The sequence below is a fragment of the Carassius carassius genome, chromosome 14 (assembly GCF_963082965.1).
Source record: "Carassius carassius chromosome 14, fCarCar2.1, whole genome shotgun sequence".
NCBI lineage: Eukaryota > Metazoa > Chordata > Actinopteri > Cypriniformes > Cyprinidae > Carassius > Carassius carassius.
In genome coordinates, this window is record NC_081768.1 from 25,204,783 (window position 1) to 25,334,432 (window position 129,650).

The 129,650-nt window shown below is 37.6% G+C and overlaps 3 protein-coding genes and 1 long non-coding RNA gene across 5 annotated transcripts; 3 read left to right on the forward strand and 1 right to left on the reverse strand.

Moving 5' to 3' along the window:
• Nucleotides 1-26,851: 26,851 nt before the first annotated feature.
• phf10 (PHD finger protein 10) lies at nucleotides 26,852-46,510 on the reverse strand. Of its 2 annotated transcripts, XM_059566768.1 has the most exons (13): nucleotides 46,364-46,510; nucleotides 45,875-45,987; nucleotides 44,537-44,667; nucleotides 44,319-44,402; nucleotides 38,266-38,408; nucleotides 37,293-37,442; nucleotides 36,964-37,073; nucleotides 36,685-36,835; nucleotides 35,033-35,143; nucleotides 32,125-32,233; nucleotides 31,641-31,829; nucleotides 27,738-27,857; nucleotides 26,852-27,257 (listed from the first exon to the last, which is right to left on the reverse strand). In XM_059566768.1, the coding sequence occupies exons 1-12, from the start codon at nucleotides 46,433-46,435 to the stop codon at nucleotides 27,772-27,774; spliced, it is 1,449 nt and encodes a 482-aa protein (XP_059422751.1). In that variant the 5' UTR covers nucleotides 46,436-46,510; the 3' UTR covers nucleotides 26,852-27,257; nucleotides 27,738-27,771. The 2 variants fall into 2 exon arrangements, with proteins under 2 accessions (XP_059422751.1, XP_059422750.1); XM_059566767.1 differs by lacking the exon at nucleotides 26,852-27,257 and having other exon boundaries at nucleotides 27,585-27,857.
• An 807-nt stretch (nucleotides 46,511-47,317) lies between these two features.
• Nucleotides 47,318-62,466, forward strand: actr2b (actin related protein 2b). The gene is made up of 9 exons (XM_059566769.1): nucleotides 47,318-47,449; nucleotides 49,860-49,970; nucleotides 54,174-54,389; nucleotides 55,155-55,227; nucleotides 55,357-55,493; nucleotides 56,514-56,663; nucleotides 60,008-60,153; nucleotides 60,341-60,473; nucleotides 62,030-62,466. Exons 1-9 carry the CDS (start codon nucleotides 47,402-47,404, stop codon nucleotides 62,198-62,200), a joined length of 1,185 nt encoding a protein of 394 aa, XP_059422752.1. The 5' UTR covers nucleotides 47,318-47,401; the 3' UTR covers nucleotides 62,201-62,466.
• Nucleotides 60,485-61,050, forward strand: LOC132157420 (uncharacterized). The gene is made up of 3 exons (XR_009437553.1): nucleotides 60,485-60,691; nucleotides 60,896-60,922; nucleotides 61,017-61,050. It is a non-coding gene; the product is annotated as an uncharacterized LOC132157420 (long non-coding RNA).
• Nucleotides 62,467-66,702: 4,236 nt separating the features above from the next.
• Nucleotides 66,703-107,139, forward strand: spred2b (sprouty related EVH1 domain containing 2b). Its single transcript, XM_059566770.1, has 6 exons — nucleotides 66,703-67,271; nucleotides 90,162-90,339; nucleotides 90,565-90,733; nucleotides 95,452-95,516; nucleotides 104,449-104,589; nucleotides 105,397-107,139. The coding sequence occupies exons 1-6, from the start codon at nucleotides 67,246-67,248 to the stop codon at nucleotides 106,048-106,050; spliced, it is 1,233 nt and encodes a 410-aa protein (XP_059422753.1). The 5' UTR covers nucleotides 66,703-67,245; the 3' UTR covers nucleotides 106,051-107,139.
• Nucleotides 107,140-129,650: the final 22,511 nt, after the last annotated feature.

Genomic DNA, 129,650 nt, shown 5'->3' on the forward strand with positions numbered 1-129,650 from the left:
ACTGAATGCTCTGCCCTCTTCACATGATAATCATTTCCAATACCAGATGGGGAAAGTTGAGGTTTGTATCTTTCAGGACAATGAATGACAATTCTTTAGAGCGAGGGACAAAGGAGGGAAGCCGGCTAACAGGCTCTTGCACAACACTTGGATGGAATGGGTGGAAGCTTTGTGTTTACAGAAAATGGCCATATAGAAACATCTTGCTGTGATCCTCTTTACACCACAGACTTTGTTTGAATTCTTTTTGTGCTTATGAATAAATATTTGAGAGGACTGAAGCCATAACATGAGGATGTTGGGAAGAGAGGGGCTCTTAGCCACAAAGAATCAGCTAAACTTAAGTTTAGACTAAAAGAAAACATATAAAGTGTTGTTTTCCAAGACTAGCATCTTGTTACTTGTTACTGTATAATTAGTGCAAATTATGCCCTTTTCAAATGTATATTATGTGAAAAAAACTATCCGATAATGCATTGCAAAAACTTGCATCCAAGAATGGTGAAAAAAAAATGTTAAATGAAAAATATACTTGATTAAAATTTTATTCTAATAATAATAATAATATGCACTACCATTTAAAATTTGGGCTCTGTAGAATTTTGTTTTAAAGTTTTAAAGAAGTCTCTTCTGCTCAACCAGGCTGAATTTATTTGATCAAAAATACTGTAAAAACAGTAATATTGTGAAATATTATTACAGTTCAGTAAAGCTCTTTTCTGTTTTAATCAGTGTCTGGGAGTAACTAGTATGATGAATTGGGATAGCGCTTCGATAGACCTGTCTACTTCGAGTGTAAACTAAATGAGCCAGTGCACATTGGCATGCAATTATTGCATCCAGCTGCAGCTGATCACAGCATGAGTATAAGAAGACAGCAGGTGCAATGCATACCAGTTTCTCGCTTCGGAGCCGAGCTACAACATTGTTCTGCTGCACCCTGTGTCTTCAAGGCATCACCAGGCATCGCTACCTCCAGGGGGTGGAGCTCTATTGCCTCTGCCGCTATCTAAGGCTCATCATGGCAGCTTCCAGGTGAGAACTACTTCCCGCAGTAGCATGGACAGTATGAGGGTCACAGTGGTGGCAAACCCCTCAGGGAACCAGCCCTTGGGGGGCCACCACTCCTCCACCCCCAGGTCGTGGATGGCACCTTCTACTGCAAGAAACTGACCTACTGATTCCTCCTCCCTCACCACTCTCGATGGTGGTGCAGCAAAGGGATATTCGGCGATCCCCCTAGTGGAGCGGTCAGTAGCGATGCAATTGTGTCCGAAGTCCACCTCATCCTAGTAGGGAGACCCTGGCCTGTAGTCATTCATCTGGTCTAAACGGCAGTGCCTATACGGCTCGCGGGGAAGCTGCTTCCACCTTACATGCTATGGCATTACTGCCATCTGTCTGCCGCAGTGCCCCAGTCTCCTCTTCGCTGAGGACAGCAACCTGTATCTGCCCCCGCTCTTGTGCGGCATCCACAAAACCCTCCAGCCAAGCAGTGTCAATGGAGCCAAGCCAAGCGTTGACAGGCTGCCCCGCCTGTCCAGGCCCCCGTCAAACCTGGTGGCAAGCAGAGGAGCATGCGGCCCTGAGACAGGCGACCCAGAGATGGAGGGATCTGCTCTTTAGGAGATGGTGAGAGCACCATCAGAGGAAGGTCGTTGGCCTCACAGTCCAATGTACCCAAATTCTCAACAAAAGAGCAGTTTTCACTTTCTCTGGGTCTAAGGAGAGCACGGCAAGTTGCGGACAGCCCAGTTCCGAACCTCACTCATCCTCCTCCTTCGTCAGCCGGCAGCAGCGGACGGTTCAATAACGTCAAAACAAAGGCCCTACCCACACACCCTCTGCCAGCCTGTGGAACCAGGTAAGCATTCGGAGCACATTTAGACCCCTCTCCAGTCTGCTCGCAAGCAGCCCGAGTTGGGTCCCTGGGTTCCACCTCACTGTGGGTACGGCTGTGGTTCCACTGGTCCTGATTGCACGGTGTCTTGGTGCCTTGCTAACGCTACCCAGCCCATTGCGCTGGCTTCTGAGGACCATCAGCCTCAGGTATGTGATTCAGGTTGCCCGACATTCCCCCAAGTTCAGCGGCATCCTCTTTACAACAGTGAAGGAGGCTGATGCTCCTGTTTTATGGGCAGAGATCGCAGTCCTACTGGCAAAGGACGCAATAGAGCCAACTTGTTGTGTTAATCCTTCCATGCCACAGACCATTTCTGCGGTTTGCTTTCAAAGACAGGCATATCAGTACAACATCCTGTGTCTTCATGTAAGTCGCGGAGACGGGTCTGGTTCACCTCAGAGAGCAAGGTGTTCTGATCTCGATGATTAGCTCATACTAGCACAGTCTCAGGATTAGTTTTGTGAGCACAGGGACCTGGTGCTCCGGCACCTCAGCATGTTGGGCCTTTGGGTCAACTGGGAAAAGAGCAAACTCTCCCTGATGCAAAGGATCTCTTTTCTCAGTATGGAGTTGGATTCGGTTGAACAGACAGCACGCCTCACAGATTAACATGGACGGTTGGTGCTGACCTGCTTAAATTCATTCAAGGGCAGGACAATCGTCCCACTGGAACTATTTCAGAGGTTATTGGGGCATATGGCAGCTGCAGTGGCAATTACAATCGAGGTAGGCATGGAAGCACGGCACTCACCGGGTCCAAGTTACACCGGCCTGTCACCAAACCTTCACCCCGTGGTCAGATCTTACATTCCTCTGGGCAGGTGTGGCCCTGAAACAGGTCTTCAGGTATGCTGTGGTTTACACAGATGCCTCCACCACCATCTGGGGGGCCACATTCAACAGGCACGCAGTTTAAGGGGTATGGACTGGTCCCGGTCTGCATTTGAATATCAATTGCCTAGAGTTGTTAGCAGTATGCCTAGCCTTGGACCGTCTCATATGTTCATATGTGTATTTGCTCCTGATACAGGAAGGAAGGAAGGAGTTTCCGCAGCATCCCTGTTCCAAGTGGAACCGGTACGTTTTCCCAGTGTTATCCAATCTCACTAACCGCTTTTCCACTGTCGGGCCAGTGCGAGCCAGTGCTTTAAATGGGCCGTGCGGGGTTAATAGCCTTGGACCTGTAGCACAGAGGTCAAAATAGCACTTCTTTTCCACCACTGGGCCAGAAGCTCTGCTGCATTCACTAAAACCCGCCCTTAACACGCATCTCAAGAACAACTTCACAACTCCATCATTTCACCAACAAAGAGAATGTTTACTATGGTAACGTTAATGGCTAGCGTGCATAGTCTTTTGCATCGTTTATAAATATTTCTGCCTTGTATGTGGATTATATTCCACATGGATCAAGTTATTTCAAACACTCGCTGCTGGCTGAAAGTGAGTTTTGAGCTGAACTTATTTTTAAAAAGTTTTTAATGCTGGTGTTATAGCTGTTAGCTTTATGAAATGATCCGCGGCGCTGACACTCTCCAGATGCTGGGAAACTCCGCCTTTGTTCATAACCACTCCTCTAGCCCCAGCTGGCCCGCCGTTGGCTCTGAGAAAGCACCAATGAGGCACGATCAAGCACCGGAAATGACAGTGGAAATGCAACTTGACCTTGTATGCACTAGAACGCCCACTTTTAGCCTGACAGTGGAAACACGACTACTGAGTGGGTAGTGCTTCGACAATGGTGAGTAGAACTACTTGTTGTGTGCCTCAGCCTACAACAAAAAGGGGTGCAGGTAGCTGGCACAGGGCACTGGAAGCGGCAACATCCATGGTGCTTTGGTAGGAATCCCAATTCGTCGTTTACCGCGTCCCGTCCCGTCCCCTCCCGTCCCCTCCCATCCCGTACTTCCCATTCCATCCCATTCCATCCCGTCCCGTCCTGTCCCGTCCTGTCCCATCCTGTCACCACGGCTGCTGTACCACTGCTGAGTAGCCGGGTCCTTGGCTCGGCTCTTCAGTAGAAATCTGCTGTCTTCTAATACTCACGCTGTGATCAGCTGCAGCTGGATGCAATAATTGCATGCCAATGTGCATTGGCTCCTTTAGTTTACACTCAAAGTAGATTGGCCTATCAAAACGACATCCAAATTCCATACGTAACTGAAACGTTACATGTCATAGCTTTACATAATTTAATTACAAAATAAATGTTACTGTAATCTGTAATCTGTTATAGTAACTTAGAAAATGTTTTACTTATGGAAATGTTAAAGAATACAAAAGGGGTTACATCTGGATATTTACACACACACACACACACACACACACACACAAAAACAAGAGCGCGCGCGCACACACACACACATATTTTTTATAATTTTTAATCTGTATTTAAAGGTTTTTCGCATTTATCTCAAAGTAAAAAGAGGTGCTAAATCAGAAGTCTGATTCTTTGGTGGCTATAATTTAAAATTAAATGTTTAATTTATTTCTGCGATGCCAGTCTTCATTATTCAAAACATTTACTAATATGTTGGTTTAGTGCTCAATATTATTATTTTTTTTTATTGTTATTATCAGTGTAAAAAAAAATCTTTTTTTTTTCATTCTTTTTTTCTTTGCTACTTAATACTTATTTGGATTTTTTTATATATAATTATTTGTTTAAAAAGGTTTAAAGAGCAGTATTTATTTGAAATAGGAAAATGTGTAATATTATGTCTTTACCATCACTGTTGATCAATAAAAAGCACCCCTGCAGAATAAAATAACTCATTTAAAAAAAAAAGAAAATCCAAACTTGTAAACACAGTAGTGTATATTATTATTATTATTATTATTATTATTATTTTATTTTGAATTTTACTCATTTGATACAGATATTACTAAGTAATCAAATCTAACCTAATTCAAATTTTGCTATTTTACACAACATTTAATTATGTTATATATTTTGTACTAATGAGAGTATCATGCTGTTAACTTAGCAACAAGCAAGACTCTATTGAAATAATGTGAGTGAAGTCTCTTGTGTCGTGTGTTTCTTGTGTGAGTTTCTATTAATGTTTCAAATCTGTCACTTATATTTCAGTTAAAGGGTCAGTTCACCCAAAGAGTGAAAATCCTGTTACCATTTACTCACCCTCATGTTTTTCGAAACCTGTGCAAGCTCCTTTCTTCGCTGAGCTCAGAAGAACATTTTCTGATGTTAATGTTGATATCCGAACAGTTGCTGGTTGCCACTGACATCCATAGTAAGGGATACAAAATAAATAAATAAAAATACTATGGAAGTCGATGGCTGTAGCAGCATCTGTTTGGAAGAAGAAACTCATACAGGTTTGGAAAAACATGAGTGTGAGGAAATGTAAATTTTTGGGAGGACTATTCCTTTACAAGGCAGTTGAGTCAGCACATGAGCATTTCCCCCTTGTCTGCAGGTATCTCATCCTCTCATCCTCTGTGCATGTGTTAGTATGCGACTTGTGAGACCTGTGGCTCGATACTGCCTCCTTCTCAGTCCAGCCGCAGATCTACAGGCTGCTCCAGCTCTGCAGCGAACAGATGGTGAGCACCGCCCTATAATGGGATGACTAGCATTGTACCGTCCCTGCCCTGGTAACTGCTGGCCTGTGCTGGTATTTTCTCATCCTCAACCCCCTCCACACACCGATGGCAGCTCCGAGCTCTCGCACTCCTTCAGTATGTAAATAAGCAGACAGAGAAGACCTGCTTTCATCTAAATATGAATAGAGTGAGAGGAGGCCGCTCACAGGGAGACTGAAGAACACAAGGGGGGCAGGGCCTGCTCTCTAGTCCTCCCTACAGACCTCATTGTGACAACATAGACCAGACACGGTCAAACACATTAAAGCAATGATGTTTATTTACAGTCTTTCCCCACAAGTTTTATCTCTGCATATTAACTGTAATGTTGTCATGAAACCGAATACCTTAGATAGTTGCATTATGACTTACTTAAGACTTCATAACACAGGGCAGATATTACACGATGACACAGTCAATGCGTCAATGACAAGACCCAGTGACACAATATTAGCCAATCTGCACATCCGAAAGTGTAAATCTGCTTTTAACAATTAGATAAATTCCAATGAACTAAAATAATCTAGATATCTCAATAATTTTAATAAACTGAATAACAACTAAAAGAATCTGATTGATTGATAAATAATAATAATAGTTAAATGCTGGCTGCTTGGATGAGTTGTATTTGAAACCACTGTAAAATCCCGATAAAGGCTCAGCAACTATTAACATTTTAGATTTAGAAATGTGTTAACATTATTAATAATAAACATAAAAAAATTCTTTAACCACCACTGTAATGCACAGCCTCATGTGGCTTATCACATTATTCCTCATACATTTACATTTTTATTGTGGTCGACTCTTTTTGCACTTAGTGTTTAAGAAAACTATAGTAGTGTAAATAGTAGACAGAGGCTATTTATACTATTTATGTAAATGGAGACAGATGCTGTTTGTACCTCAGTGTACATTATTTAATAGTATGCAATAATATTTACATTCAGCGCATATGATTAGATTAATTAAAAACATTTAATGGATGCAACCTGATGACGTCCCTATCCCTTGTCAGGTTGCTCAGCCACTAGGCACTTAATTTTCATTTTTTTGAAAATATAGTTATGTACAAACATATAGTATGCAAAACAGTATCTTAAGACTATGAACTTTATTTGAAAGTTTTTAAGTTTGAGTATGTTTATAAAATCCCAAAGTAACATAGAAAATACACTGTCAGAAAACAATGTGAAAAATTGTATCTTATTAAGAGCTTATCATTGGGCCAGTACCTTCAAAGGGACACCTTCATACCTTCTTTACCCCTAAAGAGTGCATATCAGTACCTTAGAGATGCACTCTTATTGTAGTATTATGAACACTTTAGAGGTAAGGAAGGTACAAAGGTGTCCCTTTGAAAGTATTGCCTCAGTGACAAGCTCTTGTATCCCTAAAGGTACAATTTTTTAAACATTTCTTTATCTGGGAGTGTACTAAGAACAATTAATTTTGTATCCTCTTTTAAAATCTCTAAAGTTTCATATTGAAGTGCTCCACCTCTTGCAGGCTGATGGAACAACCTTCCAGGCAAACAACAATGCTTCCTCTTGTGGTAGAATAACAGAGAGTTGTTGATTAAGATGAGCTATGCTGAGAAGTGATAGCAGACGAGCAGTGTTACTGCTGCAGGAAACTCTGCCTGTTTCCTCCCTCGAGTCCCAGAAACACAGCGAAAACAATGCCATCGATTGGTGTATGGATTAGAAGAGCTACATTTTACACCCAAACACAATTTAAGTCTGCTTTTTTACATAACTTCCACTGTTAAAATAGCATTATGATAGAGACAACTTTTTATAATTTGCAACATTGCTCAGTGACAACATAGCAACGTTGTGGGTGGTTGCCAGGTTGTTGCTGTGTGGTTGCTAGGGTTAGTGGCCAAATGGCTCATCACAAAGACTCTTCGATGTCCTGCTCTCCAGACAGGCTTTTTGACAGCTTATCATGCAGGTGAAAATGAAAGGTCAACCAATATTGAGTGACATCACAAAGTTTTATTTGAAGCAAAAAAAAAAAAAGTAAATAAAAATCTGTCAGAAAGACAAAGGTCCTGTGTACTTAATGGCTTCAGTGAGAAAAAGAACTACAATCCCATGAAGCGCCATGATTGACATTAACTGAATTAATAATGATGGAGAATTATTTATTGAATCTATAAAAACAGTATGTTTTAAGGTCATTGTGAACTATTAATATGCATACAAATATTTAAGTACTGATTTAATTACATAATTTGCAGTGCTTCATGGAAATGGGTGGAGCTAAAGATATCTTGTGGCGCACTTTACTCACTGTGACTCTCTGATCGGTGGAATATTCTGTGCAGCATCATGGGTAATGTAGTTTTCCATCACAAATTAAACTTTTAAACGTTATTATTTAAAAAAAATAAAAAAATGTATATATATATATATAAATAAAATATATATATATATATGTGTTTTATAAATGTGAATATAAGGGTTCAGGAATAGAATACACCACCAGTTAAGAACCTCATAGCTCACATCAGGTCAGTCTTTAAAGGTTTATCAGCTATTGTTAAAAACAAGTTTCCCTATAAATGGAGTTTGTGCTTCTAAAATATTGTGTTCTATAGGAGCTATGACACTCAGGCGCTGTCAAAATAAAAGTCCTGATCCAAACATAAAACCTTATCGGTCGGTGCCGATAATTAAAAACAAAGCCAAATATTAAACCGATATATCGGTCCACCAGTAGTCAAAATTAGAAATGTAATATCACATCACTTTTTAACAAGCTGCTTGATTTGAGGTATCATGTCTGTAGCACAAATTGTTCGGGACAATATCAGTTTGAAACTGGTGGTATAGCAATAGTTTACAGAAAAGCAGCAAGCTTTCATTGATGGCAGGGCGCCTTTTGGTATGTGACATCCACTCTGCAGTGACATCCTGCACCGGGCCAAAAACAAACAGAGCGCACTTGCTCTAAGTCCCATCACAAAGCAGCACTGTCAGAGCAGATCAGCTTGCCACGTTCCCCAGCCCGGCCATTTGTTCTCTGGGACCTCTGCTTGCTGTCAGGAGGGATGAACGTTAACGCTCCCAGAGGTCCGGCGAGTGCCACTGACAGGGGGTTTCTGCCTGCCCTGTCTAATGGGCACAGGGTGCTCCGCATGCCCGGATTTGTCATTTGTGAGATTTAATTTGTCCAAGAATGAGCTGGAGTCAGAGGTCAGTCGGTTGGAGAGCCGACCTGCTGACAGGTTGACCGTTCACGGGGGGCTAATGAGAGCGCTCGGCCAAGTGAACGGAACAAAAGTAGACGGATTACATGGACTCATTTGTTGACTGGAATCAGTAACACCAGTTACCCGGACTCACATTTCCTCCCATGCTCAACACTGGAGGACTCTATTCATGGAACGTCACACACAGACTTTTTGGGCGCAAGTGATACACGTGTACTTTTTCACTCTTTGCACGCATGGCGGTTCACGCTGCATTGGGCGTCATCGATTTTGTGGCTCTTTCCACTTGGGTTGCAGCATTGTCACCGGCGGGTCCCCCTTTTATGTGCGTCTTACTTTTTCCATTTGCCCAATCACTATTTCGGTTTAGCTTATTTTATTTGGCTACTGACCATCACTAACAGGCAGATGACAATTGAGCTAAGAGCAGCAGTGAAACTAAAGTCATCAAACACTTCAAAATATGTGTGTGTGTCCTCAATAGATTTATGAGCGAATCAAACAAAACTGTTATGTTTACTGTTACGTAATATGTTCGGGTGGTATTTCACTTTAAAATCTAAAGGAAAAATTATATTATGATTAATAATTGATAAATATTTTTACTTACACTGATTTAAATACATTTCCTCACAGTTATATTATATTAACATGTTTACTGTAATATAGTGAAAGAAAAAGCATTACATTTATAGAAATCTTACAGTATCAAACAGTAATGGAAATCTTAAATACGATTGATGAGAATTAAATAAATAAATAAATAAATAAATAAATAAATAAATAAATAAATAAATAAACTAAAAGGTTGGACACACTATGTCAATGAGAATCTTGTGAAAAATTCTCATGAAAACATTAAAAAAAACTCTTTCTAAAACTGGCTTAATTTTCACTTATAAACTCTAGATCAGGGTTTGTTAAAATTAATTAAATCATAAAAATTTAATTATACTAAAACATTTAAAATCACAGCAATATGGTTGATATATTAGTATAGTTTTTGGTTTAAATTGTTTTCTTTTTTCCATATTTATTAAAATTTTAGTTCACGTTTTGGTAAAATTGTGTTGTTTTTGTCCTTTTTATTTATTTATTGTCATTTTTTATGTGTCTATATATGTCTATATTTCATTTTTTTATTTTATTTTATTACATCAGTTTAAACGAAATGAAAATGAGAACTAGCAACTAGTTGAAATAAATTTTTATTTCAGTTACCGTTTCTTTTATTTCAAGTTACATTTTATGGTTTTAGATTTAGTTTGAGTTAACTGTAATAATCCTGTGCCAATCTAAATAACATACTTTTTGTATTTGTTTACCTGCATGTCATGTGACCATCAACTGACTTAAGAGAACTGTGAACAAAATGTGTAGTTCAATTATTGAAATATTTACAGTACTCTAAATCTAATGGGGACTAGTAATCATTTTATGTCAGAAGGCTTTTGCTGACAAAAAATTTTGGGAATCCCAGCTGTACAGAATCACTGTGAACTATAAAAAATTTGTTAAGCCAGTCTTCAATTAAAACTTCTCTGTATGTGTGTGTGTGTGTGTGTAAATTTGTTCCAGTGGAATGCCTCTGATATTGTTTAGCCTGATGAGGTCTGGCTAAAAGTTTTACTGAGGAAGTGCATCAGGACCTAGAGGAAGCCCTTGCCAGTATCCGCACTCTAACTACTGCACAGGGAAGGGGAAAAAGAAACGCTAATGTAAACACAACCATAGCCATAAACTGTCTGATTGAACCTGACACAATGTAGAGAGTGTTTACCTTTCACTCTTGTATGTTGACTGATTTTTATTTGCTTAAATGGCATTATTTTTGTCCTGTTGTTGCTCTCATGGTCTGAAACAAATGTTTTCGAATCAGAAAGTCATTACAATGAGCCAAACCATGACTTCAAACCTGAAAACAACGAAAGAGGAGCTGAGAAATGCTATCAGGCCTTTTAGAGGTCTCGCTGCTGGTAGTGTTCAGCAGGGTGAACTTCACCGTGCCAGCAGTGTGTGCCAGCATTGTCAGCAATGTCAAAAAAGAGAAAGAAACGTGGGGGGGGGGGGGGGGGTATTATTCTAAATGACTGGGTTAGAGCTTAGAAGCAGAAAAGTCCACTAGACAATGAGCATAAATCTGTGATTTGTAAGGGAGGATTTCTGCTTGCTCAGGATTATATGTATTCTCATGGAACTCATGCTGTGAATTAGTTAAGAAATGCATAAGCCATAAATCAAGAAATGACTTCTTTTTCATATACAACAAAAACAAGATTATATAGGTTAAAGGAATACTCGTTCCCAAAATAAAAATTTTGTCATTAATCACTTACTCCCATGTCGTTCCAAACCTGTAAAGGTTTCATTCGTCTCCGGAACACAATTAAAGTATTTTGGATGAAAACCGGGAGGATTGTGACTGTCCCATAGATTGCCAAGTAAGTTACGCTGTCAAGGTCCAGAAAAGTATGAAAGACATCGTCAGAATAATCCATCTGCCATCAGTAGTTCAACCGTAACGTTATGAAGCGATGAAAATACTTTTTGTACCCGTATAAAACATAAATAATGACTTTATTCAACAATTCCTTTGTCAGCAGTCTCCTCTGTGTCTCTCCACATCACTCAAACTGCCTACGCTCTTCTGTGTCAGCCGCCCACAAGGATGCACTGTTTTCTTTCAAAATCAGAGCTAAATACATGTAGAAACAGCGCATCCTTGTGCCACGGCTGATACAGAAGAGCATACGCAGCATACAGTGATATGGAGAAACACAGAGGAGACTGTTGACAGCATGTCAAACACACAACTATAAGCCCATAATAGCAGTGGGCATTTACTTCCAAGTCTACAATCCGCTACGCCTATTCAAACAGAGCATTCTGAAGAGGGGGGTTAAAGACAGGACAGAAAATAGCCTCTTACTTCTAAATGATGATGTTTTTTTTATATAAAAAAACTTGACATTATAAGTGACCTCAGAGAACAGTACAAAATAATAAACAAAAAGGCAGTTTGTCACCCCTTTAAATGTACGTAGCAAACTGCAACTTCATCATGTTTATCACGTGGCAAAACAGAGAAAAAAATAGAGAGATAATTAGCGTAGCTGCTGTTCCAATCAAGCAAAATTTAATAATAATGCACATTTGATCAGATATAACTGCAGAACAAGATTATGAGATGCATTATTTGAATGCTTGGCCAAAGAGATGTGTCTTTAATCTAGATTTAAACATAGAGAGTGTGTCTGAACCGAACAATATCCGGAAGGCTATTCCAGAGTTTGGGAGCCAAATGCGAATAAAGCTATCCTAGGAACTACCAAAAGTCCAGAGTATTGCGACTTTAGGGAGCGTGATGGATTGTAGCTTGGTAGAAGACTAGTTAGGTACACAGGAGCTAAACCATTAGGGTCCTTATAGGTATGAATAATACTTTGTAACTGATACGGAACTTAATAGGTAGCCATTGCAGAGACTGTAAACTTGGGGTAATATGATCATATTTTCTTGACCTGATAAGGACTCTAGCAGTTGCATTTTGGTCTGCCTGCAGCTTGTTTATTGAGGATGTACGACCATCTAGAAGTGCATTACAACAGTCCAGTCTAGAGGTCATGAATGCATTAACTAGCTTTTCTGCATCAGAAACAAGTAACAGGTTTCATAGCTTGGCAATGTTTCTAAGATGGAAGAATGTAATATGGGAGTACATCTGTCTAGTTGCAAACTGTAGTCTACTAGATTCTGTGTACTTTTTTTGGTCCAACAAGTAATATCTCTGTCTTTTAAATTATTGGTCATCATTTTAACATACTCTGTTAGCTTAGATAATTTAGAAGTTTCATCTGGTCTCATTGAGATATATAGTTGACGATTATCATCATAACAGTGGAAACTAATCCCATATTTTCTAATAATATTATCAAGGGGCAACAGGTATATTGATACATACTAATAGAAAAGGACCTAGGACAGATCCTTGTGGCACTCCATATTTTACTGTTGATAAATGAGATGACTCCCCATTTAAATAAACAAAATGGTAGCGATCGGACAGGTAGGATCTAAACCATCTTAGAGCCTGCACTTGAATACCTGTATAGTTTTTAAATCGATCTATGAGTATGTCATAATCTATGGTGTCGAACGCAGCACTAAGATCAAGTATTTCAGATGTTCATCTGTTTTAGTGTCTGCATGGCTACTCTGTAGTCAGTGAAGTAGAGAATCAGTGGTGTGAGTCAGACAGCAGCATTTGTCATATTTAAGAGGAACTTAACCACTGGAAACCACTGGAAAGCACCTTGACACTAATGCGACTCCTGGAATAATAGATGGTAAAAACGGGTTAAAAATATGTTTAGACCAAGTTTGATACGTACAGTTTGACAAGTATTATCATGGATCTGATAATCCATGTAATCAGGTAGAAACAGCTCTTTAAGGTAACAGTGATAGGTTACTACTTACCACTTTTTATATGTAAAAACAAAACACGTGATTGGTCATTTTACATGTCAGTCATGAGGTTGGTTCTTTACCAGAACAAGCAGCAAAGTGGAGCAGAATTTATGTTGATAGTCAGAAGTATGGCTATATAGTGTACAGTAAGTGAACAGACTGTGCTATTCACAGTAAGTCACAAACTATTTTCCACGTTGCATTTTAGAGCTCAATTCCTAATGGCTTAGTAAAAATCACAACCCTGGTTTAGAGCTGAAGCTACTGCCATTTTGATAACAAGGAGAAAACTCCTGCTAACACTGACCTCTTGAGACAAACAAGACCGATCAAAGATCCTGACTGAGACTGAGAGGAAGCACACTAAGAATGAGTTTACATTCTCAGTTACAGGGGCAGCTCTATACCTCAGTTCATTGCTTTTCTTAAACACACCAGCAGCAGTCACCCCTAAGTACTGTGCATGGATGTATATTTATGTATAGAGACAAGCAGCAGTTCGAAAGGATTTCCACCATCACAGGAGGGTCTGCCCAAATTATGAGTCAGGAACAAGACAGTTTCCTTGGAATCTGTGCCCATTTCCTATTTGACAATCCAAAGAATGAGCCTTTCCTTACTGTGGCCATTTCCCTCTCATATCCTGAGACCACCCTTTCCATCCAGACTTGTTACAGACTTAACTGTTTCAACCCCCATTAAAAAAAAAGAAGAAAAAAAAGAAAAGAAAAAAAGGCAGACAGTTAAAACGATTCTGTAATTGAAATTATTTCCATTTACTAGTGCTGTCAATATATTAGACAGATAATGGCCTGGCTGATATTGACTATTTAACTGTGCATGCTCATAATCAATATTTTTTACATTTAGATTTTTTTTGCCATAATCTACCACATATCATCCTGTAAAATTATTAATAATAATCTTGAATCTAGCAAAAATCTGAATTAAAGTTCATTTTTCATATTGTACTGTATATGAGAGGATTTCAAACTAAATTTAAAGTGGTTGGTCTGATTGGCTGATTGATTGGAAGTTATTAAAAATGGCAAAAAGTGTAAATAAGAGTAAAATGTTTGATCTGTTAATGAATAATGCCAACAATGAATAAAAACTTTGTCTGATTAGGTTTGTTCACACACACAAATTTTTTTGTCAGTGTCCAAATTAATCTAATGCGATTTCAGATTCAGAAAGTTCACATACTCACATTTTTTATGTACAATTTGTACATAAACATTATAGAAAAAAGTAAGCAGGTCTATATATATATACAGTACAGACCAAAAGTTTGGACACACCTTCTCATTCTAAGAGTTTTCTTTATTTTCATGACTATGAAAATTGTAGAGTCACACTGAAGGCATCAAGGGCTATTTGACCAAGAAGGAGAGTGACGGGGTGCTGCGCCAGATGACCTGGTCTCCACAGTCACCGGTCCTGATCCCAATCGAGATGTTTTAGGGGTGAGCTGGACCGCAGACAGAAGGCAAAAGGGCCAACAAGTGCTAAGCATCTCTCGGGGAACTCCTTCAAGACTGTTGGAAGACCATTTCAGGTGACTACCTTTTGAAGCTCATCAAGAGAATGCCAAGAGTGTGCAAAGCAGTAATCAAAGCAAAAGGTGGCTACTTTGAAGAACCTACAATATGACACATTTTCAGTTGTTTCACACTTTTTTTGTTATGTATATAATTCCACATGTGGTAATTCATAGTTTTGATGCCTTCAGTGTGAATCTACAATTTTCATAGTCATGAAAATAAAGAAAACTCTTTGAATGAGAAGGTGTGTCCAAACTTTTGGTCTGTACTATATATATAATATATACATATATATATATATATATATATATATATATAATAGATAGATAGACATATAGATTACAGAATTACAATACAGGTCAATGTTTTTTATTTGTATCATTAATTATAGTAAATTAACATTTTAAGTTGGCATCCCAAATATAGAAATAATATATAAAAATTAATAGATTGCAGTTTTCAACATAAAAAGTACAAAAAAGTTGTGTGAGTTCCTGACAAAGTGGGGCATGCTTGGAGAAAACATCTTTTGGAGCATGTCCCACTCTCTGGTCAGTTCAAGGAGCCAGCTCACTGGCTTTATAAAGTGGAAAGTTTAATGAAGTAGCAGGCGAGGGAATGGTGGGGACAGTTCCCCGCGCACAGATGGCCCTTTGTAACTCCTGACACCTGCCAGCTGCCTGCTCTTCAAACTGATGGTGCTGGGGGGAGAGGGGACAGCCTCTCTTCTAAGCTGCCTACAGTGGCTGAGGTTGACCCCCTAACCCCCGGTGTCAGACAGGGCCAGCCTATGTTTTCTCTCCTCCCAGTGGGTCTCCAGCTCTTGTCTATGGCTCCTCACAATCCACACAGCGGCCTGGGAGCCTGCCTGTTTTGGCAGCCTTTTATAAATGAGCCAGGGATTAAATGCCCCGAGTTCATTATGAACTTGATGAATCAGTTCTCATATTATGAGTAATTCTGATACTGTTACCAGCACACTGCAAAGAAAATGTATTTTTTATATGTTATAAAGCAGATCCTGGATAGTGATTGGTCAATACAGTTTTCCAGCTGTGCCGACCCCTGTGAAAATAAATGTGCTTAATTGTATTTTAAAGAAAAAAAGAAAAAATCATATAAATACTAGATAATACTACATTCTAAATTTTTAATTTTTTTTAACTTTAATACTTTGCACAAAAAGTGCACTCATTTTAAAGTAAAAATTAAAAGTTTTAATTGAAGAAGTATCATGTTTTAATCATCTTTTGTCGTGCTTTAAAGAAATACACTGAGGCTGAGTTCACATATCCGCTTTGCAGGATATTGCTGGTGTGTTTCTTGAATTCAAAAGAATGAAACATTTCTGAGAACAGCATGGATGAGTATGTTTTAGTCTGTCTGTTACATCTGACACCTGTGATTGAGAAAGACGGATTGCTGTTTGCGAGGTAAATTGGGTAATTGCACTAAATGGTAGAAAGTGTTTTCTTTGGTAAATGTTTGTTGTATTTTAGATATTTGCTGAGGTGTGCAGTGTGAGTGGAATCATTAAAAGGAAGGATCTAAAATTATATGAGTGTGAAAGTTACAAAAGAAAAGGCAAACGTGGATAAATTAGATTAGGTAAGGTTCAAGTATAATGCTGATCCCTGTGATTATTTCGTTTATTATTATTTTTTGTCATAATCTACCACAAATTCATCGTGCATTTACTTGATAAAAAATAAACAGTAATGTTGTGAAATATGATTGTATTTAAAAAAAAATTAAAATGTAATTCATTTCTGTGATGCTAAACTTTAGTGTCACATGATCTTTCAGAAATCAATCACACAAATCTGTGAAAATGAGTAAACTGGAAGTAAAAGGGCTAATAAAAGGAGCTGTAAATGAAGGGACAATGAGAATATAGGACAACTTCTATATAATATTCAGATATTAGTTGGAAGTGAGAGAGGAGGTTTTGGGAATTTAATTGAATCTCGTCTTAGAATTGGATTGAAACATTTTAGACCTGGTGATTTCAAGTGGATCCCTTGTGTCTCCGTTGTCTACTACTGATTTAGGATTGTCTGATCATCTGGCCATTTAGTTTTTCTGTATTTTCCTGGTGCCAGTATCTCCTCGTATTGTCACATATCGGAAAAGGAGATCAATTGAGCTTTCTGACTTTTCTGTTTTTATTGATTCCTCATTGAAGGTACAGGTTGTAGGACCTGCCGCTAGAGGGCGCACTATCAAAACAATAACAATCGCGTGGTTTGATGATGCTGAGGAGGAGCATGGAATGATGGGATTTGTTGTCTTCTACCCAACCGCTGACGGCCATCAATTAGACGGAAAGATAAATCATGGATTTAACGCGAGTTCAATGATTTGCGCAAGTAGATTACATACAAAGTCAATGCAAAGACGCAATCAGACTATGGATCAGACGCATCCTCGCGCGGGTCTAGAGAACAGTAAGCTTGTTGATCGTTATAATAGCGAGATCGGCATCTCTTTCTAGTTGAAATTTGTCGGGAAGCTACTTCCGCATTTGTCCACGACACTGTTGTCATGTGGTTTCTACGTCAGTAAAGGTGGTAACAAAGGGGAACCAACGTCATTGACAGGTGACTGAACTGCCCCGTGTCAATGTTTAGAACGGGAATTTTCTCATGATATACAAGTAGTTGAAAACATTAGAGATATTGTTAGTAATCAGCTGGACAAAATATATAACACTAGCCTAGTGGTTTTTGGATATTTTACTGCAAATATCTTACAAATTGTACCTTTAAGTGGGTTCTCTTCATCTGATCCTCTGGAGTCAAAGGTCTCTATGTTAAATTCTGTTCTCCTGTCTGGCTTGGACTCTCCTGCTCCTCAAAAGTCACGGTCTGTTTCATTTTTAGGTCCTGCACCTTGGTATAATGGCGATTTGCGCATGATGAAGATATCTTGTCATAAAATGGAGTGCAATCGGTGTCTTTCTGGTTTTACTGTTAATTATGAAGCTTGGAGAGATTGTTTACAAGAATATAAGGCTATAATTGTTTCTGTTAGATTTTATTATTTTCTATGATGATTGGTGACAACCAAAGAAATCAGAGAAAACTGTTTAATTCTATTAACAGATTGCTGAATTGTAATATTTTTTCACATGTTACTGCTTCAACTCATCTTTGTAATAAGTCTTTAATAAGACTTTTTTGATACCAAGATTGAAAATGTACGCAAGGGTATTTGTGCTTTTACATTACTGTCGTCTTCTTCTGTTAATGTTTCTTATTCTGGTACTGTTTTTTCAAACTTCTGCACACTTGATTCATACTCTCTTCAAAAGGAGGTTTTTCATATAAAGCCAGTCGCTTCTTTACTTGAACCCATAACTACTAGTCTATTTCAGTCATGTTTAACTTCCCTTGTGTCCAGTTGTTTTGAATATTATATACGACTCATTGTGTACTGAGGTTGTCCCACCAGCTTTTAAAATTGCTGCAGTTACCCCAGTACCAAAGAAGACAAATATTGATTATGAAAACCTTTCAAATTTTCGTCCCGTATCCAATCCTCCTTTTGTTGTAAAAATTTTGGAGCGAGTGGTTGCTTCTCAGTTAATTTCTCATTTAACGGCAAACAATCATTTTGAGCTTTTGCAATCTGGCTACCGCAAATTCTATAGTACTGAAACAGCACTGGTCAAGGTTATTAATGATTTGTTAATTGCTTCAGATTCTGGTTATCTTTCAATTTGATCCTTCTAGATCTCAGTGCAGCTTTTGACACTGTAGACCATTCGGTTTTAATTACTCGTCTAGAAACTGTTTTTGGGGTCTCTGATACTGCACTTAATTGGTTTAAGTCCTACCTATCTGATCGTAAACAATTTGTTTCTATGGGTGGATTTAGGTCTAAAATTGGTGTTGTGGAATCTGGAGTCCCTCAGGGATCAATTTTGGGCCCCTTGCTTTTTAATTTCTATATTTTTCCACTTGGTCAGCTTTTGAGATCGCTTGGTCTAAAATTTCACCTTTATGCAGACAATACTCAGATTAACATACACACTAAACCTAATGACACTGTGCCTGTTGATTTTATTTCCACATGTATTTCTGGGATAAAAGAATGAATGTCACAAAATTTTCTTTGTCTTAACAGTGAAAAATCTGAGGTTATGCTCATTGGTTCACCCCACCAGTTACGTAAAGCTGGGTCGGTTACGTTGCCCATTGATGGTTCAATTATGGAGTTTAAAACAAAACTAAAGAATTTGGGGTGATTTTTGATTCAAATCTAACTTTTGAGCCACATGTTCAAAACACTGTTAAAACCTCTTTTTTTCATCTTAAAAATATTGCCAGACTACGTCCAATACTGTCTTTTCCTGTTTCTGAGAGGCTGATTAACACTTTTGTGTTTACCAGGTTGATTATTATAATGCCTTGTTGGCTGGGGCGTCAAAAGCTACCCTAAACAAACTGCAGGTAGTGCAAAATTTAGCAGCTGGAATCCTTACTAGAACTAGGATGAGAGATCATATTACGCCAGTCTTGGAGTCTTTACATTGGCTCCCTGTTAGTTTCAGGGTTGATTTAAAATTTTTGATACTTGCTTACAATTCTTTACAGGGGTGGGCACCTCAATATTCATCTGAGCTTTTAATTCATTATACTCCAAACTAACTGTAACATTAACCCGGGCAACAGGGCTTTTTTTTTCATTAGCTCCAAAACTAGGGAATTCTTTACCGATTGAGATAAGGCAAGCTAAAACTCTTAGCATTTTTAAATCTCACCTTAGAACTCATTTTGTTAGGGTAGCTTTTAATTAAACATTTGTATTATTTTTAGATTTTTATTTGTCATTGTTATACTTTTATTTGTCGTTGTTTTAATTGTATTTCTTTTCATATTTTTGCTGGTTGCATTATTTTATACAGTGTGTTGTTTTATTTGTTTTTGTCCAGCGCTTTGAGATCTACATTTAAAAGCGCTATAAAAATAAAAAAGTTTATTATTATTCATATTATTATACATTTCACAAATTTCACATTTCACTAACATCAGATGTCATGTCCTTTTAATTGTCTAGTTCAACATTCGTTCACAGGTAATTTACATTGTAACATTTATTAATAGACTCTAGCACAGATAGCAGTAAAGCAATGTTACAATAAACGAAAGAAAAGATTAATATGTAGGTAAACCTAGATGTAAACCTGCTTTAAGAAGTATTAAACTTTTGAACATGGCCAGAATTAACAGGTGCTGAGAGACAATTTCAAATTTGAAGTCTTAACACGGTAAAACTGTGCATCTTTATGGACTAAAGAAACAGGGCAAAAACTGATACCTTAGCATGGCCAGCATGTCTACACATACAAAAGAAATGTGTTCAGAATTGCAGCATTAACATGGACAAACTACCTGTTGCAAATTTCATACACTCCATTTAAAGACTTTTGACCCCATCAGCCTTCCATACATATTGACTTACACGTAATACACACAAGCACAGTCTCACCATTTACACAGACTTACATTTTCTTAATTTACATGGAGATAATAACGACATCATTTTTTTAAATTGCCACTTTGAAACCCATTTTCAAAAGTTAGCATTTTGAGGCCCCTCAAATGCCATTGTTGAGAAAACAAATGGCCAAAATTGCTAAAAAGTTTTCAATTTTCAGTTGAAAATGGTGTTGTTTTAACACCCCCTAATAATATTTAAGTTCAAAAGAACAGCATTTATTTAAAATAGAAATCTTTTGTAACATTATAAAGCAGCAGATCTACAAAGAAAGCAATGTCGTAATGAAAAAGTGCTTTATTAATTACTGTCAGGTAATTATATTTTGTAGTAGAATATTTATGCTATAACAGTTTTCGGCGTGGTTCATATGAGTAATGCTATTAGTATAGCATGTGTTTGTGCTGCTTAAATCAAATAAATAAGTAAAATATTTAAATAAATAAAATGAAAACATAAATAAATAACCAAACAGACAGATAATTAAATAATTCAAAAAACAGCAGACAAATGGATGGTTGTAACAAGTGTGTGATCACATATGGTGTTTAAGGGGGGACACTGCAGGCAAAAACACAATTTTTTCATGCACCTGTCAATTTTTATTGTCATATATTGTTTAAAATATATTGTTTTCAGGCTGTTCAAAGTATTTTCTGAATTATGTAGTGACAAAAAGAGATACACAGAATTCCCTCTGTAAAAACATTTGACTCTATGTCAAAAAAATGTAACAAGAATAATGAAATTGACCACATCCAGTGTTCAGATTTTTGTACTAGAAAGTTATGCAAATTAGCGCATATCGCATTAAATAATGCATCATTTGCATATTTAAACATAACATTTTAGAAAACTTGTAATACAAAAAATGTTTGCAATTATCAATGTAATCAATCACCTTAGTAAGGTGATAATTATTAGCTGTTTTTTTTACCCTATTCAAGTGCAGTGTCTCGTCTTAAGTGAAATAAAATGGAGCGTATAAACAGTTTGTTCTCATTTATGTTCATAAAAAGCAAGCTGAATCCAGTGAAGTCCCTGCTGTTACTGAACTGCCTTTTGCACTGAGCTTTTGTGCAACAGTTCAGTGACTGAGGTGTTTTACAGATGATTCTTCCTTTCTATTATTTGAAAAAAAAACATATAAAATATATTTTATATATTTTGCATTCTGTTAAAATGTTTAACATTTTACTAATCAAGTATGTTGGAATGTGGAGGGAAATACATTATTAATGCATTTTGATGCATCTAGGGATTCATTTTTTTCCCCCAATCACATTTCAGACTCAGTTTGTTTAAAAAAATCCAGTTTTCAAAGATGCCTTATAAGGTTATGTTGTATCTTTTAAATATTTACTTAGCACTGTGTGCAATGACCATTTATTATTCCTGCAACGTCTGGCAAGGACGTACTTTCATAAATCATGACGAATATTATCATGCATACTTTACACAAGAGGACCATTCTGGCACAACTTTACATAAACGGTTCAAGTTTCCACAAACACCTTTTCCTATTGACACATCAGACAGGGTGAGATCTCACAGGACGGGTGATGGGCAAGATGTGAGTCAGAGCCTGTAAATACTGGCTACTTGAATTACATCTTCTGCACACGAAGGGCTGGGAAGTGATGTCAGGCCCACAGCTGTCATGCCCGAGCAAAAGGGAGCAGTAAAACATGGGCTAAAGACATACGGGCCAAACATTACCTCATTAAAAGCTGTTTGATATAGTATGAAAACACGCAATGATGGAAGAGTACTTCCAAAGAAAGCAAAATCTTCGATCAAGAGTCATTTTATATCAAGTAACTGTACCAAAAAAAAAAAAATAATAATAATAGTTATATATATATATATATATATATATATATATACATATATATACACACACACATATATATATATACATATATATACACACACATATATATATATATATATATATACATATATATACACACATCTATATATACATATACATATATACATATATATACACACATCTATATATACATATACATATATACATATGTGTGTGTGTGTGTATTCACTGCAAAATTCAATGAAAATGGAAAAAAAGATTTATGTATATATTTTTATATACATATGTTGTAGTAATAACTGTTTTTGTATAATTTGGTGAAATAAGTTATTCTTTCACTTAATTATGAATTTAAATTTTATTTTTGGACTTAAAGCGAATACTTTTCTGTTAAAATGGTTCATATTTTTACAAACAAAAGTTTGGGGTCAATAAGATTTTTTATTTATTTTTGGAAAGAAATTGTTATTAGTATTTTTTACTGAGCAAAGACACGTTAATGTTTATCAAATGTGACAGTAATTTAACAAATGATTTCTATTTGTCTTTCTATTTAAAAAAGCTGTTCTTTTTAAAATACATAAAAATAGGAAATTGAGATATTTCATAATTTTACTAAATTTGTTTCTTTCTGTATTTTTGTTTGCAGTTTTGGTTGAGAAAAGACTTCTATCAAAAAATTCTTATTGACCCCTTTTTTTGAAAAGTGGTGTATGTACTTACAGCATATGGCATATGTTTTTTCTTAAAATCACACATTTTACTGCAATTTAAAATGAAATGACATAAAATCCAATGTTAAACCATTATGTATTTTTGTTTACATTGAATTAAAATCAATTAAAAAAATCACAAATCCTAAATAATAATAATGATGATAAATATGAATAATAAATAACTTTTTCTGAAAAATCTGTGAAACATTTTAAAGTCAAACCGGCCAGTCCTAGGCCCAAACATGATGAGAATTTTTCATGTTAAAGTTTCCTGAAGGTCTTCAGATGCTTCCGAACATATCAATGACGGGACTTTTGTGGAGAATCCCAGTGTATAATGGTACGGGATAGAAGTAGGACGGGTGATAATGGACGTGGCTCTTTTGCTCCTCTCAGAAGGGGAACGTTCCATCACTGCGCTCCTATAGGACTGTGGTGTGTTGCCAGAGACAGCTGGTGAGCTGCATCCTTTTCTGCAGATCCCATCATCTTCTCGCTGTGGGTCAGAGTAAATGAGTTCTCCCAGAGGTCAAAGGTAGCGCTCCCCTTCCCAGGAGTCCACCCAGCCAGAACAACATTCCCTTGAAACAGGAAGGGAGGGCATTGTCCATATGTTGTCTTCACTCACAGGGCACGGACCTGCTAGGCTGTGACGTTCAGTTAAGAACTGCGAGGTGTTTGAAACTTTTAGGGAAGCAGAAATGTGATATGACATTATTATGTCAGCCTTTGTATCCTAAAGCATAAAATTGGCAGAAGAGCTCAAGTAATATTCCATATGCTGGTTAAACACCCAAAACCTAGTGCCTGTTACCTACATAGACATCCTGTCTGTCTGTGCCTCAAAAGTGATTTAAAACGCATCCCACGTCAGGTCTCCATTCATTTTTCCCATAGGGATTAAATAATAAAAAAGGTCTTTGTTAAAGAGCTATAAGCTGTTAACCCAAACCGATCAGCAATGAGGTAAATCACAAAATTACAAACTTTGATTTAAAGCAAAAAAGTGTTTGAAAATCAGACAAAAGACTAGATGCTTTGCGAAGGGTTAATTCCCCCCCCCCCCATTAATTTTCCCCATAGGGATTTTTCTTCTTCATTAAAGTGTTTTAAGCCAAACCAAACCAACCTCCAATCTAATATTGAAGTATTTTCACAGCTTAGTGAGACTCGATTACATCCGTGGTGCTTCATGAGAGTGGGCGGAGCTAAAGAGCTCTTTTGGTAATGATGTAATAATGCGATTTGATCACTGATTGGTGGGATTTTCTGTAAAGCATCATGGGTAATGTGGTAGTTCACAAACATTATTATTTCAGTTAAAATAATTTGAATAGAATATGTTTTTCTATGAAGAAAATGAATGGAGTTACTTTTGCGCTCTATTGGAACGGAGCCACTGGACTTCCTGTTAGAAGAAGCATCTGTACCAGCCATCTCCATTTAAGGTTTAACATCTCAAGTCCTTGTTTTGGTCCACAGCAACAGCATCACTCCTCACCAACCAATATCGCTCACTAGGGAGTTTGCTCTGCATTATTAAGAGTCCAAATGCATACAGACCTAATAAACAGCCTTCATTCAATCCCATCAACAGCTGGACATAACTAGCTTGTTCTTTTGGGTGTTACCTTTTAGCAGCACAAACTGACATCAGCGTCAACAACCCAAAAGCAAAGAGACTGAGGATTTCTATTGTGACGGGGCAACAGGTGTAAGGCAGGTGCCCCAGCGAGTATGAATGAGTTCCTCCGTTGCTTAACTGCTGTCTTGTGGTTGGAGTAGTTTTAGCGCCAAAGAAACAGAAACCGAGTGAAAGTTTGGGAGTTTGTTATTTGTTAGCCAGCTGTCCACTCAGTATGCAAGGAGTTTAAAGACCGTTCATTTAAACCTTGTACTGTGGTTGAGCTGTTTAAATATTGATTTTTATATGGCGATACAAGCACTACTCATTTGTTTGGACACAGGTCTTACAGCAGTACAAGAGGGTGAGTACATTTTAAAGGGATAGTTCACGCAAAAATACAAAATTCTGTCATTAATTTCTCAGCTTCATGTTGATCCAAACCTGTAAGACCTTTGTTCATGTTCAGAACACAACGTAAGATATTTTTGAAGAAATCCGAGAGCTCTCTGACCCTCCCAAAGACAGCAATGCAACTACGTTCAAGATCCAGAAACGTCAGACATTGTCCATCTGACATCAGTGGTTCAAAAACGCAATGTTACGAAACTACGAGAATACTTTTTGTGCGCAAAGAAAACAAAGGTAACTATTTATTCAGCAGTTCTTCTCCTGGTTTATTCATATCTCAACATATGGTCCTTAGCAAACATTTCCAATATTTGTTATCATATACGTTAATAACTAGCAGCAGCTATGCAAAATATAGGTCATAGCATGAGCTGTGACAATAAATCACAAATGCATTTGGGTATTTGTTCTGCTTTTGAAGTCTTAGCATTTAAAATATATTTGACCACAGGATATTATGGTTTGACTGATAGTTTTACATAATTTGGCTAATCCTAAAGCCATTATTGCTTATAAACCCACCGACTGCACACTGGGACTTTGTGTGGAGGGTAAAAGAGCTGTGTTTGTGATTCGTGTAAATGTTTGCCAGCTCGGAAACTGAGGATTGCTCCTCTCATGCAGCTCATCTGAACTCTGTGACTCTTTAACATGAATAAGTTTGTGGTGCATTTCAAGGTGTTTATATAAAAGGCTATAACTGATTTTCAGTAATATATCATGCTCAGGCACTTTCACTTGATTATTCACAGCATCACATCATTTTATTGTGATACAAACGGTTTTTTCAAAAAAGATGTGATTTTTAGATAAAATAAAATGACACACACACACAACATGTAATGACTGCTTGTGCAGCTGCTGTTACGTCACTTTGTTTCATAAAGAGATTTTACTAAAGACAACGGACTTTGAAATTGAGGAAAACATGCAGATATAAAACAGTTAAAGCAATATTACCAATGAAACATGATTTATTTAAAGCTTCCCTGAAGAAAACAGTACGAAAAGAAAAAACGAAAGAATTGTTTCTCAATGAAGTTTGGCTTATGTTAGATGTCAGACAAAAAGGTTAACACAGCGACTTCTGCTAAAACTAAAGTAGCATAGTACAATTCATCTGCTTTCACCTAATTGTAATATTAGGACAAAAAAGTGAATAAAACAATTAATATGTCTTTAAAAATGGCGAGTTTCATATTTCCTCAGATGACCCAGCGCTTCTGCTCTATTACTGATGTGAAGATGTAAAGAGAGTAACTGCGCCCTCGTGAGGAGCACCTCTCTCTCACTCCACAACAGAAACATTATATATAAATTGATTTAAAATCTATTACCTCACTGCGATTGGCAGTAAAGGCGGCATCCATCAGTTTCCTCTACCACGTGAATGTTATGTCAAATATCTTGCATGCAAACATTAAAAAAGTCCAAATATTTTGAACGCATTTCTTACTTTACCCGGACTGTCTGAAACTCCACCGCAGATTCGCCAAAAATATATATATATACATATACATATATATATATATATACATATAAACTTTAAACTCCATCACATATGTCTCAATCATAGACTGTATAAGGTCTCAATACTATTGCATCAGGGAAAATATCCAACAAATTGGCATTTATAAATAAATTTGCTGAAAATCAACCGATAAAAAGTGAATTTAGTTAGGCTTAGCTTAATTATTACTATTTATTTTAAATATATTTTATATATCAATTTTTGTATATTTATATATTATTGTCTGCATATCAGAATCATTTCTGAAGGATCATGTGACTGAAGACTGGATTAATGATGCTGAAAATGTAGCTTTGGATTCATAGGAATAAATTACATCTTACAATATTTTACAAATATTTACAAAAACTTTTATTATTATTACTTAACAAATAAATGCAGCATTTGGAAGCAGAAGAGACTTTCAAAAACATGTAAAATGCAAATTGTATGTGTGTGTGTAGATCAATAGATAGATGATAAAAAGAGTAACACTGTGTGTCATTAGATATCTGCACACACTCATTCAAATGTTTAAACTTTATGACACCCATAAGACATAAAATAAGAAACACAATAATATACATGGACATTGAGTTTAAATTTTATATGACATGCTGTAAAAATGTATTATAACAGATCAGGGCAGCCACAGACGGCATACACTTTCTCCGGTTGCATGCGTCTACTTTTCTTCAAGGCTGACCTATCATTTTCTTTCCAAAAGAGAGCTTTTGAAAGTTACCCGATGCTGTTCTGATCAAGTTACACAACACCGAACAGCCAGACATCATCTGCGGCTCGCTCAACACAGACCCCGACTGCTCAATGGAAAGCTGCGTCCTTTGTAACGGGGCTGTCACAAGTGTCTCTTTTCTAGGAAGCAGGTTGGCGTGTCCTTTGTGGCTCATACACACCTATCAGGTGTCAGAGCAGCCGTCACAAACACACACACAAACACACACACACCTGTTAGCTGCCGCTTCACTACTGACCTCCACGTGGCATCTGCTACAAAACACAATACAACACTAAACACACAGCCCCATTCACCAGACAGAGAGAGTGGAGACGGATGACTTGTGCTGTTATGGTGTAGTTAAAACACGCCTCCTGCCGCTCCGTTAAAAATATAATTACTGCAGCGGGACATTTCAGGTATGGATTAAGACTAAGAAATAACTATTAAACTCTGGAGTGGGCAATGTCTAATACAAGTAAATCAGTAAGACACACACACACAGTCGGTTTCCAAATTTATTTTAAACAATGAAACAATACAAAAACCCTTATCTAAAGTGGAAATAATTGTACAAACCCCCCCCCCCCCCCCCCTGATATTTAATGCAACATACATAACTCAAATGGATTTCAAATAATAGAAAAGAAATTAATACCCAAGTGTTGTCAAATTGGTCCACTTTTTGGATCTTATTTAGATTTTTTGGGTGTTTTCGTTGTCCCTTTCTTCTGGGGTGTAGATAGCACTTTGCTGCATAAATCACAGACCCAGCAACCTGCGAGTAAGAGGAAAGAAAGAAAGAGTAAATAAATAAACGCATAGAATAATATGGAATACTGGTCTTTGGGACTGGGACAAAAATATCCCTTTGATGGGACACATTTATTTTCAACTTACCCTCACACTCACTCACAAAAAATATAAAATGATATATTTTTAAAGTCTATTATAATAAAATAAAATAATTCAGAAAAGGTTTGATTAAATTAATCAAAACGACTTTCAAATTTTGTCACTATATATGTTAAACTGCTTTAAACTACTTTTTCCCCCCACATCAATCTACACTCCATAATGACAAAGCACAAAACAAGATGTTACAATGTTTGTAACATCTTTGCAAATGTATTAGAAGAAAAAAACTGAAATGATTCCATTGCATAATTATTCATACACTGGTCTGGGACAGTTGAAATTTAGCACAGGAGCACTCCACTTCGAGTGGAGGTAAACTGAACTGTCTGTAGAGCTCAGAAACAGTTTTGCATCAAGCCACACATCTGGAGAAAAGTTCAGAAAAAAAATATTCTGCTGCATTGAAGGTTCACAGAATCATGTAGCCTCCATAATCTTTAATGGACGTTTCAAGTTTCAAACAACTAGGTCACTTCCTAGAGCTGGCCTCCTGGCCAAACTGAGCAATTGATGGAGAAGGGGCTGGTTACACTGGTGACCAAGAACATGACGGTCACTTTAGTTTAGCTCCATGATCATATGTAGAGAAACCTACAGAAGGACAAACATCACTCCATCACTCCACCGTTTTGGTCTTTATGGCCGTGTGGCCAAACTCAATCCTCTCTTCAGTGAAGACACATGAAAACACTTCTTTTTTCTTCATGTGAATATGCAAAAAAAAAAAAGAAAACACCTAAAGGATTCTCGGACAGTGAGAAACAAGATTTTCTGGTCTGATGAACCTCAATTCTAAGCATCATGTTTGAAGGGAACCAGGCACTACTCATCACCTGCAGAGTACCATCCCCAAAGTCAAGTGTGCAGGTAACAGCTTCATGCTGTGGGTCTGTTTTTCAGGGACTCAGAGTAGAAGAAATGCTCAAAGCACCAAAATGAGATAAAATTAAGGAAAACCTAGTCCAGATCATTCAGAAGCTCAGACTGGGCAGAAGGTTCACACTCTAACAGGACAATGAACCTAAACACACAGCAAGAGTGGTTTATAGACTCTGTGAATGTCCGTAAGTGGCCCAGCCACAGCCTGGGATTGAACCCAATCAAACATTTCTGGAGAAACCTGAAAATGTGCGTCTGCCCCCATTCAACCTGACAGAGCTTGAGAGGTGAAGACGTGTGGAGAAGAATGGCAGATCATTGCCAAATGCAGATGTGCACAGCTTGTCACATCATACCCAAAACGACTTCAGGCTGTAAAGGTGCTTCAGCTAAGTACTGAGTTAAGGGTATGAATACTTATGCAATGTACTTATTTGCAGAGTTGTAACAAATCTGTTTTGTGCTTTGTCATTATGGTGTATGGAGTGTAAATTGATGTGGGGGAAAAAAGCTATTTAAAGCAGTTTAACATAAGGCTGCAACATGACAAACCGTGAAAAAAAAGAAAATAAAGGGGTATGAATACTTTCACAAGTACACTTTTTAATAGTGCTGTCAAACGATTAATCGGGATTAATCACATCCAAAATAAATGTTTTTGTTTGCATAATATGTGTGTGTGTTCTGTGTTTATTTATTACACAAACACACACACAGCATATATTTTGATGTCTATATTTATATTCATATAATTTATATTATAAATAAATATATTTAATATATATAAAAAAAAAATTCGGATGCGATTAATTTTTATTTGGGATGCGATTACTCTTTGACAGAACTACTTTAAGTATCTGTACTTTACTTTTGAAATTTGAAAGACAAATTTCTTACTTTTCACTCCACCTACATTTCTATCAAGGTCCTCAAAGTAGAAAGTCGTTACCGTAGCAGCTTTGAAAGTCAGGTGGATTTTTTTCAGACAGTCTATCAGTAATCATTCTTGAAGGGTTATGTGAAGTAATTTAGCAGAATTTTTTTTTACACTGACCAGTTGCAAATGTGATATATATTTACAACAAATCAATAATAAATTAATATTGTAATGTATTTTGCTCATTTCTGATGCTGGATCATCAAAGGTCAGCAGCAAAGTCATTAGTTAATAAAATGGGATTAGATACATTTGTGTTGTTTACCATAATTATTAATGGTTTGCGTCATATTCTGAGTTTGCATTTCATGGTTTTAATTAAATTTTGATGAATACTAAATCTGTTTTTTTTTTTTTCAAGTGGGATGAATTAATGCACATTCACATTAAGTCTAGACGTACATCATGTTCATGCAGCGCACACAATGCCTCTGTACTTCTGATTTCTCCCAATATGGGACATACAGGAGACTTGTCATTCAATAAATGGGAAAACAAAGTAACTGGCGTTACTTATTGGAAAAAGTAACTCCGATATTTTCTTGTAAATAAAAAGTAATGCGTTACCTTACTAGTTACTTGAAAAAAGTTACCTGATTACGTAACTCACGTTACTTGTAATGCGTTACTCCCAACACTGCCTGTAAAGCCACAGAAGAGCTGTTGTGCATCTTCTCACAAAACACTAGTGTTTCCCACAGCCTTACACTCTATTCATGGCAGCGCTCCCCCGCCCCCATATATACATGCATATATATATGCTAATTTATTTTCTGCCAGCAGGAGGCGCTTTAAGAGCGGGAGAGATAGCGGTTTCTCCGGTAATGGCTGTAAAGCAGCGCTGAGCTCACAAACGCTTCCTTATCAAGCATTACATGCAAGATGAAATGAAAATGAAATCGAAAATTTTCTAAATACATTCGGTTTCCTTCTGAAATGCAGTGATATAAAAACACACGCAATGGTTTTTGATTTTGAAACGTGCATTGCTCATGTTTATTCAATGAAGTCAAAGCCTTGGCCCGCCACAAATAAATCAATGTTTGGGAAACCCTGCACTATGCTGTAGGTGTTGGAATTGAAGCAGCACTGCATCACATACGTTTAACATTCACATTTAATCATTTAGCAGACGCTTTTATCCAAAGCAACTTACAAATGAGAACAATAGAAGCAATCAGACAGCATGTACGTGGATACGTTGTTTACGTTCAGATCAAAGTGTAAACAACGTATCTGTGTACATACTTTGCATATGTTGTTTACATATGATGCAGTTCTCTCCAAAATGGCACTAAAGCTGACGCGGTGGAGCCAAATTGTACTATAGAGCCATTATTTTTGATTTCTTTGCGCACAAAAAGTATTCTCGTAGCGTTGTAAAATTACGGTTGAACCACTGATGTCACATGGATTATTTTAACCATCTCCTTGCTATGTTTCTGAGCCTTGATCGTGTAAGGATCCTCGCGGTCTATAGAGGGTCAGACAGCTCTTGGTATTCATCAAAAATATCTTAATTTGTGTCCTGAAGATGAACGAAGGTCTAACGGGTTCAGAACGACATGAGGGTGAGTAACTAATGAGAGAATTTTCATTTTTGGGTGAACTATCCCTTTAAGTACTTTTACAAGCGAGTACATCTCAAGGACACATCTGTCTTTACAACTTTCACTTGTAATGGAGACATGTTTGACCAGCAGCATCTGCACTTTCACTCAAGCAACAGAGTTGTGTACTTTGTCCACCTCCACCGTGATACCATTAGCTCAATATTGTATTTATCATATATACATTTCTGATAAAGAATGTAAGCGGGAGCCTCACCCAGAGGAATGGAGTCCATGCCCACACAGAAGGTGTGGAAACCTCGGTCACACTTGTCACAGAACATCATCTCCTCCTCATGGTGTGGCTGCTCGCACACGGTGCACGTCTTGCACTCCATACACTGCCAGGGGTACATCTTGATCTGGGACACCAGCTCCACACTCATGTCCAAGCAGGACGGGTGACCTGAGCACAAACCCAGGCCGCTCATAATCTCCACTTGACTCGCAATGTTATAAAAAAAAAAACAACAGTATTTCTGACACTTAGGAAAAGAGATATCATAACACAGTTTCTTAAATCAAGACAGCCTCCAGTGAACAGTTTGAGTTGGAGCGCTGACCGACCGTCTACTGAAGAGTTTGAAGGAATAAGAACTAGCAGTGTGGTTTTATAAGGATATTGTTAGAAATATCTGAAAGATGCAGGCTAAACTGCGAACTAAACAACTTTGCATTAGGAAGAGTGAGTTTGGACTTACCGCTGTTCTGGCACTGGGAGCAGTGGATGAGAGCCTCTGGTTTGCCTTTCCTGTTGGCCTCCTTACCCTTCTGACATATTCCACATATAGCATTGGGAATGACCTTAGGCTGCAAGGGCAGAGTAACGCTATAAACGCCAGGCAACCAAGGTCATACACACCATGTGATAGTCTGCTTGAATCAAAACCACTACGATTTTTAAAATGAAATGAGTGAAAATACTAGAGTAAACTGGGTGTAGGATCTTAGAAGATATTAAAATAGCCTAATATTAAAATTTCATGAATAGTTAATGCATAGAAATGTATAAATACACAAGCAACAAAGACAAAAAATAAATAAATCTGATATATAAATACATACATACATCCGTAGCACAAGCCAATTTGAAAGAGTAACACAAGTGCATAAAAAAGTCAAAACACCAAAATATCACACAAGATTGTGTTTCACTTTCATTCAGTGCTCACAGCCATTAAGAAATCTCTCTACAGTCTAATGTCTTTAAAACCTCTTTATTCAAAAGGTTACTCTAAATACTGACATGTCAAAGGCCCTACCATAAAAACCATTCAACTGAAAAGAGCAGTGACAACATTGTGGAAAACCAAACTAATAATGTCAAGAGACAGGCCAGACTACAGGAGACACGTTCAGATGTTAGTGAAGCTCACGGTTATGTTAACAGATGGACAAAACCCTTCATTCTGTCAAAGTAAGAAAACACCAGCTGAAATAAGTGCATTACATCTTCAAAAAACACACACAACAAGAACATTTAAATGTTGTTCAACCACAAACACTCTTAACAAGACTCGAGAGATTGCATAAAAGAGGGATGGAAATCAGCAAATAACACAGTGTACAGTGAGAGGACCAACAGAAGCTGTACCTACCGTCTTTCACATGTGCTGCAATGATTTATGACTAAAACACCACATTCAGATTAGATTAGCATTCCTCGTTTGGTTTCAAGTGGAACTAGGAAGTGTTTTCAAATGTCCAGAACGCTGTACGCTACACTGTTGTCACGTGACGTTATACAGTTACATATGAGTGCCGTATAGTTCTCATCTCGCAAAAAACTGGCTAATTACATTTTGCGTAAATAGAATAGTAGTGTGCTATTCAGAAAATAGAGTGGGACAGTTTCCACCGCCAACACTTCCAGAGATAACAGAACTACAAGGGAAACCAATAACGGAGACGGGGCTAAAATAAGCCGTTAAAGCTGGGGAGTATTTTAACATTGCTTTAAACAGTCCAACAAATCATGCAAACACTTCTTCCAAAAGAAAAAAAAAGAACCTTTTCAATCAAAAATACAAAAACTTGTCAGAAACAATGTAACTACAGCACAAAGCATAATTTAAGTAAAATGCAAGCAAGTTGCTAAATAATTTCTTGCATTATAACACTGCCAAATTACTGTTAGTTGTAATTCACTTTGTGGAAATGTTGTTTTGTATTGTGGATAATTTGTCATGTGTAAAGGTAAACCTTTGGTTGATCCAGCAAGCATTTTAACAAGAAAAAAAAGCAACTTACACAATTTAATAAGAGTAAATCAAAGGAAACACAGATATCAAGCATATTTAAGGTGCCCATAGAGTCAGTGTAGAAACCACTGATAAATTCAGTTTGACAATGTGAAACCAAACAATAGTTTGATAACCATTTCATGCCTGAAAGAGAGTAATGCATCACTAGTATGATAAATAAAACTTTAAAAGTGCACTCAGTAAGTTTACTTTAACCGTTAAAGACACAGTTAAACTATATTAAAGGAATATGACTTGTAACCACACAATGAAAGTCAATGAGTCGAAATTTGGGTGAACTACCCCTTTAAGACTAAGCGCCCATTAATTATATTTTACAATAGTCTAAATAGTTATGAAGACATAACTTTGTGTGGTCCTTTTATGATGTTTTAATGGGGTCAGAATTGTTTAGCATTTTTAAATAAATTGTTTATAATTCACAAATAAATATAAAAGGTTTGACAAAAGATAAAGCAATGCACAAATAAATAGAATAATATGCAAAAATATATGTTAGGAGTCAAAAAAATAAAAAATAAAAATAAAAATGAAAATCACAAATAAGTAAATTGGACATTTACAAACATATTACTTATTTGTGAATTTATTTCATTCATATTTTGGCTTATAGTCAATGCATATATGAACTGCTACTTAGTGGAAAAGAGTTTTGAACATGTGCTTTGAGCACTGCAAACGTGCTTGGTGCTTCGTTTATTGCTATTAGAAACTTGGTTGGGTTGCAAGAGTCTGCATCAGCCATTCTCCCAAAAGTCCTATTCCATTCTTTTTTTCTTATGACTATACATCTGTAAACCAGAGAAAACATTACTGAGTGCACCCTTAATATTTCTTCAATTGTTTCATATCTATGGGTTATTAACACTTTCTTTTAGTGTTTAGCAGCCCTTCAGTTTAACCGACAGGCAAGCTGGCAGGTAGAGAGATAAATAGAGGAATTTTAAGCTATATGAAATACTGTTATTTTTATAAGGGTATTTACCTTCACAAGCGCATCACACAGCAAAACTAACGGCAGTAACACACAGAAACGTTATTGCTCCAAAGGTCTGTGCAGAACACAGGAACTGTCACTGGGTTTCCCGGCACGGAAAAAATGGGTGCCGTTCTTCAAACGGAAAATAAGTTCCATGACACGTGCAGTCCTGATCTATGACCACCAGGGGCAGTGTGTGTTGTGTGTGTGTGTGTGTGTGTGTGTGTGTGTGTTTGGATAAGGTACTGATCAAGTCAGAAGAAAGAGGACTTCTCTGCTGAAAGTGCTGGAAAAGAGGAGTGGCAAAAAGGGGAGAAGAGAGGTGTTGGGTTATTTTAAAAAAGATCAGGGGCTTTTTTCTTCTACCTTGTACCCAGGGAGAGATTTGTGTTGGATGGTGCGAGGAGGGCCGTCTTTGCTCTTGACTTTGGATTGAATTCCGCTGTCTTCATCCGAAGTGTTTCCTGATGAACTGTCCTGAGAGTAAACATGAAATAAAAACATTCATTTTATACACTTCCTATTATCTGCGAGTTGTAATGTTAATTATAATCAGGGGTGCACACATGTTTTTCATCCTGGTTCTCACTTCCTCACAGTGAACATAGTGTGACCCATTAAATATATATATAAATAATAGTGGGGCTGTTAAACGAATAAATCGCATCTAAAATAAAAGTTTTATTTTGTTTACATAATATATGAGTGTGTATTGTGTATATTTATTATGTATACATAAATACACACACATGCATGTATATATTTAAAAAACATTTAGTTAATATATTAAATAATTATATATGCAATATACATTTTATTAATATTAACATATACATGTAAATATTTTCAAAATATAAACTACGTGTGTTAATTTATATATACATAATAAATATACACAGCACACACACACATATATTATGTAAACTAAAACTTTTATTTTGGATGCGATTAATTGCAATTAATCATTTGACAGCCCTAAATAAGTGATAAAAATATTATTGCAGTTATTTATTATATTTTGTTTTATAAAAAAGTAACAAAATAATAAAATGTGATACAATAATATTTAGTATTAAATAAAAATACAATTATTTTATAGTAAACTTAAAATGCTAATATTCACTTTTTTATATGAATTTTCATAATTTTCACACTTGGAATCAGCAAGCTTTTATTTTGGCGTTTAACAGCAAGTATATGCGCTGCCAGGTTTAGCGCAGTGTCGCCAACTTAGCAATGTTGATGCTAGATTTAGCAACTTTTCAGACTACCCTAGCAATCTTTTCTTTAAAAACACCTAGCAACAAATTTAGCAATAATTTAGCAATTCAAATGAAACAGGAGGCACTCATTTTACTCTGAATTACACATACAAAATAGGAAATTGTCTATCAGATCGCAGAACATGCAACCAAAGTTGCTAGTTGCAACTGTTTAATCATAAGTGTTCATTTATAATAACACCTTGTTATTAGTTTGTACCTGCACTTGTTTACACAGCGCATGTATTTTAGCGGTTTATACTTTGTTTAAATAAGTTTGCGTTTTTTGGTCACACTTTAGTTTGGGTTACTATTAACCATGACGTTTGCATTAATAAACTCCTAATTTCCAGCTTAATATTAAAAATAGTAAAGTATAGGTATGGGATCTAAAATACGGTCATGCAGAATAAAGCATTTAATTTGTGCTTAATAGAAGTACTAATAAACAGCTATGCTATAAATATGCACGCTAATAAGCAACTAGTTAATAGTGAGAATTTGTCCTTAAAATAAAGTGTTACCAATAGTTTTAGCACACACTAATAATACTTGTCCCAGCCTACATTTTTTTCTCTTTAAATATCACTTTGGATTTTTGGAAATGATCCTGAAAGCAGAAGGTATTGCAAACACTGTTTTGGGAAACATTAGGAAACATGCCCAGATTGCAGAAAAATCTTAACAGTTGTACACAAATATGAAAGCAACTGTGATGATTTATTAGCAGCAGGCACTCGCATGAAATCAGCTTACCGAGGAAGCTTTATTTTTTTTGCCGTCTTCTTTACCATCCTCCCCATCATCTGAATCCCCATCACTGTCCAGGGCAGGCAGCTCCGGGTCCAGTGGAGGCTCGAAGAGAGCGGTGTTCAAGGGCAAGTAGCGGAGCTCATTTGGAGAGTACCTACAGATGTGGATGGGCGAGAGAAGCCCAGTCAGAGCACTGAACCAATTCAAGCAGATTGGCGGCTACAGTAAATCAGAGACTCAGGAGGCTTTTGCTGTAATTAAATCATTTATTACAAGACTCACCTTTTGTAGAACTCTTGGAACTGGCCCGAAATGAGGGCAACTGGGTACGGACCGGTCTTGGTTCTTTCTGGAGGGAGGACTTTGTATCGTCCTTGAGGCACTTGAATAATCTACAGGTAAAAGAGAAAATGCAAACAAGCAATGAGAAATAGAAAAAAAAGCATGTTTTTAAAATCATGCCAACGTGAGATATAGTGCTATCAGAGTCACTGCAAAGGTGTTTCCAGGCTATTGGTAGGAACGTCCCTAGGTTTTCTGGGTGGTGAAAAAGTTTTATATGCATTTCAATCAATCAGGTTATTAGATTAATGAAGAGGATCATATCTTACATGTGTTTGGAGGTCAAAATAAGCCCTCCTCTCCTCCATCCGCTCTCGGTTGAAATTACTGTTGAATTCAGCAGCTTTTTTCGCTGCTTTCTTTATGTACTCGGGCACTTTACTGGCTTCAACCTTTTGGGGATTCTGTTGCTGCATTTGCTAAAAAGAAAACAGTCAGTCCAAACACTCACAGACTTTTAGCCAATGTTTTTCACTATTTAGATTAGATTCAACTTTATTATCATTATGCAGAGTACAAGTACAGCGCTAATGAAATGCAGTTAGCATCTAACCAGAAGTACATAAAAGTGCAGAGTAAGTGAAGCTACGATATACAGAATGTACAGTGGAGTTGCTATATACAGGATTGAGCAGAGTATATACAGAATATAAATAGGAATGCAAATGTAGGGATTGTATGTACATTATGAACAGAGCAATGTAGGATTATATAAACATTATGAACAGCAGCAACGTAAGAACTGTGGTAATAAATATAGTTGGATGAGTGTGCAAAAGTATTGTTAAACAATGTATTCTATGCAAAATAACAGTAGTGCAATGATATTTTTATAGAAATAGTTTACTGTGCTTTGTACAGTAACAACTTTAGACAGTTTATAGTGTAATAGCTTTGACAATGTGCTTCCTGTGCAAAATATGAGTAGTTCAAATAAATGTATGTAAAGTACTGTGCAGTAATAAGGCAGAAGAAATCACTCATGCACATGATTCTTCAGAAATCACTCTAATATACTGATTTGCTCCTCACGAAGCATTAATTATTATTATTATTATTATTAGTGATTTTGAAAACAACTGCGCTGCTTAATATCTTATGCAAACTAAAACGCGTGAAAAACCATTGTAAAAAGCATTTTTGATCAACAGAATGCATCTTTGCTGAATAAAAGTTTTAGTTCTAAATATGAAAGATGAATATGTACATTCTATAATAAATAAAAGAGTGTGTGTTACTCACCGCACTCAGAGTGCTCACAGAGTATTCTTTAGTGATCCGCTGGCGCTCTCGCTCCTGGAGTATGACAGAGTACTCTGCATGTTTGCCTGGATACTCCTTGATCATCAGATCAATGACTTCATCACTGCGCAGAGCAGTGAGACCTGTACGAGAAGAGAGGAATCCTTGCATTTAGACTCTCACAACTTCACATCACAACTACTACAGCAATGACACGTGGAGCAAATTATGAATTAAACCACGTTTCAGTTTACGCATATTTTCAGGGTAAGAATAAAGTCAGTTTTAATAAATAATAAAATTATTATTATTATTTTTTTTTTTATACATTCAAGATATAAAAGAAACAGAAATGAGAAAACGTCTCCGGTTACTCACGTAACCTTAGTTCCCTGAGAGGAGGGAACGAGACATTACGTATGGGGAAATCCATTTCCTCGAAATTATGAAGTCTGATTGAATAACTCTTTTGCTTGCAAATAGCCAATGGCGCCCTCGCCTTCACCTGATTGGCTGACAGCCATCAATATAGGTGACGGCGGGCGCCAAAAACCTCAGAATCTTCGACTGAACGAGAGTTATGAGGCTGGAAGGTTTTCCACACGGCAGGTTACGTAATGTCTCGTTCCCTCCTCTCAGGGAACTAAGGTTACGTGAGTAACCGGAGACGTTCCCTTATCGAGTCGGTCTCTCGACATTACGTATGGGGAACAATAAAACCCCCGCCGTGTGGGAAATACTGTCCTGCCCAGCTCACATCGAGCCACAGAAGAGCATACACTAGTTCTTACAGCGCATTAGCTCTAGATCGGGTACCGGACCTGGTTGAAACCCCTTTTAACACAGAGCCAAATCAGCTCTTACACCATCGTAACCCAGTGCACCCAGATAAGCAACACTGGTGTGATATGGGGAAAAGGCAGCAATATCTTGGTGCTTGGGAATACACTGCCGGCTTATAATGCGGGCAAAATAAAGGTGCCACACTAGATAGTGAATGAATACCTTAACCGCAGCTATTGCTAAAACAACTGACGCTGTCTATATGACCTGGTCGAAGCCATGGCTAGTGCACGCGCCGGGCAAGGCGTGCCATAAACTAGTCCAATGACTGCTCAACTCCCTCCTCCTGCACTGACAGCACATGTGATGCGAACGAGGGAATGTCCAATTTATAGAATCTCGCAAACGTGTTGCGAGACGACCAGCCCGCTGCGAAACAAATGTCCTGAATAGACATGCCTTTCGCCCAACTCCATGACGACGCCAAACTCCTTGTGGAGTGGGCGTGCACTCCGATTGGGCAGGCAGTTCCCCGGGAAGCATAAGCTAGTCGCACAGCCTCCACTATCCAGTGTGATAGCCTCTGCTTCGACAGCGCGCTGCCCTTCTTGGCACCCGCGTAGCAGACGAAAAGCTGGTCTGAAGTTCGAAACTGGCTAGTTCTGTTCACATAAGCACGTAAGGCACGCACGGGGCACAAAGCGCACTTCTGAGACACTGAATTACTGTCCTCCTCGGGGCAAAATGCTTGAATTGTAACTATCTGAGCTCTGAACGGCGTTGAGAGTACTTTAGGCGAATAGCCGCGTTTGGGTAAAACTCTGACCATACAATCGTCCGGTCCAAACTGCATACACGCGCTGTTCACTGACAGGGCATGCAAGTCTCCCACTCGTTTCCCGCAAGCTAGCGCGAGCAGTAGCGCCGTCTTAAATGAGCACTTTAAGGTCGCTAAACTCGGCTGGTTCAAAAGGTGGGTCGGACAGCGCACTAAGCACTAACGACAGGTCCCAGACCGGCATCTGACGAAGGCGGGGTGGATTAAGCCGCCTAGCTCCCCGAAGAAAACTCGTTCTAGCAAGTCACGAAAAACGGCGATAGCGGCCACGTAGACTTTCACTGTAGATGGGGTACTGCCAGCATCCAGACGTTCCTGTAGGAAGGTCAGAATAATGGAGATATCGCAACTGCTGGGGTCTTCATTTTTGTCAACACACCAGTTAGCAAATACTTTCCACTTCAGAGTGTATAAACGCCTCGTGGAAGGGGCTCTAGCCTCTGCTATTGTCTGCAGCACTCGCTGATATACTCCACGCTGATCTGCCACACATGCAGGTCCCAAAGCTCTGAGTTGGGGTGCCATATGGTGCCCCTCGCCTGGGACAAGAGGTCCCTTCTCGGCGGGATCCGCCACGGGGGAAGCCGCGACATGTTCACCAGTTCCGGGAACTATGGCTGGTTGGACCATTTGGGTGCTACCAGGATCAACGCACATCTCTCCTCCCTGATCTTTTGCAGCACCAGCGGCATTAACTTGACTGGGGGGAAACCATACTTCCGTCCCTTGGGCCAGCGGCTCGACAGCGCGTCTCCCCCCAGGGGGGATGCTGTCAGCGAGAAGTACAGAGGGCAGTGGGCGTTCTCTTGCGACGCAAAGAGGTCGATCTCCGCTTTGCCAAACAGATTCCAGATCATATTTATCGTTTGCGGATGGAGCCTCCATTCTCCGTGTACAATGCCGTCCCTGGACAGCATGTCGGCGCCGCAATTCAAACTGCCCGGTACGTGCACTGCTCGAATCGACAGAAGTACCCTGTCCGTCCATAACAGCAGCTGTCTCGCTAATCCCTGCAGGGATCGCGAACGTAAACCTCCCTGGCGATTGATGTACGCCACCACCGCCGTGTTGTCCATTCTGATGAGAACATGACGGTGTTTCACAAACGGAAGGAAACTCTGCAGCGCTAAATGAACCGCTTCCATCTCCAAGCAGTTTATGTGCCAGCGCGTCTGGTCCCCTGTCCACGTACCGAATGCTGGTCTGCCATCGCATAGGGCTCCCCAGCCTGATAGTGAAGCATCCGTGGTGACCACTACACGTCTGACCACTCTGCCCATAGCAGCACCCTGCTCGAATATGGTCGTGCCGAACCAAGGCACCAGAGTCTCGAGACATGAACGCGTTATTATAAGGCGTTCCGTTCCCGCTCTCCACGCCCGCGGCTTCACTCGGCTCTGTAACCAGTGTTGAAGCGGTCTCATGTGCAACAAGCCCAGTCTGCAGACGGAGGCTGCGGCCGCCATCAGACCGAGCAGCCTCTGAAACGTTCTTAAGGGGATAGCTCTGCCTTGAACGAAGAGGGCTAGTGTATTGTGAATCGACTGGATTCTCGGCTCTGACAGCTTCGCGATCATAGTGCGCGAGTCCAGTATCATACCCAGGAATGTGATATATTGGCGCGGCTGCAGCGTGCTCTTCTGAATGTTCACAGACAGCCCCAAACCTGTCAGATGGGCGAGGAGTCTGTGTTTGTGTTCCTCGAGAGTGCCTCTCGACCGTGCGATGACTAACCAGTCGTCGAGATAGTTCAGTATGCGCATTCCACTGAGCTTCAGGGGAGCGAGCGCTGTATTCATGCACATTGTAAATACACGGGGAGCCAAAGCGAGCCCAAACGGCAACACTTTGAACTGGTACGCCAACCCCTCGAATGCAAAACGCAGGAAGCGCCTGTGATGTGGGGCTATCTGGATGTGGAAGTATGCATCCTTTAGATCCACTGCAATGAAGTAATCGTCGGGCTGAATAAGCGCGAGGATCTGCTTCACAGTTATCATCTTAAACGTGCGTTTCGCGAGCGCTTTGTTCAGTAATCTTAGGTCTAAGATGGGGCGCATACCTCCGTCCTTTTTCGGAACTAGAAAATATCGGCTGTAGAACCCTGAATTTCTCTGTTCCTCGGGCACTATCTCTACTGCTTGTTTGGCCAGGAGAGAGGATATTTCTGCTCGTAGCAGCGGGGCGCTCTGTTCTGATACTTCTGTCATAATCACACCGCCAAAGCGGGGTGGTCTGCGAGCGAACTGGAGCGTATAGCCGCGTTTTATCGTGTTGATCACCCAATAAGATGCCGCGGGGAGCATGGCACACGCGCTCAGATGACTCAATACAGATGGTATTAATGCATGCTGCGGCGGGGGCTGCGCGCCAGCCACCGGGGAAGCATTGACCGCTATATGAATGGCAGGTGACTCGTCCACGGCTTCTTGCACGGGAGCATACAAAGCCACCTCCTCGGGTTTCCCCGAGCTTCCGCTTTGCGAAACGTCTCTCGGGGGAGAGGCTTCGCTTATGTAGCGGGTAATAGTAGAGGGAAGAAGAAAGCTCTTTTGCTGAGGCATGTAATGCATGTTTATTGAAACAGAACACAGCGGTTTCATTATCACAACATTCACATCGTTGACGAACTCTGGGCGGGAACACGCACTCTTCGCTGCGGGTCCGACGAACACGCCCCGTGCTCTCTTCCCCCTGGCACGAGCATCAGGAACACTGCTCCTTCTTGCCCGCCGGGCGCCCTTGGCTGCTAGAGGCCGGTTTAGCGCCAAAACGGGGCTTCCTGGGCTGCCTCTGGCGGAACGGTGGCTCTGGCTCACGACGCTCGGGAACGCGCGCCTGGTATATCCCGCCGGGCGCTGCGCTGAAGAAGACCTGGACCTCGCTGCAGGGGGGGCTTGAGACCGTTTCAGCAGGAGATGAGGCATCATCTTAGACTGCTTGACGGTCTCGGCGTATTTCTCCGACAGAGATTCCACCGCGACACCGAAAAGACCGGTGGGGCTCACCGGTGCATCTAGGAACTGCCTCTTTTCGGCATCGCGCATGCCAGACAGCGTCAGCCACAGATGGCGATGCAGGACCACAAGGCTGCTCATATTGTGGCCGATTCCCTGCGCGACCTTCTTCGACGCCGCGAGAGCTAGATCCGCCGCCGTGCGCAGCTTCCTGAGCGACTCTGGGTCCGGGCTTCCCTCGTCCAGGGACCCCAGGAGCCGAGTTTGGAAGACCTGCAGGATTGCCATCGTGTGGAGGGCAGATGCTGCATGTCCAGCCGATATGTAAGCCTTCTCGGCGATGTGAGCAGTAGCTCGACATGGCCTAGAAGGCAAAGAGGCGGTTTTCCAGCCGGGAGAAGACGCCAGGTGGGCCGCGATAGCATCCTCGACGGGAGGCGGTCGCGCGTATCCCAATTTCTCCGCCCCTTCCACCGTCGTCAGCAGCTGGGTCCCCTGTGCATGGGCTCGGGCTGAGTAAGGGGAGCGCCATGACCGGGTGACTTCCTCGTGGACCTCAGAGAAAAAAGGCGCGGGTCTCTGCGGGGCTTCAGCCTGGCGGCCCGCGCCGAGGAAGGAACCGTCCATCCATCTCTTAGACGGCAGCTCCTTGGGGGCTGTCCACTCCAATTCCATATCTGCCACCGCCTCCGTGAGGATCGTCATAAGCTCGGCATCCAGCGATGTGGGGGCAGCTTCAGACGGGGCCTCGGAACGACGCTCCCGGGTCTGAGGCATTAGTAGAAATGGCGTCATCCTCGTCATATCCAAACGAGACCATTTCCCACGCTTCAAGTGGAGGGCGGTAACTGGCCTCAGAGTATGAGAGGGGATCTTCCACGTGAGGGTGGCGTGAGCGTTGGGCCGACGCCAGTACCTCGACAGAATCCGTCGACGGAGCTCTCTGCAGTCTCCCGGTTCGCGGCTCGACGGCGGCGGACGGGGGAGAGGCAGGAGATACAGGGCCACCGTTGCGGGTAACGGCCAGCCTTGCACGAAGGATCTTGATGGGAAGCTCCTCACAGGCACGACATCCCGAACCTTTGAATGCCGCCTCTGCGTGAGCCCGACCCAGACACAGCACATACTGCTCGTGTGCGTCCGGGAAATCAATGGGCCCACCACACATGCGGCAAAGAGACATTATAAGAGAAAAATCACCGGAACGCGAGAGGGGATAATTTTCCACAATTTTCCGCTCTGTATGCGTGAATCCACGGCGAAACCAGACTCAAGTGAAGAAAAAAGATTCTGAGGTTTTTGGCGCTCGCCGTCACCTATATTGATGGCTGTCAGCCAATCAGGTGAGGGCGAGGGCGCCATTGGCTATTTGCAAGCAAAAGAGTTATTCAATCAGACTTCATAATTTCGAGGAAATGGATTTCCCCATACGTAATGTCGAGAGACTGACTCGATAAGGGAACCTGAATTCTTACCCAAAGTGCACTGTGTTTCTGTAATGACATTTTGCTCTCTCAGATAAAGTTTTTCTTTGTGAGACAGGTCTCTTCTTTCCAAATCTGGTATGAAGATGAAAAAAAAAAATACAATACAAAAATTCAATAGTAACTGAATGTGTCAAATTATAACCACTATTTGACCGATAACATGAAAACTCGATTCAGTTTCCTCTGCAGACAGTTATTGTTCACACCTGGATATTTGCGCTTGAATGACGTGACTCCCAAATACTCGCTCACTTGTTCTTGTAACATGTAATACTCCCCCGTGTCGTCCGGAGGCCACTTGTATTCTGTCAGATTCTCAGCAGGAAAGTATGTAAGTCTGTAATGAAAGAGAACGGCTCTATGCACAGTCAAAGTATCAATGTGTCAGAGTAAAGAGGATAAAACAGTTTCGGCCAGCCAATAAAGCCATCAACAGATGACGACTGTGGATTCATAGAAATACTGGAAGCTACATCAGTGAAAAACAATGGTTAAATAAATAATGTAAAATGAATATATTAAACAAAATAAATGTTTTTGTTTACATAATGTATATGTGTGCGTGCTGTGTATATTTATTATGTATACATAAATACACACAGATACAGCATATATTGTGAAAATATTTACATGTAGAGATTTATATGAATAAAATGTATATTATATATAAGTACATTAATATATAAACGTAACATTTTTTTAAATATACACATGCATGTATGGATAATACCTCAATTGCATATAATCAATTATTTTGGGGTAGTATGTTGATATTTACTAGGAGTAGGAGAAAAAAAATTATTCTCTGATGCATCGCGATTCTCTCTTCAACGATTCTGAGCTTGTTTATTTTTCCAGATGCTGCGGGCTTCATTGCACAGAATTTGCGCTGTGAGACACATGCACATTTTTTGACTATCTGTGCTTCCACCCGCCATGTTTTTCTTTAGATATGCTTTCATTTCTGCCGTTTGGAATGCGGTACTATTAGATGCATGAAGCTCGCGCACTGACAGACTATCATGTCAGCTTTGTGTTTGTTGTCCAGAAGCGCAATTGCGGCTCCGGTTAAATGCATTTGCATTTTCAGATACTTTTATATTAAAATTGATGTACACAAAGTCAGTTATGTTTTCAGAGCAGGACAAAAGATCTGATATCGAAATAGATCTGTGCTTGAATGCAGCCTGTTAAAGCGGCCACTTTCTATGATCTCATCAGTAATAATGGCAATAAAGGGCAATAATGCTGAGGAAAAAATTAAAATCCTAAACTACTGTCTGTACACTTTCGGACACTTAAAGAACACTTATTTTAAATAAGTAATTGTTCAAAAAAATACAAAATAAAGTTAATTTTGAACCAAATACATTTTATATAATATTTACCCTCTTCACCTAGGTGTCTTGCTTTAAAAGGAATGTAGAGATCAGCATGCGCAAGAGTAAGAGTGAGTGCACTGATCTGAGTCACACAGATCAGCAAGTGTGTGTTGATCTATAATAGAGTCATATATAGATCAGTGAGTGTGTGTGATCTCTCACCCCTGCTGTAGCTCGTGGCTGGATGTGTCGCAGCTCCTGGAGCTGTCCCCGGAGCCCATCCTGCGTCTCTTGGGGGCTTGACTGCCATCACTGGAGTTCTCCTCAATGTCATCCTGTTTGAAGGGTCAGAAATATGATTCTGTCAAGGATTTTTCAATCTGGATTGAGTGATATTATGTTTAGAAGGGCTACCTAGGTCTGAAGCCCATCAAATCATAATATGAAGCCTTGAAAACTATCAATTACTGTCCAAAAACAGCTAGGAATACACAATACATTTATTTTAAAAGCATCATTTCTCAGAGCATCGTCTGTTCAACTATATCTTTAGCTCCATCGGCTAGCAGGCTAATAGTAAATAAACAAAGACGACCGTTGCACACATTCGCGCTATTATAGACGCAGTTACTGCACAGATGTATGCCTTACAGACTACAGTGGTATAAGTGTTGTCTGTGCGACAAGATGTAACCCTAAACACCCACAAACCTTGACAGACTGCGTCCCAGGAGTCGCGGGATTGCTATCGCAGGGTCTCGGTGAGAGAATAACCGCTGCCATGTTGATGTTCTGCTGATGAAAGAGCGTCACATTCCGACCGGAAACCAGGAGCGCGAGGAAGCGTTCCGAACATATGAACGCAACACAAACAACACACACTGCGTCACACACTGAGATAATATATTCATTTAAAGATTTCATATCGAAAACAAGATTTAATTTCAATAAATTTATTATTTACAATTTGAATCACTTTTAATTGGAAAAATATATACTTATATTATATGAAATATGTGTTACGTGTTTGAATAATTAATTGAATAGACATAACTTTTTATTCATTTATTAATCATTTATTTATTAATTATTATTAAAGTTTCATTTAAATTGAGTTTTTTTCTTTCATTTAAGTTTTTATGTATTTATGTAAATGTCTTTTAAAGTGAAACAATAAATGTCTGGTAATGTCTTCTTGTGTCTTGGAGCATCCTGTTGAGTTATTTTTATTTTATATATTATTATTTAATATTTTACATTTACATTTAATCATTTAGTAGATGATTTTTATCCAAATAAACTTACAAATGAGGACAATGGAAAACAGCAACAACAAAAAAAGAGAACACACACATATATATACAATAAATAAAAATAAAAGAAATAGGCTTTTTTGAAAGAAAACAAGCAGTTAGAAAACAAATAGACTGCAAGTCTTAAAGAGTAAAACAAACAGATTCACAAATATCTTGAATTGTTGTGTATTTTTCTACTACATAATGACAAATTATTATAGAAAATAAAGTGTTTACTGCAGTGAAGTCTCTATGAATGACTCCCAAACTGTCCAATCGCAGACCGCATGGAAGTCATATCAGCCAATCCGAATGCAGGAGGCGGGGCTTGTGAAAAAACAGGCGCTTACGCCAGCGTCTGTCTGAAACAGGAAGTAATATCTGCTGCTGTTGAGTGCTTGTTGCACTTCGTTCAGACAGTTGGACTGCCTTTGACGGTCCGGGGCTTTGAAAGATGGACAGCCAAGGAAGAAAGGTGGTGGTTTGCGATAACGGAACAGGGGTACGTCTGAAACTCAAACACCTGGCATTATTTTTGGTATGACAGACAGACAGACCCCTAACAGGACGTCATGAAAGCTTAGCGCATCTGGAAGGAATGTCTAACAGCTGCATTTACTCTTCCCTCATATTCTTCTCTGCGTAATCCGACTCTAAAGTGATCTATGTTCTATATATATATATATATATATATATATATATATATATATATATATATATATATATATACAAAAAAACAGCGTTTGCTTATTCCACAGGCTGCATTAGACGCTCACAGGCATGCACAGTTCCTGCTAAATGTGGTTTGATTTGGTTATATGACCCTGATATATATGGTTACAGTTAATCTATGAATGCTGCCTGTTATGAAATCATCCACTTGCTTTGATATTGATCCACGCTTTGCATATTGCGAGCTCCTGGTGTCACTTCCTCACCAAGTCGTTAGAGTTAGTCTTGTGTGTAAATCAAGTTTCACTAATGCTGGCGACGATTTATCTATGTAGATGATAAGAGTAAGTCATTATACACAATAGAACTGATGCTTGATATCATATGTCCTGGAATTTGGGGGCGTGGTCTTATGTCCTGACGTCATGTTTGGCTTGTGTGTGACTTGGGCAGGTTTTAAACTCTGGAATCTGGAAATAATTGTGGTTCTGGAATATTTAGTGTATTTTTTTTAGTAATCGCACATTTGTTTAGGTCAGGAAACAGAGAGCCGTGAGTCAGGCTCAGAAGGAAGTGATGTCAGCTGTTAAAACCACAGCTTGCTCCGAGGACCAATAAATGAGCCCGAAAGCCTTCTGACCATTTTTGGAATATGCTAATATGAGAAACAATCGATTGAGTTCAATGTAAACAAGTCTTTTTGGGAATGTTTGATTCATAGAGCAAGTACTGTCAGTGAAGGATAAAACAAGAAGTCAAGAAACTGCATTTCAAACAAAAACACATTTATTAACATTTACAAATCAGAGAATGCTACAGAAATGAGACCTTAAACACAGAAACTCATTGTAGGCCTGGAATAAGGTCTGTGGTTAACAAAAGCCCAAGATATTTTCACATTTTATATGACATCTTAAAAATAATCCGTAGTACCACTTTTTTTTTTTTACCACAATTAAACTTATTTTATAAAAATTATAAAAATTGTTAGCCTGAATGCAATGTAAGTCGCTTTGGATAAAAGCGTCTGCTAAATGCATAAATGTAATTTTTTTATTTTAATAATAAAAAAAAGCACATTTACAATACAGAGCCTGTTGGTGACATTAAACTTTATCACGCCGAGCTGGGAAACTCATCGACTCGTTATATTTTACTTTACAGCCTTACTGTGTTTATACTCGTGCTCTTGCGGTCTAACTCTCTTTGCATCGTTTAGATTGGAAATAACGAGTTTTCAGACACTTTGTGGCGGTGGTGATACTGAAGTCATTCGACCGTCGTATATTTCATTTTAGCCTATAATTTGAGCTTATTTTTACATCTGCCAATTGTATTTAGACTTCAAAGTTGATAGTTGTGTTAAACGTATCATGAGGAACAATGCAGAAGTACTGTTTGACTGGTAAATAATAGGACCTGGACATCTTTTGCTTATTTTGGCCGATATCGGTTCCGAACTTACACACATTGCAACTGCATTGCAATCATTTACTAAAATACCATTCGTGTGGAAATATTCTGAAATCTGTAAACGGGACAATAACACTGACCACAGGTGAAGCAGGAGAGAATAGACGCTCATGCTAAATGTGTGCAGCGTCTTTGTTTGGATTGTGATTAAAACGCAGTGGTCATCTCTAATTTAAGTGAGCCCAGAAAAATCAGAATCAGCTTTAAAAAATTATGATCTGTGCATGACATATGTAAGAATAATAAACCTTTGTTGGTCACAGAGGTTGTTTTTTGCAGCAATCAAAAAATCTGTGGATAAAAATCTATAATGATTTATCTTAAAGGAAACCAGGGTGATGCCAACTTCTGTTATATAAGGAAATGTTCAAATGGTGTCTTTCCAGGCATGGAAAAGTCATGCTAATTAGCTAAATCGTACAGCGTTATTGATAAGAAGTTTTTCTAATTCTGTTCATCTATAAAATATTTAATAGACTAGAAACTGCTATTTGTGAGTGCGATCTAATTAATACTTTTATCTGGTAATCAACAAACACTTGTAAAAGTCAAGGAAGACCATTGCTTGAAAAGGTGTGGGAACCCTATTAATAAATGCATAATATCCTCTGCAGCAGTGAACCATAGAAGTGGCCAATTATCAACATGCAGTCAAAAATGAAGTTTTGTTTCGCTGTCTTGTTGGCTCTCCTCTTTAAAGAATTAGAGGATGAACACTGTATTGCTTTGCCTTATTACTTTTCTCTCTCTCCCTCTCAATCTTTTAGTTTGTCAAGTGTGGCTATGCCGGATCCAACTTCCCAGAGCACATCTTCCCAGCTCTGGTGGGCCGGCCCATCATCCGCTCCACAGCTAAAGTGGGCAACATTGAGATTAAGGTGAGCTCCGCACTCATCCTCCACTTTCTGGCCGCTCAGATGATCCACTCAGAGAGTTTGTTGTGGCCTTTTCTGAATGACAGTAGATAATACTACTCTATCTGTTGATGGGTTATCAGAGTTGATTTGTGAAACTTATTTAGCTTAGTTGTTTTAAAGTGAGCCTTCATTCTCTCCTGTTTGAACGTTTAATGCTTACACTCTTTCCTTCTTGTTCTTTACATGAAGTAGAATAAGAAAAAAATGGTAAGTGCAGCCTGACGTGTGTTTTGTTTAACACTGAGCGTGTTGCACCATGCAATATTTCAAAGATGCTCATATAGTCATTTATTAATGAGATTTGAATTCTTTTGATGCATTTTGTGGAGTAACTCAGTCTTTATAACCAGGACTGGGTGATATAGCCAAAATATATACACACATATATATATATATATATATATATATATATATATATATATATATATATATATATATATATATATATATAAAATATGAAGTATACACAATATCCAATATAGACATACCATTCCTTTTAATGTTTTTTTTCTCTCTCTCCAGTAACATGAGCCATCATTTAAACTAAACATCTTTTGTAGCAGCTGAATTCAAAATGTTTAATACAATAAGTACAATACAACATTAATGCAAGTACAATCGCCTCTTAATTAGTCAAGTTGAGGAAAACTGGAGGCAGGCTATGTAACGTAAAAAATGACATGTTCTATATGGTTCATTTCTTCATTCGGATCTATTTGCGATCCAATCCATTCTAAACAAACAAAGCAGTTTATATGCTTTGTCCTTGTTTCATTATAGATTAAGATAATAATTCATAAATGCACGCATAATTATCAGTGAACTTGATAAAAGTTGCAGATATGTTTTACATGCATGCACAAACAAATGCCTTTCAACTTATGTGTGCAAAATTCAGAATGAAATGAATGTGCAGCAATTTGTACAAATAGAGATTCTAGGTCTACTATACATGTTGTAGCCATTAAATAAGCTTATTTAGTTTAATATTTGTTAAAATATTATAATGTTATTTTTTAATTTATGTTGATTATTAAAAGTGAACATCAACATTTGAACATCAACATCCAGGTCACTTGCATTGCTGGTGAACTGGAGGACATCTCATCCTAATTTAACGAAACTCAGCGTAGGCCTCACAGACATGAAATATATCTTAAGAAAGCTTGAAATGTCTTTTTAACAATTTAAAACAAAAAGAAATAGGCTACGCTCTGATTATGTAATCCATGATGTGCATTTTTCTCTATAGGCGCGTTCACTACGGAGATTGTGATCGTCAACTTCATCTTTACAGCTGTTGTTGCTGTTAATAAACTAAAAATAATAGGCCTATAATTTTATTAAACAATAAATTAAATGAAATTGTAATTGTATTAAAAAAGCAACCACAAAAATCCTGTTTAAGGTTTTTTTTTTACCTATGCTAATTACACATTAAATTCAGGTAGGCTACTGAGTCGCTGTCCTCAGTGCCCAGAAAAGCGCTGAAATGGAGATGAAGGGGAACCCGTTTTTATTTTTTATTTTTGGCTTATTTTAACTGGCCCATCCAGTTCGGTGTATTTTTGCTTTATACATTTTAGGCTTATTCTCAAATTCAGATTGTGTTAGGGGGGCGGAATTATTAGGCAATTTTAATCGGACAATTTGACCGGAGAGATTTAATTTTGTCGTACATTTAATTTTTTTTCTGGCCAATATCCGGCAATTACCGGACAACGGAAACCCTGATATATACATATATACATATATATTATATATACATATATATTATGTATATATATATATATTAGTATTCAATATATCGCCCAGCCCTACTTTCTTGTTATGTTTGTGTATTGATTTATCTAAAATGCCAATGGGAATGAATCAGACTTTATTACTAATATTTAGTTGTTTTTTTTTGTCTTGCATAATTTGTTTTCAATTCATACTCCAATATTCACCTCGGTGCATTGCTCAAAGTGCTTTTACTCTGCACCTTGTCTTCTGTTTCAAAGCTGCAAATGTTTTTCACAGATCTTGGCAACTATTCAGATCCCCACTAGACAGCTTTATTTCCTCCTCCTCCTCCTCCGGTCCGAAATAGATTTAGCAGAAGTTGGCCTTAAGATGCAGGGAAATGTTGATGTCTCTGCACTTTGTGTCTGTCTGTTGAGTGTCCTCTGGCCTCTGTAATGTTTGAGGAACTAGAAGAAATCCTAAATAGATGCTTATGCTTTGGTGTTCACAAGATATTGTTTCACACACAGAGTTCCTCTTTTTGAGAAGCCTGCATTTCCTTTCTCAAATAAACAAAATGTTGCTGCAGCCGTGCTGTACTCAGGAAGTTAGTCAGACGGATGAAACTGAAGGACAGCAGGCCTCCATTGAAAACACAAGGCACTACCAAACACATCCTGTAACAGTGCCAAAGAACACATGGTAGTTGTGCACACTGTGATAATCTGTACAATTAGACGCCCACAGAACCTTCAAGATTTGAAGAAAGAGCCAAAGTCACACCTGAGCAATGCATTAAATTCATTTTCAGTAAGCGTGTTCAGTACTTTATCCCTGGGTCATTCCATTTTATTACACAGAACTTAAATTTTTGAACTTATTTGTTTTGGTTTCTATGTATGTATGGGCTACTTGGGTTGTTACCGACATCTGGTGAAAATTTCATGTCAGCGGCACCTTTAGAAATAGATATACCGTATTTTTCGGACTATAAGTTGCACCTAAATATAAGTCGCATCAGTCCAAAAATACGCCATGATGAGGAAAAAAACATATATAAGTCGCACTGGACTATAAGTTGCATTTACTTAAAACCAAGGACCAAGAGAAAACATTACCGTCTACAGCCGCGAGAGGGCACTCTATGTTTTCAGGGGTAGGCTACACTACAGGAGCAATGAGCAGCATAGAGCGCCCGCTCGCAGCTGTAGACGGTAATGTTTTCTCTTGGTTCATTTCAAATTAATTTTGATAAATAAGTCGCACCTGACTATAATTCGCAGGACCAGCCAAACTATGAAAAAAAAGTGCAACTTATAGTCCGGAAAATACGGTACTGAGAAAAATGGTGAGGTGTTCAATACTAATTTTACCTGCTGTAATTACGGTCTTTATTGTAAATGAGTCTTGAAGGTACAGGTTGTAGGACCTGTCACTAGAGGGCACTACCAAAACAATAACAATCGCGTGGTTTGATGACGCTGAGGAGGAGCGTGGAATGATGGGATTTGTTGTCTTCGACCCAATCGTTGACGGCCATCAATCAGACGGAAAGATAAATAATGGATTTAACGCGAGTTCAACGATTTGTGCGAGTAGATTACATACAAAGTCAATGCAAAGACACGATCAGACTATGGATCAGACGCGTCCTAGCGCGGGTCTAGAGACGCGATGCCCCGCATTTTCCGAGTATGCCCAATAATACTAATCTTGTTGATCGTTACAATAGCATAGGTTTTCTGTAAAGATACGAATCAAAACAACTCAGCTGTCGAGTAAAACAAGCGAGATCGGCATCTCTTTCTAGTTGAAGTTTGTCGCAAAGCTACTTCCGCATTTGTCCACGACACTGTTGTCATGTGGTTTCTACGTCAGTAAAGGCGGTAACAAAGGGATAACGTCATTGACAGGCGACTGTACTGCCCCGTGTCACTGTTTAGTATGGGAATTTTCTCATGATTTATAAGTAGTTGAAAACATTAGAGATATTGTTAGTAATCAGCTGGACAAAATATATAACACTAGCCTAGTGGTTTTTGGATATTTTACTGCAAATATCTTACAAATTGTACCTTTAAAGTCAATGTGCAGAGAAGCCTGTGAATGGAAATGACTAACACTTTGTGCATGAAGGCATGCTGGCTCTAGTGAATGAGTGCAGCATCTGTCTGTACGCTCCTCTCACCCCAGGGCCGTGTGTACCGTGCTCCAGCTTTCCTTGAGGCTTCCTCGGGCCTCATACTGTAACTCCGCACAGACTGTGGACAAGCTGTGACAGATATGGGACGTGAGATTCCCTCTGCTGTGCATCTGTTGTGGAAATGCTGATTCTGGGCTGTCACATTGAAATGTTTTGGTGGATACTGACCTGGGGTTTCGTCATCATAGCTGTGAGGTGAGGTGGTTTTTCTAACCTGTGACCTGTGATTGCTTCAGGATCTGATGGTGGGAGACGAAGCCAGTGAGCTGCGCTCAATGCTGGAGGTCAATTATCCCATGGAGAATGGCATTGTCAGGAACTGGGATGACATGAAGCACTTGTGGGATTACACCTTTGGCCCAGAGAAGCTCAATATCAACTCACGCGACTGCAAGATCCTCCTGACCGAACCTCCCATGAACCCCACCAAGAACCGTGAGAAGATCATAGAGGTGTGTAGATCAGACCACTCATGTCAATCACTCCAACGCGCATTTCACCAATATATATATATACATATATATATATATATATATATATATATATATATATATATATATATGCTGTATATACTTTACTTTCCATGCAGTCAAATGAAGCATACCCTCCTAAGTTTGTATTATATTGCTATAATGGTGATTTGCACGAGTTTATTACCGTAGTGCAAAATGACGTCTTTTAGTGTGAAATCTGTCCAGATTCAAAAAGCAAGTTGAAAGGTAATTCAAGTATTTGATCTGAAAATTAAAGAACAAGAACCAAAAAAAACCATTAGGCCTACATTATCCACCTTATTTTTAAAGTGAGAGCAGATGCAGGTATCTGTAACTTGAATGCATAGGGCTTCCAGTTATTTTTAGCTGTACAAAATTGCTGCTTAATGTTGCAAACTGGTGTTTGTTATCATTTTATATTATTTGAACGTAGTATCGTAATCATTACACTGGTTTGTAGCTCAAATAGTTTTACCGTTTACCATTTCTTTTTAGATATAGTGGCTGTATGAATGAAGTTTCACACATTCAGAGGAAATCCAACACTTATGCATTGAAACTGGATAAATAGTTTTTTAACAGTGTTGTAAAATATACATCTGTGATGAGCAGCAGAACTATTCAGAAAGGAAATTCTTTATAAACTGGGCTTATAAGGTGTTATTATAATGATTTTTCTTAATATTTCTTTGGTTCATTTGTCTTTGTCCCACTTTCCTTTAGGTCATGTTTGAGACATACCAGTTTGCAGGTGTTTACATCGCCATCCAGGCTGTTCTGACGCTTTATGCTCAAGGTGAGTTATCCTGCTTTAACCTCTACATGTTGATTTGGCAAAAATTATATTGTACCAGTTTGTGTCAGCTATCAGTGGGTCACTTATTTCAGAGGTTGTCTCAGTATTTGTCTGTTGTGCTACACCCAGGCCTGTTGACAGGAGTGGTGGTGGATTCAGGCGATGGAGTCACCCACATTTGTCCTGTGTATGAGGGCTTCTCTCTGCCCCACCTCACAAGGAGACTGGACATTGCAGGACGGGACATTACACGCTATCTCATTAAGGTACACCATATTCCGGTTGACCTGCTTCAGCATCTTGTTTAAAATAATGTAATTCCTAGACGCCACATTTTGTGTTTAAAATTGCAAAATGCAGGGTTGTAGAATGAAATGGGGGAAAAATAATGTGATATAGAGTAGGGGAATTATGATTTTCCTATTGGGTTTTATAATGGGGTTTTACAATTTATAAGTAAAATAAAGCCCGTTTCAAACATAACTTGACGATACGTTTACGTTTCGTTTTAGTGTGTAAGAACCTAAGTCATATTTTATTACTACATTCAAAAATAATGTTTAATCTTGATAAATAAAACTTAACAAACATTTGAATCACTATAATCACTACAGTGGCTTTCATTTTTCACAACATTTATTATAAACGCCACACCTATAACAAACTCGGTTTAAAGCAAATGTGTAACAGCGTTGGGCTACAGTACTAACTCGCCACAAATCCATACATTTACATATTCGCGAAGTAGCCTAACATTTGGTTGCTAAACTATTATTTATCATGTTGCACTTCACTTGTGTCCCAATTTCTCTGTAAAACAGCATCCTTTGCTACAAGCAAATTATGAAAATTATTTGCATGAGATGTGTAACTTTTTGTATGTTTGGTTAACTGCGATTATGATGAGTAGGCTACGATGTCAAGTTAGCTGGGCTAGATCTGATATTTTTTCTGTGCACTTTGTGCATGTTTAGTATGCTTGACATCAAATGAATTATATAAGTTGCTTTGGAATACAAGTCAGAGCATGTTTCAGATGATAAAACGATTTTATAGGTTGAATTGGCTCAAAAGTGCACTATTGAGGAAAAACATAAGTTGCATCGGTGTGTTAAGTCACATTTTACTACAACATTCAGAAATAATGTAAAATACTGATATACAAATAAACATGGGCTCATGTGTCTCTCTCACTTTGTGCATGTTTTGTGTGCTTAATGTTGACATTTCAGATGATACAAACAATGACTTATATTCCTTAAATATTCGTAATGTTTTTGTCACAGTTGCTCTTGCTGCGAGGTTACGCCTTCAACCATTCGGCGGACTTCGAGACAGTACGCATGATGAAGGAGAAGCTCTGCTACGTGGGATACAACATCGAGCAGGAGCAGAAGCTTGCTCTGGAGACCACTGTACTGGTGGAGTCCTACACGGTCAGTTTTATGTGACACTGGGAGGAATTTCACGAACCGTTTTAACACAAGCTTGCGTTCTGAAAGAGTGTTAACTGCCTGCGGGGTGAAAGTATCCTTCTCGATGAGATGTTCGAAAGTTACACTTCAAATGTTGCAGCATGTGAGGCAGAAGTTTTTCTGGCTGGGGTTTTTAGTATGTGGTTTCACAAATTTCCCGCTGGGACGAATAAGTGTTCTGCGTTTCTTTGGTAATATGCTCTTTGGATTGGATTTAGCAGCAGGGAAATTCTTCAGTCTATACTTTGACATCCTGTCTGTGAGTCGCACACTCTGCTGGATTCTGATTGGCTGCTGGATGTGTGATGAAGCAGAGCGGCCTCAAGGGAGCAGTAGCAGCTCTGTGCACAGTTCCTTCTCTACTCGTGAGTTTGTAGACATGGGTGTGGTGTTTCTTTTGATTTCCTTTCTAAACCTTCTCTTTTAAAAAAGAAAGACTTAAACAAGCAAGTTTTGAAACAAGGAAGGTTGTGTAGTTGCTTAACCAGCATGTAACATCATTTCCTGCGTGGCCACAGTACTTGCCCAGCTGGGAAGCTCTGCGTTTCAGACCTCTGGACACTCCTCAATGGGCTCTTTATATACTCATAGCCATTTTGTCATTAGTCATCAGGGTTATGCTCGGCTGCGGGTTCCCCTTCAGACCTGAGACTTTGCTCAGTGCAGCCAGTCTAACAGGAACATCTCATGATCAAGTTCAATTTGAAGTAGTGAAGCATGTGATAAGAAACCAGCCAAATGTTGACACGAGGAGTGGTTATACACCACAGAACTTATCAGCTAGGTTACTTAAAAGAAATCATAAATACTTGCTGATGTCCTGTTGTCGCTGTGGATAGTTTAATAATGCAAGTCACAAGTCACTAAGAAATTAATACTTTTATTCAGCAAGGATGCATTTAATAAATCAAATGTGACATTAAAGTAATTTATATCTTGTTACAAAAGTTTCTGTTTTAAAAAAAAAAAAATAGTTTTGACCCTTTAAATTCACCAGAGAATCCTAAAATATAAAAACCACAGTTAAGCAGCACCACAGTTTTCTTCATTGATAATAGAAACGAAATTAATAAGTGAAGGTAAAGACCTTTAAATTGTTACACAACATTTTTATTTAAAAAAAAAAGAAAAAATATATGTATTTTGATTTTCTCAAAGAATAGTAAAAAGGATATAGTTTGCATAAAATAATAAGCAATTTATTTTTTTTACTGAAGATAAGAAGAAATTTTCTTGAGCAGCAGATCAGCACATTAGAAGGATTTCTGAAGGACACTGAATTGAAGACCACTTTTCATCACAGGAATAAATTACATTTAAATTATATTCACAAAGAAAACAGTTGTGTTTAATTGTAATACTATTTTATGACATTACTGTTTTTAATGCATTTTTGATCAAATAAATGCAGCCTTGGTGAGCATAAGGGACTAATTTATATTTTATACAAAATAATCTTGCATGAAAGTTGAATAAATCTAATATTTGGTGATTCCTTTAAGAAAGAATAGTATCTAATATTGTTACAATACCTGATAATTAACAGCAGTGTTTACTAAAATGTATGATGCATTTATGAATTCTAACACTAACCTTGCTGAATTTAATACTCAATTTAATAATAAAAAAATAGGGGTGGATTGTACGTAAATCTCATCTAATGAGGTCTTTAGAAAAGCAGTCATTTTATATAAGCAGCATTAGCATCCGAAGTTTATTGTGCCTTTAAAGTATTGGCAGCCCTATTTAAATGCTCAATAAAGCTCTTTATATTTATGAATTTGCAGCAGTGTTGGTTAGTTACTTTCAAAAATGTATTCATTACTATTTCTAATTACTTAATATTGTATTTAAATTAATTTATTAATTACTCTGTCTGAAAAGTAATTTAGTTACTTGATAACTTATTAATTTTAATTGCTAATTAGGCTACATATTAAAACTCCCTATAAACCTTAAAGCATAGGCAAAATAAACTCTTTATACTTTCAATTTGAGTCCAACATACAGTAGAATAGTTTAGCCATTTAGCTTTAAAACAACCGTTATACTTAAACATTTTTATTAAAAATGTAACCTTCATTGCTTAACAAATATAAATACTCTGCAAAATATCTGAATAACAAGGGTTAGTTCACCGAAAAATGAAAATTATGTCATTAATGACTCACCCTCATGTCATTCCAAACCAGTAAGACCTCCGTTTATCTTTGGAAAACAGTTTAAGATATTTAAGATTTAGTCCGAGAGCTCTCAGTCCCTCCCATGTGCGGTTTACTGTACTGTCCAAGGTAATAAAAACATCATCAAAGTAGTCCATGTGACATCAGAGGGTCAGTTAGAATTTGTTGAAGCATCGAAAATACATTTTGGTCCAAAAATAACAAAAATGACGACTTTATTCAGCATTGTCTTCTCTTACGTGTCTGTTGTGAGAGCGTTCAGTGGCGCTGCTGACGTGTTTTCTGGTGCGCCCAATAACAAAGATAACACGTCAGCAGCGTCATACATCAGCAGCGCCACTGAACGTGCTCACAACAGACCCGGAAGAGAAGACATTTGAAATATGAAAATTAAATGAATCTTCATTTTTTTTTTTTTAATCTGTGAGGGCGTTTGCACACAGGTGACTGCATATAATCAGCTCCGATATGGGAAAAACTCAACCTTGCATTAGTTTCATAAGAGTGGCATAATCAGAGAATATAAATGTTCGATTTGAATTCTTTCATTTTAAAGTAGACACTTCAAGCTTCATTTACGGGAAAGACTGTATCTCGCTGTAGTTTCATACGCATCACATAATCAGAGAATATTCATTTTCCATTTGAATTCATTCATTTAAAAGCAGAGAACTTCAAGCTTTCTATAGTCATATTTCTCATGTCTCCGTGTCAAGTATTCGCTGAGTTTCGGTTCATATTTGTGATGCGTAGAAAGTTGCTCATGGAGACCGAAACGGCAGAAAGCGCACCATGTTTGTTTTGTTTATTTTACAAAAGCACAATGTTTTGTTGTTATTGTCAGTGTACACAAATACAAGTTGGCCCTTTTTAGATTCCATTGATTTTAGTCTTTTCTGTATCTGAGTATTTAAGTTTTCTCAGTCCAATAATGATTTTAGAACTGTTGATATTATTTACTGTATGTAACACAAGTACTTTATAAGTAACTGTAATTATTTAAAAATGAACAGTAATCCCTTACTTTACTCTTTTCAGTGGATAAGTAATTTAATTACAGTTATGCGTTACACCCAACACTGATTTAAAGCCTTAAAGTTTTTCACATTCTCTGTTCTCCAGCTCCCTGATGGCCGGGTTATTAAGGTTGGAGGGGAGCGGTTCGAGGCCCCAGAAGCTCTGTTCCAGCCGCACCTCATTAACGTGGAAGGGGTCGGAGTGGCTGAACTTCTCTTCAACACCATCCAAGCAGCAGACATTGACACCAGGTGAGCTCTTACTCCACACCTCCCTCCAGTTTACACCATACAGTTATGTGACACTCATTATGTGGCACTAAAATAAACAAAGCATCATCTAAAGATGGTCTTGTCGTTTCAGTAATTTCACCCTTCACCCCTCCAGTATCAATGAAGCAGAGTGTGTGTTTTTATCTGTGCTTCCCTTCTCTCTCAGATCTGAGTTCTATAAGCACATTGTTCTGTCAGGAGGATCCACCATGTACCCTGGTCTGCCCTCTCGACTAGAGAGGGAACTTAAACAGCTCTATCTAGAGCGGGTGCTGAAGGGGGATGTTGACAAGCTTTCGGTAAGTTCGCCATTTCTATGCACGTGTAAACATGTCACCCTGCAGACAGAAATAGCCTATTTGCATCTAAGTTTGAACTTCTTTGCAAGTAGGGCAGTGTTATATAGTGATTATTCACAATGATTTAGCAACATTGTGAAAGCGGCAAAGAGTCGGTGTCTAAATCAATGTAAAATGGTTTACTTATAGTTGCTTTTAAAAAAAGGTGTTTTTGGTGAGTACCATACTGAAGGAGGAAAAAACTTGGCATATTTTATTGCCATTTTCTTAACTAAAGCGAATAAACTATGATAATGTGAGAAATGTAGAAGGTGTCTGAATAATCTCCAAATAATATGTCATTGTACGATGATATTTAAATGCTTCGTTTTATGATCAAAAGTCTATAGCAGGGCTGTTCAAACCTTGCCCTGGAGGGCTAGTGCACTGCAGAGTTTAGCTCCAACTCTGTGATTTTCTAATGATCCCAAAGACATTGATTAACAGGCTCAGGTGTGTTTGATTAGGGTTGGAGCTTAACTCTGCAGTGCACTGGCCCCCCAGGGCAAGATTTGAATAGCCCTGGTCTATAGACTGTTTCAATGGCAACAACATAAACAAACATTACTGCGCATGCGCTCTTTTGTGGCTCTAACTTAACTTCCGGTAGACTTCCAAATAGAATCAATAACAACAGCCAGTTGAATAGTTTTAGTGTGAGGCAAAGCATATAATGCAGTGCAATTGAATGACAATTGATTTTTTTATAATAAATGTAAATAATGTAATCAAATAAACCTAAGTTCCTTCAGTCCAGTAAATATTCATAGTGAAATATTACTAAAGGTCATTCTTAACATTTACTCTTATAAAAATCAGCAAAATGATATGCTAACCACAACCTGTCTTTACAATTATACTGAAAGGCTGTAAACTGTCAAGGCATTTAGTAGATTAAAGATTTTTCACTTGAAATTTGCTTACCAAATACGATAAAGTAGGCTTTATAGGGTTAATCTGGGACAGAAGGGAGTATTTAAAAACACTCAGATGTGTCGTAATGCCTCTTGAGTACCAGCAGGTGGGGCTGCATCACGCCACCAAACGCCTCGGTCAGCCCCAGACTGCCCAGATGAGCTCCAGCTCATTTAAAACCTGGCCACTGGCCTGGAAAAGCCTTTCGGGGAGCCTCAGAGTGGGCCGCACGTCAGTCCTCTATACATAGATGATCAGTTACAGATGGCATGCCCGATACGGGCGAGCGGCGTGTCTGTCTGCTTATCCCCAAACTGTGTTTAAGGCAAATTAAAAAGTAATCGGCTTTACACGAAGGCCTGCATGAGACCCTTTCAGCCACCTGTTTATATCCCGTTCAGGGTCTGAACACGGGCTCCACGTACACCGTACACCTCATTATTCTCCCATTTGGGTTTGCCGCTCGATTCCCGACTGGACAGTGTGCTTTTAATGTGTATTAAAGAGATCCATTCAGAGCGTTCAATCGTACCTGGGTCAGTGTCCGTTCAGTTGCACTTCCCTGAAGTTCTGGTCACGCTGTCTGTTTAATACCCCCATAGAAATTCAAGATCCGGATCGAGGACCCTCCCCGCCGCAAGCACATGGTGTTCCTGGGTGGAGCGGTGCTGGCTGACATCATGAAAGACAAGGACAACTTCTGGCTGACGCGGGAGGAGTATCAGGAAAAAGGCGTGCGCGTTCTGGAGAAGCTCGGCGTCACTGTCAGATAAACACGGAAAAAACATCCCACGACCCCGGCATCTCTTTTACATCACCTGTCTCTTCTGTTCAGCCAGTGAATCGTGTCGTCGGTGTGGATTATGGAGGGTCTTCTGTCACTGGCACGTGTGACTCTAGACCATTAATAATGTGCATTGCTAAGAACTTAATTTGGACAACCTTAAAGGTGATTTTCTCAAATTTATGATTTTTTTGCACCCAATAATAGTTGTATCTCGGTCAAATATTGTCCTAATAAACCATACATCAATGGAAAGTGTATTTATTCAGCTTTCAGATGATGTATACATCTCAAGTTCATCATATTGACTCTTATGACTGGTTTTGTGATCCAGGGTCATATGTGTTTGTGTGCAAAGCATTAGTGGAGATCGGGTCATTCCTGCCTTGCAGTACATTTTCTTGTCCCCTTCATATATTGTAGAATATAAATATAATTTATATAATTTAATATATAATTATATTTATATTACCATTCAAAACGTTTGGGGTCGCTAAGGTTTTATAAATAGTCCTTTCTGCTCACCAAGGCTGCAGTTATTAAAAAAAAATACAAATTGTGAAATATTAATACAATTTAAAATAACTGTTTTCTGTTTTAATACATTTTAAAATGTATTTTATTCCTGTGATGCAAGGCTGTATTTTCAGCATCATTACTGCAGACTTCAGTGTCACATGATCCTTCAGATTTTGTTTGTTTGTCGAGGAAACCTTGATACAGGATTGTTTGATTTTTTTTTTTTCAGGATTCTTTAAGGGATTCAAAAGTTTCGTTTAGTTTTCGTAATGATGTAAAAGTATCTACTGTCACTTTTAATCATTCTAATGTATCCTATATATTTGGATTCATTTCTTTCAAAAATGAAAATAAATAAATCCTACTGACCAACCTTACAAACTTTTGAACGGTAGTGTATACTATAAATGACGAATCAAATGTATATCTTGAATAAAAATTTCAACTCCGTTTTTAAAGATAAAATTCATATTAATTTGAGTTTTTGCAGCATCATGATTAAGTGTACATGGATGTTTTCGTTCATTTCGTTCACCACTTTCACTGTATAAAGGCCCGTTCCCACCAAGAACGCTTAACTATGAAGATATCGTCTGTTTATTCTGAGCACAGCTTTACATTCTCCAGTTCGTTATCGCAGGATTGATTCTGATTGGCTGTCAATGTTTGTATCATTTCTCTGTGCCTTTATCGTTAAAGTTATGGTGTGGACTCTGCTATTCTTTAATATTGAGAACGATTTTTAGAACTACACGTGCTTGGTGTGAACGGGCCTTAAGCAGAAGTTATTGTTTTTTCATTACCCTTTCCATTATCTGCTGAACTAACTAAATGCTAGTTCCTTACTGATGTCATCGTTTAGGAAGTGGCATCTTTAAATATTAGCAGTTCATTGAACGAAGCCTGTGTTGTTTTGTTATTCGTGGTTTTAGCCAAAATATGATATGATCAAAATCACAAACAATTTCTATGAAGTGTCAGTCCCTTTCTGAGCTCTTTCTTTCCGACCTGTTAGGCAGGCTTCCTGTCATTTGTCTGAATAATAAATTTTTAATGAATGACATTTAAGTGTCTGAAAGGACTTTTACAGACCGTACTGCATGACAGAAATGACCCAATCAGCGAAGAGCAATATTGACATCAAAGCTTCCTCATGCTAATCACATCCGTGTTACTGCTTACTGTTATGAGCTGTAATGAATCCTCAGCGCACCCCGTTCATCATGGGATGTGTTCCTGTGACAGAGACACAAACGTGTTATCATCGGGGTGTAATGTAAGAGCAGTTCTCTGCCAGTGAAACTGAGCAGCCAAACCTTCTGCTCTTTCTGTCTCTCAGTGTCATGTGTACTTCCAGAGTAACAAGAGTTACTCACAAGTGTTCATTATTATTATTATTATTTAGCATTTTGAGAGTTTGGACTGAGAGTCTGTGGGATTTTTACTAATGTATTTATCAAGCAGGCCAGTCTCTGAAAATTATTTTAGCATTCTTCAAAATACTGGTTTCAACAGCTACAACTGAAGTTTGATGTGGCTCATATATACAGTATATATATATATATATATATATATAAGAAGATGGGATTTGTTTTGAATTCTGTTAGTCCCTTTGTTATTCTAAGTATTGCTGTTGTTGTTTAATTTTTACTTTTTTATTCATTTTTTTCCTGCAGTGCTGTGTCTGGCATAGAATAAAACAATCTTCTGCAATATGACTCAGATAGTTGCTTTTATTTGGCTAATGCTGTTTTTATGTAAATGAGGTTAGAAAGTAAATCAGATTTGGATAATATTGTTCTGGACCAATTGTTTATGGACATTCATATAGTATTATAACAAAAACATTGATAGTTGAGGGATCTGCTTCTTATCGCCTCATGCATATATTTGAGACACCATCTATTATTTAAAATAGTTGTATCCAGTCCCAAGCAAAATTTATGCAAGTGGGTATTTTTTCTTTCTTCTTCTTATTTATTTATTTAGTTATATATTTTTTGGAGCACAGCATAACTGCTGAATGCTGATTTAAATAAATAGTGTTTCATATATATATATATATGGATGGATGGATGGATATAGATATATACTTTTTTTGTTAGTTTTTTTGCTGTGACTTGTACTTTTTTTATTACCCCAAACCACACTCAAATCCAAAAAGAGGACACTTAAACTTTCTGTAAATATTTCACCAGGTTTCCGGTGATCAAACATTAGCCATACAATGAGAGCTCGGGACTGTCAGTGAAATGTCACAAGATCCTGAGGAAGGCATCACAATGGTGTTCTTATCTTTAAGTATGACTGAAATCACTGTAACTGTTGATTACTACCGAGGTAGTTTATCTATTGCAGAGTGTTCGACGTTTCAAAGTGTATATGGTCTGAAAAAGCCACTTCCTGATTACTTTATGGCATCTGAGATACTTGGATAAGATTTCCAAATGCTGCTTACGGGCCAGTGCTGGCAGCTCTCTGTAAGTCATTGTGTAGTGTGTAGTGTAAAGTGATTTCGTGAAGAATGCTTTTAAGGAAGTCCTGATTTAAAGTGATCAGTAAGGAATCTGGACACTCGCTGGTGACCGTAGCCCTCAGTTCTCAAAATAGTTCTCCAGTCACTTGATCAAAGCATGTCTAATCCTCAGCTTTCCCTCCGAGTCAGAAGTCACACAGATAAGGAGTCTGTGCTGTCCACCTTCGACCCTGATTACACTTTTTAAGAGGAAGTGATGCGCTAAAGTAGAACTACAAAAGCCTTTGTTGTTGTGTAATGTTAGAGATCACTGCTCACATAAAGTGGACAAAACAAAAAACAAATTCAGAAATACTTCAAATTCTGAATTCAGAAATATGTGGAATCAGAAATCATGGATAATATCCAGTTTCTGTAAGTTTTTGCTATAACGGTGTTCAAAGATGTTTATATCCATTCACTAAAATAACCTTTTTCTATTCATTTTACTGAAGATCAAGAAGCCAAACACATTCATGTCAATAAAATATTATAAAAACATTAAATCAGTTTTTTTAAAGGTGAAATTCAACATAAAATTCAACAAAATTATTTGGAATCAGAAGTTATGGATAATAACCAGTTTATGTTTTTTTGAAATTTTTTCATTAGTTCAATGATGTTTATATCCATTCACTAAAAGAAAGACCAAAAGATACATGATTTTTAATTTTTGATAATTTTTTTTATTAATTTTACTGAAGATCAAGAAACCAAGCACATCTTTATCAAATTACAGAATTTATTGAGGTTCCAATTCCATAATAATTTAAAAATAAAAATAACCGAAAGGAGAAAAAATAATTTTCTAATTCCTAACCCTTAATTACAGAGTTACAACAACATTAAAACCGGGTTTATGTTTTCCAAACATATTGTTTATTTTTATATTTTTTTTAAATGTGAAATTCAACATAAAATTCACAAAAAATAATCTTAGAGTAAAAATAAAGTGCTGCATGACAACGAAAAAAAGTCTGATAATTATTATAATTTTTTACATTTTTGAGAGAATTAGCAATAAAGCAACATTGAAAAATAGTCTGATAATCATTTTTTAACACTTTTGAGAGAAACAACAACAAAGCAAAATAGTTTATTGCTCCTAAATGCAAAATGAACTTTTTGCAGCACATTTGTATAGCGAATGTGATATGGAACAAATGCATTCAATTTAAAATACAAATAATAATGATGATGATGATTAAGTTCTAGCCTAAATCCATGAATGTAAAATGTAAAACTAGGACAAAATATATATTTTAAAAACTGACTGTATAGTATAGTTTTACTTGAGTTTGTGTTTGTTTGTTTTTGTCTTGCCTTGTTTTTTATTTTTTTGTGTGTGTTTCTGTTTCGCGGTTTTTTTTTCTTTCGTTGTGCAGCTTCACCCCGTCTCCTTTTCCTCCTTCTGAAATGAAGCACGGCGGATTCTTGATATAAAATGTATGAGCGTGAGAATTAGCCGATATGCACTGTCTGACACTTCTTCAGGTGGCCTGTAGACATATTTTGATCAGCCTTTTTCAGACTTTCTTCCAAACCGTCTGATCTGTAAAACGAGTCCCGCCGATTCCCGAGGCGCGCGTCCTGCGGCGTGACGTCACCCCCCCCCGCGCGGCCGCTGCACAGTAATCCAACATGGAGTGATCAGAGATGGGGCTCGTCGGGGCCACCCTCCGCAGCACCGGCGCTGATTCAATCTAGAGATCCTCGGAAACACACCGAAGCGCTCAAACTGTGGGGAGTTACTCGGGGGGATCTGATTTAGCCTTCTTTTATTCCGAGATCCTCCAAGATTTTCACCAGCAACTGGTTAGATCCAGTGAAAAAAGAAAAAATAGAGAGAGAAAGAAACGAAAACCCATCGGAGACGAGGACAGGAGAGAGAGAACGAACTAATTTATAGCCGAACGAAATGTGAGGGATTATTGGGAAAAGAGTGGCATAAAAATGACGAACGGACAGAGTGCACCCGCTTTGGGATTTGTTTGAGAAAAATGATTGAAGAAACGCACCCAAGCGAGTAAGTACCTGGAAATAAATGTCTTTTTGTGGAGGGTTTGTCAACATGTCACATCAGTCTAGATGGCATCTGAAAACAGTGCTGGGAAGTTTAGCTAAACCGTTTTACGCTGAAATGTTTCGTGGTGTTGTCTTCGGGGGAGCTGATGAAGTCTGAAGGAGGAGGGAGATGCATCGGAAATATTTTCTGAAGGGATCTGATGTTTTAAAGGCCCTTCCCGGAGCTTTCCTCTCTGTTTACGCGTCACATGTTGTTTTGCGCAGCAGAACCATTCTGTTTATCTGTTTGTTTGATTTTTTCTGAACAAGTGAGCTTGCTTTAACATCCTGTGGCGGTGAAAACCGAGGTGTTTTTCTGTTCTGGAGAGACTGTTTCAGTGCTCGGGTGATATCTCCGCCATTAGTTTCTTCTCGTCAGGCGCTTCTGAGTCCTTCTCATTTGCATATAGTGCTTCATTCATAAAAACACCGTTGACAGTGCGTTACACGCATGAGAAATAACTGCTGTTTAGTCAGTTTAATTGCGCCTGAAAGCGTTACGAATGTTTTCTTCCAGCGAATAATAGGTTTCTGAAGCGGTTTTAACTCGCGTTTGTGTTTTCCGCCGACTCCAATGAGGGCTAGCTCTACCAGGCCAACCATTATCTATCATGTCTTCAGCTTTATCTCCTAATACACTGTCCTCCCCTGACAGAATCGCTGTCACACGTTCACAGCAGTGTCCTGGCGGATGTCCGACGGTAGGGCGAAGGGCAGAGCAGTTGTTGTTTGCGCTCATTCATAAAAGCTGTAACCTCCAGCCGCTCCATTCATGATTGCAGCAATCAGAAAACACGACTTTCACACGTGCTTGTCAATAGCCTGCTTATTACAGAAACACACAGACAGGTGCAACTAAAAGATGAGTTGCTGTGCACTTGGTGACCAAGCGTATTTACTAGTTAATTACCGCCCATTAAAGTATTATACGCTACAGTGTTAACTATAATATTTCCGAAATAACAGAGCTTCTTACTAAAATAAAGTAGCGATAAATAAACATTTATAACGAGCTTATTCACGTTTTTAATATTAAGGAGAAATGTAAGCTTTTTTTCTTACATGGTTAGTTAAGGTCAGGTTATATTAGTTATTATATATTAGTTTTAACTTTAGACAAAAAGCCTTGTTAGAGTTGTGGCTGCTACAGTAGGCCTCAGGTTATATTAAGTGTCCCTGAATACTACGTACTAACATTTAAACTAATAATTTTATACAATACAACTATTTTGTGCATGCTATTATTATATATCTATATATAAAATACCTAATTACATCTATATTTACGCTGTTGACCCTAACCCTATCCCTAACATATCCCACCTAGATATCAGCAAAACTGTTTTTTTTTATACAGTATGTGAACTGTACCAAACAACAATGATAATAATTATTATCATTATTATAATAGATTATGTATTTATTATTTACTTCAGTGCATAGTAGTTAAAGACATTTAATATGTGGTAGAACATTGTACAAGTGGTAGAGCATTGCGTTAGCAAGCGCAAGGTTAACAAGCGCAAGGTTAACAAGAACACATGTTAGGAGAAAATTGTTAGCCTGAATGCAATGTAAGTCGCTTTGGATAAAAGCATCTGCTAAATGCATACATTTTAATTTAATTTAATTTAAAATTTAATATAAATAGGACCCTACAATAAAATTGTTATGGCCTCTGTCATCAAAACATAAAATGAGTGTAATATTCCTAAAGCTTCTCACACTTTCGTAATTCAGTTCTATTTTGCACTAAGTAACTAGTTTCCGTGATACATGTTTATATGCGTTCTCCTGCCGTGTTATTTATCGACTAGTATGATTAAGGCCAATAGGATGAATGTGATGCAGCACTCAAACACAGGCAGTCCAGTCATATCAATGGTATTGATCTCTGTAATAATGTTCCCAAACTAACATTTGACTCTGCCAGTAAATAGTGTAGAAGACAACAGTGCAGAATGACTTTCAAGAAGGTCACCCCAACCGGTCCCAATCCGCTGCCCTGAGCAGGAAAAGTCGATTTCAGATCCTCGTTTTCTCTGTGACTCATAGGAACAGCCTCGGCACAGACTGTGTGTGCCGTAAATAAAAGTATTACTTTCTGTCTGTGGATGATTATCCCTAAATTTACTCTTCAATTCATATTCTTGGTTTTCTTGGTCTATTAGAATCTGTTTCTATGCTTTCTATTACACAGTGTAATTAGAAAATAATTGTAGAAAATAAAAGTCATATGACATAATTTTTGACATGCTCGCTTGATCTACAGCAATATTTAACCTTAATGCCTTGAAATGATGAGTGCTCATGTTACAAGGGCGAACTCAGCAGTTTTACAGCCTTATGTCTCGCTTTCTATTAATTTGATTTAATATTGGTATAATGTTAGTCATATAATTCCCTTTAAGAGGATGTTGGACTGTATTGCTTTCCCTGGCTTTTGTCTGGAAAAAAAGAGCTTTACTTAAATCTGCTTCTTTTCTGATCTTGTGTTTTGAAGTGTTATGAACCGAGGATTGACTGTTAAGCTACTATAACCAGAATATATAAAGTACTGCTTTATTGTTAAATGGGATGTTTGTGTGTTTGGAGCGAGTTTTGCTTCATGAGTCATGCTTTGTTTGAAGGCCACAAAAGTCCTAAAATATTAATTTCAATGGTAATTATGGTTGAAATTAGATTTTTTAAGGACACAGATATATTTATTTGTTGATCTCTTTTTTTTCTCACATCCTGCACTACACATGCATTACACTACACTGGGACATAAGTTTTAGTCCTTCCTCCTTAGAAGTTCAAAGAGTCATTTCCAGATTATGTAACTAATGCATTAATATTGAAGCTGGCAAGGATGTGCTTCACATGACAGCGTTGAGTACGTTTTTTTTCTTCTTCTCCTTAAGACTCTAAATATGTGATTAAGCAACAGTTCATAATAACACATAGAGGCGCTAATCATGGTTCTCAGTATTTTGAAATAAGTGGAATATTGCAAATATATAAAAAAAAAAAGCACTGAAAAAAAAGCTATGAGCTGAAAAGTTTCACACTTTTTTTCACATGCAAAAACGAAATCAAAGAACAATTTTAGATTGGGCTTTATTTATTTTTGTTTCAGTGTGTTATCGACTCTGGTTACTTAATTAATATTGCAAATGACAACGCTAACTGAATGATTTTAGTACTTCAGAAAGGCAAAGTTTTAAGTCGAGAATATATATTTAGCAGAGAATATATTATTGGTACTTGTGTTTTTGTGCAAAAAAAAAGAAAAAGTTGTGACACTTTCATAAAAATAAAAAATAAAAAGAAATAGCGAAAGCGCTGCTGTCAATGATTTAACGGCAAAAGAATTTGAAGCATGCATGTTGATTATATAATTTTTAAGTAGCTTTTAAATATCGTTTAACTTGATTTTACACACTTAAGACTTTATTTAAGTTATTGCATACTCATTTTTCTACAATACCGTGCAGAACTAGTAAAGTGTATCAGCTCATCGAAAATTTCACAGAAATGTCGTGAAGTAAGCTTGCAGCTGTCTGACAGATTTCAGAGTTCAAGAAGTGCTTTTCTCATTCGCCGTTATCAGACGTCCAGTGCTTCTTATGAATGTGTTTCACATCCTGTGGAAAAGACACAAGGGCCAAGTTCTCCAGTCTTCCAGGTTGTTCATTTTTTATTTGATTGTTTCCTAGAATGTTTTTTTTTGGTCAAACCTAGTAAAATGCGATGGTTTATTTGTGAAGGCCACTCTGCTGTTGTCCAAACACAGCTCCCAGTCCTCAGGAGAATAAAAGCGTTGTCAACTTCTCACCCCTCTGTGGTCCTGCTGAGAAGGGAACACAGATAGCTCTTCTGTCACGGCCCAGACAGGAAGCTATTATCTGCGCTTTATTGAACCTGTTGTTCTTTTTCATTCAATCAGTCCTCCCCTCCACCCGAAAAGCATTGCAGAGCCAAATGAGGTCTTGTGAATTTCCCTGCTCTCATATGGAAATGTGCAAGTGTCCACTGGAAGCCCAGTCAACTGCACAACTCCTTTTATTCAGTGCGTTTCCACGGCCCAGTGACCAGCCATTCAGAAATAAGATGACTTTTGCCAACGCGTTCCCAAGATGGCAGTTCCCAGTCCGGTCCAAGTCCAGCCGTCAGTCCGAGAGATTATTATCTCTAAATCAGGATTCAAGTCATGAATGACTTGGACATCAAGGACATGAACAATAGCTTTGGTATTACTTGCCACCATTATTTAGTGCTCTTTGTGTCCTTTCTGGCCTTCAGGCTTGGTTTTCCCCCGTCTCAGGTTGAGGATGGAGTTGATATGACACTCAGATCTGTGGCTGAATAGCACTGTATTCTGCTTGTAACCGCTGTGTTTTTGTGTCAGAATCTATACATTGCAAGTGTTTCACACTAAAAACCACCATATAACCACTATAGCAATCTTTCAGTTTGCTGATATAAATATCATTTTTTTTAAATTAAGGTTGTCAGATGGTATAACCATTACATTCAGAAATTAATAACACACTCTTGCTGGTTATACCACTTGACACTGCTAATAAAAATGAGGTCTAAATGTCAGCAGCCATTACTTTATTGTCTTTAGTGTCACATGATCCTTCAGAAATTGTTCTGATATGCTGATCCTCTTACTAGTATCATTGTTGAACAACACAGTTGTGCTGCTTATTATGTTTGTGGATACCGTGATGCATAATTATTTTCTGCATAGAAAGATTTATGTATATCAATTGAAATCTTTGCAATATTATAAAAGTCTTTACTGTCACTTTTAATCAATTTAATGCATCCTTCCTGAATAAAATGAGTAATAAAATTAATAAAAATACGGACCCCAAACATTTGAACAGTATTCTGTCACAGCTGCATCTCGTTCCAGGAGATTTTTGTTTTTTAGACACTATGTCAAGTTGGCAGTAGTTCTGCTTTGATGCATGCTTTAAAAACTGTTCAGGACAATGGAGCATTCATGAATCTAAGGGTGAGAGAAGCATCTTGAGCTTATTAGATATTTGCATGAGCAATAATAATAATTTAAGCACGTGATTTCACAGGATCCCACAAAACTCCCTCATTTAATAGACTTTTCAAGATTAAAATTCCTTCATTGTATTGCCTCAGGTGTACAAAATAGACACGCTGTAAAAAAGAGAGTCTTGTTTCCTCTTCCCTCTCTTTTGTAGATGGCTGTAAGTAGAGCCAGGCAGGGTTACACAGACCTTATCTAAGGAAGTAACAGTCTGCCCTTATCAGGTTTGGTGCAACTGTTTAACCCGCACCTGCCAAAATAGGCGGAAACCACTCTGCCCCACATTTATAGAATTGCTTTTCATTTCTTTCTTGTTTTTTTAATTTTATATGTGTTGCCTTGGGGAGCCTGTGTCTGTGACTAATACAAATGTTTTAGAAACTGCCCAGAGTATACAGAATATGCACGGAGAAAGCATACAGTGTTTGAACAAAATGGCACTGAGCTGTGTGAAGAACAAACTTAAATTTAAGTCATTAAAATCACTTGCACTCAGTTTTCAAATCTCGTTCGCGTTATTCATACCAATTCTGTTAGGAGTCAGTAATGTCAAACCAGGCACATCTTCATATGATCTCTCTATGCTGTCAAGAGATGTGCAAACGTCTAAATAAGAGCAGAAACCGGTATTGAGCAAGCACATAAGGTCAGTTTTGATTCATGCTCTCTTAAACCATTTATTTAACTTTGGTGTCTTTTATAAATGCATTAAGCCACATAAGGTAGGACTTATATACCTGGTAAAATCACTTTAATGCACCGCGCGTACTGGCTTATTGCTTGAATAACCAAACATAATTTCAGGTAAACGCTTTTGGTTCTTACCTGTAATCATATTTTCCTATAAGTTAGAGCTGGAATATATTCAAAAGCAGAGCAACACTCTAGCTGATAGAGTGGCTACATGATTGTGTCCCATCCCCCAGAATCCACGTGTTTGAGAGAGAGCGAGAGAGAGAGAAAGAGCGCTCTACTGACTGCTCTGAGTGTTGCAACACTCATGTGATAATGTCATGTGTTCACACGTCTGCTGAACGTCCACTGCACCACTGGACTGGATAGCGAGGGCGGCCTGTATTCCTGTCCATTCTGCTCTTATACAGCTATAATGCAATTTGATGGCTGTTTTTTTTCCTTTTTACATTGAAAGAGTTACAAAGAAAAAAATGCAGGCACCAAATTGCATCATAGAACTATAATGCAATAGACAGTTCTTAAGTGTTGTCCTGGATGCATCTGGATGCAATGACAAAGTCTGTTTTGTCACTTTATATTATCTGGCTATTCAAGACTGTATTACAGTATAGCCAAGCTTTTGATTATGACAGAAAGTCTAGTCTGCATTGCATCTGATTTTGTTCAAGAGCTGGTCATTTAGACAAGGAGAGACAGTCTGACTGACATGTAGAGCAATGAACCAGTTTGCTTTCATGTGTCACTTTGGTTTTTTACCTATAGATTATACATATATATGAATAATAATTCAAATCCCATGGAATAAAAGTGCTGTAAATATAATCTGAAATATAATCTGCAACTGTAACTGTTCCAGCATCTAAAGTATGTGAAATATTGATAAATTACACCAGAGGACAATATACAGTGCAAAACTGGTTGGAGCACAGCGTTCTTCATTTCATATGTGAGATTCCATATGCATCAGTTATCATCTTTTCATTAAATTACTTGTTTTCATGTCAGCTGAAAATATTGTTTTTGATTTGTAATTTCATTTAAATTTGTATTTTTTTGCTTTATTTTAAGAGAAGAAAATCACCTTTCGGCATATTTATCTTTCCAGAAATAGCAAATATATATCTTATTAATTTTATGCAGGTGAACAGGGCCTCCATCTCGGTACACTGCTGTTCAAACGTTTGGAGTCAGCAAGATTTTTATTTTAGTAAATTTCTTCTGCAAGGGCACATTCATTTGATTAAAAGTTAGTATGAAGCTACCTATCATAGTTGCAGTACAAACTAAAAGCACAGATGGGCAAATTTAGTCAAGAGGATTATTCAAATACACTAATAAGTATACTAGTAAATAGTACAAAATATACTTGAATGTTTCTGAAGTATACGTAATAAAATAAACTTGACGGATCATGTGACTGGAGTAATGTTGCTGAAAATTCAGCTTTGCATCACAGGAATAAATTACATTTTAAAATATATTCAAACAGGTAATAACTTTTTAAAATTGTATAAATATTTCACAAAATAACTTTTTATAAAAAAATAAAATAAAATAAAAATGCAGCCTTGGAAAGACTTATTAAAAAAAAATAAAAATAAAAACAGGAACTGAAATAACATTATGCCTAAAGCAATCATTCAGCCAAAAATCAAATTCTGTCATCATTTACTCACACTCATGTCATTCCAAACCTGTTTGAGTTTCGTTCTTCTGCGGAACGCAAACATATTTTGAAGAATGTTTTAGTGAGTAAATGATGACTGTGAACTATACCATCCATCTAAATAGCATTCATAGGATTCAACTGCTGCATGATTCCCTGGAAGTACATGACTTTTCAGTGTATATATTGCTTATAATGAAATAATCAATCGTAAAACATGTCTGCTTTTGAACGGCCTCCAATGGAGAAACCATTGGGTCAAGGTTCAGCTTGTTAGTAAATGCCACAACTGCACTATCAGACTTCCAAAAGCATCTTTCTCCATCGACGGCTGTCTTTGCTTCATCTCCTACAGTAGATTGAACAATGCTACACGCTCAAACAGCGTTCAGGACCAGCTCTCCTGTTCGCACCGATGATTGACGGTTAAGATGTAGGTGTTTACACAGCGTATAGTCAGCTCTCGGCGTGTGTGTAGGTGTGTTGTTTGATGTAGAGGGGCACAGTAACTGCACTGGTTCATGTTCGGTTGAGCCCACACCCTGTGCTTGTGTGGGTGTTGTTGGTCGTAGCTTTAGCTGGATGTGTAGGCGATTGGAGATTATATGCTCTGCACGTTAGACCGTGAGAGAAAGAGAGAGAGAGGGAAAGCTGTGCTGTAGGCCGCCGGCTCAAGGCAGAAATGGCTGCTTGCAGATGACTCATACTCCAGCACTCCGAGTGTTTGTCAAGGAGACTGAATCATACAGTGTGTGAAGAGGAGGCTGGAGCTTTCTCCCTGCTTTCTGGATGCAGACATGCTCGGTCTCCGTCCTTCTGAGCACGCCCGGGATATGCTCGCCCCGCCGATGCCGTGAGCGCTGCCGCTAGATACGCAGAGATGACCGAGAGTAGTCGGTAAGCCCGGTCCAGGCAGGTTTTCCGGATTGTTCTGTTGTCATGTGGCCTTTTGCTCTGCGTTTGTCTGTCAGTGCTACTGTTTCTTTCCTTGCAGGTTCAGTAGTGAGGTCCATGTTGCGACGGTTCAGTTTCAGTTGTAGTAGTCTGATGTAGTCAGTTTTCAGCAACAGAGCAGAGGTGCAAATCTGTGTAAAGATTTAGTATGAAATAAGTCAGCTCTGATTGGCTGATAGGAACAGAATAAGCAGCTTTATTAAGCCCTCACTCTATAGCCCCTTTCACACTGCATGTTGGTCCCGGAAAACGACCCTGGATTGATTCCTGGATCGAGCCCGGGTTGGGGACCTAGTAATGTTGCCAAGTTCAGTCCCAGATCAAGCTCTGTGTGAACAAATGGCAGAATCAACGCCGTAAAGGGTTTGTCGTAGTGATGATGCACGTTATCGTGCGACTCTATTACCGGGTGTTTTGAAGGCAGATCAATGTTTGTGACGAAAAAATATGTGCAAACTGCAATGAAGCAGAGATCAGGTAGCTCCTCACTATCCTTGCTGAAGCTGAGATTGTTCGCCAGCTTAAGTGAAACTTACACATCACATCGTAATGTCACGTGTCTTTACGGGATGTGTGTGAACGCACACACAGATTCCGGAAAATCACTGGCAGTGTGAATGAACCACAATCAAACAATCCCGGGACAAATGCAGGGACACATTATCTGTGTATTTTCGGGAATTTCTACATGAAAGAGGCTTATGTAAATGAAATGCTGCATCTCAGACACCTTAAACTTGGTCATTGTTTATGATGTGCATATAAGCATGATCAACTTGTAAGTCATGTGGACTGAGTTGTTGTTGGTTTTCTTCATAATAATGTTGTAGCATTTTTGCAACATTGTACATTGGATGGCACCTATTTGTACCTGTAATATTTTATCCTAAGCATTTCAGGTTGATTTTTTGTGTGAATCGATTCAGAATCATTGGAAAGAGAATCGTGATTCGGTTTTTGTCTCACACACCTAGCATCAGTCATGAATCTAACAATTTATGAATCAGATTAGCATAAGAGATTTTGGCTGTTCATTATCAAATCATCATTAACCAGTGCTTGTGTGATTTTTACCACGGGTAAGGAGTAGGCATGGGATGATAGCTGGTTTCAAGACATACCGGTTTGGAAAAGTCACGGTTTCAAAACCACTCAAATTTTTCGTTATTCCTGCAGTATGCACAGTTGTTTTTACATGTCGTCAAAGATTGAAAGTGTAGGACTCCCTCAGTTGTGTGCAGTGAAGAGCGGACAAATATACACAACAATGGCGGAGTACATGGTACTGTTGTTACTCAAGAGTTTGCTAACGCTTCTTCAGCAAAGTGTGAATTTACTTCACCAATATTACAACCAACAGTGTAGACGCATCATGTACATCATATAATCATCACTTCCCTACAAGTACTGTTTACTAACAAGGTGACAGCGCCAACTACTGGCCTGGCATACATAATACAGTGTTTTTGGCCGTTTTCGCGGATATTTGTAAACGCAAATACAGTAATTTTGAAAACATTGTTGTGTATACGTCAAACCTTTCAAAAATGCGAGGGAAAAACTTTTCCGTTTTTTCTACATCACCTAAAATACTATGTTTCTGTGATTTTAGTTAAATAATTAAATTTAGCTGGTATCAAGTGTATACTTTTAAGTCTCCTGCTATCTGCTATCTGTTCAAAATCATGACATTAAAAAAAAGGTGTCTTTACCACTGTTTGAGAGAGACTGTATGTGTGTGTGTGTGTGTGTGTTAACTGATTACCCAGTACGCTGATCATGCAATAATGTAATGAATATGCAATTTTATTATTATAGCATCTGATAATGATGTGAAATGCATTCCGTGAATCACAAAGGACCATGATTTTACCTAAAAATCTTCTTTACTGTTCTACTGAAGAAAAAGTCAAATCGGTTGTCCTGAGAGTGAGTAAATTAACTGCAACTTTTAATTTTTGATTGACTATCCCTTTAATTGAGTTATTGCTTTTATGGAAACAATATGATAAGGTATAAACACATTCAATTAATAGTTTTATGAATATATTAATAGTGTTTTATATAATAAATAATTTCTTAATAAAAAAATATTTCATTTAGTATTTAATTAAATCAATAATAATAATATTTATGGAAATAAGCTTTTCTTCCACCAAGTGATTCGCCATACAGAGTTGTTTTAGAGTTGGCAAATAATATAGCATCTTGGCACATTAATGTGCGCTCATTGACAAAGGTTGACAAAGAGCTGTGTTTATGGGGTTCAGTCTTTAAATGTGCAGGAGACGGTTAAATTCAATCAGGCTTTTGTGCCAGAATCAAACACACAAATTGTGTAATTGTAGCATAGTGATTCCTTTCATTTATTTGACCTGTTTTAACTACTTCATATAGGTTAATTGTTATAAGAAGAGAAGGAAGCAGTGTTCTTAGCATTCTCAGTGGTACAAGCTTAATGGAGGGCTAGTACCCTCCATCATGTTCAATTGTGTGTTTGGAATAAATAATAGTAATTAGCCTAATATTTGCTGTTTTGATTGAAATGATTTGGGAGGAATGTTTCCAGCATCTCATGAAGGTATAATCCTATATTTGGCCGCACAGGAGAAGATTCTCTGAGTCGTCCATTGTTGATCTCATTGAGACTCTGGGAAGAGGTGGCGACATATGATTTAAAGCCTTGAGAACATGGACAATTCCACATTGTGAGGAAACCATTGTGCTGTATTGTGATGCTGATGCCCCCTGATGGTAATCAAATAGACTAAACTATGGTGAGATATCCGTTTATCCGTCACTCTCTCCTGACTTGGGCCAATCTACACGTACACCAAAATACCCATTCAGTGATTCTGCTGAACGTTTCGCCTTTCTTAATTCTTTAAACTGGAACTTGTAGGCCTTTATCTTTGAGGAAACCCTGAGTGGGTTTTTAGTTTTTTTTTTTAGCTGGCTCTCAGAGGACACCTAAACAACCCCAGTGGTTTTCTATGACTTTTTAATATGGTTAATTTGGAACTATATACATACATTATGTTTTATTGAGTCTGGTTTATACATTTCTCACTTCCTTTTAAGGCAAAGTGGGTAATTTCTATGGCACCTGCTCAGATGTTGTTTAAAGTGCCTGACTGTAACACAAGTGAGTTTAGGGGAAAGTCTAACTGTTTATTGAAGCAATGGAGAATGTGTCATTGTTTGAACCACAGGGAATCTTCTAAAATCTCCTTGTGAGGTTAAATAAAATCAGTTAAATATTAAATGTTCAGTAAAGTGTTGGTTCACTCCAAAATGAAAACTGCTCACCCTCATGTTGTTCCAAACCTGTATAAATGTCTTTCTTTAGAGGAACGCTGAACGCTCATTTCCATACAGTGAAAGCACACAGTGACCAGTGGCTGTCAAGCACCACGAAAGTATCATCAAAAGTGGCCCATCTGTGCTATAATCCAAGTTTTAAGGAGTCGTATAATAGTTTCATTTCAGAAACAGACTGAAAGACAAAGAGTCACTTAAAATGTAACATTCTGTCATCATTTACTCAGCCTCATGTCATTCCAAACATTTTTGAAACACAAATGAAGATCTTTTTAATGAAATGAGATTTCTGTCCCTCAACTGGAAGTCTATGCAATCAAACCTTTGATGCTTCATAAAGTTCATAAAAAAAAAACATTTACATGAATCAAGCAGTTAATCTAGTCTGAAGAGACAAGTTCTCTTTGTATGATAAACACATGTACGACCCTGGAGCACAAAACCAGTCTTAAGTCACTGGGGGATATTTGTAGCAATAGCCAAAAATATATTGTATGGGTCAAAACTATTGGTTTTTGATATTAAGTTAAGATCATGTTCCATGAAGATATTTAGTAAATTTCCTATTGTAAATATATAAAAACTTAATTTTTTATTAGTAATATGCATTGCTAAGAACTTCATTTGGACAACTTTAAATGCGATTTTCTGATTGATGGAGTGTCACCTGTGTTGGCTCTTGGCTTACGCTGGCCTGAGGCCCACTGTGGCACAGATGGGAGAGAGGCCACTGAGACACCTTCCAGCCGGGGATGGCAGCGAGCGGAGCGAGTCGTAGCTTTCACTGCCTTCGTACATTCTGTTGTGTGTGTGTGTTTGTATATCTGTGTACGCACACGATTCACATGTGTCTGTTACATGCCTGTAATTCTATAACTCTAGTTTTTCCCCTGAGAAAGCCAGATGGTAAATGTCCCAGCATGCTAAATATTCTCGGTTATTTACTTGGAAAAGATGACCAGCTAACGATCATATCAGTGGTAAAAGCAACTGCTTAACATGAATGGAGTCAAATTTGTGGATGTGTTTGAATCATGTGGGATATATTTTGGGTTTCCTCAACCATGGAGTTTTTAATAGTGACTGTTTTTTATGTTTTTATTTAGTTTTCATTTAAGTTGAATTTGTTTCTTTGACTATTTGCTCTTTGGAATTGTGTAGATAAAAAACAGTCATGACTCATCCAAAATGAAGATACAATTCTGTTATCATTTCCTCACCCTCATGTTGTGACAAATCCAACCCAGCTCTGTGGAAAAACGTGCCTGTGGCCGCATTTCAGCAAAAATGATGTATAGTGAGTTGTGCTCAAAGAGCATTCAGTTTTATATGAAACAGATGGGCATGAATCTGTCAGCATTTTATTACATTGTTGTGTGTACCGTGGCAGTTCAGAAAAGAAATGTCCAGTGAGTGGCGCTAAAAGGTTAATTGCATTTGAAAATAATGGACCAGCTACACTAAACCCTGCTCCAAATCGAACCGATAGCTAGGGCTGCACGATTATGAAAAAACGTAATTGTTGATTATTCCCTTGAAATTGTAATTGCGATTATTAACTACGATTATCACAATTTACATTAAATTATGTTTATATCATTATTTGATGCAACTGCATGTGTATTTTTATATGAAAACACTAACTGAATAAACGTTTAGTGCATTTCTATAGTATTAAGCCTCAAATGTCAACTCTACATCAGATTGTTTTCTTCTTTAAATGATAAAAAAATAAAAATATGAATGATATTATAATGATAAACTAAAAACCCTTAAGATAACAAGTAGAAAAAAAATAAAACATTAAGTACGCAGAATAACATATGTGGACTTTGGATGATTAATTGCTGCTTTGAACGATTACGTAATTGTGGCATCCATAATTGTAGTCACAATTAGAAATTTGATTAAATTTGCAGCCCTACCGATAGTGTTAACCAAAACAAATGTGAAATAAAAACACATTTCCTCAGGCAACTAGGCCATTTGCTTCTACAAGCAATGTACCAGGTGAGCTACAGAGCAAGTTTACTTCATCAGTAAAACCAATGCATATGGACCTGCTTATATGATGCAAATGTGAAAATGTATTAGTTTACAAATCATGCACTGTGGAAAAAGTGTTTTGAGGTCATAACATTATTGTGAAACTGAGCAAAACTATGTCTTTATTTATCAATAATCTGCACATGTATTAATAATATGTGTGAAAAGGAAGAAAAGGAAACTGCAGTGAATTGTAATGTAGTAGTAGTAGTAGCCCTTTATTGTCACTAGTCACAAGTACCAGCGAAATTAGCCATCAGCTAATGAATCTATTCCTAATGAATCTATGTTGTTCTTTTTTGAATCTCTTTATGCTCTTGTTTTTTCTGTGGAGAACAAAATAAGTAGTTTGGGAAATCTGCCTCTATAGAAAGATTTGTAAAAATCCTTACACTGATCATGAACGACTGGAAAGGTCATGGAAATCCATTGCTCAAACAGCACAGGAATTTGTTTTGTTCTCAGTATATTGTAGCATGATTTTGATGTCTCTGTCTGCATCAAATATCAGAAAGAATATGTAATGCCTCCTGTTTTAAATGTCTGTTGTCCTTAGAAGGACCAAGGAGATAAACAACAGGAAGTAACAATGACATCACGCAGGAAGGAAACAGCTGAGCCGTCTCTAATTTTAATCACACATTTCCTCAATACCTTCACTGACTATAATAAGAGCGTGTTAGAAATTTTGCATAAATTATTCAGACTGACAATCATTCCTATTTGGGTTTAGCTTTCTAATATATATCTCACCCACTCACCCCGTCATGCCCTCCAGAGTGTAAAGGGGTGTGATCTTTTAAACTGTACGAGGGAAAATAAGGACTTGCTAAATTGCTTTTTTTTTGTAAATTTCCACATCACAGATGGATAGAATGACTCACTCTCTCACACACACTCAGACATGAACACGCACACATACTTCAGTCACATTTTCACTCGCCTTTCTGCGTTTAACATCCAGGTTTTATCATGCGTCTTCTTTTAGATCTGTCATGAGACAGCGTATCGGTAATATTAGCAATGCTTTTAATCAATATATATGCACCAGTCAAGTAACTGACTGATATTGGACATTTTGGCATAAAGGACATGGTAGTTTGCCTTTATGTTTGCTCTAAAACCACCAGCCCTGTAAATGATTAATAATCATTTGTTTTCTGGTTTTAATTATTTATTGGTTTATTATAATTTTTTTCTTCTGGTTTTAATTATTTATTGGTTTTAATTATTTATTGCTTAATGTCATTAAATATTGTGCAAAAGATAGAATTTACTAGTACCTGTATTTTGTATTTCTTTGCTATGCATTTTTTTAGGTCTTATTTCACCAACAGAATTATATAAATTATATGTTGTCTAAAATAAAAAAATACATTTTTAGGACCACTACAATTTTATTATTTTCATTATTTACATGCCAATTAAGCCCCAATATATATATATATATATATATATAATATATACATATATATATATATATATATATATATATATAGTAACAAATTAAAACTTCCTAATCATCGGAAAGAAGGAAGCGGGAACTGGCATATATATATAAAAATACACATTCCAATTAAAAAATATATATATTTCTTTGCTTTACAACAAGTAAAGATGTTTAATTTTCATAAAAAAAATCTTAATTTGATATGATACATCAGTTTAATACTGTAACTAAATAAAAAATATCGAAAATAAAATATGGATTAGATGAAAAATCTAAACTAAAATTTAGATGAAAATAAAAATGTGAAATTAAATGAAAACTAAAAATAAAATATAAGAATAGAAGATTCATTTAAAAATATTATTGTACTGTACACTGTAAAAAGTTTAACTATTATTTACTCAATTTTATTGGTGAAACATTTTTACACTCAAAACAATTGAGTAAATTTTAAAGCTGTGAAATCAATGAAATATACTGTATGAATTGAGTAAATGCAAGTAAAAAAATTAAGTAAATCTGAGTAACTGCATCTGGTACATTAACAAATAATATTGAGTAGAAATAATTGAACATTTAAACATTTAAAAACAATATTTATGAGTAATATTAACTGTTTTTATTAATGAGTAATATTAACTTTTTATTTTCTCTAAACCTTTGTAAAATAGTACTCCACACAATCACCAGTATACATGACATTGGCCTTTATTGTTAATGAGTACAGCAATACAGCACATTTTACACTGTATACAATATTGCCTACATTTAAACTCATTTAACAAACATTTTATAAGTAAAAATTAAATATTTAAAAATTCAGGTAGCCTAATTCAAGTGTAATCAAATCAACCCAATATCCACCGGATCAGCGCTGGTCCTTGTGCCGGAGACGGACTCGCCTCTGCGGGTGAACTTTGAACTTCATACCGCCATCCTACGTTTCACTCACAGCTGATAGATACTGCAAGTGACTGACATAACCTGCCAATAAACAAACAGTGACAGTTCTGAGGACATTTTATCATCCAAATGATAATAATTATATTTATTATCATTAGGAATGAAGTCATGTGTTTAGTGTTGTCACGGTACCAAAATTTCAGTATTCGGTACGATACCAGTGAAAATCCACGGTTCTCGGTACCAATTTCGGTACCAAAGCAAAACACAAAAATATGCTAATTAAAAAAAAAAAAACTTTTTATCACTAAAAATAAAACCAATGCCATTCTTTATACTTATTTACAATTGTGTTTAAAGTTCTTCTACAAGTAATATAATTATGAAAATCAGTAAACAAGTTTCACCCAAATTTAATTTGTCTTTTAATTTATGAAATTTAAACATTTTATTTTTTGGTAAATAAAGGGGATTTGCTATTAAAATTAAAACATGGAAGACATGTGTGATTAATTTTTAATTAACAGTAGTAGCAGTATCACATACGTTTTACAAAATAATAGTAATATTTCTAGCACAATGCCTTTATGTAAAAATGAATTTGTAATGAATGCATATTTGTCATTTATCTGAACTTAAGACTGGTGGTGATGCTTAAGACATTTTTGTTCATTGAGGGTTTCTGTAAAAAAAAATAGTAATAGATCATAATAATTATTATTAAAAGATAATAATACTACTAATTCTACTACCATACTAACAATATACAATGCACTATGGATTGATGAGCTGCTGGGTTCATGAATATTAATCACGTTGTCTGCGTTCAGTCGAACTGATTTGCTGAAATCAAAACAGGGACGGTAATAGATCAGCGCCAGCCAATGAAATTGCCATTTGCGCATTAGCTCCGCCCACTACCGGAGAAACCGGCATATCTTCTGCTTGTTCGAAAACATGAATAATTCTAAATGAACTACATTATTTTGACAGGAGAAGACAACAAAGAATATAGTTTACATGTAGCATGTCGATTCAGCGTGGTAAGACTCTCACTCTCTCTCTTTGTATGTGTGAGAAACAGAGCTATCAGCAAAGCGACGGCGAGTCGTGCCTCTTCACACAAAGTTAACAGTTCGGCAAATACCATAGACAGTAAAAGAGTCAAATACAGGTGTACTGTGCGTCCATTGAGATGAATTGAAAAGTACAGATCGCTTGATGGAGAGAGAACTCTGAAGCGCTCAGTCAGTGTTCAGCGAGTGAAAATATATCTGCGTCAATCTTATAATAGCCTCGAACACACACACACACACTGGCGAGTAAAATCTAAGAATTTATTAGCCAATGGCTAACAATAGACATCATTTACTCGCCTTAGTAAATTTTATTCACATATGCGAGTGATTTACTCGCAATGTAGAGGCTGTTTTGACGGTTTTCCGTGAATACATTTAAATTGACACTGGTTTTACTTAAATGAAACCGTAAAATGCTTGTGAAGTGACTGGTGATGTTGTATGTCCTCATTACTGCAAGCGTCATGCGCTTCAGTCTATATAGTAAACAAACCATTCATTCATTCACACAGAGACGTGCAGAGCATGCAGGATGCAGATTTCAACCAACTTTTGCGGCTTAACATTTACAGATACTGGTCCATATGGAGATTTGATTTGATTAATTTATGCTAACCTTGACAAATTCCGTGACTGTCCATATTAAAATCTAAGTTTCATTTTCATGACTGGATTTTGAGATTCCGTCCGCGTGTTCTGCTTCGCGGAAATCATAGCGCTGTATGCATCCAGAACCGGGTTTGAACGGGTCCTCGGTACTACCGGTACTTAAAGAAACCTGGTACCGTGACATTTTAATTTTTTTAGTACCGACTTGGTACCGAGGTCCCGGGTCTTTTGACAACACTACATGTGTTTATGCAAAGCGTTTCAATCATGCAAAAAGACAGGCGCGACTCTCGTTTAGGTGTCGAATTACGCCTCTGTATATTGTTTTGCATTAAATATGATTTAAAGCACAGTAAAGATTTTATAGATAAAATACAACATACACAAACCTGAATTTCACAGAGGAAATGCATCAAATCTGCGACGCTGAGAAGAGAGCTGTTGTCTGGAGACTGGAGAGTTCAAACTGCCCGCTCACTGACTCAACCAGCCGTCGAATGTGGCCACGTCAGAGGGTGGGGGAGGGGTGCATTGTTTTAATTGAGTAAACTTACTCAAATTTTAAGAGTGTGTTAAATATATTAATAATATTGATTTGAATTAAGTAATATTTTTGTTTCTTGAAACAGATCAGTTTAATTCAACATTCTCAAATATTTTGATAGAAATTTCACAAATATATTAAGTATATTATAAAGAAATAATTGGTTAGTCAAATACTAAATAATTTTATTGAAAACAACTTAAATATATCTGTAAATTTTAGATAAAATGAACTGTTGGATTTTTACTCAATTATTTTGGTATGTTTAACTCAAACAATCAAGTACACGATATTAAGAGATTTTATTAAGTTAATAAAGTTAAAAATTTCTGTAATATTTACTAAGCCACAGAATTATTTTTTACAGTGTAATAGTACTTAAAGAATACTAAGATAATGATGTTACATTATACATACATTTTTATTGTGGTTTTGAGGTGGTATATGACCATGACAAGTTCTTGAAAGATTACAAATCTGTATCATATCCGCATGCTGTGTGCTTTGATCAGACAAAATCTCCATGTGTCTGTTCAGGTATAGTTTGACACCTTTTGTCCCCAGACACCAGACGGGGCATGAAGGACGTGTGGTGTGAAACTGTGAATCCCACCGACAGCTGCAGCTTAGAGAGGAGTCACCAGCCCTCCACTTGTTCAATTATGAAAAACACCTAGTTTTATTAGGAGTTACATTTGATTTGATTTTAATTAGTCGCTGATATTGAATGGCTCTGGCATAGAGTCAGTCCCCTGGCCTGGCTCTCTTAGTGTAAGTACATTAGACGCTGCTGCTCCCACAGGACTTCCTCCCTCATTAATTCTAATCTCACAGACAGCATTTCTCTGTTTCTTTCCACTGGAGGAGCCACATCTACATAGGCTCAATCACTGTGTATACTAATTACAAATGGATGATGGTGTTACCATCATGGCAGCTGCTGTCTATGCCATGGCTCTGTGTTTTGTAGATCATGTTGTATTCTCTTTCATTAGACAGAATCTGCTTGGATTGTTACAAACGAGTGCATTAACTCCTCATCTGTACACGCTGTCTTTGAAATAGGAATTGTTGCCACATTTCTTGTTAACATATTTCATTTATCGCCGTCTCATTTGTATTTGGACATAAATGGAGATGGCTCCAGATCGGCAATATATTATTTGGTTTCCCAACAAGGTACATCGCCCAACACAAAATCAGTTGCTGAATGCATTTTCCTGCGCTCAAACCCTGCCAATCTAAAGGAAACGCTGTGTATGGCGTTTGCGGCAATTTGTAAATTACCATAGACTTAAAATATAAATAAAACAAATTGCAAATATTACTGTTATTACACTTGAATACAAAACAAGTGTCCGTAGAGTGCGTTACGTCACGTTTAATACCGCCGGTGGCAGTAGATAGTGACGCGATTGTCATGGGGACCGTCACTTCCCTAATAGTTAATCGTGCAATGATTTAGCCTGCTTTTTTCCCCCTGCATGCCATGTGCGGAGCTCCATAGAAAAATGTTGTTGACCACATAGTTGACGGTAGCCATTGACTTCAGTGGGTCAGTGAGTCAGTGGGTACCAACAACTGTTTGGTTACCAACATTCTTCAGTATATCTTCTTTCATATTCAGAAGAGGTTTGGCACAATTTGAGGGGAAATAAGATGACTTAGATGAACTATCACTTTAAATATCTCTATTAAGAAAGTATATCAAAGTATACAGTCTGATTTTTAGTTAAAATATGTATACTAGTTAGGGATGCACAATCATGATTTTTCTTGGTCGATTCCGATACCCATTTTTTACAAGCAAACTGGCCGATTCCGATACCGATTTCCGATTTTTTTTCTTTAAGCAACAAACAAAAAAGAAGGAAACTATGCATAAACAAGATGTTTATTTGGTATTTAATAGGCCAAACTGGCTTTTGGCTATTGAAAACAATAACCTTAACCATCTGAAATTAATGTCAGTAACTTCACAGTAAGTATACTACATTCAATACAAACACAGATGGTACAGACATCAGCATTTAGCTTTTGTTTTTGAATTGGGTTGAAACTACATAGAACTGGCCTTAAATGAAAAGAATAACTGTAACAATGTGAAGTTAAAGGCAATAACGGCATAGTTCTACAGTCTAAACAACACAGTGAGGTTCGGGTTTGTTCCGATCAGAGCTCGTGAGCGGAGAGCGCATTTCTGAATATCCTGCTCCACTCGCTCATTCCGTGAGGTCGCTCGCTCAACCCAGAATGGCCTGCTGGTTCGAAAATATGCAAGGAGACAATTAATTGTTTAGTAATAAACTGGTGTTTTCTGTGATGAAGAGGAAGTTGACGATGCGGACTCGCCATGAACGCCAGAGAGAAATGCACATTTCATATGGATTACATAACCAGAGAGTAGTATTTATTTTGGTTTGCATATTTTTGTTTAAAAGTAGACATTTCAAGCTTTCTGTAATATATAGCCTATATTTCTCAAATCTGTGAGGCACACGCTGAGTTTCGGTGCCCTCCAGTTCACATGCAATGCAAGTGATCGTGTCGGCGCCTCATTAAATTGTCTACTATATATTTGCTTCTTATTTATTAAATACGGGCAATTGATTGATAAAACAGTGATCAAAATTAAGATACAATTTATACAAAACGAAAATCTTTTAAAAAGAGTTTTCTATAAAACAAAACTTAATGAAGTCGCCATCGTGTGGCTTTTCTTTCCTACTGGCTATTTATGGGTCCGTAGTTTGAGGGCTTAATGTAGAGTGTGAGCGTTCACACTTACACGAGGCCCTTTCCTTCCTCTGGCCCAAGCTATTGATTTGGTTGCTCTCTGCTCTTGAGACATGCCCTCACCTCCTCGACCGTCCTCTCTCCAGCGCTGGTTAATTATTGAACACGGCAGCTCAGGTTACCATATAAGGCTGACTGCTGGCTTTCATCGCATTGCAGAGGAAGAACGGTTGAGTTAGTTTGAAAGGAAACCTGGCTCAAGCTCTGGACTAGTCTGAGTGCAGATGCCTCTAGGGAGGACTTTTTAAAATGTGATTTTAATTTTGCTTTCTTGTCCTCTGGCCATGTGTAACACTTGTGAATATTGTGAGTTTCTTACTGACAGGCCGTCTTGTTTGGCCTGAGGTGTTGATGCTTGATTTCCCCTTTGGTGTGTCTGACATCACTGTGTGGAGCCGCAGAAGAATGGAAAATATACAGCTGGATTTAGAGTACAACTGGACAGTGAGGCTAAAATGAGATATTTTATTCATTGAAATAAAATGTATTTCAGTAAATGAAGAAAATTACACTACCATTCAAACGTTTAGGGTCAGAATGTTTTTTGCGTACTTTTGAAAGAAATTAATACTTTGTTTTCAGCAAGAAAGCATTAAATTGAATTGTAAATTTGTAAAACAATTCATAATATTTTTTGTTTTAAACAAATGCTGTTCTTTTGAACTTTCAGTTTATCAAAGAAACCAGAGAAATAAGTAGCTCCACAAAATTATTGAGCATCACAAGTATTTTCACCATTGATAATAATAATAAACGTTTCTTGAGCATCAATTCAGCATATTAGTATGATTTCTGAAGGTTCATGTGACACTGAAGACCAGAGTAATTGATTAACAAACAGTTGCTGGTAGCTATTGACTTCCACAGTATTTTTTCTCCATACTATTGAAGTCAATGGCTTTAGCCAATGCTTAAAAACATTCTTCAGAATGTCTTATTTTGTGTTCAACAACTTGAGGGTGAGTAAATGATCACATAGTCTCGCGTAGCCTGAAGGTCTGGAATTCATGGCAGCTTTCATTGGCTAAGTCCCGCCCCTGAGGCCGTTTGACAGACATGTCAAACAACCAGTCACAGTTCGTTTCATTCATTATCACATTTCGAAGTGTGGAAATGTCACCACAATAACAGACCTGTGTGTAAAACTCTTTGACATATTTTAAAGATTCTATGCGCGAACTTTAAATATTTCACATACTTTTGAAAATCCACTGTTAAGTTGATCCTGATAACTGCTTGTTGTCACAGTATGTATTGTCACGGTGGTTTTCTTCTTTCGTGAAAGCGTTTGGCGTCACGGTATCTTTGTTTCCAGGTGGAACGTTAAAGAACAAAACACACACGTCTCACGGAATTCCTGTGAAATTCAACCAATCCGATGACGACTTCGACACTCCTGAAGTGTTTCCACTTTTGTGTCCCATATGCATCAGACGTTTAGCGGTCCTTGGGCGTGACGTCTGAGGCTGAGACTAATGATCACATCATTTTCATTTTGGGTGAACAGCCTCTTTAAAAGAGAGTAAATCTTAAAACTAGTCTTTAAGAAACTTCATGGTAATAAATAGCATTAAAATGGTGATCATTTTTACAGTGTATTGTTTTATCACCAACAAAATTGTTGCAGATACATTGCAAATGTTAGATATATGACCCTAATTTGGATTATGTCCCGCTCGTGTGTCTTTCAAAATTAAACTCTCTCTCTCTTTCTCTATCTCTCTATCAGTGACAGTTACATTGTGCGCGTCAAAGCGGTGGTCATGACCCGAGATGACTCAAGTGGGGGATGGCTGGCACAAGAAGGTGGGGGCCTCAGCAGGGTGGGCGTCTGTAAGGTGATTCCTGCTGAGCTGACCGGCCGCAGCGACTTCCTCATCCATGGCGAGCGGCTCAAAGACAAGCAGGTGTGGCACAAATATTCTTCCTCCCCTGGGGCTTTTTTAGGAAATCAAGCTGATTTGCAACCCGGGGAGTTTTGCATGCTGGGTTCTTTTCCAAGACAAATCTGGTTATGAACCCATTTGTTATGTGATTTGCAAGACTTTCCTCAGGCAGTGACCTCTAGCAGAGCAGAGCAGCGGCAGGCTGTGGGCTCGTCCCTGATATGTCTCACTTGTTTTGGCTGGCAGGTGATTTTGGAATGTTTCGTGAGGAAAGATCTGATCTACACCAAGGCCACGCCCACATTTCACCACTGGAAGGTCGACAACAAAAAATGCGGCCTGACGTTCCATAGCCCCGCCGATGCCCGTGCCTTTGACAGAGGTGTGCGGAAAGCCTTGGAGGACATAACGGAGGGTGAGAACATTTATATTTAGACAAAACACATGTATACAGGCTTAAAAGTGCAATAGAGATTTGTATATATCACTCCTTAAAAAAGATTTACTCCTAAAAAAAAACTTATTTTACTTTTAACAAGTTTCTTTAAAATTCTACACATTCAAATAAGATGAAGACTCTAGTCATGTAAGTTGGGTCCCCCCTCGTGGTGGCAGCTATCTTGAGATCACATGACCTGCTGACTAACTATTCACTTAATTTCGCCCTTATTATTTGTTGGGTTGGGTATAGAGAACTGGTTCTACTTTAGAACCGGTTCCAAAATTCCAAGAACCGTGGATTTGAAAAGACACATTTTGGACATTCTGCTTATTTATTTGTGTGTGCATTTTATTATGATTTTAAACAATTCAAGTGCAAGAAAACCTAAACTAGTTTTCTGTACTGCACACACATCCAAAGCATGTGCACAAATAAAAGTCGCCTCTGAGATCAAGCGCAAACAATTCTGAGTTCAATTTTCTTTTGCGACTTTTTACTTAAACTGACAATGCAGAGAATTATGTCAAAATATCTTTGTGAACAGAGAGTTTTGTTTTAAGTTGAAATAATGCACATGTAACAGTATATTGGCTTTGTGCATTAGGTCTTAAAGTGACAGCAGCCTAATAATACCACTACTGTCTGTCATTAATGTTAATTAAAGAACAATAGAAAAATAAATATCTCACTGATCTTGATTGGAAAACTTAATAAGGGTTTATCTAAATTTTATTTGTAAAAAGAAAACTATGCAGTGGTATTTTACATTTGATTTCACTTTCTGTTCCTGTATTTAATTTTGATATTGCTAATTTGTTTGTTTTTATTTTATTACTGACTGTTTACTTGTCTTTAATAATGTTTGAAATCTATATTAGTTAGTTTAGCTTATTTCTGCTGAAATCTTTTTGTTTTGTAGGCTGTTAAATTTTGTTAATGGTAATCAGCTACAACAGAATATTTTGTAGAAAGACAGCAGAAATATGTTTTTTTTAATACCTTATTGGAATCGAAACTAGGAATTGCTAAAATTTGGTTCCCAGCTCTAGTTATTACACTTTTGTATGTAGAATAAATTAATCATAATAAGTACGATTTGTATGACCAACAATTTTGTGTGTGTACGTGATGCTGCATACGGTTGTGCCGATAGACGATAGAATCATGTATCGACGATAGTCAGAGATATCGACGATAGCAGATGTCTCTGTCGATAGTCAAGACGATATTAGGCTCATTCTCCTATTTATGTGTTTAATAATAGTAATAATAATAACTATTAGGGGTGTAACGGTACGTGTATTCGTACCGGACCGTTTCGGTACAGGGCTTTCGGTACGGTGCACGTGTGTACCGAATGACGGAATGCAATATTTTGTATGCAGAACATAAGTACATTTTCGTGTTTCCAAACGAACATATTAAGTGGCGGAAGTCTCCGCGTTCAGCGCAAATCCCGCCTTGCAGCTGATTCTAAGGTCGGCGACACACTGGATGCGTGGCGCAAGCGTCTCAGCTGCGTGGCGTGTCCGTTTTTAATTCGGCTCCCATGTTAACAGGTTGAGCTTGCAGACTGCCTGTGTGAGACGCACATCTTAGAGCGGCGCGGAAAACGCGTGCATGCTAGAAATAGAACCGACGCCTATTTTTCACGCGACACGCAAGCGTGTTGGAAGCGTTTCCAGGCAAAATAGAATAGGAAAATATGTTTATATGTCATTTTGTACACAAATACATATTAATTCATGACACTTTGATGTTTGAAAGTCTATAGGTTGACATAAATTCAGATATAAATGTAATTTAAAAAATAAATTAATAATTATCGATTTTCAAATATTGCACATGTCAAACATAGTCTTTTTTTGCCGTCAATACTGTTGATGGTGTCCTTTATCAGTAGGCTTTATATTTATGCTCAACATGAAGTATAGATATTTTTGTCATGAAGACAAGATCTTGGTCTGTCGGGGGTCTCCCTGTCACCTACAGCAGCAGGCACGGCACGGTTCTGGTGAAGCAGGCCTACAAGCTGGGATTGGTAATGCTGCACTGTAATCATAGTTATTTATTTATATTTTTCATTATATTTTATTATATGATATTGGTTTGAGACTGAGAGTATTTTATTTAGTGGAGAACTTTGCAGCAGTATTTTATTTCTTATTCTTTTTTTATTTTATATTTATTTTATTAAAAAGTATTTTAAAAAAAAGTGTATAGTAATAAACAACCTGCAGTTTAATGTTTGCATTTCTTTCCCTTACTGTACCAAAAATGAACCGAACCGTGACTTTAAAACCGAGGTACGTACCGAACCGTGATTTTTGCATACCGTTACACCCCTAATAACTATGCATATTTTTATTAGGCGGCTTATTATAATTCGGCTATCAAACTGCCCAGCTATTTCACTTCAGCACCGCATTTCACACACACACACACACACACACACACACACACACACACACACACACACGCACACACTTATGCATGCACGCACGCACGCAAAAGAGGATTAGAGCCTGTAGCTTGTGAAGAAGTTGTCAGTTTTGACTCGGATAACTCGTTAAATCCATGAAATGAAAGAGATAGAAAACGAGGAGTTTTTGTCCCACACATTTAATGGCTGCTACACGGCAGCATAAAGCTGTAATCAGGCCCGACAGGACCCGAGCCCGACAGGTTTCGGCCTGAGCCCGACAAGTACATTTTGATTGACAGCTTTTTAAAAGCCCCAACCCGTTTACAGCCCGACATTATTCAAATGTGCACACACACAGCTCTTTTGCCTTTTGTCAAGAATGAGTCATTTATACATGTTTTAACATAATTTATTCATAACTAACGTACTGTAGACTAGGCCACTTGAAAGTTGGAATAAAGAAATAAAATAAGTCCTCTGTAACATCTTAACATTTCAGCACTATAAATAGACATAGGCTCATTTAGCCTATAAATAAACCAATGCACCAATAAAAATGAGTCTTTTTTAACAAATTAAATTAAATTAAGATACATTTTAAATTAAGATGGGTATTTGGCAATAACGAAATTAAGATAAAGGCTCCGCCGGATTTGCTTCGCCACTAGCAGCTGACATTTAATAAAAGAATAATACCAACATTAGCGTAAATACTCTGTCCACATTATGCATTTAAGACTCAATGAATATTTAGTTATCATTTGAAAAACCTTTACTCACAGAGATTAGGCTAAGCCTACATGTTTTTGTGGAGGAAAATGATTGAATCCACTATAGATGGCTTCAGCGCGTTCCTGCGCTCTCTGATGGTGCGTCATTATTCACTCATTATTCTCATTATAACCACGGTCAAAACTTTTCCACACCTCAGACTTTGCTTTAGTTGCTGGTGCAACCAAAACGTAATCGCCAGAGGCAAGCCTCCGTTTCTCCTACTCAGCATCCATTTTTGCATCTTTCTCGCGCTAATCGAAACACATCACATGACCGCTCGTTTACCTTGCAAACCGGAGCGCGAGCCCGAGCCCGCGTAAGATGATATCCTATCGGGTCCCGTCGGGTTCGGGCAAAGATCTTCAGCTCTACGGCAGCGTGCTCTTCTCAAACATGAGAGATTAACTCTTTCTTGGCTTACAAATAAAGTAAAGACAAAATAATAACAAGGCGGCAGAGCGAATTTATCATCCATACAGTAGTGGTTTTCACGTAGTCCTTCTACGTCATCATCACATATTGGGCGTTATAAGTTAATTGATCAGTCTCTTAAAGGACACACCGCACTATAATGTGATGCATGCAAAATACATAGTTTTGGCCATTACGAAGTCTCCATCCACAAACAGACGTACATCGTCTGCAGATATAAGGTATTTCCTTGCACTTTATATGCCTATATATGTGGAATATTTTAAATGAGCCCTCACTAACTGAGTTTAATGCCACAGTTATGTTAGACTGCATCTCATTCTTGTTTCTGTACGCGCGATATGACAGTTGCGTCCAACTATATATGAACTAGCAATTTTAAAAACAGAATTTTTATATTTAATGTTATTTTATCAGTATGTTTGAAAGTATATTTTTTCAATTATTGGTGATTCCATAAGGCTCTCTCTTACGCACCTGTGCGGTTTAAAACACCAAATAGTTATGCTATGACAAGAATAAAGAGTCTCTCTCTTGCTCCACCCATGCGTGATAATATGGTGCATCGTCAATCTTAGGCTGACGATATAACGATTTGAAAAAGGACCATATCGCCCAACACTAATGTTGCATCCACACCAGTAGGTGTCAGTATAAAGTCTAAGAGCACTGTTGTATTAGCTAGAAAGACAACAACATTTAAATATTTAAATCAAACAGGCATGTTTACAACAGCATACTACCAAACTATGTTTACTATTTCAGAAGCACTGTGTTTTTTAGAATGGCAAGTGCAAATATGTATTTCATATTCTTAAATGTGCTGCAGGACTGTAAATGAAGTATAAGCACCTATGTGAAGGGTAGAGAGGACGTATGTTAGTAATGTGTTGCCAGTGATGCACTCTAGGACATCTGGATAGTGTTGTGTTTCATCCATCAATCAATCTTTCACTGTCTCTTTGTCCGTTTCTTTCTCCAACCGCAAATACCACCATTAACTGACAGGATATGTAAAGGTCTGTCAGCTCATGTCTCCTGTTTGTGTGTTTTATTTTAGGCTCCACAACTTCCTCTTCAACACTCCAGAATGAGGCTGAACTTGGGGACGATGATGTGTTCACAGTAAGACCCTTTGTTTTATTACCATTATTTAATGCATCATTATTTTATCAATCGTTGACATATACTTTCCAACATACAAGTGAATTGATCCTATAAAACACAAACAAACAAAAATTCCTAGAGCACCTGAAAATTAATAGAAAAAATAAATTATATTTAGATTTTTTTTTAAATTACATTAGATTTTGTCTCTCAATTTTTTTATATCATAATGTGTCCAGACATTTTTTTTAAATTCCCATTCAGACATTCTGTCTAGTAGGTTTTCATTTAAATAATACAAAAGTTTTATATAATATATTGATTGATTGATCGATTGATTAATTGATTGAACAAATATTAAAGGGAATGCAACAGATACAAATATTATGGGTAAATACTTCAAATTTAATATAATTTAAGTAACATTTTAAATAAATAAAAAATGTAATATATTAAAATCCAGTTTAAAACACATTTGAAATATAGAAACAAATTAATATATTTATTTTCACAATTACAGTAATGAGAATATTTGAATAAGATTTGACGACAAAGTTACAAAAAAAAAAAAAAAAAAAAAAAAAAAACTGGGCTTCCTTTTTTCAGCTAAATTTTCTTTCTTTTAACTAAAATATTATGGAGCCCTGCACAGGACATACAGAGGAAAACAATATATAATAAATATAGTAATTTGTTTCTACGTGTTATTATTATTATTACTTTTTTATTTGTACCTTTGTTTTAGTTAAATCATGGCCACATTATTTTAATTTGTTCCCTCGCATTAATTTAGTTTAATTTAAAATGTAACTAGATTGAGGTAAAAATAATTTTACAACTAGGCCACGATTTGATGAGGACAAGAGAATGAATTAGAGAATTAATTTAGTGAATTTCTAAAGCAATCACAAAGAAATGACAAGTAACACGTTAAATGAAATGCCTGAAGTAATAATAATAATAATAATAATAAAATAGTATTTTCTTGCTCCAAGGACCTTTATTTTATGCATTGTTTTAATCTTGTTTTTTTCACCTTCTGACCCAGACATGTTCTTGACGTGTCATGAATTTTGCCCAAACATATGGGGTGTGTGTGGTTTTGTTTCGTGCTATATGGGCACGTACATTTTCAAAGCAATATTTAGTAACTTCCTCTTCCCTTCAGCTTTCATGTCTGTGGCTTTGGTTTGAGTGTGTGCGCAGCGTCCCAGAAAAGGCCGAGTCCTTGTGATATTTTTCCGCTGCCGTGGAAGAGACGGGCCTTTGTTTTTTGAAGATGGTGGATGCGATAGCAGCGCAGGCAGCTTTCCTGTGGTGCTTTGAGAGCAGGTTGTGCCGACACTTGGCTTTTACCCACTTACTGTCCTTTTGTCACAGTCACAGGAGACCAGGAGCAGCAGGCGGGTCAGGAGACGACTTCCTGCTCTCCCCAGTAAAACTATCATTAGCAGCTGCTTCCTAGCTAACTGCCATCCTGATTTACTGCCGCCCAGGGTGGAAGGAGGGGGGCATGCACAGGGGAAGCCTCATGGCTCCTCTTTCACTCGCTGTCTGTCTCGCTTTCAGGCCAAAGGGGTAGACTGCTAAGCCAAGGACCCCGAGCTTGAAAGGAAACTTAATCCAACGCTTGTTTCCATCCTGGAATTTATGCTCTTCACATGCTGTTGTCCCTGCATTCAGAAAGCAGAATGAGATTTACTTTTGTGGGACACACGGGCGTTGTGAAGCGAGTGGACGCACACTTTCACGTGAGGTCATTGGCTCAGAGTTGTTGGTGTTGGTGACCTTTCCATTTATTGCTGTGTGAGGCAAGTGGCCGCAGACAGCAGAAATGCGGGTCTGAATTTACAGCTCGGGAGGTTATGTCGAGGGGAGTTGTTCCTCTGCTGGGATGTGTATTCCTCCTGATGGTTCCTCGTGAGCTAACCTATACTTAACCTCAGCTCGATTTAGCTCATTCAGATCAGGGAAAGGACTCGCTCTGTGTCTCTGAACGCCGGGCATTTAGCAGGGTGTGTCGCTTTGAGACGCCTGGTTTTGGGACGCTTGTCCTTACACAACACCTCAGTCTAGAACTGATCAGAAAGTTCACTTTTCTTACTTTTAAAGAAGTAATTTCGAGTTTTTATTTTTATTTTAAAAGGAAGAATATTCATTTTTTTATGCACCAACGCACACACATAGGTTTGCACCAAAAACATACATATATAATACACAGTATTACATGAATAATACAGCATTAAATAGAAATTATTGCTGTATTGATTCATTTTACTTTACCAGCAAATAAAGAGCTGATATGGGGAAAAATAATACTTTTACACCTCATGGTTTTATAGAAATTATTTTTAGACACGTCTTTTATATTTATTTATTGTATAACATGTGCTTGAGAAGCCAACATACTGGTGTTTTTAAAAAAAAATAATAATAAATTAAGTCGTAAAGGACGAATATTTTATTATTTTTAATTTTATGCACCAGTGTAACTATACACACATATACAATACATAGTATTACATTTATAATACAGCATTAAATGTAATGGAAATGATTGCAGTATTGATTCATTGTATTTCACCAAAAGAAAAGTAAAGATAATGAACAAAAGAATGAACGAAAAGAGGAATGTGAATACTGGATGTATTAAACAGTATTAGACAGAATACTTTTTAAACACATTACTTTTCTATTTATTTATTCTATTATGTAAGCTTGAGAAGGCCAACATCTTTTTTTTTTTTTGAGACTTAAAAAGTTTCTGATTTATTTTTTCTAGCTGATCCCAAAAGCAGAAAATGTTAAATTATAGAATTGAAAAACAACAACAACAAATTATTTTTTTAAATTTAAAATAAATGTATACACCAATGTACCTATAATTACTGTTATTTTTGTACATCATCATGATTTCATATTAATTATTATTTGTAAACGTTACTTTTCTATTTATTTATTGTATTATACTGTACATGCTTGAATTTTCTTTTGAGACTAAAATTGCTTTTTTTTTTTTTTAAACTGATCTCACTTTCAGAAGCAGAATTCCAAAGATGCCAAAATTCCATGTGCTTACAGTGATGGACTGTGTAAGAGTAGTGAGCACTAAGTGATTCATGAGCTCCACAGGTCATAATGCTGACATAAACCCATCACAGCATCACCCTACACCATGATACAAGCAGCGCTCCCTGATGATGCTCAAAAAAGAGTTATCAGTTAAGAACAATGAGTGTTTTGTTTGGGGTTTTTTCAGCCAATCTGGGTGTCCTCATCATTTTACACACAGAATGGAACTGGTCAAATCAGCAAGAAAGAATGATGATGACCAAGGTTGATTTTGATGGACCGCAAATCTGAATAGTCAACATAATGTTCATTTGTTAGCTTAATAACAAAGAACTTTATGCTATACGTAGCATGTAAATGTATAGGTACCAATATATGACCAAAACACACAACAAAAGGAAACTAAAATTAAAATAAATATCCTTTCTTCTGTGGAGCACAAAAGGAAATAGTTCATCTCCAAACCACTAAGACAGTCTTGTCAAGCAAGTTTGTCATGACAATACTTTTAGTGAACAAATCTTTTCATAAAGATATAGTACAACATGTAAACAAGTTATATGTGCTACATTCTTTTTTAGTTTAGTTATCTGAGCTATTCGTATAAATGCCTTGTTTCAGGTGTGTGTCTGACTTCCAGAATGCAAGAATAGACGCTTTACTGTACACTTTAATAAAGTAAGGTAGGGTTCCAGACTATTTTGGTTGTGTGTGTGTTGTGTGACAAAAAACAACTTCCTGTGCAGAAGTCAGGATAAGGCTTTGCTGTATTCGCTTGTTAAGTCTGACGTCACGTAGCAGCGCTTCCGTGTCCAAACGCTCCATCAGTTACCACGAGAAAACAACAAAAGTTGCTAATATAAACTCACAATGTGATAGAATAATAGCGAAAAGGTTATAATCTTAACCTTTAACTCCATACCGAAGTCCCAGATAGCCAGACAATGAAAATATAAATATAAAAATATTTATATAAAAATTATTTGTGTTTGGGATGCTGTGATCATGGAGACTGTAGTGTATGCCGTACGTTTGAAAGCGTTTAGCTTAAATTATTAATATGAAAAAACAGTGCTCATAAACGGCTGCTGAGGTCGTATTCTTAAGTGAAGCGAGTTGAGGCTTGGACCCGGAAACAGCGCTTCTTACGTCATCACTTAACAACAGGATAGAGAGCTCCCAGCCAAGGCCCTGGAGGATGCTCAGAGGAAGTGGGATGTGGAAGACCAACAGTTCTGGGAAGAGGGAAAAAAAATAAGGTGGAAAGAATCAATGCTCCTTTATGCAAGAGGTATAGAAGCTTTATTTCATTATCGTCTCCAGTCCTTCGCAGCACTGGGCATCTGTGTGTGGAGTATGTGTGCGCAAAGGATCGCAGCACTATTCACAGCAGTGGAAAAGATACCGGTGGCCATCCACTCTGCCCTGCCTCAACCTAAAGGTGGCTAATTATGGGCAATTTGACTTGGAACTCAATTAGTTCCAGCACATTTTTCACTCCCTAGTTTGTCTTATTGAAGAATTATAATTGACAACACCATAAAAACCTTGTTGTCAGTGGTTTGAAGCCCTATAGAGAATAAAAAACCCTTTCCAGATAGCATCAGTCATGCACGTAGCTGAGGACACGCTTACTGTATATCCAGGTGTTTGGAGCGATCAAACCTAATTGCTTGCAGCAGAAGAGCTTTTGATGGACTGCAAAATCCTCAGACCTAAAATGCTAACTGCTAACCTGTAAAGCATGCAGCCCTCAAGACACGTTCATCTGTCTCGGCAAACAGCTATCTGAAGACCTTCAAGATCCCCATTTAGTCCTGCCATAGTTTCAAACTCCTTTAAACTATTTGGCCAAATTTTGTTCAACATGATGACACACCAGCTTGTGCTTCAACTTCTTGATAGAATATGGTTGCATCACACACATAAAGAGAATCTTTACAGATTGTCACCTCTCAAAACACTCAAAAAATTGTGGCTTATCACACACTACAAGATATTGAGATTATGATCATGCCTCACGTGATCTCTGTTCTTCAGTGGGAACTGGAGGTGAGATTTATATGCCAGTTTTAATATCTGTTAACCGTAGTATGCTAGCTAACATTAGCCTTAAGGGCAAAAATGATTACTCTTGATTATCAATACCATTAGCACATTAGCTTAAAGAGCTAGCGGTATGCTCAAAACTGAGGGGATTTCTCCCAAGCTCTTCTCTTTTTCCATACACTTGTGGTATGTACGTGATACAGGTAGTCGTGTTGTTGTCATACTTCCACAAGCCATTCCTCCATCTCCATTGTCCAACAGACCTATACGGCAGCTTGTTTTGCAGTTGCTGTTTCAAAACTTTACTCATTCAACTCTGTCTCCTTGTAGACTTGTCTCTCATTGGCTACTGTGAAAGTACTGATGCAATCATAGTCATAATCATTCTGATTTAAAATCCTTCCGATCAGCTCTCAGACACATTGGGGCCACTCCGATAATGTTGATATTATCGAGGTGGCCCCAATGTGTCTCGGGAGGCTTTCAGATTCAGTCTGAAAATTGGCCAAACATCGAACCAACCGAGGTCCTGGAAAATATGTTTTCTCTGATTGTCGGCAGGAGTAATTTGGGGATAATCCAGTCCAAAACTCCTGTAGTCTGAGCCCAGCCTTAACATACAGTCAAACACATAGCCTTTCAAAGTGTACTCAATGTGATAGCATGAAAAAAACCCTAATGTTCACACAAAGACAGAAGTATATGGTGGACTTGAAAGTCAAGCAATAGGTAAAAAAATACCCTTTCACTTATGAAGGGACCCACAATATCTTAGACACTTGGAGGTGGGCTCACAACAACCCAGAAAACCCCACAACCCCATAGCATCATGCTAAAAACACATAACTTCTTAGCAACCTTCTTTAAATATATCCAGGCAAGCTTCCATGACACCATTGCATCAATGTAGCAAATTTTGCATGAACAAAAATCACATGTTTCCTTCAAAAAATAAAAATAGAAAATATTAGCTTTTCTTTATACTGTCTTTACTAAAATTCAGTTTTTGTTGTTGCTTATGTAGGCATTGGTCCTTTCAATATGTTGTTGATGGCTTACATTACTGTTACTGACCTCTGTACTGAGTTGTGGACTATATACAGGTCTGGTTTTGACCGCTGCTTCTATATTTTGTGCTCTTCATGCTGGTTCTCTCTCAGCAGGTCCTATGGGGCCACATTATGCTATATCCAGTTATAGCCAGTTTATTGCTCCCACAGTTCTGGCCTGCCCATTTTGGATTGGTCTGTTGTGGTTTCGTGCCACAGGGTGGCCAGCCTAGTACTTAATGAAGGGGGGCTCATTTGTGGAATTACCCAAAAGACTTCAGGTCTCCAAAGCTTTTGACCCCCTCCCCTCATTATCTCCCCACCCTCTCCTACTGCGCCACTGATTGCGTGTCATTAATGGGCCAGCATCGGCTCTGCTGCTGAGGTATGCCTTTGAATCAGTGTTTGTGCCACATGTGGCTTTGAACTCTCTTGTTATCGCTACACACATTAGAGATTTTCGATAAGAATGCTGATTTTGTGTTGGGGTTGGCCATTTATTTGTGGTGTGCAATTTTTGGTACATTTTTGGTGCTTTGTTTCAAAAACTAGTGAACTGCCTATAGAGTCATTTTACAGTATCATAGACATGTTTCTGTGATAAAAAACAGTTTGTAAAAGCATGTTGAATGATAATGCTGCCTACTGAAGCCCAAAGTACACTTACGTTTTCACGAGTATGCAAGGGTTTGCGCACATTATGCGTGACAACAAATTTCGTCACCAGAATAGTACGCACACTTTCTGATTTTTGTAACTGTAACCACAGGTCGCACTTGCGCTTTGATTTGATTTCGCACTAATCAGTTCTTCCGCAAGGTGGCAACAATAGCCTGAGTCATTGTTTCAATTTGTTCATTACAAATTGTTCATGAATTTATTTTTAACACTGCACCCCCATTTTTCCTGGGCAACACGCCAAGGGGGGGCTGCAGCACCCTCAGCACCCCTACTTCCCACAGTAATGTAAACCATCACTGTAATAACATATATGTTGGTTCTGTTCATGCTAAGCTGCATGGATGTGCAGGGAGTTTTTCCCCAGAACAGAACCATCCCACCAATCCGAACTGTATGCTAATTGTCAATCATCTTTGACGATAGTGGTCCTGATAGATCATAGGCCTTTAGGTTTAATTTGGTTCTGATGCTGCGTCAGAAGACAGCTGCCCATGTAGGCGGTAGACTGCAAGGCAGCTCACTAGTTTTTTTTATATCTATTTTAACCTCATACTACTTGAGTACTTTGGCCCAGAGTTTTTTAGATCTGCAGTGTAAACATCTGAAAAGGTCTGTGTTTTTAATTTTCTCCAGCTATCCTCCTAAACATATTTTTAAGTCATGTCGGCTCAGGCTTTCTTGGCAGTGCTTTGAGGGACGCCTCTATTATTTTTGGCCAGCAGTTCTGAGGTCTTTGTATGAAGGAGAAACCAAGGCCTGGCCAGGCTGGACTCAGAAAGAGAGAGAGAGCTCGGGTCAGGGTGCAGGGACATGGCCAGCCACCGGAGACTCCTGTTCCTCTCGCCTAGCTGGAGTTTAGCCTCAAACATTGAAAACTCAGCTTGAGTGGCACAACATTATCAGATGCCAGTGATCTAACAGTGGTTGGATTCTACAGACCCCATGAATGGCTTTATAAACATGGGTTATCAAAGTAGAATCTCTCTCACTCTCAGCTGCTCTCATTGCAAGCCACCATTATGCATATTTAATTGCTTATCATCCATATATTTATTTGGCATATTTTATATAAAGTCAAATTGAAATACAGTCTCTCTCACACACTTTTAGCTACACCAAAATAAGACTGGAAGTGTGTGTGTGTGTGTGTGTGTGTGTGTGTGTGTGTGTGTGTGCGCGTGTTTATGCTCACACTTCACTTGGCAGGTGGATGTTGAAGGCATCCGGTTCAGCCAAAGGAAGGATCTCGTCCAGACTCTCTGCCACTAATCATTTCCCAGCCGCCCTGCCTGTCTGTCGTTCTGTCTTTCTATATATTCCACCTACACAGGCAGCTGTCTGACTGCACCATTCTTATGTTTTGTGTTTAAGGACTAGACTGGAAACTTTTTTTGCTGGAGCTCATTCAGACAGAGAGCTAAAATCCTGCATTTCTGTTCATACATTTTTATACATTTCCATTGACCTCTTCTGACAGACTGTTTCAGAGTCTCAGTTTTACTCCTACACAATGTGTAATATATTATACATTAGATACATTTTTGTCGCTCACTTCAGCAGTACCTTTTTGTCCTCAGTAGCATTGATTGATTTTGATATGTATGGCACAAGCACCGAGGTGTCCTGTAGGTCTCTCTGGTGATGTTATGGACCAGAGCTGTTAGTTGTGTGTGTGATGGCCTGTATCCCAGCATGCTGGAAGCATTTTGAGTTCCTCTAATAACAGGGAGACTTCAGAGATTTTTACAGATCCTGCGGCCTGGGGCCTGATTTTTATTTATTTATTTTTTTAAATTGCACATTGAAGTTTAGCCACGTCACGTCGGATTGACTGCACTGATGTCTGCGTGTGTGTTTATGTGCAGTGTATGGCCGTGTGTGTGGTGTATTAATGTGTAGCTGTGAATCAATGCCAGGTACCCATGACATCATGGAAAACCGCATTTACTCTGCAAAACACCTGTCTGTGATCGGGATTGTCTTTTTGTCTTAAAATTTCCTGGACAGTACATGTACTGGTTTCAACACTGTTCATTCATTTGTGAATGTCTGTAGGTCGTTTGAGACTGAGTTTGTCTTTTTTCTCTTTTGTTGTTCAGACTGCCACCGACAGCTCCTCAAACTCATCTCAAAAGAAGGAGATCTCTACACAGCTAGTGGCCACCTCCACCTTCTACGAGCCTCATCTACATCGCTGTATTCTGCAATACAGACCACCTGAGCGCTACAGCCTAGATCAGGTGCGATAGGTGGAGGCGCATCTAGGAGCCTAGTCAATATTTGCATGAATTAATGAATATTCATACATCATCTAGATCAGGGATACTGAAATGTCATAGCTCAGAGGTTTTTTTTTAAAGAAATTGATAGTTTTATTCAGCAATGATGTATTAAATTGATCAAAAGTGACGGTAAATATATTTATATTGTTACTGAGGACTTCTATTTCAAATGTATCTATGGAAGAAGTTGAAAGTCTGGTAGTGTGTGATTCTGATTCAAATTTTAAAAGCGGTGTAGCGTATTCTAGCCTTAAATCAGATTTAGTGCTGGCATACAATTAATCACGATTAACTGCATTCCTAAACAAAAGTTTTTGTTTACATAACATGTGTACTGTTTATATTTATTATGTATGTCTAAATACACACATGTGCATGTATAAATTTAAGAAAAATATGTCATGTTTATATATTAAATACATTTATATATAATATAAATTCTGTGTATATATATACTGTGGTTCCACTATATTTTTTGTTGATGAAAATACTAGTGGTCTAAGACTTTTGCACTGCACTGTACATAATAATCATACATAGTACACACACACATATTATGTGAACAAAAACTTTTATTTTTGATGCGATTAATCGCGATTAATCGTTTGACAGCACTAATCAGATTACGTAACGAGTAAAACATTTAAATAACATTTTCGAATAAGTGACACAATCCAATATTGTGGGAGAATAAAAAGAGCTACGTTCTGTGATCTTACAGACACAGTCGTCACTTTTTTGCTCTTGTTTTCTCTTGCCTCTCAGAAGTTCTCCAGGAACCCCTTCCCGTTTGAGGACGAGGAGATTGTCCGAATCAACCCCCGGGAGCGCTGGCTGATCACAGGCTACGAGGACTACAGATACGCCGCCGTGCCAGAAAAGTTCACCCAACACGAGGACTCGGACTCATACGTTCACATCGCTAAGAACGAACCCTTAAAGCATGACTACAGCTACCCCTACGTGCCCAGCTCCGACTTCAGCCAGTGCGACCTCAAGAGCCACTGCGGAGGCGTAGTGGCTACCCAGCCGCGGGCGATCAAGCTCAAAGGCAAGCGAAGGAAAGAGGACGGAGAGCGATCGCGCTGCGTCTACTGTCGGGACATGTTCAACCATGAGGAGAACCGGCGCGGGCAGTGCCACGATGCCCCTGACCCCATCCGGACCTGCATCCACCGGGTCAGCTTCATGTGGTGCGCCGACAGCATGCTCTACCACTGCATGTCCGACCCGGAGGGAGAGTACTCGGACCCGTGCTCGTGCGACTCCAGCGAGGAGCGTTTCTGTCTTCGCTGGACGGCCCTGCTGGGTCTGTCGCTGTTGGCGCCTTGTCTGTGCTGCTACCCACCGCTACATGGGTGCCACCGCTGCGGTGTGGCCTGCGGTTGCTGTGGAGGGAAGCACAAGGCCGTCGGCTGAATGAACCCTAAACACACCCCTCAGGACGCTAGCACTGAGGAGGGCAGGAGCGGACTGTCCTGTACTTTACATTCTCTCCTGGCTCCAGAAAACAGTTGGTGCGTTGAAAACGTTCTCTTTTAGTTGTTTTTATAAATATGAAAGTATATATATGTGTATGTTCTTTTCTTTCCTTTTTGTTATGGATGCTTCTCTCAGTTCCTCGGCTCTCCTGGAGCCCTCATGTCATGCATTACTTATGCAGGTACTTTATATTTTTTACACTGATTTGACTTTTCAAGAACTTGAATCGCTTGTTGTTTACGGCGCGCAGTCGTTTGGGTGTCGTTTCTTCCTGAATAGGTTCATACATAAACTGGCATTTATATCCCAAGCCCTTTAACCGTTCAGAACAATAACAGTGAGATTAGCTCGAGACACTAAACCTGTAGTCGGAAGCGTCCGTTTGTAGTGCGATTGTGGGAGAGCGTGTCGATGCATGCATGCGTGTTGTAAAGGAATGATAACATTGTATCACAGCATAGTATTGTCGTTATTATATTTAAGCCAAATTTACATAAGCTGCATCCAGAGTATATATAAATACTGTATATGTTTCAAATCAAACTATTGTAATCATTTTCGAGAGCCACAGCTGCGCTTCAGACATGGGACATTTTCCTTAGAGTTGACTTCTTTTGGATGCGAGGGTGGCTTTTGAGTCTGATGCATATTTGATATCCAAAGATTATTTTTATCATATTTATTCTCGCAGTTAATCGAATCACCAGCCAAAGGAAGGAAAATAAAAATTGAGAGAGAAATCATCAGACTGTAGGCAAAAAAGCACAGCCATATGGACAAAGAAAGGAGTTTCCAGTGAGCCCACGCCGCTTCACCTGCAAAAAATTAAATCATAATTTTAATTTTTGTCTTGAAAAACATAATCTAAATATCCTCACAACAAATTACTTAAGAAAATATACCTGGATTTGGTAGTGCTATCAAACGATAAATCGTGATTAATCACATTTAAAATAAAAGTTTTTGTTTACATAATATATGTGTGTTTGCTGTGTATATTTAATATGTATATATAAATACACACACACACACACACACACATGCATGTATATATTTAAGAAAAATATGTTATGTTAAAAATATGTTAAAATATTTGTTTATAATATAAATTATTCAATATTAATATAAATATATACATGGAAGATTTTCAAAATAGATACTGTATGTGTGTGTGTGGTTGTGTGTATATATTTACACACAACCACACACACACACATACGGTATATATATATATATATATATATATACACACATATTATGTAGACAAAAACTTTTAGTTTGGAAGTAATTAATCGGTTGACAGCACTAGAATTTGGTTGAATTTGACCTATTTTTTGTTTATTTATTTACAGATTTGTGTTGATTTAAACAAACCTCTCAGTTTTATTAAATTTATACGGAGCCCGGCACATGACATGCAAGAAAAAATAATAAATAAATTGTGCGCACAATTTATTAATTCGTTCCCTCAGTGTACTAAAACATGCACATGATTACTATTTTGTTCCTTCGATTTAAAAATTGTGCGCACAATTTACTAATTCGTTTCCTCAGTGTCCTAAATCTTGCACACAATTACTATTTCGTTCCCTCGATTTACTTTAGGGAAAGAATAAGTAAATCGTGCGCACAATTTTTAAATCAAGGGAACAAAAAGGTAAATGTGTGCAAGCTTTAGTACATCGAGGGAACAAATTAGTAAATCGTGCGCACAATTTTTAAATCAAGGGAACAAAAAGGTAAATGTGTGCAAGCTTTAGTACATCGAGGGAACAAATTAGTAAATCGTGCGCACAATTTTTAAATCAAGGGAACAAAATGGTAATCATGTGCATGTTTTAGTACACTGAGGGAACGAATTAGTAAATCGTGCGCACAACTTTTAAATCAAGGGAACGAAATGGTAAATGTGTGCAAGCTTTAGTACATCGAGGGAACAAATTAGTAAATCGTGCGAACAATTTTTAAATCACGGGAACTAAATAGTAAATCGTGCACATGATTTAGCCTGCTATTTTTTCCTGCATGCCATGTGCTTTGCTTCGTAGATATTTGCTTACAACAAGGAAAAAAACAGTAAACAAGTCGATACAAAATAATAGTTTATGCAGTTTTGCTTCTCATGTAATTTTTGTTTGTTTTATTCAACTGTTGAGATATTTTACTGGAAAACAAGACAAAAATATGAATGAATGAAATTATTTTATACTGTCTATTCGATTTTGTTTATTCCCCGGAGGGAAAACACTAAAGCGCTATATATATATTTTTTCCCCTTATTGACAGATGGCTCATAATTTGTTTCTAGAAAATGGAAGGAATTGTTGTCTCAAAGATGTTTCCAGCCCTGTTCCTGTTCTCTAAGAAAAGCAAAAGGAAACAGAAAAATAAGCTTGATTTTAAGGGTGCTTTATAGAGGGACGTTTGCCAAACCGATCTCCAGTTTCTTCATGACAATAACTTAACGCCTTAATTTTTGAGAGGACATTAAAACGAATCAATGCAGTTCCTCAAAAAAGAGAAAAAAAGTGAAAAGATATTTTTCTAATGTATAAAACCCCAAATGATATGCCTTTCTTTAAAACAAAAAAATGTAAAATTGCTCCAGACATTGCGGGAGTCGAATGGCTCGTATGTGTGGAGTCTTGGACTTCACCTTCCCCTGCTCATGACAAAGTGTGTGTGAGCAGTAAAGAATGTACAGTATATGTGCGTCAGATGCTTCTTCAGTGACAGTGAGAAACTCTTCAAAATAAAGGTTCTTTAATGGTTTGTTGCAGAACCACTTCTCGACAATTTTAAAGGTTCTTTGGAGATCAAAACAAATTCTTGATGTTACGTTATTGGTATAAAGATTCCGTTCGGAATCGCATGCTACTCTCACTATTGCTGCAGTATGTATTATACAATGTTTTTTTATTGTATGCAACATTGATTTGACTTGACCTTCCGTTTTCAGTGTGATTTTCAGGCCTGTTCACGTTACGAATTATAACTATTGTCCACACCATCTGACTCTGATTGTCAGTATTTCTATCACTCTTCAGCTGAACAAAACGGATTTGAAAGAGATTCCAACAATATTGTTCCTCTGTCGTTATATCATTATGGCTGTTGTGAAATTCGCTGTTCACACAGAATGATTTTATACAATGGTTATTAAAACTTTATATAGTACGAATTCTTGATGTGAGCAGGCTTAGAGAGTCAGACACAATTTTGACCATTTCTATTTAGACTCATCATTTGATCGGATTGGAAATAAATATATATTTTACGCAAAATTGGATTGGATTGAAAAACGTTTTATTTAATTATTATTACTTATAGTGTTTCAAAATAATATTTTGTTGTTGTTGAATTAATCATGCAATGTGATGAGGTGATGTGTCACTAACGTGATTTTTGTGGAATTAGATTGTATCCAGCAAAATTACTGTGAATTACTGTGCTGTATACAACATTACATTCAGTTCTGCTAGTGTTCAATTCATCGGTTTTGTGTTTTTGAAGTGCTTCTATTTTGTATTTTTATATGGAAAAAATTTTTCATTACATATTCTGTACACTGTAAAAAAAAAAAAAAAAAAAAAAAAGATCAGTAATTCATTGCAACTTATGTTTTTACATTACCTACGTTATCAAAATAAGCTTTTATGAAATAGTTTTTACGATTTTCAAATCAATGTAATTTATGTTGAAATGAATTAAGTTTTTAAGTTGAAATAGGTGGATTTCTCTTTCTTTTTTTACAGTGCAGAATATGTATTGAAACATTTAAGATTCAGTGCTACTTGTACTTACTATATTCCCCTTGTTTCTTTTCTTTTAACTTTCCCAAAATATCTCATGTTCAGGTTTCACTGAAAAACAAACATTTGATGTGGTCTCAGATTTGTGTAAGTTTTCTAAAGAACCGTGAAGGTGGATGTTGTGAAAGCCTTTATTTTGAAGAGTGAGGTGCTGCTGTGTGGTTTCACTCGCAGAAAATAAAGGTACAGAAGCTGTCACTGTGATGGTATTTATTTGAAAAGGTACAACTTTGTACCTTCTTTCCCCCTAAAAAGTGCATTTTAGTACCTTAAAGGTACATTTTAGTACATTTTAAAAAGATGCTGCCCCAGTGGGAACGTTTGTACCTTTTAGTCTGCGAGTGTTGGTTAGTGTGCCCCTGTCGCTTCACTGGAGTCCTCTCGCTGTCCTTCATTCACCATGTGTCCTTTCTGTATCTGAGTACGTCGGCTTCATCCGAGCTTAGAGAAGAGCTGTGTTTATTTTTCTATCTGTGGTAATGGAAAGTTAACCAGAAGCAGGAACGTCTGTCCTGGTGCGACACACATTTACCTGTTAAAAAGTGCCTGAAGCATCACGTTAATCTATCTCCTTGTATACTAAAAATAAGAAATGAAACAGAAAAAGGTTTTTTTATTATTATTATTTTTATTGAAATAAACCCTATTGTATTGATTAGTTTTGTTTTTTACAATGCACATTTTTACCTTTACAAAAATCTATATCAAGTGTATGATGTACATTTTTATTTTTATTTCTATATATATATTTTTTTTAATCGTTTCTAACATGTACGATCAATGTAGCTCCTGATTTTAGGAAAAGATGGAAAAAAGAAAGTACTTTGTAAATAGCAGTTGATCGTATGGGAGCTACATGACGGCCCGGCGCTCTGCAGTTCTACATGTCTGTCATAGGTCCCAATAAAAATGAAAGAAACCTGTAACCCGTCTACATTCATGCTGTTTGCCGAGCTGTTGTTCACTTAAAAATGCTAGTTTGATCAATTTGGTTGGGTTTTTGACCCAGAATTACTTTAGTGTCATTATTTTTGTTTTTATCTATGTAGTTTTTAATTAATATTTCAGTTTAGTTTTTATTTTTCTATTTTAATTTTAAAGTATTAGTAATTTTATTTTTTTTGTCTATATAGATTAATTAATATTTAAATTTTGTTTTTATTTTTCTGTTTTAATTTTAAGGTATTAGCAATTTTTGTAATTTGTATATATAGTTTTTATTATTTTGATTGAGTTTTTATTTTGATTTCTGTTTTCTCTATTAATTTTAATTTTCAGGTATTGGTGGTTTTTGTCATTTTGTCTATATAGTTTTTATTAATATTTCGATTTAGTTTTTATTTTTCTATTTTCTATTTTTATTTTAAAGTATTAGTATTTTTTGTAATTTTTTGTCTATATAGTTTTAATTAATATTTCGTTTTAGTTTTTATATTTTCAATTCTAAAGTATTAGTAATTTGTTTATTTTTTTGTCTATATAGTTTTTATTAATATTTTGAATAACGATTTATTTTTGTATTTTCTGGTTTCATTTTCATTTTAGTTTTTTGTCATCTTGGTTAGTTTTTGTAATGCAATGTTATTTTTACTATTTTTTTTTATTAGTTTTCAGTTTTATATATTGTTTGTTTTATTTTAATTCATGTGTAGTCTAAGTTATTTTGTTATTATTATTTTAAATACCTTTATAAAGTGTTTTATTACTTTATCAATTTTTATTTTTAGTTATTTTAGTACATCAAGTTAAAATGAAAATGAAAAATGCAACTAGCTGAAATAAAACATATAAATTTTATTAAAAATTTTATATTTTATTAAATGTGTTAGTTTACTAAAGTTAGCCCAAGATAACCCTGCTTTGGCCTCCTATGTGTCTTGTTGAACGCAGTGATGTTTTTGTGTCCTTTAGCCGTCCGTTCTGCCATATGAACTGGTCACTGGCCCTCGGTAAGCTGTGCTCAATCAAACTTGCAGATGGACCACGTGACTCTCTTCCCCGACTCCTAATGTGCTTCTAGCCAGACGTGACTGCAACGCTTGCATCTGGATCCAGAAGTCTTTGAGCAGCTCAGACATGTGAAAGCCATACAGAACATTAAGCTATTTCACTCGGGATGTTTTTGAAAGAGCATATGGACGATTATCTGGCAAGAAAAGAGGTGAGGGGGGGAGAAATGTCCCAAAAGGCTTGGCCTGCTATGCTGCTTGGTGACTGCAAATAGCATCAGCCTCCACATGTGCAAACATTTAAGATGTATTTTCTCGTAATGAGGTCAGTTCTTGCTTTAAAAAAAAGGAAACAATTCCTTACTTCTGCTAAGGGCACTTTTGTCTGCAGCTTTTGGAAGCTAGTGCATGTTCACACAGATAAACAACAGAAAAGCAGTGGAAAGGAAAATGACCGACCCCTTACTCTGTTTATAAGGTGCAAACATGTCACTTTACAGTAAGATACTGTTAAATGTACAATTCTAGCAAGAGAAAAACAAGTCTTAAAATTTACATTTACATACAATTGACCTTCTCAGAATTCCATAAGAGACCGCTCATGCTTGAAATAACTGTTTATTCTTCAGTTATGTGCATTCAGTGGGGTATTATGTTACATCTCGTGTTGTTTAATGAATAGTTATCACATTATTTCAGCGTCATGTGTGTTATGCGTTTATGTGGAAGATGTGGGAAAGCTGTTTGTGAACCCTTTTAAGGTTGTTAGTAGGCTACATTATCAATTGTAAACAACATTGAATTAAGTAAATCGATGTAAGTTCTATAAAACTTAACATATTGCTACTGTAGTTTTTGAATGTCAATATCAGATTTTCACACAAAGTGACTGTATAGAGCATATAGAGGGCTAGTTTTTTTAGAGTTTGGAATGGCATGAGTGAATGTAATTATTCGTTAAGGAAATCTGCCTTCCTGTTTTTTGTCAGGCCGCAGTGCTGTTTGAAGAGGAGCGTGGCGAGCTGGAGGCAGTGTGAGACAGCTGCTTCTGCTCTTTCCTGTTTGCGTGTTTGGGCTTGCTTCTCCACCTGTTGTTTGTCTCCGGCTGTAGGTGTTGTTTTTAGAGCCATTCAGGCGCAGATTCTTGTCTGGACCCATCAGGCAGTGCACTAATCATCATGGACGACCTCCTCACAGACTGAATCTCATGCCACATTTCACATCAAAGTCAAAAGAATGAATTATATTTTGAATGAAGGAAATCAAGCCTTTTTTAGGGCCTTTTTGCACCCTCAAAATGACTTTACAGTAATGTTTCTGGATGTTTAAATTTGAATTTATTTAGTTTTTTTAAATAATTTTTACTGTTTTCAGTAGTGATATATATATTTGCATTTACACACACATGCACACATTACTGTTTGGGGTCTTTAAGATTATTAGCTCACAAAGGCTATACATTTATATAGCAAAACAGTAATATTAAGAAATATTATGAAAATTTGATAGAACCGTTTTATATTTTAATATAGTTTATTATAGAATTTATTTATGTGATGCCAAAGCTGAAATTTAGCCTCAGTGTCACATGATCCTAAAGAAATGATTCGAATATGCCGATTTAGCCCTCAAGAAATATCTCCTATTATCATCATCAGTGTAAAAAAAACAGTTGTCCTGCTTAATTTTTTTGTTTTGCAGTGATACAATTTATTTTCACAATTTGTTGATGCATAGAAAGCTCATTTATCTAAAATATATCTAAAATAGAAAGCATTTGTAACATCATAAATGTCTTTACTGTCAGTTTCAGTCAATTTAATGTATCAATGCTGATAGAAGTATTCATTTGTGTGTGTGTATATATATATATATATATATATATATATATATATATATATATATATATATAATATAAACGCAACCCCATGTACTTGTTTGTCTTGAAAAATTACTGCACAAAAAAAAAAAGTTATATAATATTATATATATTATATATATAATATTGCAATGCTTTTTTTACCCTTTTCTCTGCAGTTTGATATAAACTCTTAAAACATGTCTGGGCTGCGTACTGAAGACTTCGGCAGTAATATTACCCTGCTTTGACCTCAGTAAATAGCTCTTGTGTTTACTGTCACTCCCTCCACCCCTGTCCTTGATTGTGCCGTCTTTTATTTGTGTCCAGCTTCCCTTGGCCAGAACAGTGTGGTATACATGCAGCAGGATGTTATTGTGAGCAGATAACAGCTTTGAGCCTCCACATCCTCTGACGGGACGGGGAGGGGCGAGCGCTTTCCCACACCGGCCAGCTGACTCTCTTATCACTGTCAGTGGGCACCAGGTCATTCGCTGCCTCCTTCGTGACCCGATCACAATACCAGATACACTTTGTTTCTGAGAGCTTTTCTGATAAGCAACCACTTGGTTATGTGCTAGTAAGCTCTACTAACACCTAAGCAATGCCCTGGAAGTTTGCACAGCTAAGCACCTCCAGTTCTAAGGTCATCCCAGAAAAAGGTTACTTTGTGGCAGTTGTGTTTTGTTTCTGTGCGCTGAGCTGCAGAAATGGCCATTGAATGAGATCTTTTGGATTTGTTTACTGAGGCCCGTCTCAAGCTGTTTCCATGGACAGGAAGTGAAAAGTGTCCAGATCCTGTTGAAAGTTGCAGCCCAAGGGAGAAAAGCTGGACTCTGTGCTGACTTAATAAGTTCTACCTCTGTAAACTCTCAGGATTGTAATTTCAAAGTCATTTCATATTTGTTTAATCAATGATTTTCCCGCCCCATTGAGGCCAACTTATTATGTATATATATTTTTCTCCTCTTTCTCTTTCTCTCCTTATATATGCCACATATTTAAGTCACAACATCATTGCAAAGTACACATTTGGTTCCATGTAGAAAGTAAAAAAAAAATCTATGGAAATTTCAAGTTATTATTGTGAAAATGGGTTCTTTGGATTATTATAATTTGTAACTAAATCTAAAACTATTAAAACATTTTTGTTAATGAAATACAGCGAAAATAAAATATAAATATTCTATAGTTGCCTCGTGTAAGGTGAAGCACTAACATTATTAACAATGAATACACATTAAACCTGAAACAGAAACAATGTAAAAATTACAAAAGCACATTTAAAAACTTAAAATATTAAAATAAAAACGAATCAAAAAATTATAAAAACTATAATATGTAGCACTTTATTTTACAGTTCTATTCTGTGTGTACTATCTACTTGTTATAGTAATTACAATAACTAGGAAATGACTAGGTACTAACCCTGAAAATACCCATAAACCTAAACCTAACCCACCTTCAGTACTTTCCTTGGGAACTACAATGTAAGTACAGGCAAGTGCATGTACTGTACAAGAGAGTACATAATAATAATAATAATAAATAACACTACTTGATGCTAAGAAAAAAATATTTTCGGACCTGTTCACAGAAAGGTTCTCAGTGATTCTTACAAGGCATCACTGCAAAAAACATGCTTTTTGTGAATAATTAATTGCTAAAATGTTCCTTTCAAACTGTTAAGATGAGAAATCAGGACCTTGTTAGAAATAAACTTCAGCTGCTTATTGTTTGCTGCTTATAAACAATGAATGAATGAATGAAGCTGCTTATAAACAAACTCTGAAAGGAAGTGCAGAGCAGTAGGTGCTACACACAGCCAGAAACAGCACAAGATCTGGTGGACTTTTCTTTAATCATTAGTTGTTTTGGCTTTGATAAATAACAGCATTTTTCTGACTTCCAGTTTATTACCTCACCACGTCTGCATGGACCAAGTTCCTGATTCCCCAGTAGGTGTATTTGCTTCGAAAAATCAGAACATGTTATTTTTAAAGCTTACTTCTTCTTTTTTTTTATTTTTTTTTTTCACAGGGGAGGAAGTCTTTAGGTCTGAAAGTTTCAGTACGTTTTTTCAGCATCAAACTCTTCTCAGAAGATGAAGGCAGATTGGATTCCTCATGATGCGACCCCTTTAAACCAAAGCACAGCTTCACTGCAGCACATTCTTCACTAATGGATGTGCCTCTCAGGTCATTCATTCTGAGTGGAGCAAATCAAGGACGGAGCTTAACTCGCTCCCACACTCCCTAGAATGCATGATATCATTCTTGGGCTCCAGAAGAGACTGGAGAAACCCTGCTGCATCTGAGCGCTCGCTCCCTATTCCCCTAATGTGTGTGTGTGTGTGTGAGGAATCCATTCCCTCCCACCAAACCTCTGCTGTGTCTTCCAGCCCAAAACCAGGGAATGATTATTAAAACAAAAATAATTGTTATAGAGACCAAACTCGGAGACAATCAAGGGGCTGCTTTTGATTCGATTTGGGCTTTGCGAGAGGCTCTGGGCTTGTGGATTTGACAGATCTTATTGGGGCCTAATTTAAACGGGCCCCAGCGTGTCTGCCTGCCTCCCTTTGTTTACATGGCTGAAATCTGAAACAAATGTGAACATGATACTCCCTGTCATCTGCGCAGCCGCTCTCACACAGTCAGGAGCGTGTGTGTATTTACATGTACATCCATTGTGTCTTTTTTGATTGCAGTACTCGATCATCAGCATCTACAAATACACTCTTCACAAGTGTGTCTGTGAACAGCTCAGTTACAAACCCTCTCTGACCCAGGGTCTACTGATGTATTTATACAGAATCAAATGATCTTGACATCTCTGGAATGAAAGGCCTTTTTAGGAACCTGTCTTTTTTGTGTATCCATATTTACGGATGCACAAATACATACAGTGTTATTTTAGTATAAGTAATGTGTTAAGTTAGAATTAAATAATAACCCTACCATATATATATATATATATATATATATATATATATATAACTTTTAATTTATGTATTTATAATTTATATGTATTATAATTTTATTTGAATTTATATGTATTATCACTTTGTTAAATAATAAATATATTTCACTTGTGGTTTTGCTCATTGTAACTGTTATTCAGAGTGTTCCTGTCTGTTGGGCCCATCAGGACGTCCCGTGTGTTGAGTTGGGCTGCTGCTGTACCTGTGTGGCATTGTGTGACAGCGGGCCATAAAGCAAACGTTTCCCTCTATCTCTATTCCAGGCACGGATACTGAGCCAATTCCTCTGATGGTTCCTCTAGACCATGCCACATTTACATTTCCTTATTCTTTGTCCATCTGCCTTTGTTTTCTTTTTCACAAACAGCCTTTTTTTCTGAGGCCTTTTCTGTTTTTGTTCTGAAAATGACTTCCTTCCTTCCTTTACAAGCGGACCCCCTGAGGCCGAGGGGAGGTGTGTTTGACAGCCGGCCCCCTCGCTCCCTCTCATCTCAGACTTCATACTGAGCTCCACACCGTTTCTTCTCATAATTTTAAAAAGATATGATATTTCTGTTTAAACACGTTATAGTTTGCCTTGATCTCTTTCAGTCTCATGCTGCAGTCAACCAAAGAACTAATCTAAGATATAAACAACTGAAGATCACAAGAGTTTAGACACGCCTCATTCTTTACTATTACAGTTTTCCACATTATTATAATATTAAAGTCATTAAAACTATGAAATAACACAAATTAGAAGTAATTATGCAGCAACCACGAATAATGAAAGTGTTGGACAAATGAAAGCTAGTTTCTTGGGAAGGTTTGCGCCCTGCAGTCGTGGTTAAGGCCTGTGCTGTTGCTCAGGAGAGCAGGGCAACATCTGTGAAGAATTCATGCCACATCAAAGACTCAATAATGAGCTGCTCTCCAACCTCAACAGTCAACTGAAGCACAGACATTTCCCAAAATATTCCACAAACGCTACATCTTAGATCTAATACCATGTGCAGTGGGTATTGTTTGCCTTTCTTTCTTTCTTTCTTTCTTTCTTTCTTTCTTTCTTTCTTTCTTTCTTTCTTTCTTCTTCTTTTTAAAACATAAAATAGTTTTTTTTTATTAAGATCATGAGTGTAGGTCCCTTTGAAATGAAAAATGTATGATATGCATATATACAATTGTATTTAGCAATCAGAATCAGAATCAGAATGAGCTTTATTGCCAGGTATGTTCACACATACGAGGAATTTGTTTTCGTGACAGAGCTCCGCAGTGCAACATAACAGCGACAGAACAAAAAACACAATAAGGAATAAAAAATACAAAAAAATACAAATAGGTGGGTAAGGATTGACCCCACCTATTGATTGATTGTATGGCAGGTATATTAAAAAGAGCATTTATGTATGTACATGTATATTATGTGGAAAAATTGTAACTGTACGCTAAGTATGTGTGTTTGGATAAATAAGTGTATGTGTATATAAATATAAATATAAGTAGTATAGTGTGTTCCATGTATGTACATGTATATTATGTGCAAAAGATTTACGTGTACGCTAAGTATGTGTGTTGGATAAAAAGTGTAGTGTATATAAATATAAATAGTGTAGTGTGTCCCACAGTTATTATCAGCTGTTCATAAGATGGATTGCCTGAGGGAAGAAACTGTTCCTGTGTCTGGTCGTTCTGGTGCTCAGTGCTCTGTAGCGTCGACCAGATGGCAACAGTTCAAAGAGGGAGTGTGCTGGATGTGAGGGGTCCAGAGTGATTTTAACAGCCCTTTTGCTCACTCTGGATAAGTACAGTTCTTGAATAGATGGGAGGGTTGTACCGATAATTCGCTCAGCAGTCCGGACTACCCTCTGTAGTCTTCCGAGGTCATATCTAGAAGCTGAGCTGAACCAGACAGTTACTGAAGTGCAGAGGATGGATTCGATGATGGTGGAGTAGAACTGTTTCAGCAGATCCTGTGGCAGGTTAAACTTCCTCAGCTGGCGAAGGAAGTACAACCTCTGCTGGGCCTTTTTCACAATGGAGTCAATGTGAATGTCCCACTTCAGGTCCTGAGAGATAGTGGTGCCCAGGAACCTGAATGACTCCACTGCAGTCACAGTGCTGTTCATGATGGTGAGTGGGGGGAGTGCAGGGGGGTTTCTCCTGAAGTCCACGATCATCTCCACTGTTTTGAGCGTGTTAAGCTCCAGGTTGTTGAGACTGCACCAGACAGCCAGCTCTTTAACCTCCTGTCTGTAAGCAGACTCGTCACCGTCCTGAATGAGGCCGATGAGTGTGGTGTCATCTGCAAACTTCAGGAGCTTGACAGAGGGGTCCTTAGATGTGCAGTCATTAGTGTACAGGGAGAAGAGCAGTGGGGAGAGAACACAGCCCTGGGGAGCTCCGGTGCTGATTGTACGGGTGCTGGATGTGTATTTTCCCAGCCTCACTAGCTGCTGCCTGTCTGTCAGGAAGCTGTTGATCCACTGACAGACGGAGGTGGGCACGGAGAGCTGAGTTAGTTTGGGCAGGAGGAGGTTTGGGATGATCGTGTTGAAGGCAGAGCTGAAGTCCACAAACAGGATCCTCACATAGGTCCCTGGTCTGTCTAGGTGTTGCAGAACATAATGCAGTCCGATGTTTACTGCATCGTCCACAGACCTGTTTGCTCTGTAGGCAAACTGAAGAGGATCCAGCAAGGGTCCAGTGATGTCCTTCAGGTGGGCCAGCACCAGTTTTTCAAATGACTTCATGACTACAGACGTTAGAGCCACAGGCCTGTAGTCATTTAGTCCTGTAATTTTGGATTTCTTTGGGATGGGGATGATGGTGGATCGTTTGAAGCATGAAGGGACTTCGCACAGCTCCAGCGATCTGTTGAAGATCTTTGTGAAGATGGGGGCCAGCTGGTCAGCACAGGATTTCAGACAGGCTGGTGTAACACAATCTGGGCCTGGTGCTTTTTTCCTTTTCTGCTTCCTGAAGACCTGGCGCACCGCATCCTCGCTGATCTGTATTGCAGGTGTGGGGGAGAGGGGGGATGCAGGAGGTGTGAATGGTGAGAGCGCTTGATTGGAGAGGTGTTCAGGGTGGGTTGCAGGAGTTGTGAGTGGTGTGAACAGTTGTTTGGAGAGGCATTCAGGGTTGGTTGCAGGAGTTGTGAATGGTGAGAGTGGTTGATTGGAGAGGTGATCAGGATGGGTTGCAGGAGCTGTTAATGGTGTGAACGGTTGTGTGGAGAGGCATTCAGGGTTGGTTGCAGGAGCTGTGAATGGTGTGAACGTTTGTTTGGAGAGGCATTCAGGGTTGGTTGCAGGAGTTGTTATTGGTGTGAACGGTTGTGTGGAGAGGTGTTCAGGGCAGGTGATGGGTGTTCTTTCAAACCTGCAGTAAAACTCGTTCAGATCGTCTGCCAGTCGTTGATTTTCCACAGTGCTGGGGGGTGGTGTCTTGTAATTGGTGATCTTCTTTAGGCTTTTCCACACTGATGCGGAGTCGTTCGAAGTGAACTGAGTCCTTATCTTTTCAGAATAATTCCTCTTTGCCACTTTGATCTCCTTTTCCAGTGTGTATTTAGCCTGTTTATACAAGACATTGTCCCCCTTCACGTAAGCATCTTCTTTGGCCTGACGGAGCTGTCTGAGTTTTGCAGTGAACCACGGTTTGTCATTGTTGTAATTTAGTTTAGTCTTGGTAGGAATACACATATCCTCACAGAAACTGATATATGATGTTACGGTCTCTGTGAGTTCATCCAGATCGGTGGCAGCAGCTTCAAAAACACTCCAATCAGTGAGGTCAAAACAAGATTGTAAATCCTGCTCTGCTTCATTAGTCCATCTTTTTACAGTCCTTAATACAGGTTTAGCTGATTTTAGTTTCTGCCTGTAGGTCGGTATAAGATGAACCAGAAGGTGATCAGAATGTCCCAAAGCTGCTCGTGGAACAGAGTGAAATGCATCCTTTATTGTTGTGTAACAGTGATCCAATATATTACTGTCTCTTGTGGGACAAGTAACATGCTGTCTGTATTTTGGCAGTTCACGGGAGAGATTGGCTTTATTAAAGTCCCCAAGAATGATTAAAACAGAGTCTGGGTGTTGTTGTTCTGTCTCTGTGATCTGCTCAGCGAGTTTCTGTAAAGCTGAGCTCACGTGCGCTTGAGGAGGGATGTAAACACTAACCAGAATGAACGAATGAAACTCCCGCGGCGAATAGAACGGCTTGCAGTTAATGAAGAGCGTTTCGAGATTTGAGCAGCACATCTTCTTTAACACAGTTACATCTGTACACCACCGTTCATTGATGTAAAAGCATGTCCCGCCGCCGCGCGATTTCCCCGTTGATTCTGCGTCGCGATCCGCTCTAAACAGCTGAAAGTCCGGCAGATGGAGCGCGCTGTCCGGTATGGTGTCATTCAGCCAAGTTTCCGTGAAACACAGAGCAGCAGAGTGGGAGAAATCTTTATTTGTCCGAGAGAGCAGAAGCAGTTCGTCCGTTTTGTTGGGTAGAGAGCGGAGATTTGCCAGATGGATGCTAGGCAACGGCGTTCGAAATCCGCGTTTTCTGAGTCTCACGAGCGCTCCCGCTCGCTTTCCCCGCCTGCGCGTCCTCTTGAAGCGTGTGATCAGGGCAGCCGCTCCGCCGACAAGAATGTCCAGCAAAACATCAGAATAGTCGAAAACCTATTGCAATGATGCAAATAATTGATAATAATGTATTACAATATTGCAAAAGCTATATTTTTGTCAACTAAAGCCTCAGCCTCAGTAATAAAATACAAAGCACAAATAGAAAGTTATTTTAAATTGCAATACTTTTTTACAATATGACTGTTTTTAAAGTATTTTTGATCAAATAAATGTATACTGTATCTCTCTCATATATATATATATACAGTACAGACCAAAAGTTTGGACACACCTTCTCATTCAAAGAGTTTTCTTTATTTTCATGACTATGAAAATTGTAGAGTCACACTGAAGGCATCAAGGGTTATTTGACCAAGAAGGAGAGTGATGGGGTGCTGCGCCAGATGACCTGGCCTCCACAGTCACCGGACCTGAACCCAATCGAGATGGTTTAGGGGTAAGCTGGACCGCAGACAGAAGGCAAAAGGGCCAACAAGTGCTAAGCATCTCTCGGGGAACTCCTTCAAGACTGTTGGAAGACCATTTCAGGTGACTACCTCTTGAAGCTCATCAAGAGAATGCCAAGAGTGTGCAAAGCAGTAATCAAAGCAAAAGGTGGCTACTTTGAAGAACCTACAATATGACACATTTTCAGTTGTTTCACACTTTTTTGTTATGTATATAATTCCACATGTGGTAATTCATAGTTTTGAGGCCTTCAGTGTGAATCTACAATTTTCAATTTTCAGTCATGAAAATAAAGAAAACTCTTTGAATGAGAAGGTGTGTCCAAACTTTTGGTCTGTACTGTATATATGTGTGTGTGTGTATTTATATATATATATATATATATATATATATATATATATATATATATATATATATATTTAACTACATAATTATAAATAATGCCAAAACATAATATAAATAAACATTTAGAATTTATGTTTTCATTTATTTATTTATTTTTTGCATTTTATTTATATATTTATTGAAATGTTCACTTATTCCAATTGATTTAATTGAAGAAATATGTCTGCACTTTTATTTATAACATATATAATACTATATATTATATATAAGATATTTGTAATACTTTATTATATATATATATGTATATATGAAAAAAGTGAAGAATAGGCTTCATTGTCTTTAAGCAACATATGTTTCATATATTGAAAAATTGGTTTCAGAATATGTCCAGGTTCTGTTTTTAAAGCTCAAAACATAACACTAGTGTGTCCTGAAATAAATCCATGTCCTTTAGCGCCACCCTGTGCTGAACTTCGGTGTTTGCGACAAACACACATGCACAAAGAATCAAACTTTAAAACCGAACAATAACCACACATTTGACAAAGTAATTATCTATTAAATATCGACGACAATAATTATGGGATTATAGTGCAATAAAAGTAATTTATTATCATAATGAGTGACAAAATATTTTTCTGGGTCACTTGCAAATGCAGAGATCTAATCATCTTTATATTGCATTTCAGTCTGGCTGTAATTGAAGTCAACAATATGATTGGATTATTTTCCATGTGATTTTATGTATGAATGTTAGAAATATGGGGGCAGTTTTACTTTTTTTTCCCCATTTGAAACCACATACAATATTCTGCCACGCTGTTATGAACAAAACGTCAAGCTAAATCACAGCAGAGTAGAAAAAAACAACACAGAGGAACCGGTTTAACCAAACCACACATTCATTTGGCATGTGAGATGAAATGACACTGAGGCTGTTGTCATTGGAGGACTGTAATGTATAATTACACCCAGAGTCGCCCGCGGTGCAACGAAGAGCGGCTGGAAATATGTAGTTTGACTGGTCCCATGGCAACACTCGGGTCAGAGAGGACATATTTTTTGTTTAGGCCTTTTGAAGGAAGAAAAGAAAGCAGCTTTGAGAGAGGAACTGCCAGGAGACACAGCATGCTATCACATGAAGGAGGACTTCATTACGCTGGTGCAGTGGGCCGAACAGTAACAGTAACCTCTGGACTTTCTAATGCATCCTCGTGGGCCTGTTTCTGACGTCCTGTGGAATGCTGCCTCTGTAAAACAACACAATAGACCGATCATGTGTGTGTGAACTGAAGTGACATTTCACAGCAGAGCTACACTGAACTATTAAACGAACAGTTTCTGAGACAACTGCCACACAACTAGCTTCATTCACAAACCAGCTGCACATGCTCAGTTCAGTTCTCTGAGATCAGAGAACAAAAAGCTGTCCACTGAACTTTATTTCAATGGCGCTGAATATCCTGCTCAAATTGAGAGTATTAAAAATAAATACATAAAACTCACTGTTAAAAATATGGTGACAATGTTTCAGGTAATGTTGATATAATGATTATTTAGGCTACTACTTTTTTTTGCTAAACCATAACAAATAATGATAACCAACGTAATAATACAGGTAGCCAACTGAAGCCTCAGAATCAGAGTTCATTGTAAGTGATCTAGTCATAAAACATGGCCATAACTTATAAATTGACAGCGCACAGAGTCATACAGACAAAATGCATGAGAAAATGTAATATAATCATACACACTTGTATTGTAGGTCTTCTGGAAATGTGGTTTTCCACCATGAATTATAAGGTTAAATCCATTACATTTGCAAAAACCATACATTTGACTCTATTTTATGGTGAAATTACATAATGTGATGTTAAACCATTAGAAGATATCTGTTCAATAAGAGTTAAAAGTAACCCCCACCACTCCCGAAATATTTTCTAAAAATGTTGAACTACCATTCAAAGGAACAACACAAAATATAGAAAAATCACAACTCTCAAAGTCAAAAAAGAAAAAAAAGAAAAAGAATAATAATTACTAATTACACATACAAAACAGAATTAGTAAAAAAAAAATACTTCACATATATGATTAAATTCACATATGTGACCCTGGACCACAAAACCGGTCATAACGGTCAATGTTTTGAAATGGAGATTTATTTATAGAATAAATAAGCTTTCATCTGATGTATTGATTGTTAGGATAGGACACTATTTGGAAATCTGGAAATTGAGGGTACAAAAAAAAATCATTTTTAAAGTTGTCCAAATGAAGTCCTTAGTGACACATATTACTAATAAAAAATTTAGTTTTTATATATTTACAGTAGGAAAATAATCTGCATGGAACAAGGTCTTTACTTAATATCCTAATGATTTTTGGCATTAAAGAAAAATCGATAATTTTGACACAAATTACACAAATTTTTTCTCACTATTGCTACAAATATACCTGTGCACTTAAGGTCACATATGCTTTTGAAAATTAAAAGGGGTGCTTGTCTACTAAATCTGTACATCAGTTTTTCATGATTATTGCAAGATTACAAGACATTTCTTCAATCTATCGAGAAGAGGAAGGTCCTTGAGTAATTTCCTAAGCTAAATAAAAAACATCCTTAGCCTCTATTAAACTGAAATATATAAGCTTGCATTTGCAACTACATCTACATGGTCAGATGATGTAATCATATAAAAAGGCAAAATAGCCCCCAGCTGCTGTAACTGTAGCTGTATAGTTCAACATTAACATTATGATCAAGTCTTTAATGTAAAAAAATAATAATAATTATATATAAAAAAAAATCTATTAATGTCACAAATCCTGTCCATGGACTTCCATCCAATTTCCACCAGAGGTCACACTCTTCCATTACACTGACTCTCACACTACACAAACTGTTGCCTGTCATCCCGGACTACATCATCCATCATCCATTGCACTGACTACACCTACATAAGCCATGAACTTTCTCTCTCTCACTGCCGAGCATTGTTAGCATTATCGCTGTCTTCGCGCACCTACACTAAGGAGCCTGTTCATTAGCCATTGTTTATTTTCCAAGTCCTAGTCTCTGTCTAGTTTTGCATCACATATTTTCTGGTCCTTTGACTCTCGCCTGTATATATTGGATTACCCATTTGCCTGACCCTGGCTTGGATACTGTTTGTCCCATCCTGGACTATTGCTTGTGTTTACAGATTACCCCTTTTATCCAGACCTCTGGATTTTGTTCGCCGATCGATGACCCACGCCTGTCCTAGAAATACTCTTTGTCTTGGCTCATTCATGGCTGTTTGCTGAATTTTGACCCATGCCTGTTTGTGACCACGCCTTTGAATAAAGCTCTGCATATGGATCCGAACGCTTCCTCTTTTCCTTCCCTAACAATTAATGTTGTTGGCGCAATGTTTCTCATATATCATGGTTCTGATATAAAATATAAAACAAGACCTGGTTTAAATTGTATGAAAAATTTAAAGATTTATTTTTCTCTTTTGCCTAATATAAGATGGCACAACATAACAAAGATGTCACCTTGACCTCATGTTTGTGACAGTTACAAGGTGCTGCTGTCATCCTCAGAGAGCTCAATTTCAATGCGCATAAATTGCCCCGATGCTCTTCGGCGTGTTTATGGCGCTGGCAGCGACTGGCAGAGGCAGTGTGGACATTAAATTCGGTCCCAGTGCATGGGATTCATGTACTGGAAAAAAAGATGGAGGCAAGGGGAAACTTGACCTTGTTTACAGCTGACTACTGCTAATCTGCCAGGAAATAAAGGCTGATCTTACTGAAGCTTTCATCCATATTATTATTTAATTATATTATTATGATTATTTTTAATTTCAGAATGAATAAACATGGTATAAAAAGCTGAGAGTTTCTGAGTGTAAGAATGTGAGGTTTTTAATCCATACACTGTAAAGGAGATTTAAAACACACACACACACACACACACACACACACACACACACACACACACACACACACACACACACACACACACACACACACACAGTTCTCCAGGACAATCCCGATGATTAATGACTCCATTCACTAGTTTCTTGGGTTCAGATCAGTCGATTTTAAAACCTTTAAAGCTGCATTTTGACACACACACACACACACACACACACACACACACACACACACACACACACACACACACACACACACACACACACACACACACACACAGAGAGGAGGTACAATTAGGACTTATGCTGTCAAGTATTCATACACTTCAAATTGCGTTAATATTCTAAAATACCTTAACCTTTCTTGAGGGTTGCAAATGAATAACTGAGGCCAGTAGGGGGAGACAGAGACTTAGCCACAGCAATTCCCGATACGTTTCCACTTTATTAACAGTAGACTGTTTTCGAATTTATCCTACATTTGTGAAAATTGACGATTTGTAAAAAGCAAGTAAAAAGGAGAGTTTAAGTGTTCTTGAAAAGCCGTTTTAATAAAAGTGAAATTTGAATTAAATGAGGTTCAAAATCATGTTTTAAATGTCTTTCCTTATTCGAAAATCACACTGGTTTAACTGGCATTGAAGTGTACTTTACTGCTGTTGAACAACTATAACGATAATGATATTTTTGAAGACTATTTCACCGCCATAAAATAAATAACACGACTGTTTGTAGTTTTTTTAATAGGAAATATAGCCTAAGCAACTCTAAATACCTATTATCTGTTATTCTAAATACCTTCAATAAATGTAATCTACAATGAAATCATTGTTTTTGCATGTCACGTGACTGAACGTGACCCCTGGGGGTTTAAACCTGAGCAGGTCGCTGTGAAATTTGAGCGCTAATATTTTTTATGTTTCTGCCTGTCACTCAAACAAAGCATATCGTATGGCTTCAGAATACTTTGAATTTAGCACATACCTCATATGGACCCACTGTTATGATACTTTTATGGTGTGTTTTGACTTTATTCGAGATTCACTTTGTGAAAAATAGCAGCATGAACATTTTCCATATTAGCTCTTGTTTTAAGCAAAACAGAAGTCCATCAAGGTCTATAAAAACATAATTGTGAAAAAAAATTTTTTTTAAAAAAAATGAAAAATTATGATTAAACTATTAAAGTTGTTCTTCATCTCACTGGGGAGTTTTCTGAACTTGTGATGCCTGTGGTTATATAAGTTGTGTTAGCTTTCAGTGAAATATGCTACATGTGATTTATACAGTAAATCAACAGGTCTGCCCTCACTATTGTCCATGATTGTGCTCATCTCAAACATCCCTTAACCTATAATAAACTCAAATTGTCTCATGTGAATGCCGCCTGAAGTTACTTCTCTGATGATTGATGGCAAAGGCTTGTTGAAGTGATATGAACCTATCTGTGTCATAGGTACATTTGTGGAATGCTGTTTAGTAAGACCTAGCACGTTTTAGAAGCACAAACAATGTGCAAGATTAAGAAAGACAAATACTCAAGTTGGCCAGAAATGTTAGTGTTGAGATCAAGAGGTCAGCGCAACATATAGAGATAATAGTTAATGCTTCTTGCTGTTTCTGTAGTGTATAGTATGGTTGTTATGAACAGTATGCAAGCAGCAGCCACTGAAAAAGTGGACAGCCACATTTCCACTGCATGGCTGTATCCAAAATTGCATACTTTCCCACTATATAGTAGGCAAAAACACAAAAAAACCTTTGTGATTAGTGTATCTGAATTCACATTCATTACACTGCTGCAAAATAATTACTTGTTCAAAATACCTATTCATAATGTATGCGTTTTTAATGCATTTTATTGTAGGATTCATGATTCCATGATAAAGCATATATTCTGCTATATATACTGTACTGCTACACATTTTGGAAAATATAACTAATTTGAAATGTTTATCATTGCAAAATGTGTACTGTTTACATACTTCTTCTTTAAATAGTAGCTAGTGTATACTGATAAGTAAGCTGCTATTTTTATGTTGTACTGTCTCCTTTTGTGCACATTCCAAATAAACTGATATTATTTGGGGTCAGCTGGAAGAGTTTCCCTTTTTAGGACATTAGAATACTATTTCTAATATCTTGTAAGACTTCATATTCAGCATAAAACTGCACAAAGATACTTATTGCTCAGTCAGCATTGAACTGTGAAAGGGGAATTTTATAATTTCTGGGAAAACCATATTATTGATCTTAAAGTTAATTGGTAGCAATGCTACAGTTTGTGATGAATATTAACAAGCTCCTCTGTACTATACCGTATATATCTCATGTCAAATGTATATGGCAAAAGCATATCAATTTCAGAATTAGTGTTGTTACAATTTTCTAAGTGCGATACAATACAATAAATATTATACATTGTCGAAAGACAGAAATGCACTGCCTGGCAAAAAAAAAAAAAAATTACTTAATCTAGGATTGAATCATTATTGCAGATTCTGTAATTTGGCAAATATGTATTAAGGCAAAGTGGGCAAACTAATGCAGTGTAGTTTTCATTTCTTAAACAAACATATTGGAAGACATCCCCATGTACATATTCCAGGATGGTAATACCAAGATTCATCAGTCAATATAAGATCTCAGCCAAAAATTAATGCAACTCTTAATGGAAACAAATGGTATGACATTGCATCAAGTCGTTAAAGATACTGCTGTAAATGAGTATTGAAACCATTTAAAATGTGTCAGTATCTACAGTATGCATTGACAAAACTGTTGAAATTGTCTTTCAACAATTGAAAACTGTAAAAAAAAAAAAAAAAAGGAGTTTGTCTCCTCTCAAGACAAGAAGACATACCCATGTACATAAGATCTCAGTCAAAAATGAATGCAACTCTTGATGTAAATAAATGGTATGACACTGCATCAAGTCTTCAAAACAATGCCACAATGAATGTTATCAAAGATACTGCTTTAAATGAGTATTGAAACTATTTAAAATGTGTCAGTATCTACAGTATATATTGAAAAATAGGTGTTTGTCTCCTCTCAGCACCTTCACCTTGGCTTTCAGATGCTAAAACAAATCCGGAATTAAGCCGAAGACACTGGACCGTTTTGAAAAGAATCCACTGTGACAATGTTCTTTCCTCTTAAGATCCTATTTAGAGGTGGTTTGTGAGGATTACAGGGTGTTTCTGTAGTTTTTATCTAGTATTTGAGCACTTGATCACAGAGGCGTGCCCTAATCCGAACATCAATGTGGCCCCATCAGCGCAATGGCTCGAAGCTGCCAAGTGACAATGGACCACGAGCTTGTTTGGGGCCAGCTGTACACGTGCTATTAAAGTTTTGGGGCTGCTCGCTTTGATAGCTCTTGTCAAATGTCTAATCTGATAAAATTCAGGTCTCTCTACACATTGAAGTAAACGCTGCATCAGTGGAGATTACATGAGGAGCTTTTTGTTTTTGTTTTTTGAAGATTAGATTAGCTTGGTTGAACTTGAATAGGTTTGCTTACATGTATTAGTCAGAGCTGATTTATTGTGTGGGATTATGAGTTCTGGTTTGTAGATAAGGC

Excerpts from the sequence above, each read along its gene's own strand:
- phf10 (XM_059566768.1), bottom strand. The coding sequence starts at position 46,435 with ATGGCAGCGGTTATTCTCTCACCGAGACCCTGCGATAGCAATCCCGCG. Across the intron at positions 45,988-46,363 it reads CTGGGACGCAGTCTGTCAAG|GATGACATTGAGGAGAACTC; the intron begins GTTTGTGGGTGT and ends CCCTTCAAACAG. Across the intron at positions 32,234-35,032 it reads AATCTCTCCCTGGGTACAAG|CCTAAGGTCATTCCCAATGC; the intron begins GTAGAAGAAAAA and ends CTGCCCTTGCAG.
- actr2b (XM_059566769.1), top strand. The coding sequence starts at position 47,402 with ATGGACAGCCAAGGAAGAAAGGTGGTGGTTTGCGATAACGGAACAGGG. Across the intron at positions 56,664-60,007 it reads TACTGGTGGAGTCCTACACG|CTCCCTGATGGCCGGGTTAT; the intron begins GTCAGTTTTATG and ends TCTGTTCTCCAG. Across the intron at positions 60,154-60,340 it reads GCAGCAGACATTGACACCAG|ATCTGAGTTCTATAAGCACA; the intron begins GTGAGCTCTTAC and ends CTTCTCTCTCAG.
- spred2b (XM_059566770.1), top strand. The coding sequence starts at position 67,246 with ATGATTGAAGAAACGCACCCAAGCGA. Across the intron at positions 90,734-95,451 it reads CTTGGAGGACATAACGGAGG|GCTCCACAACTTCCTCTTCA; the intron begins GTGAGAACATTT and ends GTTTTATTTTAG. Across the intron at positions 95,517-104,448 it reads GGGACGATGATGTGTTCACA|ACTGCCACCGACAGCTCCTC; the intron begins GTAAGACCCTTT and ends TTTGTTGTTCAG.